Source organism: Corapipo altera, unplaced genomic scaffold (genome assembly GCF_003945725.1).
Source record: "Corapipo altera isolate COAL_440 unplaced genomic scaffold, ASM394572v1 100, whole genome shotgun sequence".
Lineage (NCBI taxonomy): Eukaryota > Metazoa > Chordata > Aves > Passeriformes > Pipridae > Corapipo > Corapipo altera.
Window position 1 is genome coordinate 967,334 of NW_020884952.1, and position 144,179 is coordinate 1,111,512.

Consider the following 144,179-nt stretch of genomic DNA (forward strand, 5'->3'; position numbering starts at 1 on the left):
GAAACATTGATTTGAACTGATTAATATTGACGAATTCATAGGTATTGGAATACCAAGACAACGAGCATAACAATATGGAAAACATTGCTTGGTGTCTAGCTAATCTCCAGTATTTAGTTTTGCATCATCACATTATTTAAAAATACAGAAGATTATGTATGTGTGTGAAAATATACCCACCATTCTTGAGCTCAAATGAGAACAAGTACTATGTTGATTTTTATCTATTGTTCTACCTCACAGTCCTTCCATTTCCTTAGTATTTGTTCCCAATGTGACTCTACTGGGTGTGGTTGGGAAACAATTTAATGAGGTGGTAAGATGGGGTGTAAGTATATATTATACATGTATTATATATTACAAATATATAATCTGTTATATACATGTATTTTTTTTTCAGTGACAAATATGTTTAAGTAGTCCCTGTTCTTGTCACCTCATTCCTATGCTATTGCCCCATTCTCTGTTATTTTAAGAAATAAACCCCAAAGGATCAGTTTTCTGGCCTGAGTAATCACACATCTGAGAGTTATGAAGGTGAAGGTGTGAAGAACATTTTAGAACAACTATGTGAGTACACGGAGCAGAAGGGGAGATGAGACCTTGCACCAGAGCTGTGACCAAAGAAACACAGTATATAAGTAGCCGTGCTTTAAGTGAGTAGTATTTGCAGAGGAGCTGCTTTTTAGTCAGAAGAGAGTGGGAAAAGGAAAAGGTTTTAAGATCCATAGGATCATAATAGAATCATAAAATGTTTTGGGTTAAGAGGGACCTTTAAAGATCATCTCATTCCAACGCCCCTGCCAGGGTCAGGGACACCTTCCACCACACCAGGTTGCTCAGAGCTCCATCCAACCTGGCCTTGAACAGTTCAGGGATGGGCACACACAGTTCTCTGGGCAACTCATGCCTGTGCCTCACCACCCTCGCAGCAAAGAATTTCTTCCCAATATCTAACCTAAACCTACTCTCTTTCAGTTTAAAACCATTACCCCCCGTAAAGCCCCTCCTCAGCTCTTTTGTAGTCCCTCTAAGTACTGGAAGGAGCTATAAGGTCTCCCTGGAGCATTCTCTTCTCCAGGTTGAACAAGGCCAGCACTCCCAGCCTGTTCCCACAGCAGAGGTGCTCCAGCCCTCGCAGTATCGTCATGGCCCTTTTCTGGGCTCGCTCCAGCAGGTCCGTGTCCTTCCTTTGGGGGTCCCAGAGCTGGACGCAGCGCTCCGGGTGGGATCTCACAAGGGCAGGGCAGAGGGACAGAACCCCCTCCCTCACCCTGCTGGCCGCGCTGCTTTAGGACCTTCTTTGGAGCGCGCTGAGATGGCACAAGGGGGGTCGGTGCTGGTGCTGGAGAGCGAGGGAGGCGCCGCCGCTGGAAGGGCGAAATCCGCAACTGGAACACTCTTTGTCAGGGCGTTACCAGCCGGGTCCTGCGGAACGAACCCCGCGGGCCCTTCCCCAGGGATGCCGCGGGCAGGGCGCGTTCGGGGGGCAGTCGGGGCTGGTTAAATGATGCTCGGCGGTGTTCCCGTGGGATGATCCCGTGGGATGATCCTGTGGGATCCCGGCGGTCCTGCCGCGCCCCCTGCCGGTGCCGTCCGGCAGCTCTCCCGTCCCGCTCCCTGCCCGCAGCATTCCCGGGAACTGGAGGATCGTTTGTCCCGGCTGCGCTTACCGCGGAGCAACACCGGTTTATCCCGGGCGTTTTCCTTTTTAGTTTACTTATTATTATCATTATTATTATTATTGTTGCTTTCAGTGCTTAACGAGCTTCAAACCGCCAGGCCTCGCCCTTCCCGCTCGGCTTCCTGGGGAGAAAAGGGCAGGAAATTAAAACTCCACTTTCATTGAGCTGTGAGGAAAAAAAAAAAAAACACGTTTGAAAATTGGGTTTCTTATGGTAGAGACTACAGGTAGGAGCTAAGTGTGTCTGCGGCTGTCAGCAGCATCCTCGTTGTCAAACTAATGCGAGGGGAAGTTTGATAACCCCCAGGTAAAAGCCCTTTGATTTTGATTTTAAATTCCAATAAAATTTTAGAGGTCTTGTTTGAGGCAGGATTTGTTTGCGGGATGTGACATCTCTGTCTCTACTTTCTGTCTTAATGCCTTGTCATAGTTCTTGATGTCTGCCTGTCAGCACAGCGAGAGGGATTTTTTCATGTCTGAATAGTCACCTTAATGATAGCAGATGGAAACGCCACGGGGGGCCCGAGCCCATCACACTGTCATTGTCACAGGCTGCCCTGACCTGCTTCCACTCCTCTATTTTTTTGTCCCTTTTTAAAGGAGAAATGGATGGTAATTGAAAAGGATCTTAAGCAAGACTTAGGAAGCTGCAGACAACACGATTCCCCACTATCTCCCTCTGTTTTCACAAATAAAGTCTTAACCTCTTAAGCATCAATAAGAGTAGAAAGCAAGCTAAATTGGTAAAGCTTTATAAAGATTGGCCTACCAAAGCTTTTTCTTTTGCCTCCTCGGGATACATCCAAGCAGTGCTACGACCTCATTGTGGTTGGCATGTGATTATTTCCTTCAATATATCCTTTATTTGCATAGAATTATCAATTTCCTAAGGAAAAAATGTATGTGGACTTCATTGCTGTGCTATGTGTCTTGATCACACATGAAGTTATGCATATTGACAGGAAACTTCTAAACTCGTGTCTAAAACTAGTTGGGAAGACTCAAAGATTCACTGTTGTTTGCTGCAGCATTTTAGGATTATTTTTATTAGGTTTCTCTAGTCTGATTTGCAAAAACTGTGTTAACTTACAATCAGTTAGAAATTTGGTTTTGGTTTAGTAATAATATATTTCTACAAAAACCTTAAAATCAGTAGAATTTTAAGAAAATAGTATGTCAATGGAATAATGAAATGAAATTTTAGTTATATATGGACTTCTCTTTAATATCCGGTAGTAGTAAAATATCTTTCATATCCCTAGAGAAAAATCAAAAGCTATCAGTTTTACTGGATCACAAGTGAACTTCAGAAAGCTGGGACTGTGATGTTTTGCAGTGAAGGTATGAGTTCTGAGGTGTAAGGAAAGCTTTGTGCATGGATTTGAATGTCACTTCAGCCACACAGAAAAACAATTCTTTTTTCAATTTTAAACATTAGAATAGGTTTAAGCTATTTTTTTTTTCAGCCTAAATACCTTTCACTATTCTAGTTTCTTAAATGTGTGTTTTATCTGCCTCAAAACTATTAAATCACATTCTGCCTGAAACATAGAAAGTGCTTTCTTAAGTTGAAATGGAATCATGTGCCGATTATCTTCATTGTTACTCAGAAGCCAAATAAAAATGAGGAATAGCATCAAAGCTCAATTAATTCCTTAAAATCTTGGATGAAAGCAAGTTCAGGATGCAGGAGAAACAACAAAGTAAATGAAATGATTTTGTAGGGAATTCCATTTAAATGAAAATGGCACACTATGAGAGGTGAGAGGCACTTGCTGGTTGATTTTTTTTATGTTGGGTTTCTTTTTGTACTTTATTTTTAGAATGCTTACATCTGATGAAATTAAATGTGTTAAGTGATGATGCACTTTTGAAAAAAAACTATGGGATACCTGACTAAATCCTTAGGCAATGAGTTACCTTTCAAAGCCTGGCTGTGATCTGGATATTTGACTGCACCAGTGATCAACCTAATTGATTTTTTTTTTTTTTAAATGCCTGTACTAAATCTAGATTCAGTAATACTCTAGGTAAATTCAGAATCAATCAGAATTGGAAAGCAAGCTAAAAATTACTCAGTGGCAAATCTTCCAGTCGTTGTACAGAAAGGATTCTAACTGAAACATATTACACCTTTTATTTTACTTTCTTACTTTGTATAAGCCAATTTGACTATTATATATATCAGCATATATATATATATATGCTTTGGCTATTCTTATATCCATATTCAAATGACCAGCTTTAAACCAATAAAATATATCAGTTCACAATTCAGTGGAAAACAAAGTGGACTATTACATGATTAATAATGAGTAGTTATAGTACTCTGATTTCAAAAGCAGTTTTACTCTTCCTCTCCTCCCTCTCCCCCTATCAGTCTGTGATGGATTTACTTAGAAGGAAAGTAATGTATTGAGCAAATAACATGTTTTATTTTATACAACTTATAAATTTACATTTTACGTGTTTTGCTGTGTTCCTTTGCTGTGTTATGAAATTATATTTCAGCCCATTAAATCTTACTGTAAAATCAAACTGACAACTAATACTGGCTTGTTTCACCACAGTTAATTAAAAGTGGTTTTGTTTGGTTTTTAAGTTAGGCTGCTTTCTCAATATCCCTGCAGTAAAAATCAAGCATACCAAATAATCACAGGGGAAAAAAAGAGGATTTAAAAACAAACAAAAACCCTTCTCCCCCCAAAAAACCCCAAGAAGCTCCCAAAACATTTACTTTCGGATTATCTGCCTGAAATACCCAAATCCACAACAGGAAAATAAATGCCAGTGAGGTGGAAATCATTTAAGCACAAAACACTATGAGATGTACACAGTGGAAAATATTGAAGGGAAAGACATACAAAATCATTTTTTCAAATTTGTCTGAATAATACTTATCCTAGCTATGACTTGTATCTGAAAATAATCAGTGAATCTTTAAGGCAAGTGTCTTACAGTATCCTTTAATAAATTGTTCCTACTTCTCTTTTCTAACAGATTAAATATTTTCAGATATAAAACTATTATAGGTCACTGATCAGTAGCAGTTGTCAATGGATATTTCCTAATTGTACTCAGGTAAATAATCTTAAAATATGCATAATTTCCTAATGTTTTATCCAAAGACATTTATAGTGCTTCTAAATCATGAATAGTCAATAACCATCACCTTTATCATCCGTGGAAAGACCATCATACAGCTCAAATATCTCCCTTTTGAAACAGTTCTTATTTTCACCAGTATCAATCTAGAACTAAGATATCAATCACATTGAATAACCTATAACCTCTAGGTTAAAAAAGGCAAAAAAGCTGGTTGCTGGGAGGGTGTCTGAGTTGGAAGTACCTGAAGCTACAGCAACCAGGGGGCTGTTGGGTTGTTATTTGTGTGTCCAGCATTTAAAAATGCAATACAGGTGTTTGTATTTCCTTCCTTGATTCACTCTGCAGAGCACTCAATGCCATGTGCACTGGCTCTGTGTATATAATCTCATTACTGGCTTTGCAGCTGTTTGATTTTACTCAAAGGTCAGCTTTGATGTTATTTCTGTATCCAGGTCTCCCTTAAATTATGTTCTGAGGTTGACCTTTGACAGAGCAACTGCAGCTGGGAACACTGATGTTACAGTTTATTTTTATAACTTTTCTGAATCCTAATTTTTATTCGCTGATCGGATGTGACAAGTGCATTAATTGCCACTCTGTCAAAGTTCTCTGGTATAATAGAATAATTGGGCTTAGAGGGAGAGGGGGGGAAAGAGACTTTAAAAAAAAAATAAAACATTTCTCTATTGAAGCTAATTGCTGATTGATAACTAGCACAACATAACTAATTTTTATACCTGCTGAAACAATGAAAAACTGGTGATGAAGTAAACTCGTTACAGCCTTCTTATAACAGGATGTGTCCTTCAATAAACAGGAATAACATCTCCATTCCTGTTTGCAGAACTTTAAAGGTTATTTCAACTGTGCTAATTGAGAGGAAAAAAAAATAATTCTTGTTTTGACAATTGCTAAAATGTATCTTAAGTAAAAATTTCCAGTGGGCTAAAACAGAATCTATCTGGGTTTCTTAATGCCTTATGATGTCTTATGTGCAATTTTGTTCCTGGGATTATCTTGATCCTGTAAGTGCCTGCACATCCAAGTTCTGAGTAGTCAACAATCAGGGTCTGATCAGCTTATGTGGTCAGGAGAATGCTTGTGTGGTCAGAACAAGCAGCCATAAATCTATGTGTGTTTGCAGCATTAGGATCTATATTAAATATTATTAAATGTACATATTGATTCTTAAATACTAGCCAAGAAAAACAATTATGTACAACAATAATAACCTAAATTTATCTTTCTCAGGTCTTTTTTGAAAGGCAGTTGAGGTTTCCATAAGTAAACTCTGGTTTTAGACAATAGTTTAACCTCATACTTATGTGCATCTGTAACAAGTAGTCACAATGTTTGCTTAGATACAAATTAAACTTTTTGCTTTTGTCAAATAAAGAGGCAATTTATCTGTAGGAGGCAGGTACTGAACTAGAATTGATAACCAAAATGGGATATTTATTGTGAGTTATCTAGACTACCTCTGTCTTTAACTGAGGGGAGTACACATCTGTAAAGAGCTATCAATTTTATCCTAAAGTGAATTCCTAGAGAGGTTTCCTGCATTGCCCTCCATTGGTACTTATTTCTCATCACTGACTTCAGAGCTGGGCTGGCTCAGTGTGGATAGCTGAGATTAACACAGATGACTCTCACCTCTGGGGCTGTTCCTGACAACAGTGCAGAAACCAGCTGAGTTGTCTTAGAAGAATGTACATAATTTTGGTTAGAGAGTCTATACACAGCACTTTGCCAGTATTGATCCCTGCAACACAGTCAGTTTTGGATAAATTCCTGGTCACTGGAACTGCTGGTTCCCTTTCTTGGTGGGATGCAAGGAGGGTGCATGCAGAAGATGCTGGAAGTGATTTGTATTTCTCTAACTTGAAGACTTAAGTGTTACCCAGCTTCTTTCTGGCAACAGAATAGTAATTTGCTCAACAATTTTTTTTTTCAAAATAGTCAACTTCAACATTGTTTATTTGCTGTGCAATGGTTTTATATTTTGTCAGCTCACAGTGATAAGATGTCTCTCAGAGACATCATTTTACAATCTAGAACATTTGAATATTCCTAGTGTAAATAGATTATAAAATGAAAGGAACAGATAATACAGATGTAAACCCAGAAACTGTGCTTATATGTTCTGGCTCTGATATTGGAAAACAGGATGAAAGAATCCAAGAGTTATGCATCTGGAATGCACACTATACTGTAAATTGTAATGTGGTATCTTCAAGAGGGACTCTTTAAAGATAAATTCAGGACAAAGGTGCTAGATACAGTATAATTTTATTCTCAGAGGCTTAAAGTTCAGTGAGGTACAGAAAATTCTAAGAGGATTACATTAAGAGGGGAAAAGGCTCAGATGCACGTTCTGGATGTATATACTTTAAAAAGGTCTTCAGATTTAGGTATTAGAGCTGAGCCCCTGGCTGTTACTTTTAATCTTTTATTGTCAAATAAAACCTTTCCAGCAGAGGAGACTTCAGGATGTATAATCCTCGTGCATAAGCCTGGGATTGTAGCTAACCTTGCCAATTAGAGCCTGTTGTTCTTTTATCACTGAGAAAGATCATCTATAAGCCAGCCAGTTGGGATAGACAGTCATCAACTGATATAATCTCTCAGAATTTTGTCAGCTGTTCTGGGTTTTTGTCAGAGGGCTTGTGGGGAGAGTCGCTGTTGTTGGGTTTGGGGGTTTTGTTTTGACAAATGTTGCCCTTGCCATAGTTCAACAGGCTGTTTCTGCTGGGATTTTAGAGGCATTATTGTGTGCCTTTCTGTGTTCTTCCTCTTTTGGCAGAATGTGAAATGATTTGAGTGTCCCTGTAAAGACCACTAATTTCTTTCATTCATAGATGGGAAATTTTCAGCGTTTTGGATAATTCAAGTCTGATTTTCCACCATGCTGTTGCATTTTATGTATAACCATTCAATAGTCAAGGTACTCTGAATACAAGAAAACATAATAGATAAAAATAATTGAGACCCACTTATGAGTTAAACACATTAAGTAGAGTTTAACCCTTTACTGTGAATACTTTGTCAAACTATTGTTATTAGAATGAATTTTTGTTAATATTGAAAAAAACTTAGATTACCTACAGTTCTATTTGACTGCACTGGCATTCTTTTTGAAGTCTTTCCCTCTGAATGTTTTTAATAATACAGGGTTTCACTTAGCTAATCAGTGAACAAACCCTTTTTATTCTTGATTTTACCTTTTTTTTTTTTTTTTTGGTAGGCTTTTATTAGATGCATTATATTCTTTTCCAAGTTTTACAAACTGATTTAAGAGAATTTGGTGTTTATCTTATGCTTAAGAGAACTCCAAAGTGCCATAAAGGCACCATGTCTGTAATTTGTGATACAACAGTTTTGCATGGCACAATAAAATAATCTGTATAATTTTTCCTGCTGTTTGCAAACTTCACAAACTTTTCCAGCTTTGTTTGCAACTTTGACTGCTCTATCTCAGCTAAACTCCTCTGCAACTCTCTCGTGGGATGCTAGGCTTGAACAAGCTGTAAAATTAATTGAAAAAGTTTAAGTCCCCAAAAAGAAGGTCAACAGCCAGTCATTTCTGTGGATCCTGTTTCATCTGATTCTGTGTTTTAAAACAGTTATGGGGCAAGAGTAGCATGATGTTGACTCTTTCTGTACTGTGAAAACCATGACGTTTCTTTTTACTGCCAGGAGTTCTATTCTTGTGACCAACCACTAAAAGAAATACTGGAAGGTTAACATTTTTAACCTCAAATTAATTAATGTCACTGTAAACGTTGTGTGGCAATTGCCTCTTTCTGTGGGTGTTACTTCTTACAAAGGGTTTTTATTTATGAAAAGGAGTCTGATCTTCACAGTGAAGCCACGGGAGCTCTACCAGCTCTGCTCCCAGCAAGGGTGGAGGAGTTTTGGATAAATTCTTGATTGCTGGAACTGGAATGCAAGGAAGGGAAGTCCTTCTGATGTTACTGTCAGGTGTGGGCTGTAGAAGGCTTGAAATGCCCATGGAAGGGCAACCTGGGAATCTGACTCTACTTTCCCTGCGTTTGCACTCTCACTGCATTTTGAATATTTCTCTCATGACAAAAACCGTGGATTTTTGTCCTTCTTCAAAGTTGAAAAGGCTGGATTGATTTGAATTTCAAAGAGAATTGAACTTTAAATTTGGGAATTTGTACCATGCAGGAACAATAATTTCTCGGGCTAAACCAGAAACAATATATTCTAAAGTGATACCCCTTAGTTTAAATGCTGTGAGATAAACTCTAGTTTCTCTAATTTTACTAGTGTCATGATTGTAAAAGTTACCATGAGGAAAACAGAATCTTAAAATGCTTCTAGTAGAAATAAGCCCCTCTCTCTCTCTTTTTTTATTTTTTTATTTTTTTTTTTTAGTAAAATATTACTGAGAAATCTGAACCAGTATTCACATGGAAGGGGACAGGGGAAGTTGGCTTTTGTTTTGGGTTTTATCCCCTGTACTCTGATCAGGTGGCAGAGAAAGCTTGAAAGGAATTACAGTGTCTAAGCCTTGTAGTCACAAAAGCACAAGTCAGTGACAGAAAAGAGTCATAAGAAAAATAAAGATAGCATTGAAAACTTCTAACTAATCTTTCCTTGAAAAAGACATGATTGAAAATAACACTAGAATTTAATGAAATCCTTATGTAATGTCCTCATAATTCCATAAGGAACAGAAAAATAACTGAATATCAGATAATTCCTAAAAAACCAAAAGTTAGAAACCTGTTTGAAATTGCTACCACTCCTATTTTATTTTGAACTTTATTCAAGTAAAATGGATCTTTACAACTATTCAGATGTTCTGGCAAATTATCTAGGTCAGTAAGTCTTCCTGGAGAGGGCTAAAATTAGCACAGAGTTCACTTGATTCTAGGGTTCTATTCCAAATATCTTTTTGTTCAAAATCAGGTCTCGAACGTTAGATTTAATTTCTAAGGCTTTTTTTTTTCCTTCTGTAATTCAGCCCAATGTTCCTCTCATATTTCACTGAAAAAAAAAAAAAATCACATAATTTAGTTTCTCTTATTTGCACTCTGGACTAGCAAAGTGATAATTTGAAACATCAATAACTTGTTTCCCCACTGAGAACAAATTATTTTTATCTGTATAGTTTTAATCATTGCTTTTTTTAATAGTATGAAGATCAGAAGCTTCTTACTACAAATTTCCTGAACTTCTATGAAGGTCATAAAAGTTTTAGGAAACCTCTTTGGAGGTTCTGAAGACCTGAAAATACTAACCAATGAACAACTAGGCTCAAATTCAGGGCTGTCCCAGCTCTGAACAGGATTTTGGGGTAGATGAACTCCTAAGGTCTTTTGCAACATTCTGTGATTCAATCTTTTTGTTTATTTGTTTGTTTTTTCACCAGCGCCTTACAAAAGCATTTTTTTGATGAAACATTTTTCTAGAAGCAACGGAGCTGATGTGACCCTGACTTTCAGTGTGGGTTTTCTACTCTGCTGGAATGGAAATGGAGTAAAACAGGTCCTTGTGGCATACCTTGAACTGGGCTGCCTGCCTGTTAAAAACGGGGGTAATTGTTGGCTGTTCTCTCAACTGACAGCAGAGGGAGCGAATTCTAATGAGAGTTCTTATTCAAATTCTAGGGAGAAGGGTCGTGGCAGGGTCTTTGATACCAAGTTATTGGCTAACATGGAGTCATAATTTTATTTCTTGGCAGAGACCCTACTGGAGATGATAGAAAATGGGGGAGAAGCTGCTACTGCTGTCCTTCTCTTGAATTCCCCTCTCTGAACAATATAGCATAATCTGATGCCAGAAACTGCAAGTGCAAAGAGCTCCAAATGAATTCCTGAAGAAAAGGAGAAACCTGACTTATGCCACTTCATCATGCACTCGAATTGAAAACAAATATATTTAACCTTTTAGAAAGCTTGTAGAAGTCTTGGAATATGTATTTATGAATATTAGTACAGCTTGGCTTAAACAAAAAACTAAACTACGTTTAAAAATATTTCTACATGATAAAAAAAGGTGATATTGCCGGAAAAAAGGCAGGATAGTTTTGTGATTTACTTTTTTAGAAGTGTATTACATGCCAGATATTATGAAAGCCTTGCTTAGCCCACAGTCAAATGCTGAAGACCTATTATTGATGTTCTGAATGCTAATTGCTTCCACCACATTATCTTTGTTGTGAAGCTTCACCTCTTGATGAGTGTAACCAGCCTCTGAATGCCAAATCAGCCCCATCAAGTTCAAGTCAAAGGTCTGGCAACAACAGAACCTTTCCACACTCATCAGATGCATTATCATATTGCCAACTTTCCTGCTGAATGTGAACTCCTTGTACTGCCTGGATTTATCTGGAGGGAGGTGGTGATACTGTAAGTAGCTCATCATTCAGTCAGCACAAGGAGTATTTACCCAATTAGCTGGTTTAGCCTGGGATAGTGTTACACTTGCTATTATTTAGAGTTTTGATATCTGTCAAGAATTACAGGACAGATAGCTTACTCTGTGTGTGTGTACACATTAAGTCATGTGTCTATGTGATTTACAGAATTCAGCTAAACTCCAATTTGTTTACTTCTGGTATTAATTGATCTTTTTTTATTGATACATCTAAAAGGGAACACTGTCCTTGTTCACCTCACATAACAGGCCATCTAAAGTCCATTCCTGAAATCTCAGTGTATGTGCTTTCTAAATCTATTATATTCAATTAAAATTTTTCCTGAAGCTTAAGAGGGAGATTCACATTACTCTTGAAACATGTAATGGCAAACTGGATTAGTTTTTAATAATTCTGTCAAATCTGGATGTTGATAGATAGATTTTTCAAATTACATAAGCACAAAATTTTTTCCTTTTTTTTTTTTTTAATTGTTTTTGGATTTTGTTTGGTTTTTTTTTTCTTAAAGCATTTACTGAACTGTCTAGTTCTGCCGGCAAAATGACTTAAACACATTTTGGTAGACCATTTACCTCATCATAAATTTGTCTTGGAAAGAGTTTGTTTTGTGCTACAGGTCTTGTTATAGTTTCAAGACACATGATAAACAGCATAATGCCTCAATTCCTTCTCCAGCTATGTTATCCATATCATATTTGAGCAAGGATCAATGGTCTTTTTGTAATCAAAACACTAATATTTGTGTTTAAAGTCTTTTTTTTCTCCCTGTTATGTCAAGACACACAAGTATCCCTTTGCATCTTAATGAGGTTCACCTCATTCATCTTTTTTGCACAAAAACACTTATTTATTGAGTTATGAAAAGCAACCCATGTAATCAAAAGCTAAAGATGAACATAGGACCCTCAGAAGTTCAGTTCAGTCAGCACAGGGCTGCCTGAAAGCTTCTTTGAATCCACCTAAAATGCTTTTGTATGGAAAGCTCATGAAACCAGCACTTTTATGATTTCTGGGGGTTTATGTATTTTCTTTGCAGTCAAGCCAGCAATTCAGGACAAACTTAGGATGCTTCCATTTCTGGCCTCAGGTAGCAGAAGGCAATGCAATACCTGTGAAGTTCAGATACAAAACTTTATCAGAACTTGTAAAATCATGTAGTCCAGCTCTTGGATGTGCTGCTGAAACATTGATTTTCATGCTTAATTAAGCAAAATAATGTTTTGCTGGCATTGTATAGTACAGAGGTAAACTTCAATTATCATTTTTTTATCCCTTGTTCTTCTGTTAGATAACGTTATCTGAAATATTTCAGGTATTGAGCTGGATTTGTGCAGCAAATTTTTCTTAGAAACTGCAAACTGTTTTGCAGGCTGATATTTTTCTAATGTTACCACTTAATCAGAATATATAAGTTAAGAATGATTATTTATCATTGTGCAGAAAAAAATGTACAAGCAGAAAATGTTCTTAGAAATACATATAGAAAACCCACCAATATTCCACCAATAACTAACTGCTAGTGGCATTTTCTACTATAAGTTTTTAAGAAGGACTGAAATGTACAATGTTGACAGTTGTCACTGAAAATGTCCTTTATAAAATAATTCCCTCTACTTCTAATCTTTTCTTACTCTTACAGTCAGAGTAGTAAAATGTTGAAAAAAAATACTTTAATAATATTATTACTGCAGCCATTCCTATTTTAAAATGGGGCTTAATTAAAAAAATATTTTTGAGCCATTGATTTGTGGCAAAGGTTTAAACAATCTGCTTCTGTGGTTCGTTTTTGGAAGCAAAACCAGTTCAAACTGGACTTTTGGCACATTTAACCAGCATTGTTTCAGACTTGGAGTAAAACTTTTTATTGGCTCGAAGACTATAGATTTGTTGCAATCTTTGCAGTTCACTGAACTTTTTTTCTTTTTTTTTTTTTTTTTTTTCCTGTGCATACATATTTCAAGTAAACTCTGTGGTTATAACAAGTGACACGTTATGGACCCTAAATCGTTGCACTGTGAAATATGCACAGAAAAAGGACAAATGAAGATATCAAGGGTCTGTTCCATTTTTCACTGAACTGTAAAATGCCACCCTTGTTGTACAGCAGATCACTGGTTCTGAGCAGGGCTCATTGACTGCTAAGTTGTGGATAGTGTTTCACTTTCTGCAACTGTTAATATCCTGGCTTATCCAGGCATAATGACCTCTCTATTTGTGACACATTGTTGAATTTTCTGGTTCTTTTAACTTATTCAAACCTTTTTTTTTTTTTTTTTTTCCTTTTCTCCATTCATTGGAAGGCTGGAAGGATTCTGAATTGAGCTGTGGTACAGACAATTGGCTGTTGGTCAGCCAATTACAGTTGAAATCGGTGGTGGTGGCACATCTGTAGGTAAATATAAATTTAAAAGTGTAAAGGAGAGGTATTCTACATCTGCACTAGCTCTTCTTTTATAGAGGGTAATGCATGTGTTTTGGATAATGTTGGTATATCTGCAATATTGTTCATTAGTTCTGATACAGTAAGTAATCCATACTGCAATAATCTGTATTATGTTATAGCTGACATTTGATGTTTAAATGGATTGAAATTAGATTCCAACTTTATGACTAGTCACTAAATTACTATTACATCATAATACCTAAGGTATTGAATATTTTAAATGTTGATAAAGATTTACATTTTTAAGGACTTTGACACTTCAAAATATGAAAAGAGAAAGGAGTTTTATGTAGTGTACAATGTTTGGTGTTCAGACCTGAATGCTTCCTCTGATCTTACAAGGATCTGAAGTTACTGGAAGTGTACCATCTTAGTTCAGATTAGGACCCATGCCTATATTTTTATTCTTCTATTTGTTCCCCACCAAAAGAACAGCATTTATTAGTTTTTATTTGTATAGTATGTTCTGAATAGCTCCAAGTTTTCTCTGGCCCTGCCATGAGCAAATTGAATTTCGTAGGGTTGTTTAAGCTGCCTCCAATAATAAATAGAGTATATTTGTGTATTCCTGGAATATGTCAGGTGTATAAATATTTTACTTCAACGTTGCTGACTGTCTCTTATGCTGTGTTTTCTATGCCTCCTTCCTTCCTAAAATCTGTAAATCTTGCCATACTTCACTGACATAACAGAAAAAAGGCCTTGCTACTTTCAGAGAACTTTGAAATCCATATATTGAATAATATGGTGGGTCTAATATTCAATACCTAAGACTTTTCTCCTGGTATCAGTTTGTATTTTTGTGTCTATCATTGAAATGTTCTCAAACTCTCTGTTGGTAAGTTGAGACCTCTATGATGTGGTGAGGTTATTAAAAAAAAAAAAAAAGGCATATATTGATTTAGATGTTGATGCCAGTCTTCCATAGCCTTCAAGAACCTGAAAAGAATCCACTTACTGTCTTTTTATGTGGTTCCCTGTAAAAGCACCTGCAAATATTTACACCATTGACCATCACTAGGCCTAGGCTGCAACAGAAGAGTCAAAGGGGAAGATCTCTTAATAAATTATACCTATTACCTAGTTCAGCATGACATCATTTGCTAAGATGGATGTGTTCCCAGTGGCATAACTCCAAGGGGTCACTGTGCCTTTTATGCCTGGGCTTTTCAGAGAAGAAATGACTGCACGGGATAGGATGAATGTTTTACTAGACCATTGGGCACATTGATTTTTATTTTCATGGATATGTAGATCAAATTGAAATAACCTAAAGGGGCTGATGTGATACCCTGGGACTGTTAGACATGTCAAGATTTGTAGGAAGTCTGTGTGTTTCTACTTCTTGGTACTCCCTGTAGAAAAATAGCGTGGGGTGTCATTGAGATCTGTCACTCGCTGACACTTAGGGGGAAAAAAATAACCCCTACCTCTGCTAGACATTCCCTAGACATGTCCCAGATGAATAAGACTGTGTACTGAACCCAGTTTTGATTTATTTACATTTAAAGCAAGTGTTATTCAAGTCAGACACGCACAATCCTGGCTGGCTGATATATCCTTAAGCAACTGTCTGTATATTGGCATGTGAAGAATTCCTTCTTGCCTGATGTAGGACACTGCTTCAGAAATGTGTTTTTGTAAACACCCTGAAACTACAGAGCAAGAACAGCTTCTATTTGAAAACTTGATAATACTGCATTTATTTAAGGAACCTTTGTTCAACTGTCATGTCAAAAGAAACTATTTATACAACTATAAAATGTCAAAATTCATAGAGAATGAAGATATTTGGAGAACAGAAATTAAGAAAAAAACCAAACAGCACAAACTTAATCTGATTTGAAATTTAGACTTTTGAATTTGCCAGGGACTTTTAAAGATTTATTTTTTTTTTTTTTACATGAATTTGTATCACCCAAGGCTCAAGAAAAAAATGATGTTATATGGGTTATTTAGATCTCAGACCGTATTTTAAACATCAGGATCATAATTTTCCCTGTGTGTGTGCAGTGCCTTTTGTTTTATTTGAAGCTGTTTTACAGTTTAAAAAAACCTGCATCATTCTTAGGTAAAGATGAAGTTATCTTTATATCATACAAATTTAGCAGATCTGCCTGTGGAATATAAATTTAAGTATTGTGACTCTGATTTTTGTTAAGCTGATATAGATAACTTAAAATTTATCTAATGTTTTAGAGCTTGTCAGATTGACAGGGAGGTTGCAGTTTTTGTCTTACTGTCAGGAATACCTACTTTTCCTCTTCTTCTTAGCATGTATTGTTCCCAGCTTTCATATCTGGCATAAAAGTGTTGCTCAGTGTCTCTCTTTTGATATATAAAGAAAGGTTGGTTTTAGTAAAGAAGTGACCACAAGAAACTAGTCAGGGACAACTTGTTAATTTTATATAGTTTGACTTATAAGATAATTTTCACCATCTCTTTAACCTGTAAATGACTAAAAATTTGGACTGGCTTCAAGAACCTTACTATGAAGGCTTTACATTCCAATATGTTCGACTTTCAAACTTATTTTTTTGTAAATCCTCAGAAACAGGTGCAATTCCGATATAGAAAATCAGGTTTAGACTATTGTTCTAGGGAAATATGATACTTTCTGATATATTTATTGAGTATTGCTTTAATGTAGACAGTGAAATAAAACACTACATATGGCTATGTACATATATATCTTTGGATTCACAAATAAAATAATATTTACCTATATGTTTTGAGAAAATGAATGAAGCTACATGTGTAGTGATGTTCCTCAGGGTTCAATTCCAGGGGCAGTTCTGTTCCATATCGTTATCAATGATTGGGATGCAGGAGTTGAATGTATCAGTAGCAAGTTTGCTGATGATACCAAACTTGGATGTGCTGTTGACTGTCTTGGGGGATGAGAGACCTTGCAGAGGGATCTAAACAGGCTGGAGCTTTGGGCTGTGGTTAATGGGATGGAATTTGACAAGTCCAAGTGCTGGATTCTGCACCTGGGATGGAGTAACACTGGGCACAGGTATAAACTGGGAGAGGAGAGGCTTGACAGCAGCCCTGCAGACAGGGATCTGAGGGGCTGGTCAGCAGCAACTCTATAGGAGCCAGAGTGTGCCCTGGCAGCCAGGAGGGCAAACCTCATCCTGGGGGGCATCAAACACAGCTCAATCAGCCAGGAAAAAGAGGTGATTATCCCCCTGAGTTCAGTGTTGGCATGGGCTCGAGTACTGTGTGCAGTTCTGGGCCCCACAATTTGGATGTGAAGGTCCTTGAATGCATCCAGAGAAGGGCAGCAAAGCTGGTGAAAGGTTTGGAAGGAATCACAGAATATGCTGAGTTGGAAGGGACTCCCAAGGACCACTGAGTCCAGCTCCTGGCCCTTCACAGGACCATCCCCAAGTGTCACACCCTGTGCCTGAGAGGATCATCCAAACGCTTCTTGAATTCTGTCAGGCCTGGTGCTGTGACCACTGCCCTGGGGAGCCTGTTCAGTGCCCAACCACCCTCTGGGGGAAGAACCTCTTTCTAATATCCAACCTAAACCTCCCCTGACACAACTTCAGGCCATTCTGACTTTGACCTTGTCTAGATTGGAGAAAAGGAGTCTGAGGGGTGACCTCATTGCCCTCCACAGTTTCCTGAGGAGGGTAAGAGGAGAGGGAGGTGCTGATCTCTTCTCCCTGGGATCCAGTGATACATGGGAATGGTTCAAAGCTGTGACAGAAAAACTTCAGACTTGACATTAGGAAGAATTTCTTTACCAAGAGGGTGGTCAAACGCTGGAATTGGCTTCCCAGATTGGTGGGTGATGCCCCAGACCTGGCAATGTTTAAGAGTCATTTGGACAATGCCCTTCATAAACATACTTTAACTTTTGGTCAGCCCTGAAGTGGTCAGGGAGTTACAAGAGATAATCATTGTAGGTCACTTCCAACAGAACCTGTCTATTTTAGATAGAAAAAAATATTTTCAGAAATCTGTTTTCTTTTTCATCATGAAGGGGTTTGGGTTCACATTCAATTCAAAAGATTAATGGAAAATGTAATAGTTATGAAACTGATTTAAAAATTCCAGTGTTGCTGATATCATATGGAGCTGGAAAATTGTTCTGCTTGAGGTAGGTTTTTCTGATTTATTTTGCACTAGTATAAAAATGAATTAATTTTCACTCCAAAAAGTCTTAAGGCATGATTCATTTTCCATTCCTTTAGAATAAGCTGTAGAGGACTTAATTCTTTTCCACATCTTTATTTACTGCTTTACATGCTTATTCATGGTGTTAGCTTCAGAAATCAAGTGTTACTTCCTGGCAAAGTCATGCTATTTGAAGTGTAAACACTGTTTTATCTGCTAATTTATATTTGTGTTTTAGGAAAATGAGATGTAGCTCTTTGAGTTACTCATTTTGTATCAGGAACAAAAGCAGCACCTATCAGCAGTGGGTTTAGGAATCACTGGCTCTACTTACTGTAAAGTATTGCATTATATCTGTATTTGGCAAATATTAGATTTTTGGTTTGGGGTTTTTTTTTGTTTGTGTGTTCCCTTTTTCTATATGAAACCTTCAATGAATGGTGTTTGCTGTTTTGATGCAGTGATACCACTACGTTATTTGTTGTTCATGTTATTTTTATAAATATCTTCTATTTAATGAATGAATAGAAACTTACTATGTTCTATAAAAAATACTTTAAATTTAACACAACTTGTTCATAATTTTACTTGTGAATTTTGATTTTTATTTTGGTTTTAATGTTTTGTTTCTTGAATTGCAGTTTCAATTATGTAGTAAAAATGGGCCTTATTCCTTAATCTGCATAGTAACCTGTGATAACTAAGAGTCAGTGTTTAGAAATGAGCCAACACTAAAAAAAAATTCTAAAGAACAACTGACATCTAAAATGTCAGTTTAGATTCTCTGCTCTTATATGTATTTGTTAATAGAAGCTTAAAACACATTCTGGGGTAGAAATTAAGACCATTAAGCTCAAGCTTGGTACATTACTAACACATTTCTATTAGCAGTTAACAAGCACAGAATAGAAAGAATTCATTTATTGAACAAACATGGCAAAACTAGTAAATAGGGAAATGTTCTTTGATTAAAGAAGTTACAGGCATCCTGTTTTTATTGCAAATCATACAACACCTTTGTGTAAAATTAAGGTGCTGTGGGGAGAATTTTGAGATACAATCCTTAATGTTGTTATGGATGAATCTCAGAGTTTTGAAAAAGTCCTCTGTCAAAGAAGATGTCCTAAACCCAGCACTGAAAATTAATTTTTTTTTTTTAATATTCAGGTCTAAGCAGAAATGTTAAATTTAGAAACACCTGTCTCCCATGTAAACTAGAAAATTAATTGCAGTAGAGGGGTTTTTTTGAAATAGTGTTGAATTACTGTTTGCTTGTCCTTACTCTTGCACAGTTAAAAAAAATAATACTTTTCAAGTAGATTGTTGATATAAAATGCAACATATTTTCCTGGAAAAATAAATTTGAGATGTTCCTTTCCAATAGACTTGGTCAGATCAAGAGCTTAAATGGCAATGAAAATGTGGGTGGTGTGAGGGCAATGATGTTCAGTGCATGGTGCTGAGAGAGGAACTGCTCCTCGTTTGTGTTTGCTGTGGCCAGGCATCTCTGCCAGCAGATGGTTGGAAGTCTGATGTTTTGTAGGTCAGCTGGTTCATACAAGTTACTGCCAGGAATCCATGGACAGCAGTGGAAGGCTGGTGGAGTGGGTTTTTAATCCCCAGAGCTTTGTTATCTTCAAATAAATAACTAACAAGTGGTTTTGCATTAGCAGACCGGTGGGTTATATCCAGTGATTCGTGCATCTGAAGGTTCTTTAAATTGCGCCTTTTTCTGAGCACTTGAACCTTTTGAAGACATTCACAGACATACTGGGAGCACCTGCAGCATTTCATATTCTTGACCTTGAGCTAACTGCAGAGAACCACTGTCCAGTAGCAAGGCAATAACATTCCACTCTAGCACCAACCTTCATCCTTTCACCTGGACATTGGATTAGACTCTGTTACCCACACACTTCCAACACTCTCATGAAATGGTGACCATGTTCCTATTGTTTTGTCTGTTATCTGGAATTATGATGCAGATCATCAGTAAATTAAAACTAAGTTGTCAGCAGTACAATTCTTTATTTCTCTATGCACACTGATTGTTATTTATACAAAAAAATGTTGTAGTTTGCATTTCTAAAGTTTCTGAGAGTTAATAATTGTAACACTATTTGGTTCTAACCTGTATTTCTTTTTATCAGGAAAAAATACTAGTAGTTAGTAGCAGGTCTCTTTGGAAGATGGTGTATTTCTCCATATATTTCACATTCACTTTATCTGTAGTGTCATGTTATTTTAAGTTGCAGCATATGTAGGCCAACAAAAACTGACATAAGGGAAAGCAGCATAATACAGTGTAATGATATGTGACACATCCAGAATGAGGAGGAAACTTGCTTTCTTGGAATTAGTACCTATTGCTTACTGTGTTTGCCATTAACATACTCTCCTCCATGCAACACTTTCCCCTATGCAATCAAGGTACTCTTTACCTATGTCAGAAAATACCAGCTTGTCTTGAAAAAAACCCCAGCAAAATCATCAGTTATTTTTTTGAGATGTTGATTCGTAATTCAACCCTGATATCCTGATATAATCAGGATATTGCTTTCCTGATTCACAAACTATTCCTGTGCAGAAACAGGAAATTAATCTTTATATTTTTCCCTTACATTTTAGTTCATAGATTAATATTTAACATTATTCATATTCTTGAAATATGTACTAAGCTATGTACTCTTATTCATGTGAACCTTATGGACAACTTAAAAGAGAAGTATAAGTCAATAAAAAGTAAACTTAAAAACGTGAGTAAATAAAATAACCCAAGTATCGCTTCTAGGAAGGAAGCAAGATAAGCTAATCAAACTCTTTAACATACTCTGAGTTTTGAACATGTATCTCACAATAGATTGCATTTCACTGCCCCACAGTGAACTGGATTTGAGTACAAATACGGGTAATAACTATCCTTTTATTGTGTTAATTTTAACTTAGTTCAGTCCTCTGCTTGCACTCATTGCATGGCTGCCAAATGCTTCCTTCTGTCACAGAAGCAGCGATGGCACAAAAGGTGAAAACAGAGAGAGAAATGACCCAGAATCACTTTTCTTGGCAGCAAGAGTGGCAAAGTGAGTGTGAAGTTCTCATAGAGGAAGAATTTGTTATTTAAAGAAATAGAAACTTCCCTCATTATTCATGTAGTCACGTCTGAAAAATGTATGAAAAGTCTGAATGTATTTTGTCAGAGTTAAAATGCAGATGGAACTATGAAGCAGGACATAGAAGTTTCATAATACATTGTCTATACAGGTTGATAAACAGCAGGAGTTACTCTTATTGATTGGTGAAGAATTTTTTTTCCTTAAGAAATAAAAGCACCCCACTGTTTATTGTATTCTTGCTATTGAAGGGATTTATTTTTAAGTAAAATATAAGTGGTCCTAAATTGAAAATAACAGCACTCATGGGAAAACTCTGAGAGAAGGCTCAAAAAAGAAATCATGCGACTGAAGCTAAAACCAGAACTTTTCTGTTAGTGTCCAGTACAAATCAAGATCAAAGAACCTAAATATTTTACTATTATTAAGTATTCTTAAGGCACAAGCAAAAAAGTCTTCTCAGAACTCAAAGGTAGGTTTCAGTTTTGGTATTTTGGTTTCCACTTGAGCTTAGAAGTTTCACTGAATCTGTGGGATGCCCATTCAGAATTGACTTTGGAAAATATACCCCAAGTGCTTGAATGCTGTAGTAGTACCTGCCTTATAAATGAAATTCTTTATGTTTATTCACTAATGAGTTATGGAACAGAAAAACATGGCTTTTCTTTTACTTTTGGGAAACTTCATTTTGTGACCGTAGGGTTTTAATAGATTATTGATTTCCATTTGTTAAAGTGTTACCTGTCAAAGTATTTTAATAACTTCTGGTTTTAGTCTAACTTAGTCTAGTTAATATTATGTGCTTCCTGCTGAAAAATAGGAAGCACTGAAAATAGGAAGGTAGTCATAGAACCTTAAACTAAAATTTTCATTATAAATAAAAACTATTTTCTATAAATAAAGATTATGCCCAATTTTATCATGAAGACAGCAGACTGACCACTGCTTAAATTGGAGTAGCACCTGGGAAACTGCCCTGCATTCATTTCCCAGACTGAGCTAAAGGAAATAAAATTGATCATATTGCCATGGTACGAGATCTGGATTTTGTAAGATTAGGTAGATGAGATGTCAATGTCTCAAATTCAAGATTGTGGTGTTTAAGTTGTGGGTGGTGGTTTTTTCATTTGTGGCATTTTGCCATGTAAGCAAGAATTGAAAGAGTATGAAGAAGGCAAATTGACTTCATTAATGAATTAAACCAGTAAAATTTTCTCAGGTTTCAAAACCATCAGGAAGGCCTTTTCTGTATGTGACGTGTCTTGATTTCAGAATATGCTGCTTTTAACTTCTTTTAATATAATACATGGGAATGTGTGCCAAGATGTCACCTATACTTAATTAAATATTACCTCAAGACAGGGATACGGAATTTTGTCTCTTCATATTTACAAGAATTTTCATTTTGAGAGCTGTTCGTCTTTATTCTTAAACTGATACATGTAATATTCAAATATTTTTGGGTTTTTTTCCACTTTAATGCATATAAAAGAGTCCTTATCTACCACTGACTTTGAAAACTTTGTGAAATACAAAGTTATCTACGTGCAGGGAACTCTTGTGCCATCGGGTACATTGACGACCGCTTTTCCCACTGTTGCCTGGTGTTTAGACTGTTGTGATTCTGCTGATGTAGCTGATGCTTTTTTCTTCATTATTCCTCTGCCTTTGTCCTTTCCTACAGGCTTACCCTGAGTTTGTCCTGACCTACCTAGAGGAACTAAATGAAAGAGAGGAGGTGACCCAGACAGAAAACCATATTCACCATGGGGCCTGGTCTGCAGCTCATCAGGAGATAGACAGCAGCTCAGCAGAAGAGGTCACAGTATTAAGCCAGAGGCAGGTCAGAGACAGTCCTTTCAAAAACACATTTTGAAAAGAGAAATATCAGTGTGGAAGTCAGCTTATTTCCTTAAAAAAAAAAAAATAACCCATTTGATTTCTTAATTTAATAAGATGTTTATATATTAGGCAAGTAATAGTTATGTACAGGATTATAAATGGATAAAAAGCTGTGTTTATTTCTGCCTTAGAACAGTTTATGCTCACAGTGCATGTAGGACAAATTTTTGAAATTTCCTATGAGGAAAAAACTCAAGGAAGGAAGAGAAACAACAAAAAAACCACCCAACTCACAAGATCTCTAGATTTGTGCCTCTTGATGCATCTTGTCATAGCTATTTGTATTTCTGACATTTTCTGCTAATCAACAGCCTCGCTTGAAAAAGTAGACACACATTATTTTAATTAGCAATATATAAATTACCCGGTTGTACTTTCATCTCTTAGGTTCTGCAAAAAAAAAACCCAACATGTCAGCAACCCCAATCAGAAACAACTTTCAGGACCTTTGGACGCCCATTTAATGCCTGCAGATCCCCTAGGGGAGACTCCACAGCTGACAGTGGCACTGGTGAGGAAACCAGAAGCGAAACATCCTAAGGCCCCAGCTCAAAGGTAAGCCACTGACAGAACTGATATTTATTGTTCAATGACATTAGATGTTTTCCTTCAGTTTCATGTAAGATTGATTTCCTGGATATTATTGAAATATCTCAGAAACCCTCTGGCTGAGAAGCAAACAGGGATTTTGACCAAAATTAATGAAAAGGGGTGACATTTATGAGCTGCTTTTTTTTTTTATTATTATTTTTTTATTATTATTTTGAAGATTGATGTGGACGATGTTTGGTAGTAATTGTAAGTTTACTTTTGAATTTTTTTCTCTACGAACCTCACATCATGCAAGTTACATAAAGAAACAGGACTTGTATCTACATTGTGACATGTTTCGTGCCACAAGATTTAAATTTAAACGGTAAAGGTTTTGTTAGAAAGCTGAAAGTCATGCTGAGCCAAAATATTAAGTGAAAGTCACTTCCAATGTAGGACTGTATTTTAATTTCAGTAAAAGATAAAGGGTAGTGTTGTTATTGCTTCTACTTACAACAGGCAGAAGACTTTGCCTTTCTTTAGATAAGTGAAACTATCTTATAGAAATGGCATTTGGTTACTTACTTTTGAGGTTTTGGGTATTTTTAGATCCAAACATATTAAAAATGGACCTCCCACTCAGATGAAAGACCACAAGACATCACTTGCTATTAGGATTAAAGTTGAACTCATTAGTGTTGTTACTACTGGCAATAAGTTAATGACAGTGATTTGTTAGACTAGAATTTCAGGTGTTTCCTTTATAATATTATTTTACAAATATTTAGTCTTTCAGTATCTGAAATATTCTCAAATGTGCCTGAAGACTCTGACATGACTGAGGTACCTGAAGGTATTGGCTATCAGCAGCTTTTGGGGAACTGTGTAGTTAGAGGTAGGTTACCTGTAATTTGGATAGTTTTATTTTTTATTTGAAGAAATAAAATGTAAACTTGGGTTCTAACATTAATATTGACTATATTGGCTCTTTCAAAAGATGCCATCTGCAACGTAATGTGAGGATTTGTCCAGCATCACTTGCTCCACAGTGCTTTGAATATGAATTATTGTGCTGTAAATGGGTAATGTGATGTCAGGGTCACTACAAAGTATTTAAATTCATTGAAGTACGACAGAATAAGTGAAATTTCAACTAAATGTCTGTACTTCTAGCCTCAGATAACAGGATGTAAATATTAAGCTAGAAGTCTCTTCTTGCAGAACAAACACATTTGATTTAGAAAGCTGTCTGCAGTCAAGATCTTCCCACTGACAGTGGAGTTATGCAGTCTAAAGCATTTTCCTGAACTTGAATTAAATATAGAAAAATACATTTTAATACCCAAACAACATTATTTCACTGTCAGAAATATTTGGCATTAAGTAGCAATTATAACAAATTTAAAACTGCAGTTACATCTGTTATGGGAGGTACTAAGTGATTTAAATTCTCTTTTGCTGCAATTTTTCACTAGACTGTGATAAGTACTAATGTAGTCTGCTAAACAGCTGCCACATCCCACTCTGTAGTTTGTAGAATCCTTTCAGTGACTGAAAGGTGATGTGAGATTAGGGAGACAGGGTTTTATCTTCTGTGATTTGAAAAGCTGTTCCATTTCCAAGTAGCAATAAAACTTGCCTTCCTTTACAAAACAACATGAAAAACTGTCATAAGCACAAATGAGGTATGTATTCTGTGTCCTAGAATTCTTTCAGTTGGTCCAGATATAGGAGATGATAAAGTGAAGATTATGATCACTGTCCCTCCAAAGTTCAACTGGATTTTATGAAACTCTTTTGGTTAATGCCCCCACTCGGCACATTTGTAGAATTTTGTGAAACTTTTTGGCTCACTGAGAGGGAGGGAAGGAGATTCAGCTGCCCAGACACGGGTGTTTGGGGTAATTTTTAGCTGTTAAGGGGTATGTCACCAGGCTTCCAGCTGTTTTGGAGTGCTGCAAGTCTCCAGCCAGGTCCTGTGGCCTGTTTGTGAAAACTGTGCAGATCCTTTGGGTGCATTGGCAGCGTCAAATATAGCCAGTACCTCTTTTTAAGCTTTGAGTCATGATGGAATCACAGAGTATTGGAGTTGGAAGGGACCCACAAGGACCATCAAGTCCAACTCACAGGCACATAGAGGGATCAAAGCCACCCTAAACGTTTTGTTTTCCAGCTTAGTTTTGTAGGAATATGCATTTCAGAGACATCATTCTTAGTGTTTTTCTGGTTTGGTTTCTGAGAAACATTCACACTTTGGCCAGAACAGCATGAAGACAGCCCAAGAAAACCCTTTTCATAAGGCTCTTCCTATCACATCCTATAGAATAAGTTTCAAAGCATATGGTTAATTAGATGGCAAGCTTGTCTGTTCGTATAATTGTCGTACTTTCAGACTTCCTTTCCTTACATATTTTTTCTGGTTGAAGGCTGCAGTCAACCCCTTTCTTACCTGCACATTGTTTAGCCAGTTGCACATTATCCTATGGTATGTGTTAGTAAAGACAACAATGAAGTGAGCTTCTTTGGTTTTGGGGTTTTTTTTGTGTGTCTTATCTTATTGGTCTTGGCAGGTCCTCAGTATCTTTGAGGACATCTTATTGAGTGTTCTTTCCAATGTTGCTTTCTAATGCATCTCATGCTTTTAACAATTTGCATGATACATTATGCCTGTAAGACAGAAAAACTTGAACCTCATCTCTGATTTACCTGACTGAATCCCCGAGTTTTTACGTGAAAGCTGAAAAATTTACCGGTTCTAGAAAATACCATTGAGAAAAAAATGACAAGTATTGCCCCAAACAGACCAAAATCCAATCCAAGGTAGTTGTTGGATTGGAGCTGGAGGATTCAAGCTGCTGAGAAGGTGTGGTGGCTTCTAGGATAAGGATGAGTAGAGAAGTGAGCTGTGTGACTGTGACATGTGTACTTCCCTCAGTGCACAAGAACTAATTACTTAACTAAGTGACTAATGACCACTGATTTCCTTCCCACCCTTGTTCTCATTCTCCCTGTTCATGTATGGGAAACAGCTAATCCACTGCCTCCTTTCACTCAAAAATAGTTTTGAATGGACACTTTTATAAAGAAATGACATATTATTATCTCTGCCTGGGTCAAGATAATGACCTAATGTTTCTGGTGTTACCCTGTGGAACTGTAAGCCCTGTAAATTCTGGTAGTGTTTTTAAATTACTTCTCTCATTGTTATGATACTACAGGTTGGGCCCAGCTAGGAAAGTGCTCTTGTATCAACTGTAGCAGATTTGTGGTGTCCTGGCAATACATTCCATTTGTGAATTGTCCCTTTAAAGGTGCTGGCCACATACCTAAAATTAATCACCTGTTTTAATGCAGTTTTGGTTTCAGACCTTATTGGATCACTTTGTTGCCATGAGTAAGCTTGATTTCACAGGTTTCTGAATATTTGGTCTCCAATCCAGATATGCATTTGAGTAAGCTCCAAGTAAAGTACATGCTAGGTACAAGCATTCTTGGATCTGAGTCAGAATGCTTATGACCTTGCCATATTTAATAGTAAGACAGATGCAGCTGAGACACTTAGTTTCATTTTAATTTTTCTGAATCACTTGGACAAATTCAGTTATCACATTTTTGTAAGACTTAATGGTGTAGGGAAAAATGACTAAGGAATACCCCTATGGAGATGAAAATGTTTGCCCACTTCTATTGTTGGTTACAGCTAAGCAAATGCTTGACCTTGATTCTTTATACACTGTTCATTCATTTTAAATTCCATGTGGGCAAAACATAAGTGAAAGTCATAATCTACATCTGTATTGTAATTGATTGCTCCATGAAGACAGATGAGAGTATATTAGAAACACTAATTCATTACTGGATTATTGTAAAGATCTATTCATAGATTGCACATTCCACAAAAAAAAAAAAAAAGGGTGTTTTAGACTGTATTTTCTGCGTTTTAAAAGTTCTTGTATTCATCTGAAGTACCCCCTCAGATTTCTATTTGTGGAAAGTCCTTTCTGGTAAAAACATCTTTTCAATGAGTTGCAATGATTTTTCATGATATATCTGCCATGCAAGTGTTATAAAGGTTAAAGCTTTGAATTGTGACAAATTAGCTTTCATTATCTGCTTTAGTCACATCTTGACAAAATTATTCCAATAGCCGTGTCTGCTACAGATACAAATCCAGTTCTCTGCTCATCACAGGGAGGAAATGTTACACATCCATCTGAAAAGAAAAGGAAGGTACAATAAACATCACATTCCCCTTTTCAGAAAGCATTTGAAGAGATTTGTTTGCATTATTAGTATATACCAATTCGAGCAGGTTACCTTTATTTCACTGGAATAAGAACTGGGGGGCCGAGGGGGTGTGGGGGAGTTTGTAGCAGCCGACAAAGCATGGTGACCCAGCTTGTCACCCAGTGACCTGTGAGAAGGAAATAATGAACTGTGAGTAGCTGTCATCTTAACTGTTTCTGACAGTTTGGCTATGGGCACATCTGTGTTAGTTGCATGGAAAGGCCTTTGTTGTTTTCCCACTAGTGACTTTGCAGACCGCTGTGGGCTTTGCTGGCTGCCCTGCTCCTACACTTCCCCTCCTTTTTTTTTTTCTTAGTGGTAAGAGCAGCTGCCACTGATAGAGCTGACATTTCTTTTAATGATTTACTTGGCATTTATACCCGTTAAAACCCAAGAAATTAAATTGAAATACAACGCGTGGTTCTTGTAAATGAAAATATTCTCCATGTCCGTGTAAGATCTGGTGCAAGTATGCATATAATCATTGTCTGCATCACTTGCAGCAGTTTTCAGCCCTTCCATCCTAATATCTTGCCATTCTTAACTATTTTGAGTGAAATATTGAGTCTTATGGTAATAACATTTTAAATAATCCAGTGTACAATGAGACTAGCAGGTTTTCATGGCTAAATGATATATTACAAAATAAACAAACAACTTCCCCCACTTATTTACTATTAAAGGAAACAATTCCTTCTTTTTTTCCGATTGACCGAAGGCTGCATGTCTTTTCTGGTACAGCAGTGCTAAATCTTGTGTAACTTTGCTCACATTATTAGCATTTTCAGCTAGGAGGCTATTACATATAGGCATACCTGCTCTCATAATAGGGTTCTTAGTTGATTTGTGAAAGATGATTGTTACCAACAACTTGAAATCATGACTTATGTAAAATGAATGACTAAAAAATTACTTAAAAACTATAAAGCTATCTATTTCAAAAAAGTGTAAGTTTTTTACATGGTTGATATACCTAATTGCTTTTAAATTCTAATATGATTGGAGTAGATTGGTACAAATTGCTTTGCAGGAGTTGAATATTCAAGGCTACGCTCACTAGACTTAAAGTACCTTATGGTGAAACTGAAATCTCTTTAAGTTCTGGTTGTTTTACTGCTTTAGGTTTTGGGGAACTTACATTGCCTTCTAGTATTTATGCTTCTTTTTCTCATTCTCTTTAGCTTTTTCATGTTCTAACTTCAAGCTGTACTTGATAGTGTTCCCATGCAAGTGAAAAGAAACTTATATTTTAACTCTGAGGGCACAGATTTCTGAATTGGTTCCTTTGAGGGCTGTAGAACTGCCTGCATCCTGATCTAGATGGCAGGTCACAGTCCCTTGCCTAATTGTGAAGTGATGGAACCATTAGATGCACATAAAAATGGATCCTGTTGCTCCATGTTTGCTATATCACCAGTGCAATCCTCTATCCTTTTTTATTTAAAAGTAGTGCAAAGACTTGTGGTGAACAAGAGATGTGCAAATACAGAACAATTTTCCTTTGTGTCACATATAGTTCAGAGAAGCATTGCAGGTGCTTTCCAAATCCATGTTTACACCTCTATGTAACGTGAAATCAGTAAAAAAACCCCAAAAAATCAAAACCCAGAACCAAACCAAACATTTTCTTGAGTACCAGTTCTAATCACAGTGAGATCCTAAGGGTATAACAAAGGTTGTTTGCTCCCTGAGTGGATATGCAACCTCTTTATTTATATACTGAGAGCACACAAGGGCTGATAGAGAGGATGCTGAGAGGAGGTGACCAGCCCAGCTGTGGAAGTAAATGAGAGCTGTGGCACTAAAATTTCTTTTTTCCAAACTCACTGAAATCTGTTATTTCTCTTAACAAGGTTTAATGCCAGAGAGAAACTTAATATTGGAGTTGCAGAGACCCATCCATCAGGTTTTAAAACTTGCTCATTCTGTGCAGAGATATTGCCCTGCTATCATATTTATTTATGCGTATCTGTATGCATTTAAGACAGCTTTGCCAGTTAAAGGCATTATTTTTCTTTCTAAACTACTGTTTAAAAAATAACAATGGTATATTAATACAACTGAAAAGTTGCAGAGATGGAGGGTCTCAACTTTTGCACATTTTGACAGTTTCATTTGGAGACTATATCCCTTCTTTTTCAGAGCTTTTGAATATTTATTTAAGTTGAGAGTCCAATTAGAGTTATGGAAACAAAAATTCTACTTTAACAGTGTCTTAACATGGGTAATAAATCATTATATAGATAATGCATTTGAAGGGAAAATGAATGCAACTTTTATTTGCTGGCTAGGTGGGCCACACTCAGTCATAGAAACTTTGTCTTTTGCAATTGTTGTCTTATCAGAGCAATCATAACTAACCACCAGTTATAAAATATCAGCTGTTTGAAAAGTGATAAATCAGTCTTAAATTCCCAAGGTGGTGCAACAACTACCTCTTTGAGTCAACTTTGAAGGATTGAAAGAAAATGAAAAATTTCAATGAAAAATTTATAAGACACTTTTTCACAACAGTTGGGCACATTTCTGCATTATGTACAGAGATTTCTTTGTCAAACAAAATGCCAACTTTAAATTTTTCCTGTATTAAAAAGTATTAGGAAGGTAGGAGCTGAGATGCTATAAAAATCTCAAGAATTTCAAGAGGTTAAATGTCTTTCATAGGCAGTCTTTTGTATTTTTTACAGGATAAAATTCACCCATAGATAAGCATGTAAGTTTACATAAACCAAAATACGACTTGATTAAGTAGCAGTAGAATTTTAACCTCCAAATATTTTTCCACCTTCAAACCGTTTTTCATCATAGTTCCTTAAGAAGTTCAGTCATGTTCACAATTACTAGTTCAGAGATAATTTCCTTCTATCACATGAAACTTTTCTTTTGAATTAGCTTAAAGCAGGCAAATTCTTTTGAAAAAATCAGATTTCATAGGTAAATTATACTTGAAAGCACACACTATCTCCATCCAGGTTCATGTATTAATCAAGTGCTTATTATCAACTGATAACAACAACAAACTGCACGAGTTAATGAACTTGAACAAGCAGGAACTGAGTCACTGACAGCAGAACTGTGGTTAGCAAAGGTTGCTGCTTTTTTAATGCTTAACGTGTTGGAATAGGAGACAGAAAGGGGGGAAAAAAAAAAAAGGGTTTCCCAGACAGGCAACGTGTGTCAGGTACAAATGGAGCCACTGCTGCAAATCCTCCCGGATTTGTCGGAATCGAAAGGGACGTGCTAGTTTTGCCTTGGTGATTATGGAACAGCATCATGCTCACAAGCAACACAACCTTGCTCTTGCCTTGTGTGAGTTAAATCCCCTCAGCCCATGCCAGGCAGGTTTCTTTCCTCACCCCATTCTCGGACTTGTGACGCTTCATTAACCAATAACAGCAATATCAAGTTATTTAGTTGCATTTTAAAGGAATCCCGCTCTTCGATAAAAAATAAAAATAACCACCAAACCCCAACCTTACCTCACCCAAAGATATAGAGAGGGCACAGAAAATGCTGGAGGGACTTAATTATGAAGAAGGGTGGAATGTACAGAGTACAAAATAGCTAAACAAGTAGTATATAAACTTTAGAGCAGTGCACAAACACTCTCCTGATGCCTTTTTTTTTTTTTTGAGTAGCAGTTTTTGAAAATTATTCTTTGCTTTGTGGGTTGTTTTTTGGGTTTGGGTGGTTTGGGGGGGTTGTTTTTCTTCAAACTAATATTTGATTTCTGGCTAAAATGAAACAAGAGTGAGAGAAAGAGCAGCGTGTTTTCTTAGCTTATATTTTGAAGTAATCACATGTCATAATTCAAATATAATTTGATGAAGTGCAGGGAAAAGTAGTTGATATTAGCTTGAATAATAGTTATATAATCCTTGTGTATCTGGAAGTGACAGTGAACCTGTATCTGAGGAGCTTGGCTGGATTTCTTCTGAGATAAAACTTTTAAATGCAACAGATGGGGTGATGTGGGTTTTGCTTTTTTAGTGAGTGTTTTCTTTCTTTTTTTTTTTTTTCGGTAGTATGTGAAAATTCTGAGAGTTACAGTTAAGAAAGGTTAGAAAACATGCCAGGAACTCTGAAGTGGAGAGAATCTGATAGATTTGTAATGCAGTATGTGATAAAAGAATTTTATAAGGAGGCTTCATGCCTGTTATCCTCATGTCAGTGAGAAGTCTTAGGATGTTAAAATTGAGAAATGTTGTTTTACTCACTTATTTCTTTATACTGAGCATACAACCCCCCAAAAAAGACAAAACTGACAAATGCACAACCAATCTTCCCACTCCCAAAGACAAGAAAATTAGCTCTGTGCTGTTGGAGCACAACTCCAGGCTTCGACAACAATAATAGAGATAAATTTGTAATTGTGTGTTGCCCCCTGCTCCTCCAGCCATCTGTAGATGATGGAAGTGGTTGTGAATGGCAAGAAACAGGGAGGAAACCCAATGGCAGACTGAGATTTCCCTGCTTGATATGTGTGGTCTGTGCTCCTCCAGTCATATTCTTAAAATGACAGAAATTAGAGATGAGGAAGATGCAATAAGTCATATTAAAAACCTTTCAAAAAGCAGAGGATTTTTTTCCTACAGTATCTTCTTCTGCATTACCTAATTCCTTTTTAAAGGACTGAAGGAATGAGACTTCTCTCACTTCCCTTGGGGGTGTCTTTTCTGCAGTATAATAGTCATCCTCTCTGTTAGGAATATTTTTTCTGACATTCGGCCAAAAAATATTGTCTGCTCAATTTACTCCCATCACTCCCTTTGTACTACATAGGTTTGCACCTCTCCTGTATTTTTGATGGGAATTTATCCCACTCAGTTCAATGGTGAGCTTAGTTTAGTCCTACACGGTTACTTCACCAACCTATTTAATGAGAAAAGCCTCTTTCTAAATTCCATGTATTACCTTGACTCACCTCGGTTCCAGGGGAATCTTACACTTCACTGAAGGGTGCTTACCAGGAAAAAGTTTGATTTCTGAAACACTTTAACCACTTCTTTTTCTTCACTGCAGAAGAAAAAGCCTTTCTTTAGGCTGTTTTACACTATAAGTTCGTTTGAGAGGCAATTCTGGCATTTAAGAGCCTTAAGATCAAGTGGGGGTTTTTTGTTAGGCTTATGGTCAGGCTTCCAAACATACTTGGAACATGTAGGATCTAAAATTAAGTACCCTGAAGAACCTTCAATACTCTTATGGACAACTTTAATGAGTTTATTATAGGACGATACAGGCTCTTAAATATTTGTATAATATTCAAAACGAATGGTAAAGGGTCAAGAGTGGCAAATAATTGTACCACCTCTTATTAAAAGCACTGCAGGTGTTTTTAAAAGGACTGGGCCAATATTTTATTGTTCTAATGCCATTTATTGACATCTTTAGACTAACTGGATTATTTTTTTTCTGTTACCATAAACTTTGTTCTAAGCACATGTTGGTTTTCTATCACTATTATTTCATGTGACAGTATTGTACCTACTAGGACAGAATTCCTAGTGCAAACACATTTATCACAATCACATATTGGGTCCTCATAACATTTTTCACCCAAAACCACACCAAAATTATAAAGTCAGTGGGTAGATTTTTTGATAGTTTTATTTTCAGGTCTTCAAAACTTTGCCATGACTATATAGACTAAAGTTAAAAAGAAAATTGTGAGTTTCTTTCCCTTCTGTAAAATTATACCAAGTTTTCACCAACTTTACAAATTTCAACCTTTCTTCTTGTTGTTGTTGTTTTTGTTGACCTACACCATTACAGCTGTTTATAAATATATTAGAGGTTAAACTGTGCTTTCAGATGCACTCTTATTTGACTGATAGAATATGGAATTGCATTCGAAAGTCAGCGTGGTATTTTTAGAAACAAAATAGTCCAAAAGCCTAATATTAAAGAATTCACCCATTTAGAGAGTTAGCTAGGAAAATAAGTAGGTGTGTAAATGTGTTGACTTTTCTGGGTGTATGGGTGAGTGTGCATATATGAAGTGCCAAACCTGTAAACATTTGTCACCACAGTTGGCTTGATCAGGCAAACAAACTAACTCCATGACCAAAAGCCTCCGTGGAAACGCTCAGAATCCTGCAGGATCTGGTCCTTCAGCTGCTGATTCCCTCTGTATGTTGTCACTTCAGAGGCAACAGCACAGGGACCAGACTTTGCAAGTCTATTCGAAGGGAAAGTGCACCTGTAGACCCACACAGGCTTATTAGCAAGCAAAGATTTATGAATTTAAATTATAATCTCCTAATCCAGATTTTTTTCAATCTGGTCGCTCACTTCCAAGTGTTTCCAGCGTATATGGAGAAGTGCACCTTTCACAGGCTGTAACTTCTATTCTTTGAAACACTTTCCACTTGGAAAAAAATCCCTGAAATGTCTTATTGAAGACAACAGTGGGGCATTTCCAAAATATCATTATGGCATCTGAAAAGGACTGTAAACTTTTCAGGAAACAAAGAAAATTCAGCTTCAAATTACAGAAGAGTTGTCCCTGATAAGTGGCATGTGTCTCACTGTTTCTGTTGATCAGATGAATTTTTGTTCTGACTTTTTTCCATTTAACATTTTATCTTCTACATCCAACTGTTGAAGGCCCCCCTGAACTGTCATGTTCTGCTCCTTCTGTCTACTGCATGTCTTTCCTAAAATACACAGCAAGAATGATTACTGGTACATAACCTACTTAATTTATTTCACTCATCTTTTTTCTTCTTTCAGCTCAATATAATGAACTTCAAAATAATACTAGTTGTTTGCTTGCAGATAGAGCTTTGTTCTTAGTTTACTGGTCACTGAATGATCTAAATTTTTTGATATCTTTCATCACACTTTAAAAATAATTAATTCATTTTCTTACCACTGGAAACCCTTGGCACTAATAACTCGCTGCCAGCATGAAAATGATAAGTTAAACATTATAAAATATGACAAATAAGAGTCCATTCTAATCTGTTTCAAAAAAAACCAACCCAAAGTTACTTTTTATTGATTAATAAAAATCCATCTTGATTTTTATTAATCAATACCACATCAATTTAAACAAGATGCAGGTTTTATATTCTAATTATCCTAAGATGAATTGATAACAAAACCGAAAACAAAAATATTTTTCTTTGGCCAGACCTCCATGAATCTTCAAGACGGACTTGAAAATAATTGTTGGCTGAATAAGAAACCATCAGAACTTTGGCTTTCTTTTTGAACTCTACGGCAGTCATTTTTTAAAATACATTTTTCACAGTGGAGCTTTTATTCCTTTTTTTCATTTGACTTTGCCAGTAGGGACCTCTGTTCAGTGTTTCATCCAAAGAAGACACCTTTGACAGTGTGGTTGCTCTTCCCCTACGAGCACTGTGCCTCTGTGTCACCACTGAATTAGAGCCTAAGTTTTTTATGTTGTCCTTCAACCCCTGACCTTCTGGCCTGAAGGCAAGAATATTACCAGCACAGCTATGCTGTGACAGAAAGAGGAGAGCATGCAAAGATGAAACAGTGTGGAACCACTAAAATCCAACCATTTCTCTATATTTTCCTCTTCTTAAAAAAAAAAAAGGGGGGAAAAAAAATTTAAAAAAAAGGCAAAACTCTCTTTCTTTTCTCTCAAAGCTCGAGTCTGACTTTAGGCAGCTTTGGCTTGTTCGCTGACCCAGGAACAAGTACCATCATCCTATTAGTACCCTGAGTGTGAGATAACTGTACCATGACAGTGTCTTGAACTACAGGGTATACATATGTTTTGAAGGAGATGAAGATAATGTGTTTGGATTTTTGAAGGGGAGGTGCTGGTGGTGGTGTCTCTTTGTGGTGACAATTATGATTATTCCAGTCCATTAAAAAACCTTTTTTTTAAAAAAAAAAACCAAACCCACAACATTTTCTTTGATACGTAATGAATCCATGGTAGAAATATTTCAAAAGAATATTGCAGTAGTATGTGTCAGAACATACATATTTCAATTTGCTTCATGTTGTTGAAATCAAACATTACAAGGATTTATCAGCATAATGAAGGTAGCATGGACTTTTAAAAGCCCGCTGTGACTTTGTTCAAAAATTATAATCCTTTAGTAGCTCCAGCATTATATGGGAAGTTATTCCACAGGTTAATTAGGCACTTCTTAACAGGTGTTCCTTTCTTTGTTCTGAAACTTGTAACAACTTTCCCCATCTGATGACCTGCTACTTCTTAAATTGAAATAGAGAGTGCACAGTCAGGCTATCATCCCATAGTCCTTCTCCATGCTCATCTGCTGGATTGCCATCATACTCCATACTGTCTATCATACTCCCTGCTCTCTCTTTCCAACCTGAGAATCATACTCTACTCTGTTCCTTCCTTAATAAACCACTACACACCACTTGTTGTGTCTCTTCATACTTTTTTTTTCTAGTTTTTCTCTACGTTGTTCTTCACGTGGCAAGAACCAGAACTGCTTCTCTTTATGGGTTTAACAGTGGCATAGAGATATTTTCAGTTTTGCTCAGTGCTCTTTTTCTAAAATATCTAAAATATGGTCTTCTGTCCTGACACTGATCTGCTGTGCAGATGAGATTTCTATGGGGCCTTTTTTTATTGAAATACCTTGTTCCTCTGCAGGCAACTGCAGTTAACTAATTACAGAAGCTGTAGAAGACACAGTAAGGTGAAGAAGCATGAGCCTCAACAGAGAACTTATTTTGTTGGGGTTTTTTTTCCCCTTTATGTATGAAGACTTGGCCTAATAAGGATAAAGTTTGGTAAACACTGCAGAATTACCTCTGTATCATCTAGTTAAACTAAAACTGGTGGCTGTGATATGCAGAGGTGTGCTAATGGAAGCTGGGAGAGGGATAGTTCGAGACACTGCAGTAAGTATTCCTTTCTATTTGCTACCTCTCAAAGACACTGCTCCAATGTTATGTTTTGGAAATACTTCAGTCAGATTGAGCAAAAGCAGATTTACAGGATTTATCAAGGCAGTTTACTGGAATTTGAATTCTCTGGCACATTTAAAGTGCCAGAAAAATCACAAGATATGTCAGTTAAGGAAGAAACATTTAAGTTATCAAAGTATCTAGATTAAACTTATCATTGGTGTCTTTTAAATTATTGAGAAGGATTTATCTTAGGTTAAAATCAGTTATATAAAACAAAGGAGCTGAAGGTTGGAATTCAGGTTCAGCCTTAGTTTCCTAACTTTAATTGTGTGGTTTTATTTTCCAAAATACTAATTTTTAACAGATTGCAGGTGACAATTTACATCAACATACGAACATTGCAGGAATTCAGTGTTATAAAATTAAGCCCCCCAAAAAACCTCAGTCTTTGTGCCCTAACCTGGTCTGGTAGTGTAGAAGAGTTGTGAAGCTGCTGAATTTGGTTCTGGGGGGATCCTAATGTTACTGGAACACTGGAACAAGCATCAAGACTGCTTTTGCATTTTACCACTGCTCTGTGGCATAGCTTGACTGAGTTCAAGGGACTGGGCACAGTTCTTGATGGACGTGGAAATGTGGCAGTGAGGTGGAGAAGGAGGAGCCCCTTTTCATTTTCAGTTCTCTTTGTCTCACATTCAGCATGAAGTGACAGTAAAGCAACCTGATAACACCACATGTTTAAACACCCTCTATAGCTTTAAGTTAGGGTAAATGTAATAAGGCATATTTTCTTCTTCCAAATCCTTTGGAAAGATTCAATCCCTGGGGCATTTGCTGCCTTATTTGGATATCAATTGTACTTATTTTGGACTTTGCAAATATATTTGTGATGGAACAAGTGTTTTCTTAGAATGCTTGCTTCATAATCTGCAAGAATTTTTACTCATTCTCCCTCTAAACCCATCACTTTAGGGAATGGGAGGTTGGGATGAAAGAGAAGCAGGGAATCCTAATGTATCAGTGTCACGAGATCCTGATTTCCAATACAGAGGAAATTTTCACATGAAAAAAATTGATTCCCTGCTAGATTATGTAATTTCAAAGCTGACATCCATCAGTCAGTTAACTAAGACAGTTACCAAATCCTTTATAAGTGTTGCTTATAATTAGATGCACAAGAACACTTTAACCAGTAACCAAGAAATGTTTCTCTTCACCTATTTATAGAATAAAGATCAGAATAATTTAATTATCTAGTGGGGAAAAGCAATTTATTTAGTGCTCTTGGTAGTTTCGTACCCAGATACATAAATTTGAATTAAATAGTGAATTTTATTGCAATTCCAAATTCTTAGTAATTTCTTACATTTACTTCTGAGAAGGTATTCTTTTCCCATTTTCTTTCTGAAGGGCTCTATACATGTGTTTTTAAAATAGTTCAAATATGTTCAAAAAACCCCAGTTTAGGGTTACTCTTTTTTGTGTCCTTAAAGTGAAACAGGTTCTTAGGATTACTTCTAGTCAAGACCAGGAAAAAAAACCATCTAATGCTTAAGTGTTGGGTTTGTTTTTTGTTTGTTTTATATTTAAAGAGCTTCCCTGTTTTCCACTGTACTGTTTTCCTCATTCAGACAGGTAATTTCCTGCAATGCCACAATACCTGGCATGGATTCTGTCCAGTTAGTTTGAATGAAAATTCTGTGTATCGTATAATCTTATTTAAAATGTTGATGGAAATTATTTGCTCAGCTGTTATGACCTTTATCCTTATGAAATGTATAGTGTCTAAATGATTAATCTGAAGCCACATCCAGTCTGCATATTTTCCACTGTACATTGCAGCAATAGAAATGCCCAAAGAGACATGAGCATTCCTCTGCCAATCGTAATTTTTAATGTAAATAGATAACATGCACACTGTAATATTACTTTTTGAAATGCATTTAGTCTTTTTTTCTAGGAAAACAAATAGAAAAGGTTAGTTCCTTGCTGCATTTTCCTTATGAACTCACTAGCACTTTATTAGTTTTAAGCTTAGTTGCAAATAATGTGTAGCAAACATACACAGATATTATTTTTGTGCCTAACAGAAGAATTAAATAGATTAGAAGGGAAATTACCTAGGAAATACTCCATGTTCATTTTGTTCCACTGTGGTTGAATATTTAGATTACAATGACAGTTCAGGATTTAATGACAACTTCATCAAAATAATTGTATAAATAGGTTGGATTCTATGAAAACCCTTCTTTTTTTTTTTTTTTTTTTTACTGTGAGCAAGGTAATCTTGCATGTGAAAAATCTGCTAACCCCACTATTGATCTATGGGCTTTACCTTGTGAGAGTCTCAGTATATTTTTTTTTTTTCAAATATAATATAACCTTTGTGCATCTGGTTAACAGAACTGCAGTGTAGAAGGAGACTCAAAATACAGGGAACTTCTAATTGCAGAGAACTGCCTAGGTGTGATTCCTCTCTCCTTCCTTTACCTTTGCCCGTGCACCTTTATCTGCCTAATTTATAAGGCAGAGCAGCCCCAGGTTACTACTTTTGTTGTATTTATTGTGGCTTTCCACTATGAAACATCAGGAGTCTTGGATCACCCTTTTGCATATTAAATATTTGTGTCTTTGGTAATTAAGCAAGTTTTCACACATTTATTGGGTGTTTGGTGGATTTAACTCTTCACTCATAGCACTGTCAGCAGAGTGCCTGCTGTAGGATTATCACAATTTTGGGTTTGCAGGAGCAAGCTTAAAACCTAGTACTGATAGAACTAAATAGCTTTTGAGATGAGAAGCACAGCAAAAACTTCCTATGAGAAGTTTTTGATACGATAGAGAAGCAAACTAGAGCTTTTCTGTTAACCAACACAGGGCAAATATGATCAGTAATGCTTCTGTAAGAGAAACAGCATCCCCGTATTTTCCTTGTTTGCAATGGGCTCATTGATATGTCAAGTGAGTAGGGAAGTAGGAAGGAGGGCACTGCATTTTACACTTTTAATACATAATGCACCATCACACTGTGTTATAATTTTGTTTTGCTTAAGCTCATAAGAACCCAGGTAAAAATAACCGCGTTCAGAAGTAGCTTCCTCTGCTTAACAGACTCCGAGGGGGGAATCTCTAAATTAATTCCTTCCCCCCCCTCTCCCCAAACAAACCACACAGCCCTTCACGTTAGTCCCATTAGCGCCGGGTAATAAGTTAGTCCTCCACCATCTCCATAAGATGCTGCGGTCCTGATGGAAGTTAAATGTCCCTAAATCCTCTGAATTGATCCGCGGGAGCTGTTTTTCCACATGAGCGGTGCCCGCAGCCAGGCGTACATCCGCGGAGCGGCGGAGGTCAGGGGGAGGAAGGGAGGAGCGGGCTCGGCGGCGGCACAACACGCACTCTGGTCCTGACAGTGGCTTTGCTTCAGCGGAGGCAAGTGAAGCGCGCACGCCATGCTCAGTGGCATTTCCAAATGCAGCTCAGCTGGGGGCCTCTGCTTATTGCATCAGCGGCACACACTGAGGGGGGGATGAAAAAAAAAAAGGGAAAAAAAAAAAAAAGAAAAAAAAAATTTTTTCCAAAAAATAAAAACCAAACCCCCCCCCCCCCCCCCCCCACACACACCCTCCGCCTTCAAAATCATCACCGGCACACACTAATAGCTCTAATAGATACAGATTTTATGCATATTTCAGTCACAGCAGTATTTCTAATGCATATGTGAAAGGGTCCTTAATTTATGTCTACCAACTGTGTGGTGCCCTTCTTTTGGGTAATGTCATCATCCTAATGGTGTTTCTATTATACTCAAAGGTAGCAAATGAGGCTTATTGCAGGAAGGTAATTGATTTTCACTGAGTGAAAATGTAAATAGCCATAAGAAATCCTATGAAAGACAAGCAGTTCAGAATTGCCAGCAAATTCATATACATTACTTATTGGTGTTAGTACCTGTAAAATGTGTCTTATTATAAGGAACCCGCGATGACTGTATTTCACATTATTTTATTTCAAATTGAAGTAAGAATTGGAGAATTTAGGTGATTTTGTCTTTACCAGTTTGACTGTGCATTTTATGAAAATTACCATCCCTGTTCAGTAAGGTTGCTTCATTTTGTCAGGTTTCTCTCAAGTGGAAGTGAATAAAATTCCTGATATAGACGTGTAAAGAGAAATGGTTCTTTGGGATTTCGGTAGTAAAGAGGCAGTCATTTCATGCACCCTCTATGTGGATTGTCAGTGTGAGCTTTCCTTTCCATCTTGAAGGGTTATTTGGGATGGTGCAGTTTACTCAGACCTCAGGATTCCAGAAGAATGCATAAGTTGAAATGAAAACATGCCCTTCATGTTCTGGCTGCATCACAGCCACCGTTTTAGGGAATTGTTTTAGGTCAGCAAAAATAGCCACCTGTGGTTACCGTCTCTCTGTGTATTTTGCAAAGTGTGTAGGCTTTTTTTTTCCACTCAGAATATTGTCTTCCCATTATTTTTGCTATCCACAGTGTGCTCCTGATTGCCAAAGTGATACCTGCTATGAAGGGCAAAGCTGATTAGATGCACATTTATTTCCTTTCAATATTGCACTGAGGGTTTAAAGTTCTGTGTGTTTTATGATCAAGGACTGGTGGCAATAGGTTATTTTTCTCCCATGAATAAACTGATTTTTCAAATCTTCCAGTGAGTAAATGACCAGGAAATGCTGCACATTTTAATCCCTGCTGGCTCTATCCATTATCTCCTAAGTCCTAGTTTTGTCCCAGCATAATTGTTTGGATGTTTTTGCCGGGTAATTATTATTTTCATAACAAAAACTTACTCTACAAATAATTAATTTTATTTAGAATTCAAACACTTTTGACTGTCTAACCAATGCGTGTTTATCCATCTGCAGTTTGCTTGGAGGAAAATAGAAAGCCCAAGAGAGGTTTCACTTAAACCATGGAGTTGAGAATGCTCTGAGTTTTAATGTAATAACAATTGTAATGTAATAACAATACTGGTGTTACAGATGAATGTAGAGGGTCTTATTTTCAGATGGTCTTAGAAAGTTAAAGATTAAAACGTTGTTAGTTCCTTTAGCTTTAATTGGCCTCTGTGTTTAGCATGTTTTCTGTACATCTGTCTTATGTACTCTGGCTGGTACGTATAAACACAGGTCAGGCTTTGGAATGTGGGTAAGTGCAAAGCAAATCAGAAAGCTCTCTAATTTTACAAGAGCAGAAAGCAAAAATTGTTTGGAGGGTTTTTTTGGTGATGTCCAGTACCTGCCTTCAGTTTTATGCTTGACTCTTACTAGTACCTACAGGTTTTTTAAAAATAACCCCCTTATTCTTACAAAAAACTGCTCACCTTTTAATTAAAAAAAAATAAAAACATCACATCTTGACTTTGGGAAGCCCTGTAGAATTAACAAGACTGCAGTCTTAACTTTATACAGATACAAACTGTGGTTTTGCATCTTAGGTGTAGAGAGCACATCCATTATTGCCTGTTTTAATTTGTTATTAGTCCACAAAGTTTGAAAACAAAATAAAGATGTAACCCAGGAATGTTGCTTAAATCTTCATATGTGGTGTTACCAAAACAGTAGGTCTGGTGTTTTTGAGAAGTATTTTTGCAGGAAATACATTTTTTTTTTTGTCTCCAAGATAAATCTGCAGATTGCCTGATATACTTGTTTATGGTGCAATTTTTAGGTCTTCTGATTAAAAAGTAGAAGAAAAGATTTTTACGAAAATAAGCAAATGGACACAGGGAAACAAATCTGAATTACAATATCCTGTCTCCATAATTTAGTAGCATGGGCTGTTCCAACAGGTCTCTGCTAATAAATCTATGGAGGGATCAAATGCAGAATAAACCTCTGTGCAGAAACATTCCACTGTTCAACAGAGAAAAAAATCTCAGGTAAGCAAACATTTAGCAAAATGCTAGATCTGTCCAGTGATCACATAAATATATGGCTGTATTATACAACCATATGTTTCATTGCTCTAATTATTGCAATCTAACAGTAACATTCACCATCCTATCTATTTTTCCTTAAAACCGAAAGAATAGTTGGTGGTGTGTAATTCTATAGGACAGATTTGAATATGGAAACTTGGATACTGGTTAATTGAGAGCATTTGAAACTTGAATCTAAATGCTTTTAAAAAAAAGTCATGCCATTTTTTTGTTTGACACTAATTTTCTACCCAGCATGTATTAGCAATGACTGAAATTAGCTCCCAGTGAATTGTAGTTAAGCTATTTTATGCCATCTGCAAGGAGTTTCTGATGGAAGCTCTATCTGTTGTGTTGTGTTTTTTCTTTTTTTTTTATTTTTAAATTTAATTCTCCGAGAGTTTAGAGCTCACAGAAGGTGGAGTTGACTGCCTTGTAGACTTCCAGCTTCAAAATACAAATACAGCATCACTAGTGGAGTTTCCACCGTGACAGGTCTTTGCCCTGACCTAGAGATACAGATTTAAGCTCTAACCTGGTATTAATTCCTACAGTCTCACTGCATTCAACTAATCCAAGGAACTGGAGGTTTACACCAGGGGAGGGTTTGGCCACCACTCCAAAGTGGAAGTGTGTTTTATGGGTTCATCTGTGAAAGCCTAATCAGACCAAGATCTGTGTGGGTTGGCTCACCATGGTGCTTTTGTAGGACCAGGATCTCACTCCTCACAACCCAGACCAGGCTCCCCAGGGCAGTGGTCATGGCCCCAAGCCTGCCAGAGCTCAGGAAGCCTTTGGACAATGCTCTCAGGCACACACATGGTGTGACTTTTGGAGTTGTCTTGTGCAGGGCCAGGCATGGGACTTGATGATCCTTGTGGGTCCCTTCCAACTCAGGATATTCTGTTATTCCATGGTTCTAACCTTCCCACTGAACTGATATCAGTAACCAGGATTGCCATAGTGTCGGGTCTGATGCCTGGATTCACGTTACAGGCCTTCACCAGAATCTCTTTGTCTTGCCAAATCTGTGCTTTGTACTTTATTGGATTTTCTCAGATCGTATCCAAGTATTTCTTAAGTATTAAAGAGTATATGAAAAAAATAATCAGAACTACATTGCTGCTAGGTTGGTAGTTGTGTACTTACCTTCTGTAATATTTTTTTTTTAACCTTGGACTTCAGAAGTTTAAAATTTCTATGAAATCTGCGTGTGCTAAATTATCATGTGTTAGATGATACTTACTGTGCACACATTTTGAACCATATTGCGTACTGGGATCTAATAATTCTCTAAAAACTATGGAAAATATCCTGGAAAAGAGGGGTGATACTTTGAGCTTTGGGCATGCTAGGGTTTCTCTCAGAAATCTGAATCAGAAAGATTAAAGTGTAAAATTACAAGAGCTCTGTGTTTTCAGATCAGGACCTTTACCAAGCAAGCAGATTTGCAGTGGTAACATAAAGGCAGCATTCGACCTTCTCCACCATTCTCCACCCCTTATAAAGGAAATACATTATGGTGGCTAGTTAGTATTCATAAGAAGTCACTAAAGAGATGATTTGCCTTGGAATAAATATGATTGAATTAGAAATGCATAGTACTGATACCCTGACCTCAAGTAAATGGGTTCCTTATTTATAAAAATGTACTTAGATATACTTCTCTGTTAGGCTGTTAATTGTGTTTGGATATTAAGTAAATATGTAACTCAATTCCAAGAGTAATTGAAAGGTTTTATATAGGAAGATGAAAGGGGAATGGCACTTCATTCAGACTTTTGAATAAACTAATCAGACTACTCTGAAAACTGATATATATTCGCATTTTAAAAGATGAAATACAAAATGTGTCTGCTTTCTTATAAAGTAGATATTGTACGGTAGAACTCTCATTGAGTAGATCTGTTATTTTTAGGGATTTAATTAAAGATGATTGTAGATTGTCTTCTGTAAGGAATTAATATTCAGCTTTGGCAACGCTGTTTCTTTAACACTGTTCTGCAGTTAACGTTTCTAAGCTCTGAAACAACTGCTAAAGTAGTTGAAGTAAGTAAATAAGTAATAAAAAGCACATCAAAGTAGTTATGATGAGACAGCCAGATGGCAGAGAATTGCAGTTCTTGCTGTAATTTTATCAAAATTACTATTGTCATGGCATGTTAGTTTTCATAAGAATTTGTACAGTCACTGATCTTATACAGACAAATTAATTTCAGGTTCTCTCATGTGTAGTCGCATATCAGCTATACTTGAGCACGCACAAAGGAAAATTAAATAATCATAGTCACATAAACTTGAAAAGCGGCACAATTTAAGTTTACTATTCCATAACGTCTTGGGATCAGTGATCATTTTTCTTATGGTAGACTCAATTTGATCTACAGCAGTTCTGCCATTATATGGTTTCTGCTGCATTTAATCTTCATTATGAAAAGATATAGTATCACCTAATAGGGTGGAATTAGTAGTAATGCACAAGCGTTGTAATAATTCCTCCGAGTTATATCATTTGGTGGAGTTTCATACTTTTACCTCTCACATAAAGCTACTGGGACGAAAATAATTGAACCATTTAAGTTTCATAAATATGTTATCATTACATGTTCTCTTCTTTGGTAAAGGATACCCTTTATGTGTCTTATAAACGCTTGCAGGGGAGAAAAGATTGAGCGTTGCATACAGTGAGCGTGTAATCTGAATTTGATTTGAATCCCAGGCAGGATAATGGCAGTTTGTTTCCCCAGAGGAGGAAGCCCCGTGGCAGATCACGAGGGGATTCCTCTACTGAAGCTGGGCTTTTCAGGCAAACAGTTTTTCCTACTGTTTCTATCACTGCATGATTACATGTGAAGCCCTCCCCATTAAGAAATGGTGGGTAGAACAGGTGTGTAAGCATATAGAATTTAAAGTACTTTTAAAATTCATATGGTCTGGCTGCAGGAGATATCTGTTGTGTCCTTAGTCAATTTAAGGCAGCGTAACTAAAGACTACTTTTTTTTTTTTTTGTTACTGGTCCCGTGACTTTAGGTCTAACTTTTCAAAGATTCTTATTTCTCTGTGTTGGCACATGAGCTCCTCAATAAAAAGAGCTGAAAAAGCTTATGGAGAAATAATCAGACTGATGGTGACAGATCTTGATGTTGCTGGAAGCTCATCAGTTTTCTTTGTAATACCAAGGAAAACAACAGAAGTAGAGGAAACTTAAATCTCAGCTACTTTGGCGAAATTTTATTTACTGCAATACAAAATCGGAGTAAGGAGGCAAACTTAATGATTCTGTTTGATCAGATTTCTTTTTCCACCCTTGTGGAGCTCCCCAATCTATCTATACAGTCAAATTAGATTCAGAGGTTTGTGCCTGTTGTTCTCATTGATGTCAAAATACTCTAAGAGGATGTTTGAATCACTGAAATACGTTAAATTCTAGTGGTTGTGTGGCGAATGTGTCATCACAAGAATGTGCCAAAATACAATGGAGGCATAACAGCAAATGAGATTATTTCTACATAAACAGTTTGTCATTGATATATCTGAGAGAGTTCATTTGGCAGGGGAGGTAGTTATTCCCATGATTCCAAGAGCAATTGCATTTTGGTGGGCAGGTTGTTTCATTTTAGCCCACGTCTGACTTCACTTGTGGATCTGTCCAAGTAACAGAAGTTCTGCTGGACCGCTAGAGTTTGTTACTGAATGGATTTTCCTGCTGCTACAGGGTGAAATATGTTTTATCCACAGAAGCTTTGTCATGTACTGTGTGCAGTTTTTATTCTGCTCCTTCACTTGCATGTGGTTTCCAGCCTGCAGATCATCTGCAACTTACATGTGCAGAGTGGAAAAAAAATTCCAAGAATATGTTGATTTTTGGTGAACTGATAGTATGTTTTCTTGAGGTGGTAATCAATACATAGAAAGCTGATATTATACTGTAAAATGAAGCTGTGTTCAACCCCGCTTTAATCTCATGTATATTTATGCAAAAAAAACGAACCAAAAATCACTCTAAGGAATGACAATGATTTGATGAGATTATTTTAATTTAAAACAGTGACGATAAATACACAAAACCTAGTGACACGATTGAAACAAATCCCTGCCAGAGAAAACTACCAGAAATAGAATAGTTGAAAACCAGCATTGAAACACCTGAAGGGGGAGGGAAGATCGAAAGAGAAAAAGGAAAAATTAAGCAAGTAATAACATGAGCAGCTGGAGAGAAAAAGAGAAACAAAATAGCAGTTGACGAGAGAAAGAAAAGAAAAAAAACCCCACATTTTGTTCAAAACCTGTTATTACCAAGAAACAATTTTCAGTGTGGCTAAAAATCATGTTTAACAACACATCCAAGGCTTAATTCATTGAACACCCGAAAGCCATGAACTTCTCTTCTTGGAGGTTAGTGAAAAGAGTTTTAATCCTGTAGTTTTTTCCTGTTAAGCTGTGTAAAATTTAAATAGTATTTATTTCAAACAAATGCTTATGTTTAGCTGTTGTTTGGTGGATAAATTATTGGTAGCAATGGAAAATAAACAACAGGGAACAAATAATCTTAGTACAGGGGACAAAGTGTCACCAGCATGTTCCTGGATACTGATTCAGTGAACATATATTTTAATATGTTTAGGGTTTTTTTAAAAGAATTAATAATTGATCTTGGGAAATATTATCTAAAAAAAATTGTACATGGGATCCATACCATGAATGACTTTTAATTTGTCCCAAAGAATCCTGAAGAAGTCAAGGTGGATCCATGTTTGAACCTACAGGATTGAGGTTTATCTGTGTCTTCGTGCTGGTGTGTATATCTAGTAGTTTGACTACTACTACTACTTCTAAAACCTGCTAGAATTACTCTTATATTCCACTTATCTCTTCTGTTCTCTGCATCACCTGCTGTTGTTCTGAGGCTGAGAAGAGGTATGGATTTGCCTTCTTTAAAGACAAGACTGTAAAGTAGTGCCATCCCATTTGAAATCAGTTGAAACAAATTTAGCAACAGGGTGGAGCACATCCGATCTACTGTAGGAGATCTGAAGCAGATGTTTCCAGCTCTTGAGTGACTCTTCTTGGAGAATCCATGTCCAGTTTAGAAGACTTCTCAGGGAAGTCTCCTGGTGATTCTTCTTATTTGATCTAAAGAACCCCAAACAAACCCACAACAAAATGAAACCAAACTTTCCTGTCCTTTTCTTTCTTTATGAATAATTGTGAGGTCTGAGGCTTAGGGGTACTGGAATGTGTCTTGTATAATTGAAGCACCTTTATGCAGTTCTATTAATTAGCTTAGTTATGTTGGATTTTTCTTTCAGAGTGTTTCCTGAAGAAACAGGGGGAACTGGGTCATTGCAAATACTTGACTAGGTGCTGTTTGATTAGCTGGAAAATTTCTCCTAGAAAGCATTTAGTTTAAATAGGGAGAACTCTTCCAAAATGCTTATTAAGGGGGAAAAAAAAAAAGAAAGAAGAAAAAATTACAATACAAACAAGCAAAACCAAAATTCCCAACCAAAACCAACCACAAGATAAATCTAATTTCTAGCAAAACCAACTGATGTGCAAAATTGATGATAAACAAGCACATTTTGGCTTCCTCACACAAAAGCTGTGTTAGTCCTGTAAATGTTGCGCTGCTCGTGTGTTTCTGGAGAAGGCAGGATTTGCAGCCGTCGTTTATGGAAATGGCTTTGCCCCTCAGCTCTTCCTCCTGGCATTTTTTGAGAGCAGCAGGGCAACTGTCAATGATGATCAAACTTTCTTCAGGAGAGGCCACACAGAGGATCTTGGGCTCACAAAAGGAACAGCCGCCTTCTGCCAATGGATGGTGCCCTGGAGGAGAACACGGGAAGCAGCAGCAAATAACGTCAGTGGTAAGGAAGCAAAGGAAGCTGTGGAAGGTGTGTTTTAAAAATACTGCTTTTTTTCAGCGTGTTCAGTGTCAGAAAAGTATATAAGTACTTACCTTTATACACAACACACACTTCTATATATTTTTTTTTTTTTTACCTTTTGTACACAAATATGTAGTTTTTTAGGTTGAGGGCTAAAAAGCAATTTTTGGTTTGTTTTGTTTTAGCAGAGGACCTCATTTAGGAAAAAAGCCAAGTCCAATAGCTATTTTCTTTCAAAATGATTACTGCTTTGTCAAGATGTGTATTGTCAGAGTACCTAACACTGATTATTAATTACTGGAATAACCAGTTCCTGATGTGGTAGAGCTTTAAGCAGGAGCCAGAGATCACAGCAATGGACAGTGAGATGCAGGGAGACAGCCCTCAATGTCTCTGTGCATTACACTTTATTGGCCTTGTGGCCGGTTGCAGAGTTGCCTGCTTGCTGTTCCTGAGGGAAAAATATTTTTAGACATGTTAAATGAAGCATACTCGTGTTGTTTATTTTTTTTTTTAAGGTCCAGAAGTACACATAGCACTTTACAAATGTGTACCAAATCAGAGTTCCTGCCCTTGTAAGCACCTGATGGACAAAAAAAAAAAATCCTTTAACTGTATGGACTATCTAGCAACAGCTACTTGGAAACAGCAGAGAGGGACAAAAAAACCATCCTCCTTACTTTCTTTCACCAGCTACACTAACACAACACATAATTTCATTGTGTTGTATTTATCATACCAGTTATTTGCAGCAGGACAAAAAGACACTCTTAGTCATTGTGGTGGTTTGGTTGTTTTTTCCACAAATTATTCTAATTTTTAAAAGTTACATATGTAGGCTACCCATTAAATTGGCCATTATATTCCTTGCAACAAGGCTTTATCATCCAACTAAGAGACAACTTGTGTACATTTTCATCTGCAGAGACAACACCCTGAGTGAATCATTTATGAGAGGGTACATGCCATCCTTAAATAAGTTCTCAATGCACAGATATGCACTTGGGGCACATATACACACTTTTAAATTTTATTTTAGACTCTCACGAGTACCTGTGCTGCTTGTGTTGCTTTATAGCTTGTGTGACAACATGACTTCTGGGCCCTTAGGCAATGCAGAGAGAGAATTCAGACAACTGCTGATCCTTCCTTCACTGTCAAGAGGGTTTTTTTCCTAAGAATTCCCCAGTCAGTTGTTTAGGGACTCAGATCCTCAAGTTTAGTATTTCTGACTTCAAGAGTACAGTGTGGGGGTTTTTTTTCAAAGCACCAGGGGCACGTTAACTTCTGAGTAAAACACTCAGGGATGTGCAATGCCCTGTTCATCAGGAGGGATGAGGTAGCTCCAGCAAAGCACTCCTACCTGATGGTGTGCAGCAATGACAATTTTGGAGTCCTTCTGAAACATTTAGTTCATACTCCAAAATCTATATCGTATCCTTTTCTGCATTCTTGCAAATGGTTTTGAAATGACTTCCTTTATGGTTTTATTGAAGTAGTCATAATTTGTTAACAGAGGGTATCTACTGTCCTGTCCAACGCTTTCTTATTGATTTTGCAGTGAACACAAATTGTTTAATTGGATATTTTAATTAAGAAAAGAATGTATTGGACTACTTTTAGAAAATCTACATAATTTAGTATGAACAGATTCCAAAGAGTTTCTCTTAGGCTTTATAGCCCTTTTGAGTGAATGAAATAGAAAAAAAAATCAAGAACATGAAGGAACGTTACTGACAGAATATCCTTGAAGTAGCTAGAATTTCATGGAGGCACAGAACAGAAATTGTGGTGAGGAGGCTACAATTTCTGAAGTATTTGAGAAACAATTAAGCATCAGGTCTACATGCATGTTCATACTGTAAATGGGAAATTTCTTCCAAGCCTAACCTACTTGTTATATTACTTAATATAAGAAAGTAATATAAGTAATGGCTTTTATAAAGCCATTACATTATTTTTTTTTTTAACTTTTCTGTTTTGCAAGAAAGCAACTAGGTGCTTACTAAAGTATACAACTCACTCTTTGTGGTTTTTATTAAAATTCCCAATAGAATTAATGTATATCTATCCTTTGTAGTATATTTGCGTATTGAAAGTAAACATATTTTTTAAAAAAATTAGAGATATATACTTTAAAATGAAAATTCTTTTCAAGCTTCTTAACAACCTTTGTCTGTTGCACATGAGAACAGAGAAGGTTCTTCTTGGGGAAGTGTAAGCCCTGATCTGTACCTCTCCTTTTGCAGCCAAAGCAAAGACAATCAGATGGAAACAATTTTCTTCCTGTTTTTATCACAAGAGCATACCTATTGTTATAAACTAGTTAAGCTTTTGCCATGTTTGAGAAAAGACACATGCCTACTTCTCTTCCCAAGTGTGTATCATCTCTGCTCAGTTCCCAGGCTTGTAGAGACTCTCTCAAACACCTCAGGACTTGCCTGGATGCAGCTCCCCAACGCTTCTTAAAACAACTGTGTCTGAGGAGGTGTGAACTGACAGGAAGGAGCAGGATGAAAAAGTGGAAAAAGAGATGGTGCTTGAAGCAAATTTCTTCCATCCTACTGTAAGTCTGGAGCAACCTCTGAGCTACTGAGTCACTGAGTTTTATATAAACATTCTCTTCTGTAATCTCTTTGTAATTTTCACTTCTTGTGATTTTTATCCTTCTGTGAACATTGCCTTCCTGGCTGGTCACATTAATCAAGAGGAACTCATGATGTTCAGGCACTCGTGATATAATGGTTTCACAGAGACCAGGCAGCTCATTTGATTATAAAAAGATCTTATTATTATTATTATTGTTGTTATTTAAGTCATCCAACCATTCATTTAATCTGAAAGGTCCAAAGCATAAGTGTTTTCAAATTCAGGGTCTGCCTGGATGAATTAAACTGTATACCAAGTTGGAGGTACCAGAATTCTGGAATCCTCAGAGTTTTGGTTAATTATTTTAGGTCTGATTTTTCTTGGTCATGTTCTACTATTAGAAAGGCTGTGAAATTTTTATTCTGCCCAGCCCCCTGCCTTTCAGGGTGCTTTTTGATTTCCCTAGCAGACATCTAAAGAATTTGTCAGAAGAAATGGGGGAATAACTTGATAGAACATACTGCTGTTGCAAATTATGCTTTTTCTCTTTTTTTGGTACTTCAGACTTCTTTTAAAGAAAGAGAAGTGGACTGTAGGTCTTTCATAACCTCAGGCAGGACACTCAAATCCACACATGATGTGCATGACTGGCCCCAAAGTCTAACTGCTTTTAAATTGTTCATAAACTGTATGACACTACTGTTACTGTACCATGAGCAGACACTTTAGCTTTGAAGGAGCTGACTAAAGCAGCTGCAGTGTGACAAAGCTCCATAGAATAAGCACAGCCTTGCTAACTAGACTTTTAAGGACATATTATTACTGCTAGCAAAGAATTTGATTTTCTGTAAAATAATTTATCTTAAGAAGAAAGACCTTCTGACAATGAAAATTCTCTGATGGGGTATGAAGACTTAATAACCCAAATTTAATGCAGTACTATCTAATTGGGAACTACTGCTGGTACTATGGTTCCATTAGCTCTAATCCCTAGAAATATCTGTCAGGCACTACTTAATTTTAAGTAATTTAGAAAATTATGTAAGTTATACATTGTCCCATTCTGGAAGGCGCTGCATCCCAAGCCATGTAAATTTAATTATGACTAAAACCAATATGTTACACAGAAATCAGTGTGCTGCACAGTAGGCAATGTTATAAAATGAACTGACTCCAACGAGAAGACACTCAAATATATTTTCTATATTCCATGCCTCTAGTTTTCTAGTATAATCTCAAGTGAAATTTGCTGCACTAGCCTTTTCAGAAATGGTAAAGTGCTGCAACTCCCTAGTATTAAACAGTCCTTAATGTCTTTCCTAAAAATGTTAGAGGAAGGAAAGAAAATGTAAAAGAAATCTGGAGTCCAAAAATAACTTTAACATGCTCTGTCTGTAATGTTTGGTACTTCTTTACTTGCTTCTGCTTAGAGTCCTCTGTCTCTCACCTGGGATAATTAGCAGTGTGCATATCCCATTCTGCTGAAATAAATGCCTCATTCACCTTTTGTGTCTTAATGATACCACAGGGTGAGCAAGTGCACTTCACGTTCTCTGTTTAATTTTTAAGGTTGGAAAACGCTCTTCTTCAGCAAAAGAAAGTGGTATTTGTAATGTTAGTTGGTAAAGCCTAAAAACTTCCTTAGGGGTTTTCACGGGCCATTGGGAGCAAATGCCCAGCTTGCAGGTCAAAATCCACAGCACTGCTAGAACCTATGTACGTAAAATCTGTTGTGCTCCATTGAACACTGTATTTTCTCCTGTCTTGTTTTGACATTACTCACAGCAAAACAGCCAAATCAATCTAGATGAATTCAATCCTTCCTGGGTGGAAAGCGGGAAAACTGTTAAAAATCCGTTACTTTGGAGAGATTTGTAACGCTCAAAAACGTATGGTGATCGTGTTTATTGTGGAGGGAGGGCAAAAATTCTGTTTGAAAGCTAAGAACCAGCTCTCTGCTAAGGATTCAGTGCTTTCAGGGAAAGCAGTATTGGCAACAATAGGCAGGTTTTATCTTTTTGCTAACTTCCCTTTTTAGGGTGGTGTGGCTTCTTTAAAGTTTCCAGATAGTCACGTGAAGTTCTTTCATGCCACAATTTTATGTTGTAAAACCAGTACTTGGCATCTGTGAGCGAGCTTGGAAGCGTTCAGGAAATCAAGAACAAGTCGGGAAAAGTGAGACACTCTTGTGCTCCCCCACAGATACGCAGTAGAGGCTTCCTAATACTTCCAAAGAGGAAACAAGCACAGAAGCACTTGCTAAGCACTGTGCATTGAGCTGTCACCTTCGATGTACCTTTGAAATACTGGCTGTTTCTTAAAGGGGAAGATGGAAACCAGAAAGTGTAGAGTTTCATTCGCGTAGACTTTGTCAGAAAGTGCGGCTGTGATATGATTTCTGTCAGAAACAATCTGCTTGAAATTTTTCTGTCTTTACTTTTGAACACGGAGTTGCTTGTCTGTATTCTAACCCTAGGTGATGGGATCTGCTGCCTTGTCAGATAACATTTGAGTTCACTCACTACCTGCTTGTTGACTAGTGCACAGACTCACTGTGGTGGCAGGGAAAGCCTTAAGGCTACTCAGCATCTGTCTCTTCTTGTAATTAGTTGCAGCCTTGTGTACAGAGCAAAACAGAGATTTTTTTTTTTTATATATATATATATTTTTTTTTTTTTCTGTGGAAGAGTAATGTGCACAGACAGGAGCTTTTAAACCGCAAAAGAGTTTGCTGGTGTTTGTCATTCTTCTTTTTCAAGAGGAAATAGCTTTTTACCTACTGAGAATAAAGTGTTGACATCCTTTTTTTTTCAAATTACACCAAGGACATAGATTTTTGGGAAAGCTAACCTTGACTGTAAATCTGAATAGACAATATTTCTGCTCTTACATTTGACACACCTCATATTTATGGGAGATAACTGGTGATCATGCTTCCTTAGACTCCTGCTCAGGTGATTTGTTGCCCCATGTAAGAGTGTGCTCTGCCACCTATCTGATGATTTCCATACTTTAAGCATCCACCACGTGCTCTCATCACTGAAGGCTACTCAGAGAGGCCTCCTTGAAACAAACTTCAAGAAAAAGACTTGTTAGAAGAAAGGATGGTTTTGAATACCTGAATGCCTGTTTCACACAACAACCATTGCATGAAGTTAAAAAGTGTGTGTGTGTGTGTGTATTCCTGGGATTTAGTTTTGTTTTTCATACAATGTCACAATTAATTTCTCACGGAGCTGTTGCTTGTGGTAGTTTGGTGTGAGAGCAGGAGACATACTCTGGGATTGTTAGAAGGATTTGATCTGGTGCTGTAGATTTGAATCTCTTGCTGCACTGTATTTTTTTTAAGTGTAAAAATTTGTCAAGAAAAAGAGCTGTGCGTTGTGATAATTCTTAAAATTTATAAAAAATGTGGGCAGTAGGTTGGTGTAATACACATGAATCATCATCCAAGATGTAAACCACCCCTAACTAATAAAGGTGGAAGCAAACTTTCTGCAGAGGAAAATCGTTCTCTAATTGCTTGTAGCCAAATTTCTTCTGCAGCAGCTGCCATCAGCAGTGGGACTTGATGGAGGTAAGTGTTGCTATGGTAGTCTCTAAATATTAGAATTTCAAAGACCTTATCCTCATCATTAACAGCAATGAGGTTTATGACATGAGAAAGAAAAACACATTTCTTCCATTTCTTACCCTTTTTAAGAGTAATCCTGCATGAGATATGATTTGGGTACTGTTTCTCTTAGAATGAACAAAATGCCATTGGGTTTGCATAAGTAATGTCAAAGTAAATGCATTATTTTAAAAAACAGTTCCCCGTATTAAAATATGTCATAAAGAGATCTCTAAATTTGTTTAGAGATTATTATTTAATATTAATTTTATATGAGAGCTGAACTAGACTTTTTCACTTAAAATTTTCAAGTAAGTTAAGCTACGTTTTTGATGTGCCTCAGCAAAGACAAACAGATTTCTAGATGGCCCTATATAGGTATCAGACTAAATTAATTACATAAGAATAATAAAATGAAAAAGTTTGATGTCCTTTTAAGATATTCAGTGAGTTTTGCTAAGTTCCTTAGAACTTAATGAATGTTTTCAAAGGTGGATTATGCACATGGGAGCCAAGATTCAAATCTTAAGTCAGTGGGAAACTTGGGAGAGTTTTAATCTGTACTGATTTCTTACTGTGTGGCACTTCTTACCATGCTCTGTGGCACTGGCAGCAGACTGGTTAAACAAATGTGCTTTTGTGATTAGAGAAATAAGATTCCAAGTAACCAGGTGTGAGCTCTTGCCTCTCCTGTACTGCTAAATGGACAGGAGACTCACATTAGGTGTTCTGGAGAAGTGGTTCCCAGTGTGTGGAACCCTGAGGGTTACTAAAGTAGTGATATGCTTTTCTTTCTTTTGATTGTGTTACTAGATAAAAGCAATTTTTTTAAAAACCCAGTAGTTTAATCCCACTTATTTTGGTAATGATTGAATGTTTATTCTATTAATTCATCTCAGTTAATTCTATGAAATTGGCTTGATGTTCTTGATGGCTTGCACTGGACAGGTAGAGGAGACAGAGCTCTCAGCAGTGTACCAAGAATAGTGCTGACTGACACATCTGATCACTGATTTCAGAGAAGGAATGGTGTTGTTTGTTCATCCCCCTGTCCAACACCTGTATTCTCATTTAGTTTCTGTGGCCTTATTCTGTGAAGCTCACATGCTTTACTTGGGAGTTTCCTACACAGACTTATTAGATTTCATTACCAGGCCTTTTTTTTTTTCCCTTTTAAATATCTGTATTGAATTTTTAAATTCTTTGTTTCAAGTTGCTGTTGTTCATCCTATCTCACACAGCACTCTGATAATCCTTTCTGTTGGTTATATCTTGGTCTGATAGATTTCTGGCCCCTTCTGTCATCTCTGCTAAGGAGGATGAAAATGATTGAATATGCAGAGAAAATTAATTTTGGTCTACTGTCTGCTGACCTAAAGAGACACACAGTCAAATCTTCTGTTATACAGAACTGCCCACCCTGTGCCATTTTATGCAGCTGCAGTCAAGAGGCTGTAATGTTTGTGTCTTTGGACTTTGCTTTTAGTGTAACTCTCCCTGGTAGTTGTTTCTAAGAAGCTCAGCCATGATGAGTTCAGAAGTTTCTGAAGTCTATCCTGAACTTAAAATCAGTTAGCAAGAAATGAGTAGAGGAAGGATAGAGAGAGCAGAATTAAAAAATCAGAGCAAAAAGTGTATCCAAGACCAAACAAAGCAAAAAATGAATACAAACAATCATCATTAAATAAAAACAATTTATATATCATTCCTGCAACACCCTGTCCCATTCACCATGGCAGTCCAGCTCTTTAGTGGTGCTGTGTCAGTGCAGGGACATCCCTCTGGCTCACTACATGGAAAAGGAAGAAATATTAAAACCCCCTTTGGTGTGGTTTACTCTTGACTAATTAAATGATTCTCTTTTTTTTTTTTTTTTTTTTTTTTATGTGACTTTCTTTTGTGATCTATTACATCAATATTTTATGATATGTGATTTCTGGGCAAAATTATTATATGTGATATGTAGTTAGAAGTAAATATGTAGAGGAATATCAGTGTCTGCTTTCTCTGACATTGTTTTTCAATATCACTCCACTTTTAAATATAGCCACAGAGCTCTCTGCTACCTATTAGCATCTGTCTCCTGCATTGCAAAGAAAATATTTCTGTCATATTATGAATATTAATTTTATCTTCCTGATATTTTGACAGTAATACTTAGCTTTCAATAGAACTTTTTTTCCCTACAATTAAAAAGGACTTTCCAAATCAAGTTAGCACTTTGTTTTTGCAGAGGGAAAACCTGAAGCAAAGATGCATTAAATGATTTGTCAAAGGATAGCAAGAAATAAACCCCATATTTCTTAATTTGGAGCCTAATAATCTATACAGATGTCTGCCTAGAGGTCTGCATTTAAATTAGGCTGAATTTCTCTCCAATATATCCAATTGTCTGTATTTTGCATTTACTTTCTCAAGACTATTTTGATTATAACATGGAGTCCAAGAGCCTACACTTCATCACTGCAGATGCTAAGATGGTTTTGGGACTGGAGCTGCCCTTCTATGAGGAGAGACTGAGAGGGCTGGGGCTGTGCAGCCTGGAAAAAAAGGCTGAGGAGGAGATCTCATGGGTGTGTCCAACTATTTGAAGGGAGGGTGTAAAGGAGATGGAGCCAGTCTCTCTTCAGTGGTATCCAGTGGTGGGGCAAGAGGCAACAGGCACAAACTGAAACTCAGGTTTAAGGAAACTCTCTTTTACTGTGAGGATGACTGAGCACTGACACAGGTTGCCCAGGGAGGTTGTAGAGGTTGTATCCATTCTTGGATATATTCTGAAGCCACCTGGACACAGTCCTGAGCAGCTGGTTCTAGGTGGCCCTGCTGGAGCAGGGGAGTTGAACAAGATGATCTCCAGAGGTCCCTTCCAACCTCAGACATTTTGTCATTCTGTGATGTCTTTAAAGAAAACTGTAAAGAAATGAAGAATGAGAGATTTCTTCTCAGTTATCAATGTTTTCATTGGAAAACACTTTTTTTTTAATGTTATCTTCCCCTTCTCTTTTTTTATTCTTGAATCTATTCCGTTTTGGTGTAGTATCTTTCATAGAATCATAAGGTTGGAAGAAATCTTTTAGATCATCCAGTCCAGCCCTCCATGCAGTACTGCCACTGTAACCCCTGAACCACTAAACCCCATCAGCCAGTACCAGACCCAGATGCCCCTTAAACACCTCTAGGGGTGGAGACTCCACATCCCTGGGCAACCCATTCCAATGCCTGACCACCCCAACAGTGGAAAATTCTTTTCTAATATCTAATCTGACTCTCCCTTGTCTCAGCCAGACCTTTCACAAGCCTTGTTTCCCTTCTCTGGATACACCTTTGGTGGTATAAGACTACTTTATTGTCCTTTGAAATACTCCTATCCTAGTAGGACGTTAAATAACTTCAATTTGAGCTTGAACTGGCAGTATGCATTTGGTGAATCCAGAGAACTTGACAAAACACCATCATGAAGGGGGTGGTGGAAACACTCTTATCAGGAGTACAAAGGTCAGTTCAGATCAAGTCATTAACTGAAGAATCTGAATTGTATTTGGGTTCTAGATACATGTAAAAAATCATTTTTTAGCTAATTGTAGGTTGTGTGCTAGTCTTTGCAACATACTTGTTGCATCCATTTGGGTATCCTTCAATAAGAGATCTTTATTAAAGTTCAGGGAGTTCAGGATATGTTACCATCATAACCATGATAATAGAGACATGTAAATTATCTTGTTATACAAACAGTGGCTACCGGTGTAAATTTTACTTTCAATATTCATATTCTCTTTGCTTTGCTCCCCAGTAGTGTTGATGCTACTGTCCTTACACAGAAGGTGCAGAGTGTAAGCTGAGTAAGGATTCATGTTGGAATAGATTTGTCATGTCTCTTTGTCTCAGCTTGGCGCTGCAGGAATCATAACAATGCCCACAGGTAGGAATCCAGTGTTCCAGACAGGCTTAAGGTATCCTGTGGACTTCTGGCTACAGAGCCAGAGTGGCACTGGGTCTCTCACAGATCAGCTCACTCAGATGTCTTGGAACAGCATACTCCTGCTTATGCTCCTTTCTCTGTGCTATTCCTGAGCACAGTAAAACTGGAATAGCAGTGTGTCAGTTTGTATCTCCTGCTGCAAGAATCTCTGTGCACGTAATTACTGAAAGAGCTAAGCCTTCTAAAGCAATCTTTGAGCTCTTCTGTATTTTCCATAGACTGCAACCTAATAGAGAAGGATAAGCTCAAGTTACTAGATGTGAAAAGTAATCCTAGTAGTTATTCTTTAAATAACCCATGAAATATAGTTTCTTATATGATCTGTGACAAAGCAGATGAGTCCTGGTTAATTGTCTAAATTGATCTGTATGCAAAACCTAATCTGTAATTACTTGCAGGTTCTGGTATTCTAGAAAATATATTCCTGTCTAAATCAGTATTCACAGGATATTTGAGGAGACCCTTTCTCATAGAACCACGTAAAGCTGCCAAGCAGAGTCTGAATCCTTGCCCAGCACTCCGGCCTTTAATGTTTCTCATTTGTGACATCCAAACCAGCTGAGACCTCAGTCTTCAAGCTTTGCTTGACTAATGGATATTTGGAGTAGCCTTTGACTGACTCCTATTCAGTGAGTGGATGACTTTGGGTCCTTGGGGCTGTAGCTGCTGGGTCAGATGTTGCAGTATCAGAGTGTATCTGGTATCAGTTCTGTGTTGCAAGTTCTGGCCCCATTCTGGAGTGCACGTTGGTCTCGACAGGGTGCTGCAGCATGGGAACATTTTGATGGGTATGTAGATCAAATGTGAGTTGATTAGGAATATATTTGGAATATAGGGGGTTTTTTTACAACTTAGAAAAAGAATTAAAATTATATTGTTATTAGAATTTACCTGATTCTCTTTTTCAAGGGTCAAAAATGGGGAGGTGGAAGGGGTAGGAATTAAGCAATCTGAAAATATAACTAAGCATTTACTTTATGGACATAGAGTTTCAAAGTCAAGTTTTCTCCAGTTAATTGGAAAATTGTGAATGAAAGCATGATGATTTTCTTCATAATTTTACAATGTGAGTACCAAACAAAAAAAATTGGTTGCACAGTACGAAAGAACTTCAATACATTTGTTTTTCTAGCAACAGCAGCCAACCCTCATTATTTTCATGTCATTTTCTTGGTTGAGCTCATGCTAATATCTGTGTATACAATATCTGACAAATATTAGTAACTCCATGAAAATAAACATTTAAAATTCCAGGTAACAGGACTGGGGTTCAGGAAAATATATGAAAGGAGATATCATGTTGCCAAATATTTATCTCAGTAAGAATTACATGCAAATATATTTTTTTTTGGTCCTGATTCATAACATTCCATTTCCAAATTGTTTCTGTTTTTCTCCAACAAATATTGTACCTCAGTTTCAAAATCTTTCTGTGGTATCCTTTTTTTTTTTATCTTTTCCTGTACATAAAACCTCAGAAAAATACTTTTCTGAGCATCCACCACAGTAAAAGATATTTTAAGGACATTTAAGTTCAGTTCTCTGCTTCTGGGTCACTACTCTCATACCCAGAAAGCAAAGTCTGTTGTTGCCTTCCATGCAGTGTTTCCCTCTGAGCATTGTGGTTTCTGCACATGGGCCTAATGCCAAAGGTTGGTACCTCAGCAGCAAAAGCGGAGCAACTTGCCACCTGACTTTTGGGAGGAGGGATGTGTCACAGCATCAGTATGGCTTTGATAATTTCCTTTTATTTTGCTCTTTTTAGTTACTTTTGATAATATCTCTGTGTTAATCAAAGCTTGGTCACTGTGCTTGGAGTCCAGTGATCCCCTCGTGCCCGTTGTGCAGCTGAGAGCATTGCTCTGAGCAGAGGATGCCAGAGATGGGCTCTGTGAGGGACACGGGACCTGAGAGTGGAAATTTGCTTTAAACTGTAGCTGAACACTCTGAAATCACCTCAGCTGACAGCCCTGGGGGTGCCAAGAGTGTGCCTTTTAGCAGTTCCTCCTCCACTTCCTAGATTGCCATAAAAGGCACCTTGTAATCCACATGTATAGGTAATCTGTGTGTATGTATCTATATATATATATACACACACACACATATATGTAATATCCCTTTTCCATATGTTTCTTGCTTTTAGGTTAAATTGAAGGACACATATGGGCTTCTCTTTTAGGCTGAAATTACTGGGTTGACAAGATTTTTGCTTCTTTCTGTTCTCCACATTTTGTTGTAACTGGGAATACAGGAATTTATGTTATATAAATGCTGTTTGTTTGTTTTGTTTTAACATGGATTACATTCACGTGGCAAGGGAAGTACCAGCTGACAGTCCTTGAGGAGGGGAGGTACACATACATTGTATTTTCTAATCCTTTCACTCCTTGCCCTAAAATGTGTGTTGCATGATCACGTGCTATTAAACAACTGGTATTTTCCATCCTCAAATGTGTACCCATGGCTAGTAAAATAATCTCTTTATGCTTCTCATATTCCATAATATTATTGTGGTAAGTATTTGGAATTAAACACCAGGATATCACTTTCAACATTTTCAGTTGATTCAGAATCCTCTTTGTAAGCTGTTATATTGTAGTTTTTTATATATTACCTATTATAATAGCGGAACTATTCCAGTAGGACATCAAGCCTACAGCTTATAAGAAATTATATGGATACCTGTGACAGAGTAGGATACCTGTGACAGAGTAGTATATAGAAACCTGTCATATAGAGAGGGAGGATTTGATAGATCTCTTACTGTATTTCTGTGTTAATGAAATCATACAGGATATTTTCTACAGAAGATGCTAAAGTTTGTTGAAAGACAGTGAATGGTAACTATTTGAACCTTGGTTCCACTTACGAGGGTTCTAAATATGACAATTATCTTGTGATATTTTAAACAGATTTTGCTGTCATTATAAGTTGATATTCTTCAGCATTTTTTTTTAATAATTAACTTCACTCCTCATGCCTTAGGTTTCATGATTTTTTTTTTTCCTGAATAGCTGAATTGTATCATTTCTGTAGTCAAGCTGTTAGATATGATCAAACCTGTCACAGTGCAGTCTTTCTCAAAACTCATAACTGGGGGAGATGGGGAATGGATATATAAACATCAAACCCAATGAGTCACATTTTGTCTGAGGTATTTAGGAACAGCAGCTCTTGGCTGGAGACTGGACAGGGGTGTGGATTTATTGAGTGCAGTAAGGGGATTCTTATTGGCTTTGCTACAGTTGTGGTCTCACCTCTTATGTCAGTGGTTTAATAAGTGATATGAGACTCACAGGATTTAAGGAGAAGGTCTGAGCGTAAAATCGATCATGTGTGCAAACATATATTCTGTTTGGATATGCACTGATATACATTCAGCTGTACAGCTTAATGAAAAGTAACTCATTAAATTGTGGGTTAATCAAAGCTGTAAAATTACAGCTTTCATATGTCTCATACATAAGGGGACATCTTTGCTCTAATGCCATAAGATCATCTGGTACATGTGCCTCTCTTTTTCAAACCCTGACTGATAAAGACTGTCTTTTCTCTGTTACACATCACATTTACTCCTCTGAGATTAGCTTTAGGGATATGGATTTGTGGAAAGACTTGTAAAATGAGTCTCTGAAATGACACTATGTATTACAATTTTCAGAACACAGTTCTGAAGAGAAAACTGCCTTTTCAAAATTCAGCTTCTTTATAATAGAATGCTTTTCGTGAGGGCACGTTCTTACACCTGGATACAAATTTCAAGTGCAAATTAGAGGGGCAAGTGTTCATATTCCTGAGTGCTATTTATCTTACAGCTGTAGAAATTACAGTTGTGGCTGATAATATTGCCTTATTCCTTAATACCATAAAGAAAGTTTTGTTGCTTTCCTAAAGGAAGAGAAATACATATTTTTTTAAGTAAATAAGATTAGTTCTTCACACGTATGCTCTTCAGTATTAGTATCAATAATTATAAGATGTCCAAAAGTGCAACCTGCTCATCCTAAATTTCTTTTCAAAGCTTATTGTTTCACAAAGTCTAAACGTCCAATTTTGTGCTAGGCAGACCTATGAATATGGATACATATAAATAGATATATACAAGAAGGTAGAATGTATTCATTTGTAAACAGAAGTTACCTATTTGTCTGTCTTAACATTAAAACATTAAAAGATTGTTTATGTAAGGTCTTTATCACTGCAGCATACCAATGAATGATTTCTTGAGTTCTATCTTAAAATGTAAATAAACTCTGTACTTTAACTATGCTGACCAATACAATTTTTTTTTTCATCCCTAAGCAATGTATTTTTCCAAGTCCATTTGTTTGTATTCTGAAATTGGAAAAATCCCCTTATGCAGCATTCCCATAGTCAAATGTTTACAAGGGCATAAGGAATATAAAACAAAGACAATTTTTAGGATTTTGTTAAGATTCATGTTTGTCACAGTGTGGACAAAAAATGCAAAAAGAAGCATTTTCTTATCTATTCCTGTTACATTAGAAAAGTTCATGCCCTGCTCTTAGCATTTTCCAACACAGCTGTAGAGTAGTTTAAAGCCTATTTTTTAAATAAGTGATGCTCAATTTGTCTTTGATGATCCGCATGATTCAGGTGAGATGGGAGCACGGTCGGGCCCTGATTTGCATAAAAATTAATCACAGAAAAATGTAAATTGATAAAATTTTGCCTGGCTTTTCCCCCCTATTCGGGAACCCATGGATGGCTCCCAGAAGCAATCATCTCAGTATGGTGCCGCGTTGGATGCTACACAAACGATCACATTTGTGTTGAATACTCACTCATTTAAATGTCAGCACTGATGGGGCGGTACATCACCAGGAAAAAAAAAAAAAAGAAAAGAAAAATAAATACACAGCAGCTGAAGACCATCAAATCTGTGGGCACTCTTTAGAGATATATGATCTAATGTGAAAAAATTGTGGATTAATTATCCTTTTTTTTTCAAAACGGTAATTGTTTTACTGTCGCAGCGGCAAAAAAAATCTGCAATTTATTTGGAATCAAACAAAAACCCAGTAATGTTAAATACGTCATTACATCATTGTGTATATTAGAAGGCTACAATTAATTCCTGAGGCTCCTTTGGTCTCTAGAACTGCATAAAATGAAACAAAAGAACATTGCTATTAATTTTCGAACGCACTCTGAACCTGCAAATAATCTACCCAGCAAAAATAAAACAACAAATCAAAATAAAAACTTTGTAGCTTTATCTGCAAAGTATTTTTTTTTATTTTTCTAAACTGCATATTTGCATGACATTGCTGTCATATAATTTTATCTCACAATCCTTAATGAATTTGTCATCCTTTTAAAGGCAGGAAATAATTTTCCTAATTCGTATATATGTAACTGGAACAGAAGTACTGTAGAAAAATTGCCAAAGAATTCACAGCACAGAATCCATCCCCTCTTGGTAGCTTTTATATCAGAGAACTAAACTTGCTTCTGCAAGTTTTCTCCAAATTTTTATTTCTAAATGAGCTAAATCCAGCATAGAGAGAAGAAATAGTTTACACTTTTTTCACCTTTTTTCTTTTTTTTTTTTTTTTTGCACCTTCTGGCTTTAAGAAGCAATGTCTAGAAAATTATAGCAACACAAGGACTTCTCTAATTTATAATCATCTCTAATAGGTCGGCCACAGTGCATTAGATCAGTGCATTAGATCTTCAGGGGCTTGAATGCAGGGTTTCAGCACTGCAGTCTGAACCTGAACTGAGAGGATATATTTTAAAAGCCGTTTGTTATGCCTGAATTGGAGAGCTTTGAATATTAGTATAATAAATGGTGTAGGTTAAATTTCTTTTTTCTCTTGAAATTTGTTTTATTTAGAGGGGTCTGGCAGTAGTTGTACATGAGATTTATCAGGGACGTGGCCTGACTTTAATTCACATGCCTTACCTTTCATACCACCCACTGTGCCAGTATATTAAAAAAAATTATATAATGCACGTTAAAAGAACCACCTTATCATCATTTCACAGAACCACATCTGACTTTGTGCAACTGTATTAAATGCAGAGCAAGGGTTCTACTCATAGATAGAATAATATATTTTATATTTTTCAACTTTTGTTGTGGAAGCCCATGGTTCAAATCCTGGCTGCACTGAAATCAAGGAGGGTTTTGTCAGTGGTTTCAGCTCAGCAAGAATTTCGGTAAGGGTACATATTATTTCTTTTCTGAAAATGTAAGGTAATTGTAGTTTTGTGTGTGGCTGATTGTATTTATATACTGTAAAGGATACTGTGTGGGAAGAGAATATATGGTTGATGAAGGAAGCTTGTAGAGTGTCTGAGAGCACAGGTGAGAATGTGGACTTAGTGCCTTCTGCTGTTGTTTGAGGGGGTTGTAGGGATGGGAATTTAACCCCTTACTGGAGGACTGGGTTATTTTTGAGATTACAATCCCTTACTTTGTTCGTGTTTATAGCTGCCAGTGTTGGCACTGTTGCTGTATTCTTATTTCTCATACATTTCACTTGAGCCTTCAGACTGTTTTTCTCCCTGCTGGTCTATCGGACACGCAGATCCTTCTGTTTGATCTCATTCCTGCACAATGCCCAATCATGTTTCTGGCCCATATTATATTGCCTGCTCTTATTTAACTCTTAAATATTGATTGATATCAACAAGTGGTTACATATATCAACTGGAAATGATCTGCAAGGAGAAACAGTTGACACTGTACGCAGCATGAAGGAATAAGTGTGTGTGGAGGAAGCTGTGACTGGGGCAGGAAGGTGGCTGTGTGAGAAGCATGGGATTAGCACATCAAGTGATGCATGGATAGCACAGGTGCTACACAGAGATCTGTACCCCAAATACCTACTTGGGATTCTGTGTGCTGGGACTGTTTTCCAAACTCTGTCAGCTCTCACTGATACCTCTTTTCAGCCTTGCAGAAGCAGGTTCATCATCAGCACTTTGAGTCGCCTCCCCACCCCAGCCTTACAAAAGGAAAACAGAAGCCATGCACGAGGCTTTTCTGCCTTCCACAGGAAACTAGGAATGCCCTGGATCCCCAGGAGATGCTTCAAGAACTTCAGTACCATTCAGGGCACTGTTCTGGATACCACATGTCACCTAGTGCAATGTCTCTCCCTCAACTCTCTTGACTTCTCTGGTGTTGGTTGACTGCTAGCTATGGAAGAAGTAAAAGGAAAATCTCAAATGACCTTCCCTAAAGATTTTCTTTTTGGGTAAGAGGTAAAGGATTCTTTTTACTTTCCTTCTCCCTCAATCCCTGGATGTAGAGTCCAGAATACTTCACTTGCAGAGATATTTATAAACAGCATAATACCAGATATATGGGAAATACTACACCCTGCTAGTGGAAGGGAAGTGTTATTTTTCATCAGGTTTCATGAAATGACTATTTTTATAAATATTAAACATAACATATGTAATTTTGACAAATGGGTTTAATTTAGCTTGGATTTCTTAAAATAAAGTCTGTCTTTTCAAGCCTAATACTAAAAGAGACCAGATTTTCCAGAGTATCTGCAGTTCCTACTGACTTCTAGGCTCCTCACTAAAGAGTCTTTGAAAATCTGATTATTCCTCTCTTACAGAATTCAGCATGCAACCTTAGATATCAAAGTCTGAAAACTTTAGTCTGTATTAAACAAAAGAAACTAAAGACAAAAAAAGAAAAAAAAATGGATATTGCCATGTGCAAGCTGAAAAACTGCAGAAAAGCATTTGTCCTTGGCAATAACAAAGTCCTAATCTGCTAAATCTTTCATACATGTTTATTAAAGACATGTTCTTTGGGCTACTTTGGGTTCACCAAAGCAATTATTATATACAGTGTCATATTCATATTATACACTGCACTGCAGCTTGATTCATTGCAGTGCTAGAAAGAATATAATTGTTTCTCTATAAAAAATGGAAGGGTTCCTTTTTGTACCTTAAAAGCTTCTATTTTTTAAACCTTTATTTCATGTCTGACTTTCCACACATGAAGTAATTCATGTTACTGCCCCTATGTAAGTGGAGCCTTCTTAGAAAATATGGAAGAGAAGCTGGTTTTTTTTTTTAAAGTAGTTATTTCATAGCTGGCTTTAAGAGTTCATCCTTCCAAAGAGTCATATCTATGTCTTATTCAGAGTGCTTAAGCTCAAATTACCAAGGGGAAAAATGATCCTCTACAATTCATTCTGCTGTCAGCAAAATCAGGTCCAAAGCACGTGGTTGCCCTGATAATCTTTATATCTCATCATGGACCCTTTGATGGTCTTTTATCCCTCTTTTCCTCTGATTGTTGTGGATATACATACCTGGAGTAATTCTGGGAAGTTTATTATTCCCAGGAAGACAGATTGCATGTAATTATCTCCTCTTGGAAAAGGAAGTAAAGGAAGGTACTGTGAGTGCATCAGGCACAGCCATAATTCAGAAACAAGCTGAAAAAAAGACAAATACAAGCTCCAAGGTCCAACAGGGACTCTGGTAATGCAAAATCACTGAGAATTATAAATACACTGTAGTTGCTTGAATATAAGAAACTACTCAGTGTAGGTGGGTAGCTGAATAGAGGTTTCCATCTGTTTCTCCCAAACTCCTCAGTCTGTAACACTGTATTCAAGTTTTTTTTAGTGATAAGTCTAATTACATGAAATATGAAATACATGAATGAGCCAATGAAAAAAAAATGGAAGTTAGAAAAAAGCTAGATTTTATTTCGTTGTTGTTCTTGTTCATTTACCAGAAGCTGAAGACTGAAACAAACTGGTGGTAAAATATTCTGGGAGGACATTTTGCATTTTTTCCAGTATGCATCACGAATTATCAACACAAATTCTCCATACCCTGACTGCAACCTTCAGAAGTCCTCTTTGGTCCATTTCATGTAATCAGGTATGCTTGGGTATCTGTTTTTCAGGATAAATGTCAGTAGTGATAATATGTCTTAAAGACAACAACAGCACCAAAAATACATTCAAACTTGTAGGAGCCTGCTCATTTCCAAAATAGCCAGAAAAACTCATAATCCTCATTAAACCAGGAGTACTTAGATGGATTCAGATGGAAGACCATATAAATTGCAGAAGTTCCTTACTTCCAGCTGTAAATTATATTAATTTTGGTGAATAATGATGAGGGAGGTCAAGGTGTATACTCTAACCTCAACCACTGACTTTCTGAGCCTCAGGCAGCCTGCCCAACTCTTTTATCCCTCACACTAGGCAAGAAAGCTGTAGGACAGCTGCACACCACAGCCTCATGTTCTCTGAGAACTGCTGTCTTGGTTGTTTGAAAAACAACCCTGTGTTTTCTTAGTTTGGATGTGCTCTGTGTCATATAAATCAGCAAATATCAGTACATTTGCTTCTTAGAGATAACTGAGCACTTGGCCTCAGACAGGTGAAGGCAATTCAGCTTTGTCCTGTTAAACAAAAGTCAGGAACAGCTTCTCCCAGCTCTGTAGAAGCGCAGTATTCTGCAGTACTAATACTTCTCTTCTCTTTGCCTTTGAAAGAGGCAATAGTGCAAACAAACCCAAATAGATCACCCCAGGCTGTATTAATTCCAGCCATTTTGTGATCCACATCAGCAGCCTGCTGGTGAAATTTGCCAAGTGCCTACCAGGGCTCTGCTAACTGGAGCAGATGTTTGCAGGAGGATCATTTTGGATGTATCCTTCCAACGTGGCTGCATAGACTGCAGTCAGCTACAGCTAGGTTCAGCCAAAATCAGAATTTGAAGTTTGATTGCCATTGGGAAATCAGCTCACACTCTAGTTCAGTGTGTTTAAATGATTTTTAAGTCAAAACAATGTCTCTGCCAGGAGGTCCCATCTTTCAGACAGTTGGGAGACAGTGCACCAGCACAAGGACTCCAGCTGCTTTTGTCTTAAACAGTAAGCCCTAAATAAAAGGGCTTACTGCATGCCTGATTGTTAACTTTTTTATAATTCAAACATGTCAGATTTGCAGACTGTACTGTGTAGTTACTTTCTGCTAATTATGTTGTCTCACACTGATGCCATATACCTTCTTAAATCACCAGCCACTTCTTAAAATTTAATCTGAAATATCTGCCAGGTACTCTCTTGGCAGTAGTTTAGTTGCATGAAATAATCTCTCCCTGTTGGCTTTTCTCTTTTAGCATCCCTTAACTGTCCAAAACTAGTTCATGGGAAGTCAAAAAAAGGGATGGGATGTGTGATATCTATCACTGTTCCTGACTGGTGTGGGAGAAGTCTCTCTAGCTGCTAATTGGGAAACAGTTCTGTGGTAAGGACAATTAAATACACCATGGTAGGATCAATATATTGACTTCATGTGGAGAAAGTAAACTAACACATATGGATTTATTTTTTTTTTTTATTTCCAGGAATTTCAAAAGAACTCTCAATTTCAAAGCATAGGTAAGGATTTTTCTAGTGTCTCAAATAAAAATATGATCAGAGCTACTATCGCTAAATGAATTTCACATATAATAAGCCTGGAAATAAAATTCTGATACTTTATAGTTGGCCTTGAGTTTTGTGATTTACCTACACATACATGTGTGTGAAAGAGATGCAGGGAGACTTGCCAGCTACTCAAAGCATTAGTAATTTTATTTCACTTTCTTTGAGATGGATACTAAAAAAAACCCACAAAAAACCAAACAAACAAACCAAGACACAAACAATTGTAACCCTTCAATCTGTAATAAACTGAATACACCAAATGAAATTTTGTTTGCTGACAGTAACTGGTTCAGCAGAGAGAAATGTGTCTGTCAGGAAGCTTTGTGTGAATCACTGTCTCCATCTAGTGCTGCCTGCAAGGAATTGGACTGCTAAACCCTCGGTGGTAGGGGACGCTGCAAATGTAAGGGATTCTGCAGTACAAAATTCTGTGATACCAAATTGTTTTGCATATATTCAGTCACTATGTCAGTCATTAATTCGTTATAGTTTAAAATATGTCAGCATTTCATTTGTAAGACACGAGGCTCATGGATTGGCTCTGAAAGTTCATCAGGTGTGGAAATTTGCCACCCTCACGGGGTTTTCTGCAAAGATTTTTTGGTATACATTCATTAATATCTTCATTAGTATTAGTTAATATGTTCGCTAATAACACCACAGAAAACTTGGCAGGAACTTCCCTGAACCACGAAGTACAGTCATTGCTAGTGAATGTTTGGTTTGAGGGTCTCTTTTTAGTGCTGTTAGGAACAGAAGAGATGTAAAGACAAGGACTAATTTCCAACTGACAAAGTTTAATGTAAATCAGTGAGTGGCTGATACATTACAGGCAGTGCTCTGAGTCAGAGCAAGGGGGGCAATGCATAAGTTGGTTCAGGGAATTAAAACTCACAGGATCACACTACAACAACTTCCTAACAGAAATAAAGATCGTCTCTTTATTCACAACATCTTTTACTCCAACACCAGGTTAACAAACAATGGCAAATTCAGTGTTTTTTACATTAACTCCTCAGACACAACAGAAAATGACTGTGAAATAGTGTTGAGTCCTGTGAATAAAGCATTTACAAAGCATAACTTCTTCTTAGCTCGGGAGATATTATTTTGCAGTGATTCCAGATCCAACAGAAATATGAAGACAAGCAGTGGCTCCAAACTGCAACGTTTTACGCTTCTAAATGCTTGCTACGGATTCTTACTACGAATTTCAGTCTTGGTTCCATGTACTGAACCCAGCACAGGTAATTAGTTTGTCCCTTTTTAAGGAATTAGAGATGAATATAAGTGTGACTGATGGACTTGTGTGAATTTCTGTGCCTTGATACACACCCCAACAGACTCTATTTTTTAGCATAAGAGAGGAGTGGGAGCTGTTATGTGATGTTATAGTGCTTTAAAAGGCTCAAAATCAGATGAAGCTTTTCATGATTTTTTGGTGAGTATATTGTAATTTTCATTTTTTTTTCAATTGTGCAAGTTATAACAATCATCATAACTAATTTTAATCTAACTTGCTGTTATCTCTTTGGATAATTTTAAACCCATATTGTTTTCTGATTATTAACTGTAGCTGATTTACCTAATCTTGCTCAAATAAGATAGTTACATCTCATCAGTTTTGTAGCACACCATATAAACTCATGTATCAAAAACTTAAATCAAGATTAAGATTATAAATTTTTTCTATGAGTTATAATAGATTAAGTCAAGATAAGAATAGTAATTAACTGTTTTTTTCTCATTTAATTCAGATTTGAGCATTGTTTGGATCTAATGTTACTGGTTATGATATAAAATATATGTGTGAAGGGTTGTATTAGGTACTTTCCTACATCTTCCACCCAAAGATAAATATATAAAAATAATTAGCTATCAAGATGGGCATAAACTAAAAATTGACGTAATAGCTTCAGATAATTCAAGTAACTTGCAAGGTTCATTTAAATCTCTGAGTTTCACTGTACTGTCCTGTGGACCCTTGGATTTCTCCAAGACTGTCAGGATCACGGATCAGTCTTCATTTTGTCTGAGCTGAGGATGCAGCTGTTCAACCCTATTGCAACTCTTGCTGGTCTCCTGAAATGAAACAACTGGGTCAGAGACTCTCATATTCCCCTTTCAGGAATGTGATGATAAATGCCACTTTTTTTCCACAGTGTGTTTGGGACAACAACCACAAGACTGTCCTCTAACCATGTTTGTGACCACTGCTTCCTACAGTAAATGTCTACACCATCAAGGTTTGGGCAGTCTCCAGTACCCCTACTCTTTAAAGCCCCACTCTGCATTTCTGTACATTGGAAACTAAGGCATATATATTAAAATCTCCTCACAGAAGTTGAGGACTTCTGTTCCTTCCTGTGCACTTTGTCATTAAAATTCTCCAGTGTTCCTAAACCAAAAGTTGTAGCCTCCAGGTACTGTAATAAAGGGAATAGGAATGAGTTAGGTGTAGTTAAGTGTCACCAGTTTGGCATACCAGGGACTCCTTAACTCATGACAACAGAATAGGCAAGAAATGTTTCTAAGAAAACTCCAAGGAGTGTTTCAAAGGGCTTTCCAAATCACATCTTCATGAGTAGACTCCTCTCTAGAGAGACAAAAAATAATTTAATACTGCAGTTTTATATACCTGGGTCCTCGTCTTGGCCACCTGCACCAAAACGATGATGCTCAACCTAATGCTGCAATGGACTGTTTTAGTTTTTAAATATGTTTCTATGTCAATTCTCATTGATTTCAGTGGGTTGTTCTTTAAAAGTCAAGCTATGAATCAATCAACTGAAGCACTTAATCCACATGATAAAGGTCAGTGTGCAGCATTCATAACCTCACGTGGATCACTTTCTTGTCCATCAGACCAGAGCCTGCAGTATGATAAAGTGCACTCTATATATTGATATCAAGAACCACCACAAATCTAATATGCTTGAGTGTAATAAGCTTGAATATACCCACTGTATACAAAAAAAATTGAAGGGTTGTAGTTCAGTTGTCCTTCCACAGACAGATACTTTTTTGTTTCTGTAAAAATTTTATTTTTACATAGAGTTAATTTATGCTTGTTTGGCTTTAATGTTAGCAATGTTCAAACTGCTGAGGAGAACTGGACTACAGTCACTTTCAAATTCATTTACTTCAAGTGTTTTTTTTCTGAGGATTAGGTTTTATGTTCATTTCAAATGTTGACTTTCATTTCTTGCCAAAGTAGCAAATCTTTTCTGAATTTTGAAAGATATTTGATCAAATGCAATTAAAAATGAATAGGATAACTACATTCACACTTTCTCAATTATTTCTTTCTGCTTCCAGAAAAGATTTCTTTTACTCCTCCAGTTCTAGTTATTCTGACCTATAGCGAAGTGGGAAGTTAAAAACAAACAGAAAATGGAACAGAATGAAATCTTCTGTTTTGCTAAGGAAAAACTAAAGAAATAAAAATATGTCCACAGAAGTTCACTTCTTTTTTTATACCTAAGTTGCACAAAAGCTCTGGCTGCTTCTTAGTAGAGTGCAGCATCTGTCAGCTGTTGTGTTTGATCTGCACTTCTGCAATGTTCTTTTAGGGGGTTCTGGGAACATCCCTTGACTCCTTTATCCCATGTAAATGCCATGGCAAGTGTATGGGATCTTCTTGAGTTTTAATTTCATATTCACTAGCAGAAATTATTTTCATTGATGTTTTCTCAAGATCCCTTAGCTCAGTTTGTCTTTTGTTTTAAACATGAGATGTTAAACTAACACGATAATTTGACTGTCAGTCTGTTTATTCCTCTACCTCTTTCTAAGACTTCATTTAAAAAGTTTGAATGCCTGGTGTTACAGATATATTATATTCTGATTTGAAGATCTTATAATTTCTAAGGATTTAACTGAAACTCTTCTATATCTAAATTATATTTCAGTGAAGAAAAACTGGACTCTTCAAACCTGTAGAATTTCAGGAAAACTTATGGAAGACAAGGAACCTTCTCTATTAATAAGAAATACATATCTCAAAGAAAAATATCCCTCAACTTCAGCTTTGATTCCAGGGTTTTCAAAGTGATCCAGGATGAGTAACTGAGGTACATCTAATATTCAATGAACTTTCATCAACCTGAGATCTATGTAGCAAAGAACCTGAAGCAAAAGTTTAATCTACTGAATCTGCCTGTAGATGGTCAGTATAGCTGACATGATAAGACAACACTGGCAGAACAATCTGTTAAATCATATAAGTAATAAATCAAATATAAATTTAGGCACATATGTGGAATTGGGTATACTTTCATGAAGGTATCATTTCTATATTTGTGTATCTAAGAAGGGGGGGGCTTTTTTAAATAGGTACTGTAGCTCAAGTACATTGTGGTATTTTTAAGTGGTGGTACTTCTAGCTGATAACACGTACCAGTTATCATTTTATCTACCATACATTTTAATATTTACTATTTAACACTTACTTTCACATTTCCTCTGCAACACAAGAACATTTATTTTAATGTGTTGTGTATTTGCCCATTTCAGTGGGCTGTAAAGTCAAGTAGCTACTTAAGTGAAGCTCAAAGATCAAAGCTTGAAGGGTAGACCTAGATCAAAATGTGACACATGTTTTTGCAAGTAAGTTCATGTTCAGGTGATCAGCTGCAGAATCAGGGTGTTATTACACCTGATTGTTGTTCAGGTTATGTTCTTATCTACTTGATAATCATCTTCCATTGTAATTTTCTAACACTTAACTATATTTTCAGATGGGTGTGAGGGAAAAAGCATGAAGGGACAATGAAACCTGGCCAGTGGACACATTCCAAAACAGAGAATCCCTTGTGGAACAAGATAATATGCATGTTGTGTCCATACTTCCAAATGAAGAATTTAATGAGGTAAATGTATCACAAGAAATAGAATTTATGGTAATTTGTTTCATTTATGCTTAATCTAACAAAGCAGAGTAGGTAATTTGCTGTGCAGACATTTTGTGTGGAGGTTACCATTTGAAAAAGAATAAATCAAAGTATTCTTTGATAATGAAAAATCACAGGAAATAAAATGAAGCTTTAGAATTTGCTCTGTTGACCTCTAATGCTGAAACACCAAGCCTTCAGAGACTTATTTCCATGACATCATGATACTGAGTATTTAGATTTTTAGAGAATCTTTTTTCCATTGTTTATTTCATCAATGTTCACCTGTAAATCAGATAAAGTCAACAAAAAGAGGCATTTTTTGGCAGAGTATGAACTTAGCCCACTGTTATCCTTTCATACCCCAACTTTATATGAATTTTTTTGCAATACACCCAGTAATCTTAAATTAAAGCAGCAGTGGTTTTATTGCCTGAAGAATATAGCTCCATTCTTAGTCCCATTGACATTCTTGTTGCAATTGGCAATCAGTAATTACAACTTGAAGTGGTTTAGGGTGACAAAACTAGACTTTAAATGGCAAAATTTTACAACTGTATTAGATCCAAATGTGATAGATTAACCTTGCTCAACAAAATAATTAATCAGGAATTGAATCAAAAATTGTCTGCTCCAGTAAGTGACTGTTAACGTCAGGCTGTGTAGTTTTAGTAGCCTTCACATCTATTGAAATAGAGATTAAAAAAATCACATGAGGGAAAGGAAAGGGGACAGTAATAATTTATGTATGCTCAACAGTCATTGAAGGAGGGGGGAAATGCCAGTCACATCAAAAACTGCTTAAAATAACCGGATGCATTTCTAATAGTGCTTTCCAGCAGGGATGTTGTACAGTCACCTCCACTCATAAAATCAGAAGGCAAAGCGTTCTGCAAGCCAGTAAAATCCTAATCCTGAAAAGACTTAGTTATGCTTGATTTCTGCAAGCCCAGGGAACCATCACAATGGTAGTGATGTTTCAAAGGCGTTTGCTGTGCTTGCAGAACGAAGGTCATACATAAGATGCAACAGATCCTGTGGAGTACTTATTTTGAAGCTTCAGATGGTCTTGCATGTTCATTGCTTCCAAGGTCAAGAAGCTTGAAATGTTTTCCTTTGTCAGCCTGTGTGTTTTTGTGTACGGGATGTCACTGCTCTCTATAAACATTTACAATATACTTGTGTGAGGTTAATTTTAAATATATGCGTCTCTGCAAGATGCTAATAAGCCAAAGCAGAAATTGAGAAGGTCTGTTGAAGCAAATCTATCAAATTAAAGTAATGTTTTGCTCTCTCACTGAAAGCATTTTTACAAGCCACTTGAAGTACTGCTCATTCTTAACAGCCCATTCCCTACAGAAGTCCCCAGTCAAGAAGTCTTATTGCCTTATGCCTGTGGAAATGCAAGTTTGATGTAATGGAGGGAGAGACAAAAGCAGAGCTATCAGCTGTTACTGGAAGAGATATCCCAAATGTGGTAAAAAGACAATAAGGAGTCTGTAATTCATTTTAGTAGTGGTATAAAATTAATTTCTTTGAACACAATTAACTTTGAGTACATCTTAAACTAGAAAAAAATCAGTTATCCATACTTTAATCAGTGGCTTACTCCAAAAGCCACAGTGCAGAAGTCACCACTTTTTTTAGTATTTGATGAATTCATTTCTTGATTCAAACAGACATTGAAAATTGCCCTTTGAGCATATCTTACCTTGTCATTGGCTTGCATTCACATAATCTCTTCCTTCAAATCCCTTCTGCTCATTTCAGAAGTAACTTCTGGATTTCTGAACTAGAGCTGATGCCTTCCTTGACGTAGAAAGTGCAAGTGTTTTTTTTTTTTTTAGTGTGTCTTACTCCATTATTGTTTATATGATCCATGAGTTTGAGGGAGTGAGTATGGAAAATAAATATTTCCAGTCCAGGTTTGTTACAGAAGTGTAATAGCTCTGGTTCCTTTGGGCAGCAACCTTTTCCTCTTTGGGCAGCTGGCCCAGTGTGCCTTCCACACTAACCTAACCCACTGAGGGTAAGTCTGCAGTGTTAGTGGCCCTGAAAAGATTAAAAATTATAAGTTAGGGGCTCATGGGATGGTTTTATTAAGGATTTTATTATTGAATCTTAATGAAGAGGTGTTTGCAATACTTGCAGAAACATGGGAGTTATTGAAATAACTGTCCTTATTGGCAATTACCTTATTCTGTAGTAAATACCACAGTGACAAGTGATTAAATGATGAGCATGAGAACTTTCTGTCAAAGGTTTTTATACAAACCCTTTGAAAATACACATCAACTCTAAAATATTTAAGCATCTTGTACTAAACATTGAAAACTTATTTGATCCGCTCTACATATGGAATTTTTAATGAAGGGGATAAACCCCCACATTTTACACTTCATTTTATGTGCAAAAAGGATAATGTATATGCCATGAAAAACTTGTATGCATTGAATAAGTTAAATATATTGTTTCTCATATTGTTAGCAGAGATGTTACCTTTTGACCTTCCTTTTGAGATTTTTTGGAACATTTGATGCTTCTGATAATAGTTTAATATTACTTCCTTCACATTGATTAAATACACTTCATACATCACTGAACAATGAGTAACATTCAAATAAGGCTGTCCATTGAACTGCCTGCAAAAATGATAAAGTAAAAAATTAATCTCCAAAGTAAAGTCAAGCCTGAAATTGAAATCTTTGATGCATACATTTCATAATTAGTTCATTCTGCTATATCTAAAATGCAAATACAGTGCTCTTAAAATAATTCAGATCTTCCTGCATGGAGCATTAATGAATTGTTCTAGCTTCTGCACCTCTGGCTTTGAAGGATTCTGGAGTCATTTGACTTTGTTGTCATTTTCTTTGTTAAGCTGATGAATTTTCTTTTTTAGAAGGTTACTTAAAGTAGCCCTCCATATCTCTTGTGTTACCTTAACATTTGCTTCAGGCACGGGATCCACCTACATGTCAAGGGAAAAAAAATTTTCACAGAGTATGAGCAGGATCAAGGCATAAGGATATAGTTGGGCTCACTCCCCTATTGCTCTGGCATCACCCACTTCCAATTATTTTTTAGTGGTCCAACCATTCTAGATCTATTATCTAAACTAGAATAGTGAAATTTTCCTACCATGGGAGGTTGGTTTTTTTTTAAAATTTTTATTTTAATTTTATTTTCATTTTTGGTTGCCTGTGTGCAAGGGGTTTTGTATTTACATGTTTTAGCTTGGGACATTTTCCTCAAACAATTTATTTGGTGTCCACAGCAGCACGTGGATGAGTTCCCACTTGATGTGACATTATTGACTAGTTACCAAGCTAAAACCTTGCAGGAACTGAAAGGTTAAGTCATAAATAGTATCCATATTAAATTAATAAGCAGAAAGTAATATTCTTTGTGCCTTTCTTTTGAGACAATAAATCATTACATTCAAGGGTGACAGAACTGCAAATAAATGATGCAATTTTACTGATGAGCTGAAGAAAAATGTATCTTACATTTTAGCCCAAATAACATGGCCTTCTTCACTGTAGAAAAGTAAGTTTTCTGAATAAGGAAAGTCTGCATTTTTTAACATCTAAGCAAGAAAAATAACTACTAAAAGGAATTTTTAGTGCTTTTAACACTCTCATATTTTCTGAGAAAACCCATTCATATACTGATAAAAGCAGAAAACCAAAAGACTGACTTCTACTCAGCTACGGTACACATCATAGAATCACAGAATCATAGAATGGCCTGGGTTGGAAGGGACCTGAAAGATCATCTAGTTCCAAACTCTACCATGGACAGCGATGCCTTTCACTAGGTCAGGTTGTTCAGGGCTTCATCCAACCTGGCCCTGAACACTTCCAGGAATGGGGCATCCATAACTTTGCTGGGCAACCTGTGCTGGTGCCTCACTACCCCCACAGTCAAGAATTTCTTCATAATACCTGATCTTAATGTGGCCTCTTTTAGTTTGAATCCATTCCCCCTTGTCCTGTCACTTCATGCCCTTGTAAAAAGTCCCTCTCCATCTTTCTTGTAGGGTCCCTTCAGCTACTTGAAGGCCACAATTAGGTCACTCCACAGCCTTCTCTTCTTCAGGCTGAATAATCCCTATTCTCTCAGAGTTTCCTCATAGATCCTCCATCCCTCTAATCATCTTAGTGGCCTCCTCTGGACTCTCTCCAATGGATCAGTGTCCTTCCTGTGCTGGGGACCCCAGAGCTGGATGCAGCACTGCTGGTGGGGTCTCACCAGAGCAGAGCAGAGGGCCAGAATCCCCTCCCTCACCTGCTGCCCTCCCTGCTTTGGATGCAGCCCAGGACAGGGTTGGCTTTCTGGGCTATGAGCACACATGGCTGGCTCATGTCCAGCCTCTCATCCACCAGCACACCCAAGTCCCTCTCCCTAGAGCTGCTCTTCATCTGTTCATCCCCCAACCTGGATGAATGCTGGGGGTTGCCCTGACCCAGATGCAGCACCTTGCACTTGGTCTTATTAAACCTCATGAGATTCCCATGGACCAATTCTCAAGCTTGTCCAGGTCCCTCTGGATGGAATCCTGTCCTTCAGGAGTGTCAACAGCACCACTTAGCTTGGTGTCACCTCCTAATTTTCTGAGCGTGCACTGTCTGTGTCATTAATGCAGATATTAAATAATTGTCCCAAAGCAGAACCCTGAGGGGCAGCACTTGTCACTGATATCCATCAGGACTCTGATGTGCTATCTTATGTTACATGTCTGTTTCTTCTTTACACTGCTGGTAAAATGAGCATTTGTTTCAGAAATGTTCCTCTGCAATTTGAAAAACAGTGTTCAGACCATGGTGGAAAGCTATGCATAGCATAAAAGTCACCTTCTTTGAAATATATGTGTAACTCCCATAACGTAAATAAGAGAGAAGGTAGAGATGTCAACAGAGTAGAGGCACAGCAAAAACTCAGGATGAAAATACTTCAGAGGGGTGGATGAAACAGATACAGATTTCACAATGTACACCTAGAATAATCCTGGAGTATCTGTGTCAGAGTCAGTCTTCAGGTCTGAGGTTTGAGGCAGAGTGAAAAAGGTACAGTCATAACCACACCTAAAAGTTCAGAAAGCATTCTGGAGAATATAAAGTTGAGATAAATGCTCAAAAGTGTCTGAGTGCCTTTAACAAGTAAGACTCATATTGATTTTAACACTATAATACAAGTTCATTTTTGCCAGATACTATTTGTAAATAATCTGGAACTCCATACTAGCAGCTGTGACCCACGAATTTTAGCATAAGAAGAAAAGATATATAAAATACTTTAAGGTTAGATAAATATTGGTTACATGTTATCATGGTGTTCTACAGTGGCTATACTATACACAAAAACTGGCTTTATCCTACTGAGGCCAGTCTCCCTATTGTTACTGCAGTGATTCAGAGCCCAGTGGACAAAGCACAACAGGAAGCCCATTTTTGCTGTTTGTAAATGAGCATCTAGAAATTCAGCCTCTGGGAGTCAAAGCCTTGTGGACACAGTGATGAGACTGTGCTGCCCATATTTGTAAACAAGGAATTTTGCTCATGCCTTTTGGAAATGGCACATTATGGACAAAAAGTGACGAGACCAAGCTGGCATCACTGATGGACTATTTGTAATTTCCAGAAGGTTTTTCAAGTAGTTATAGATCAAAACTAGAGAGAATGAAATAAGGTGTGATTTGGAATTGGGAATTATTAGAAGATTGAGAAAGGTGTGATTTGGAATTGGGAATTATTAGAAGATTGAGAAAGAACAGGAAGGGTAAGGATAAGGATGGGGAAGTTAAAGCAGGAGATGTTTATTCAGAAAGTCAGAACCAAAAGAAAAGTAAGAAGTGCGTTCGAGAGAACAGGTTAAATTTCCACTGATCACAGATTTTTGCTTTCTGCTTCTTGTGAATACTAGTTCGCTCTGTCTCATTCCCATCAAATGCATGCCTGTAAGAATTCAAAAACAAGGTTTCAAATGCAGATGGTTAAGTTTGAAAGACCCATAGTCTTCCTAAATGCAACCAAATTTCTTTAGCCTTCTGTACCGCACACTACTTGTGTGTGACTTTTTTTGGTAAAACAAGAACACAACCTGACCTGAGAAATTAGAAGTATGCAAGCTAATAGGAATAAACTGGGAATAAATCAGGTGTAGGCACCATCCACCTTATTTGGGGTTAAAGGATTTTTGTTTTGCACGGAATTTTTCATTTTGTTAATGTTTTTTTGGCCACTAGAAGATTAAATTGTGACCCTAAGTATCTGTGTGGGGAAAAAAAAAAGCATAAAAATATAATAGCCTTTCTTAGATAGTATGTATTAGAAATTTAAAAGGAACACATGTTGGAATAAGACTGTAATCCTTTCCGTGTTCTTCTGTATTGCAAATTCTAAACTATTTCCACAGCAGTCACCTCAGGCCATTGCATCAAGGTAAGTCAAGGATTTTTTGTTTCTCAGCAGCCACCCCAACTTAATCTCTAACAATTTCAGAAATCCTCCTTTGTTCAATGATATAATTCCACAAATCATTAACAAACCCTATTATTGCAAAATAAAAGCATTACTCTTGTTTCAATGTTTTACCACGCAAGTTCATTGAAATTAAGCTTCTCTAGTGTGAGTCCAGCTTTTTCTGAAAAACACTGGAGTTCTTGTAACAGCAGAGGTGTGCAGAGGGTGATGGAAATCAGCTGAACAGGGACTGTAGGAAGCAGCTGCACTTAACTGCATGGAGCAAGAGATGGCGATATTTTCTTATGTGTTAGGAGAGTTAGATACTGTATCTCTCTCTAAAAGAATTTTAAATCATATATTGACAGTTATTGAAACCTAGCATAGAAATAGTTTTTCAGAAACTCAGTGCTTGTATCACTTATGGATAAATGTTAGTTTTAGGAGCAGATTACACCGTAAAAAATCCCTCTTTTACACATCCAGAATTTAAATATAAAAACATCCTAAAGCCTGTCCCTGCTAAGGTCACAATCTGATTTAATTACTGCGTGGCCTTTGAGCCCAGAAGATGATATGATGTGAAAGAGTACGAGGGAAAAGATGCTCCCCAAGGAACATTGTTAACATAAAGGATTTTACCTGCTTAAAAAGATGCAGCACACAGGTCTGTGGAAGGTGAAGAGGCTAATTTAGCTACTTGCTGAAAAAGAGGCTTGGGCTCTTGTTCCTAGGAAAGAATGTTCATGTGTTAATGTACTACTACTAGAGGGGAAAAAAATGTATACACACACACATATACCTATAAATATATATATTTAAATTAATCCTTAGATTAAGAACTGACTGCAGAACATATATTTCACCACTTTGCAAAAGATATAGTTATACCTTTTCTGTTTTATCTTTTAAGCAATTCACATGCCAAGTCAAAACATAAAGCAAATTCTTGCTTTTTAATACAGAAATACTCCTGGCCAGAAAATGTTGATGAAATTGTTGATAGCATGGATTCCCAAAGGGCAAGAATGAAGAATCATTTGAGATTATGAACTGCTAAAAATCTCAAGGCAACAATATCTTTATTCTTCCTTTGGAATATTTTTCTATCTAGTTCCCCTTCCTTTGTTTTTTTCTGTTTTTCTTTTTAAATGCAACTTTCCTATTCCACCTCCTTGTCCACAAGTATACATTATACCTACTTTTCTAATTTAGTTCACATAGGAAGTTTGGGTAAAAAGTAGAAACCCTGAAGACTAAGGTTTGTTTGCAGCAATCAATATTTTAAGTCCACAGAACATTTTATCAACCTGAAATTTAGCTGCTCGTTCAGATCTCAAAGCTCCCTGCAAGATTTAAAAAAAGTGCAACCCGGTGGTTTGAGTTCAGAGAGAGCAGCACAACCCAGGCTCTGTTTTTGGGAGTGTGGGATTCTGACCTGGATGTTACGTTAGTGGAAAAGTCACCAGGCTGTAGCAACCACACCAGCTGTGCAAGGGGAATGACAATCTAAAGTGCTACTTTGGCTTGTGTTTTAAAGCCCCAGTGTTATGAACACAAACTCTTTCTAGTATTACTTAGAAAATTAATGTGACATTATAGATGGCTGTCCTTTATTGTGTTTGGGAAAGGATTGGTTTTAATGCTTTAATAGGTCCTCAATATTCTTCTGTCATTTCCTTACTTTATTAGCCACTATTTCCTGCAAGGAATCTCACAAATGAATTTGAAGAAAGCTAATGTGCTGCTCTGATGACAGATTGCTTTCAAGACTGATCTCAAGGAACTTTCTTCCCTTCTTGCAAATGAATCATAGTCATTTGATAGTGGACTGTTGGACAGATATGGGAAGTGCTCTTTGCTTTAAAGCTTTCCCAACATGAGGAATGCTCTTAGGGTCACAGTATCATCAAATAAAAGTAGCATGCTGCCACAGAGGCTCAGATTAGCATTATTATAATGAACCCAGACATTATGTCCTCAAAAACAGAGGGAAAACACCAGCTTGTGTGCACCATTTGCCTTTAATCAGATACACACTGAACACGCTCGAAATGCCAATAGTTTTATAGATTGCTGTTCAGTTTAATACTTTTTTTCTCTACTTTTTTCCCTTAAGAGATGAAATCCACAGCAACAGCGTGACAGAAGATGCATTCAATTAGTCAGTGAACCCACGAAGAGAAAAACTCCATCTTTCTGCAGTAACAAGAGAAATTCAAAGTAGTTTTTGTGAATGCAGAAAGGTGTCCAGCTCTAACAGCAGCATTCCCTTTGCATCTCCTGTAAATCAAAACTAATCCACAATGTTGAAGATTTATATACCCAGGACTGTATTTTCAAGTTCTTTTATATATTTCTGATACACCAACTTTTCGTTATATCTCAACTTGCTTAACCACTTTGCAAAAACTAAAATTGAAAGAAAACTCGAGTTCACATTTTTAATACTCATTAATTAATTAACTAAAATAATTAAAACATTTTTACTTTCTTAAAACCCTTTTGATTCTTATTCTCTCAAAAACAGAGCCACATGCTCTTTCTTTTTTCTTCTGTAGGATTCAACACCCTTTTTTCTTCATATCAAATCTTTTGTTTTTCAGAGACAATGCTCTATGGCTGTCATTACCAAAACACTTAATTTTGAGCTGGTCACAACTCTGTGTGTTGCATGAACTGTATCACTGCAGAATTGCTGCTGCAATTACACTGTAGAGACAGTTTGTGTTTAGCAAGGCAAGCTTCCATCATGTTATGGGATCATGGGATCATTTAGGCTGGAAAAGATCATCAAGTCCAACCCCTACACTCACAGTTTTTCTGGTGGCCTCTTTTTGAGAAACAGGTTACTCTTACAGGTAATGTGAGTAAAAATATGTGTTAAAAGAAATGCTGGAACGTATGAACAACATTAATAAAAATGTAAAAATGCTTTCTTGTTCCCAACAGGCAGAAGAGGATTGGTATATTAAAAGGGTTTAAGGAATAAGAACTAAGGTGGTAAAAGTAGTCTTTCTCATGAAAGTGTCTCAGGCTGTGAAAGAACAATTGTTCAGGGGACAAGTGTGAAGGAGGAGCTAAAACCTGCGATGCTGCTGAAGGAGTGACTATAGTGGACACTGCAGGTAAAAAAGACAATCTCACAGTTTCAGTTAACTCTTCTTTTTTGTGTGTTTATTTATGTATTTTAATAGGCTCTTTTTGGACCAGAATGAGTTGCACTATGTAAAAATATTGTTTTGAAATGTTTGTGAAAAGTTGAAGGGAATACACTTTTACAAGGCCAGAATTCTACATCATCCAGAGCAATGACGTGCCTAATTTGAAAGCATAATTAATGTAATTGTATGTACAAATTATACTAGTACTGCCTAACTGACCATTACTTTTACAAATTTTTAATCTATGTACACAACTGCCATCATTGCACAGGTTAATTAAATGCCATTGAAAATCAGATTTGGTGTAAAGGTTATATTAAATAAATATCAGACTACTTAAAAATTATTAATTGATCAGTATTGAATGCCAGATGATATATGTTTCAGAATAGCCTTCTGAAGAATTTTTATGATATTACTGTTAATCATTCTTATTGCTTACTTGATACATCTGTGAGTATGTAAAGACTGATTGCTCCTAATGCCTTTAAAATAATTGGAATAAAAAGAAGACTATTGGAATCATGAATCCATTTTATATGCTAGTCAATCGAAAGAGTGAGAAAAAAGAAATAAATCTTTGAGATCAGTTAAAAGATACAACAAATATAAAAATCTAATGGAATTTCACGTTATATTCACAGTTGTATTTTTAGATCATTAATTATTAGATGGATGTCAGTCCTGCAACTCAGGACCAGAAATGAAGTTTTTCCATCATTGCTAAATACACAACTGCTATGCACAAAAGAACAGTTCCTTCTGGGGGCTCATCTCTTTCTCCTCATTAGTTTTAAATGTATAATGACCTGTTTTCATAGAGACTGATGATATTTCTGCCCAACTGTGCTGTAGTTTGTATTATAACAGGCTCCCAAGAGTGGGACAACGGTAGTCAGGCCCCTGTGACTTCTTCAGTGAATTTGAATGGTTATATGTGAAAACAGGGGATGAAAACCACCTACCTCGTTTTTGGAACAAAAGGAGCGTGGCTGATTTCTCCTGTGATCCCGTTTCTCTGCTGCCTGTTCATGAAAAGCCTGCTCAGATGCACACAGGTAGGACCTGGAGGTTGGACTGAGGAAAGCTGAAGGGCAAGTTACTTCTATGCACGTGTTGAAACCTAATTATATGGACTTAGGAAATAAAACATCACCTTAAAAGATACAAACTGTATTATATCAAGGACTTGAAGAGTGAATCAGTGAGAAGGATGTCACTTTCTTGTTTTATTGGTGACCTTGTTTTTCAGTGCCTTCCGTCTTCAATCCTCTTTTTATGCCCCAAAACAAATATCTTGCTGTTGTCTGTGATTTTTGTTGAAGCTCAGTGACTACTGCACACCTGAATTCCTCCTGAACTTCTGAAAAATCTCCACCAAAAGTTATATTTTAACCCTATTTCTGCTTCTCAGTGATTAGATCCACACCTATCTCGTTGGCACTTTCTTTCCTTTCCCTCGTTTCTTCTTCCAGTTCATCATCAATGTTCATTCCTGCTCTGTCCACCCCTAGGTGGCTGTTACCTTGTTGCAGCTGAATTCTCACCCTCCAAAAATCAACACCATTTACCTCACTCATAAAAATGATGAAGTTCAATAGAAAGTGATAATAAAGGGGTGATTGCCTGGTAGTTATCACTCTGTGGGTATAACCAGTAACAGCAGGGATTCCTGACATATCATCCTTCCTTCAAAAACTGCCAGTGTCACTTCTTTTTTTATGCTTTTACTAGGAAAACTGAATCGATGGGCTAAGAATGTATACACTTCAGCTGACTTTAATGAGTGGCACAAATGCTAGCATGCTGCCTGGAGAATTAATAGATGGGGGAAAAGAAGTTAGGCAGATGTATCTCGTGCAAAGCTATGATGTTGGAAAGAGTAGTGATCCACTGTATCAAAAATAAATTCAAAAAAGAGAGAAAACTAGAAAAGGAAAGCAAAAAAAAAAAAAAAAAGAGGAATAGAAACACTTGAAAAACTGGTGGGGAAATATATCTCTTTTTAATTTGAGAACATTGAATGGTTTGTCTGGCACTGATGTGCTATAGAAGATGAATGTAAACCCTATTTGGGATTACTTCAAACAAAACCAGCACTGCAATTTTCAAACTCTGAATTTAACACCCTGTGTGCTCTGAGTGTTATTTTCTGTATTAATGACAGACTGATAGTACAGATAATAGAAGCACATGTGCAGTGTATTATTCCACCCCTTTGGTAGCAGAGAAGATGTTTTTGCTTGTGTTTCAAATGCAAATTTTCTCACTCCCCCAAAGAAGTTTTGAGACTCCTTAATATTGTGCAGTATGAAATTATGAATTAAAAATAATTCTAAAATTAATTGCTCAATTAGACACAAATTCCTGTATTGATGTTGTTTACAGTTTCAGATTATATTCTCTGTATTAGCACTAATAGTGTGAGACTTGGTTGCTTGAAGGACTGTTTTGTGTATCTTGTTATAGAAGAAGGACTATAAGTTCAAGATAAGGAATTGTGGACTTATCCAGGATTTTCTCTTAAAACATCCTACCTGAGCTAACTAGGTTTAAGAATACAAATTCCAGAATTAACCAGATCCTGGGATTTGTGTGCTAAAGAAAAGATCCAAAATTTTTCTTTTGACTGTATGTAGTGCAAATTTGGATGATAATGATGGTTACATCTTAGAATCTACCAATTTGTGTAGCTAAATATTTTATATTTTTTTTGTGAAAAGCATAATGATAAAAAAGCAGACTTAGGGAAAATTAATTCCGAATCTCTCCAATGTATTTTAAATCTTCTGTTTTATTGTCTTTATAACATTATCACTACATGAATTTTTAAAGTAAAAGTATTGTGATTCAGTACAAAATATCAAAAAAGTAGTTTGGGTCAAATGACAAAGAAACTACAGAAAGGTCTTGCTGCCCATGCAGTGCTCAGGCTGGCCCACCAACTGCACCTGAAAGCCAAAGGTTCCAGGTTTTTTTCCCTGGGATAAGGGCTGTGGTTTGCTTTTTTCAGCCCTGCACTGACACTGCCAGTCCCACTCCCAAAATTCCAGACGGACGAAGATTCTTCCCAGACCAAAGATACCAGGACAGAAAGCTATAGCTGCCCATGGAATACCCAGTCTTCCCCAACAACTACCCCTCAACCAAAAGATTCCAGGCTTTGTTTCCCTGGGATAAGGGCTGTTGTTTGCTTTTTTTCAGCCCTTCCCTGACACTACCAGTCTGACTCCCAAAATTCCATACAGACAAATATTCCTTCCAGACCAAAGGTGCCAGGAGATAAAGCTCTGGCTGCCTGTGGAGTGTCCAGGCTGGCCCACCAACTGCCCCTCAAACCAAAAGATTCCAGGCTTTGTTTCCCTGGGATAAGGGTTGTTGTTTGCTTTTTTCAACCCTGTGCTGACACTGCCAGTCCCATTCCCAAAATTCCAGACGGACGAAGATTCCTCCCAGACCAAAGGTGCCAGGACAGAAAGCTCTTGCTGCCCATGGAGTGCCCAGGCTGGCCCAGCAACTGCCCCTGAAAGCCAAAGGTTCCAGGCTTTGTTTCCCTGGCATAAGGGCTGTTCTTTGCTTTTTGGAACCCTTTGCTTTTTCTCTGATTTTTTTAAATTGTTATTGACAAAATAATTATGAGATATTATGAATTTTTATTTTCATTTGGACATGCCATTTTGTTTCACATGGTTTTAGCCTTAACTCTTTTACAGTACTAAAAAACTTTGTACATTTATAAGCTGCCATCTTACTACTGCAAATAACTTACTGCTGTCACTGAAAGGTGTAGGTTGGTAAATGTGGGTCTTTTAACCTCCCCTCTCATAAAACCAGCTTTTGAAGCAACGTTTACTTTGGATTATAATATCAAATATTCTGTTAAGAAAAATCAGTTGTTAATTACTGCACAGTATGTTTCCATCTTATGTGTGTTTAACAGAATGGTAAGATAGCAGTTTTGGTAGTTTGTTGTTGCTGTTAACACCCCAAATCCCTGCATTGTGTTTGAATTAAGGTTGCTGTGTACATCACAAGTGAAATCTGATCCACTGAAATGCAAGGTACCTTCAAAACCTAAAGAACACAGATATTAAAGGATTGGTTGCAGTATAGTTTTCCTATGCAGTAAGACAGGCACAAATAGCCAATATGGAACTCAAACAGGTGGCAGAATATACACTACATTCTCCAGTTTTCATTTTCTGGCTCTTCTTGCCTTTGTGCTGTATATGGTATAACCAGAATAACCAAAATGGACAGACAAGAAAGTGGTTTGGGGGAGGTAAATACTTAGGTTCTCTTTGTAACAACAGTTTGGGTTCATGTATATCAGAAAAAGATCTGATCACCTTTAAGCCTGCTGAACAGTTTCATGGAGAGTACAAAAGGTAACATTTTCTCCTTTGTTAAAGATCCTCACTGTTGTCCACTCTTCAGCAGCTTCCTAGGCAGGTTTAATAATTTCCAGGGTTTCCTGGCCTTACACAAAGTAATTTCTAATTCGTCAAAGATCATCTTCATCTAAAAAACTAAGATTCATGACCTAAACAAAATCCATTTTTGAGGCCCCTCAGTTGTTTCAGAAAACATTACTGAAGGCATATATCAAAAGGCAGTCTTATGTTCTAGTCTTGATCTTAAAAAAAAATAAATATTTTTTTCTAACTATAAAGTCTTTTTCTACACAGAGAATTACAGTAATTTTTTTTCTTTCTGTAATTAGCCAAACAACTATGAAACCCTAGTGAGGAATTGAGATTTTCACTATACTAGATAGAAACATTCACTTTTCTGGAATTTGAGTTGAATAGTTGAATTTATGTGGATTTCAGTAAAAATCTCACAAGGGTTATTTACCCAAATTTTCTTCTATAATTGTGTAAGGTATCAATGGTGCACCTCCTTTATCTTACAACAGTAATGGTTCAGACTTGACAATATCTGCATCCCCAGCTCAGTTTTAGTACAAAGGTTTTTTTTAAACATCCAGAGAGGAAGTAATTTTGCCCATCTTACTGTTTTTTCATCACAGACTATTCAGCAATGTGACCTCCTACTACTTTGGTGTTACTGGTGATTATGATTATTACTTTATTATAATTAATTTTTATAACTAATAAATATTATTATTATTTTCTTCATTGTCATCTTATTCTGTGATATAACTGTAATAACTCAACCTTTTATTTACATTTAGGCAGTGGTGTGCATGTTAATAAGGTGGTGTAATGTCATCTTCACTGCCTGATGGAAGTGTGTCATACTAGAAAAGTAAATGTTATACAAGTATTTAAAAAAGATATTTTTTTTTCACTTTAAAATATTTCTTAATCGATATTATTTCTGGAACTTCTGAGGACACTTGATTATTTTTTCACTCTTTGTCTTTTTAAAAGGTATTTTCCATAATGGCTCCAGTTATACTAACTGATTTGTACAGATCCATATGAATCTTTAATGCAATCATTATATGAAATGGGAGCTATAGATGTACTGTATGAGTTTTATGACACATATGGGGAAAAAAGGTGAAGATATTAATTTAGAAAATAATGCTTTTTTGACTGACCTAAATGCCACAAAACTCAGAAGGAGGAAGATACAAGGTTGATGTCATTAAGCATTCTGCAATGCACTCTTCTGAGGGTAGTTAGGAATTTCTGTTGCAAGGTTTTATGAGGTGTAAATATTTTTGCAATTCCAAATTTGTTCACACAATTTAGCACTCGGGCACGTATATTTTTTTACCTAGAAAAGCCTTTGTGCCATTTGAAGCTCTACCTGCACAGATTTTTGGCAAAAAGGGATCTCTTTTGAGGCATTGGAAGAATAGCATTGCTTACTTTGAAGAAACAAACAATCAGAAGGCAAGTTAAATTACATATTTTCACAAATGGGGCATGATGTTTGAGTTTTGTAAAAACAAAGGTAGAATTCATTGCAGTCCTTATAAACACATAAACATAACTCAAGGCAACGGGAAGGCACTTCAGTAATGAAGTGTAGTAGATAAACCTCAGTGTGGAAAAACCCAGGAGTTCAAAAAATAGAGTTAAAGAAAACTATGTCTATTACTGCATACCAGAACAGTCATCATGAAATAGGTGCTCTCCTAGGATACTATTAGAAAACACAGGCAACATAAAGAAAATAAATTGGGGTTATTTTCAAGCAATCCCTTATCCAAAAATGTGTCTTTGAATAGTGGGGAAAGGCTTGTTAAACAGAAGTTAAACAGAATATGGAAAGACAATGACATAGGCTGTGTTTGCTTGAACATCTGACAATTTTTTTGTACATATGAACCCTTGGACTGATTCAGATACAAGTTAGATTAATAGATTATTTGTTCCTTTTACTTGTTCTGAAGAGAATGGTATCTCAGCATTTGCTAGAGCTTTATATTCCTGAATACTTCTCTTTAGTTTTGCCTCACAAATCACTTTTTTAGTATTTCAGGCTCAATAACCTGAAATACATTATTTCCATCCCAGGGAGGTGAATAAAAGCCTTTAAACGAGTCACACTGGCTCACACAAGAAGCCCTGTCCAGTGGTAGTGAAACCCATGGCAGATGGACTGAGAAACTCAGGAAAAAATCAAACTCATTGCAAATATACAGAAGTATTTCAATACACGTTTTACATCGTAGAAGATTCACCCAGTGTTTTTCATGTTATTCAAGAGCTTTTCAAAGACTGATTTTTAAAGACCCCAATGAGGTACTGATCAGGTGAATTCAGCAGCTGCTGGATTCCATTGTGAAGGCCTTAACAAGAGACTTGAATCGGTGATTTAGGTGTAAATATATTTGGACTGATCAGAAGTCAAGAACTATGATCTTTACAGAGATTAAAAAACAGTCACGTGGACACGTGAATGAATATTCATTCATACAGGACAGTAAAACAGGCCTGGTGCTTTCACTGCTGATAAATCCTTAGGGTGACTGTCAAAACATGAAAAGAGCAAGGAGTGAGGCACTGTTTGCTTTAGAGGCATTCAGAATTGAAAAACTGATCTTCATCCATATGGATAAGCAGTCAATATTTCAGCACCTGGTCATGCAGAGGGTATGTGATCAGATCTTAACGTAGGATACTTGCAGTAGAAGTGGAGAGGATCTTTTCATTCTGCCTTTGGAAACATTTTCCTCAAAACTGTATTGAAATTACACGGATTATAAAAAACAAACCAACAACTGGTGCTAATAACCTTAATACCATGTAGCCTGTTGACGTGTTATGCAGTTTGTTGATGGTGTTGACATCATGAAATAAGGCCCAACAGGAGATAACAAGTAATGCTTCAAGATCAGACTGGAGAGATTATCTAAGCATATGTTGTACAACATAAACTGTGGACAATGCATATTTTTATTCTGAACATGGAATGTAGAGGAAAACCAGCAATTTTTAAATTGAGCATTAAGGCAGGAATAGCTGTTTTCTCCAGTATAATATGTGTAAAGATCTAACCATGAAATATAAATGAAAAGTAAAATATCTTCATTTTAAGTAAGCAATATTTGGACCATCTGTTGGCCATAATCAACTCCTTTATCAACTGAATCAAGTATCACTCAGGAAGTCAGCCAAAGCCTATGTACCTTGGTTTTTATAAAGACACTACTGAAGCATTTAAAATGGGTTGCTTTTTTTTATTTACCAAACCTAAAATCATGAGAGAAATTTGCGATAGTTTCATGCTTTGAATTTTTTGCCACATTGACATATTGCTCAGCCTTGCAATTCCAAAGGAATTTTTCATTATTACTTAAACTGCCATCACCCAAACAGAGATGTCTGTATGATCAACCAGGGGCAAAGGAATTGTGCTTATCTGAATGCTTACAAAGCCAACCAAGGAACCTATGCCTCAGGAAAAATAATTGCAGAGGTAGGGGTGCTAAAAAAGCCATCTGACTGCCAAAAGATGTGCACTGTATGACAGAGCACCTTATGCATCTCAAAGCCCACTGCAAAAAAACCACAGAGAGGCAAGGATTGATTTCTGTATTAGATTATTTCCACAGATTCCTGTAGTGCTGTCAGGCTGTTGAGGATTTAACTGGAGTTTCTAACTGTGTTGTTTAGAAAGACCTACTCTCTAAATTGCTTATATATTATATTTATCGTATCTATTTAATTTTATATGTGTTTATCATATCATTAATGAAGAAATGGTCAAAACTGATTTTCTCATTGTTGTCTGCTTATCTTGGGTTCATCTGGTATGTCTTTAATGTGTACAACCTATCAGTGACCCAAAATGAAAAATCATGTCATTTCCAAAACAATAAATAAATAAATAAATAAATAAATAAATAAATAAATAAATAAATATCTTCAGTACTATCATGGTATGTTGGTTGCCTCTGGTAGAGTTACTTTTTCCACAGTAGCTGGTATAGGGGCTGTGTTTTGGATTTGTGCTGGAAACCGTGTTGGTAAGTCGGAGGTGTTTTCATTACTGCTGAGCAGTGCTTACAGTAACAGTGCCTATAGTTCTACACTGAAAAAGAATCAAGAAATGATGCACTATATATATTAAACAACACATATGTAGAGTTATTTTGTAATAAATGTAATAAAAATGTATTTGTTTGTTAAGAGAAATCATGCAGTCCTGTTCCCTGGAATCCAGGGTGAAGTGAACCATAAGGACTATAAGGTACAGACTATGAGGTCGAGTTTGTTTAGATAGTATTGCAAAACTCTCTTGCCAATATAGTTGTTCAGGGTCATTCTGTCTGTATTTCTGTGTCTAACACTACCTTGTTTCTTTCTTGGTCAGTTTTACAGCAGCCTTCAAGCTTTCTGTTCTCCCTCATCCTTTTATTAAGGTGTCTTCTGTAAGATTTCTCCTTATAGCTGAAATTGTTCCTCTTTGCAAAGATATGCTTGTCAAGTGAGGGTTTTCTATCACTTACGACATCTAATTCTACAAAGCAGCTTAATGGCTTTTTAAATTTAACTTATATGTATGCCAGGGCTTGCACCTTTCCATCCTGCTTCAGGAAGTTTTAGGTCAAGCTATATCGGTGTATTCATATTCATTTTCATTCTTATATTTAACCAAATATATAAAATAAGATGTTTTATATTATACTAGAAATTAAGGAGGCCCTTAAGTAGCAAAATCTTATTTTAAATAGTTAGAAAATTTTAAACTGTTGGGATTATTTTATATTAAGGGCAAGATTGATCCACATGATCCATAAAATAAGGCTTTGAAAGACTGAAGTTGCCTGCTACCAGTAAATTAAAAAAACCACCAAACTAGTAGCAAGGCTTTTTCCACCTGGTAGATGACATCTAGTTACAGTTCTGAAGTGTTGGTGAGTTGTACCAGAAAGTAAGTCTGACCTGGCTGGCCAAGCCTGTGAGATAAATCTGTCCTGGGCCAGCAGAACGTGCTGTGACCGATGAAGTGGAACAAGAACAAGCATTTGTAGCTCTGGGCCTCCTTTGTAAATTGAGGCAATTAAAAAATTCGTCATCTTTTCTGGTATTTTGACCACCTCTGTCTTTTACATTGCTGCGTTGGTGAACTTCTCACGTTTATTTCTTCTGAGGATTTTTGAGGGAGAATCCTCGCCCCTCTCTTCACAGTGTGAGTGTTTCAAAATACAACAAAACTGCAGCAGCAAAGGTCAATTGCTCGTGTATGCATCAGAATGAAGTATCAGCTTTGATGCTGGCTGAGTTATTACTGCATTTAATGCCTAGATCCAAGGCCAGGGCCATCAGGGTCACCCACGTTGTCAAGAGTCACATATAGCTGCTCTGGAAATCACTGCTGTGCTCCATTCTGTCATTATACACCAGGACTACTTTTTTTTTAGTTTATAATACTTAAGAGATTTTAAGTTAAGAATTTAAGTTGCTACAGCAGGACATGCAATGATTAACTCCATGTGTTCTTTATTTTTTCTGCTAGATAACTACACCTTCCAGCTCAGAGTGCAACAACCTGCTAAAGCTGTTTGTGCACCGGACAGTGCACAAGCCCTGGGATGAGACAGAGGTTCTGTTTGTTTGTTCAGGAAAACTGTTTATGAGCAGAGAAGGTAATTAATCAGATGTATCCCAGAAAAATTGAACAAGTTGCCAATTCTTGCCAGATGGCCAATGCCTGTTACTGAGAAAGAGTGGATCTAACTGTACACCACAGGTAAAACCCAAACCCTGTTGAAGCCAGGACTTCAGCTAAATTTAAAATATCAGTAAGACAAATACATTTCTGTATAATACCCTTTTCTTTTAACAAACTCAGTTTTAAATGACAATTTGACTTAAGTCAATGAACTCCCTGGTTTTAATTTTAGTTTTCTGTTCTCCTTTAATGCTTATTTCTGAGTTTATTGACATTTGCATGATAAAATGTCCTTACTGCAAGCAATTTATCAGTTTGGCTGCTGGATTATAAACTCCTAAATTTATGTTGTCCTCAACTGGATTGAACATCTGATTAGACTAAGATTATAGATGAGAAAAGCTGTTCACTCTATGATTCTTTAGCTTTTAAAAGGCAACACCATCATTCATCAATTTGGATATTCTTCAAGTGATCTGACTCAGTGGAGAACTAACGAGAAACTGAGTGGGAGGAAAGGATGTGTGCTTACCTTGGAAATGTAAAATAAACAGTAGAGGAATTAAATACTGAGGGACACAGGAATTACAAGAGATTTCATTGATGACTTTTTCCCCAATCAAATGAACTCTATTCCCTTCAGCCAACATGCCTGTGGTAATTGGCATCACCGCTCATATTTCAAAGGGGTGCTATGAATGAGATTTACCAGGAAAGAATAGTGAATTAAATGACTGCATGTGAGGAGTACAGACAGACTTTCCCCCTCATTTATTCAAGATTGAACGTAATAACCAAGGAAAACTGATATAACTAACCACTTCTGACTTCTGTAAATTGATATGGGATGGAGCTGTCATCTCCTAATCAGATTAAGTCCTTTCTTTAGGCCATTTTTAATCTGAGTTCTACCATGTGGTTTTACTTTAGGGGAAAATAAACTGCTTGGTGTTCAGCTACTAAACATTATTGATTTAATAAGATGACCAAAAGATAATATTCCACTGGTAACCAAATATTTTAGTTGTAATGTGTATACTGTGAATGCCTTTTCATTTGCCCTTTACAGTATTTTGGATACTAATAAGTAAAATGGGAGCAAATCAACTAGATTGCCTTAAACCTATAATTAATATTTTTTGTTCTTTTGAATTGCTGTGATACAGGAAAACTTTTAACATAGTCACTTATGTAAAAAGACACACACATAGACAGAGAGGTAATTTTTATTAGGAGCCTTGCAAGGCAGCCTCTGATTGTCTGTGCCACTGAAAGAATACTGGGAAAGGCAGGGAGTGCAGCAGCAACACTTACAAACAATTAAGAAAATAGACCAACCTTTTCTGTGGTCAGAAACTTCACAGGATTCCACACTGTGCTTCAGGCCCAATTTTAAAATTTTCATGCATCCTAAATTATCAGTGAGAGTTCTCAATTATCATTTATGCTACAATGAGTTCATTTACATTCCTGATGTGTTACAGATGTCTGCATTTTTCTGGGTTTACTGCTTCATCCTTCAGCTGGAGGCTTACAGTTTTACATCTCCTTGGGTTTTCAACCCCTATAGCTTATGGTATTACAATCCCCCTTATGCTAACTTAAATCTACCTAATATCCCAATAATGCTTGAATTCTAAAACCTGATTATCCCTTCCACTTCTGCAAGGGATGAAATGATGATCCTCTTTTGAGAGGTGATGAAGGAGCAATAATCCTAGCTTTTTTAGGATTCCACTGGAGCTCTGTGCAGTCAGAGGTCCCCAAGATTTGGGGAAAAAAAAAAAAAATTGAAACAAAACATGTGGAAGTGAGTTCATGCAGTCTAAACTGTTTGAACAGCAAGTGATTTGCTGTGTGGATCTTATGGTCCTTCTGTTGTAGCTGTTCTGCAGGAAGGATTAGTCTCTGGGTGGGAATGGTGTGAGTGATGGCTTAGGAAAGAGATGCTCCACTGAGTGCCTTCCCTCCTGATCTGGAACTACTGTCCAATGATATTTGGGACCAAGAGCCATGTCTCCTTTCCCTTCTTTTTCAAGCACCTTGCATGTGAGAATAAAACAACCTAGAAATTCCAAAAGCCAATCTTATCTGGTTTTGTAATCTTCTTTTCTACTATGATTTATTTCCCCTTATGTATCAGCTTTTTTCCTTTTGCGTGAAGCTGTCAAAAAATGCAGAACTGTTTAATAGCAAAATGACCAATAGACACACTACCAGTCGGAAATTCTGATTTATTTCTGTAATTTCTATAGCGGCTTTTAGTCTGCAATCTGTAGGCTGAAGCCAGATAGTTTATATTAATATATATACTTGATGTTTTCTTTCATCTTGTTATATTTTTGTTTATATAGTTCTGCAGGTTTTTGGACAGAATGTAAAATAAGTGCATATAATAAATGTAACTGTTTATACCTTTCTATTTATGTACTAATTTTAATTGTTATTCCAGCACCCAAAAGCAGCAAGATCCAGCTGCCACAGATACTGTTCTTTCTCCTCCAGAGAAATGTAACAGCCAGGTGTTTTACACACAATCTAGAAAAGGTATGTGATACCCTTTTCTTTTTGTTTTAATTAGAAACTATTTATTCCATCACTGGGGGTCATCTGTAGTAGCTTTCTACAGTTCATTTTTATACCTTCTCACTTCAGATTTATACAGAATTTATCCCTACAAGGATTCAGAAACAGTAATTTAGCATATTTCAAGCTTACACTGGAATAAACACAATAGCACTGATAATCAAAGATTTTTATTTCACTTTATTAAAAAATATGTTTTCCATTCTATAAAAGCAACAAATGCTTTAAAACCAGTACATGCATGATAACACCCATTCATTTTTTCAACAGATTCAAGTGAATCTAAAAGTAATTCCAGTGACACTCTTTTGGAATTAAATTAATTGTGCCCATGTCCTTTGTCATCTAATCTGTGACTGTAACTTCAAGGGGCTGGTGTCACCTGTAATATTTTTATTTTTATGTGGTGTAGGTTACTTTCCCTTCAGTACAAAGTAAGCAATAAAAGTGTCAAAACAAATAGAATACAAGAACCAAAGAAGTTCTCCAAATAAGTGAGTAAAGAAATCAGATATCTAGTTTTTCAGAAGCTTAAAATGCATAGGAAACTTGCTTTTAATGCTCTAGTCCATTTAAAAACATGCAAATAAGAAGTCATATTGAGTTAGGATTAATAATCAAAACCTGACTGATACTAGTTCTTTACTCTTCCCTCATTTTCCCCTCTCATCTGCATATAAATTACAGGCCTGTTGAAGGGGCCTCGTTTTGCCAGAATGCTCACTTACAAATCTCATCTGCTTTCTTTCTCTAGACAAATTTTTCCATAATGCTGTTTTCCAGTGTGGGTGAACCAGACTAACATTTGGAGTGTAAATAAAATCCCCAGGTTCTCTCTCGCTGCCCATGACATGAGCGGTGGTAATTCCTCCAGAATGACTTCCCTCATTTCTAAAGCTCTAGTTTCTGAAGTTATAAAAATCATCCCAGCTGTATGAAATAATTCTTCCCTTTCTCATAGTATGGTATGGAAGAAATCACAGTTTTCAAGGAAAATTCCCTTGGTTCTGCTCATTGAGTTCCTCCAGTTTCATTAAATTTCTTATTAATACTCCGAAACGAGCAATAGAAAGTGTAGGAATGTTTGTTGTTCTACAGTAACCCCCTGGTTAAGAGAAAGGTAACTGCCTACAATTCTGGTATATCAACTACACAGAAAAACAAGTGTTATCATAGTTCAAGAATTAACCAAAAAGGTGCCTTAAATTAGGTCTGAATAATGAGATTTCCATAATGAAATAAACAAATTTCATTGCAGGTTTATTTTCGTATTATATATATGATATATAATATGAACCATATTATATTCATTTATAGGTTTGTCTTCACTCTCAAATGAAAAGTTGTCAAGTAAGTTACATATTTTTTCCCTCAAAAATGCTTCAATTTCGAGGTGTGGAAATATTCCCTGTGGTTAAAGCTTGTAAGGACTCTTTGGTTAAACCTTGAGTTGTAGAGCTGGCTGTCAAAAACCACAACTTTTTAACAAACCCAGTAATTTCTGAGAGGCTTTTGAAAAATTGAATGGGCCTTTGGAAAGCCACAAATCAGATCCCAGTGTTTTTAGATGAGTGAGAAACCGTGTTGTTATTAAACTTGAAAGGTACCAACATCTCTGAGCTTGACAGCATCCCACGGAAGGTATATTTCCTGCTGCTACAGGAACATTAAGGTGATCCAAAGGTAAATCAGCAGTGACAGGTCAGTGACCATAGTGCACACTCAGCATCCTCAGGAGAGCTGGGTTTGTCTGCATATCTCATGCTTTCCTTGTCTGGAGAGTTTTCTTATCCATAATTAACGTGAGGATTTGAGAACCATAAAGCATTTATTTGCAAGGTGTTTTCAAGCAAAATAAAGAACAGCTCATGCTGTGACTACCTCCTTTTCTGTGACTGGACAACAGGTTTGTGCAGAGTGGTACATAAATCGAAGCCTCTGACATTTTAATGTTGCTGTAGCAGCTTCAAATCAATTATAGAAGAAGCTGAGATACACACTGCAAGATTGCAAAATATGCAAATCCAGCTCAGGAGATTGTTGTTTCTCTTATCTCTGTAGAATTTATATGCTTATACTTCCACTGACAGAATAACTTCATATTTATACATATAAATACATATCATACATTATGGATGGCCTTATGCCATGGCCTTCTTTCTTTGGATTATTTTATAAAGAATATGTGATTACTTACACAGGAACAGAGGCTGTTTGGTTTCCTTAATAGATCGTGAGTGTTTTGGGATGGTTTTCTAATAATAAAATGTTGATGTATGCTGAAAGAAGTAAAGAAAACAATGTTCCAAAGTGCTGATTTTTAATTTTAACAATGTCTAATTTAAGAATTTTTTTAAAATAATATTAGGACACAGCTATGATTTTTGTAATTTTCTATTAATACCCAAACTCCTGGTTTACTTGTAACTCCTACTAGCAGTGCCCACCTCTGCTTGAAGAAGGTAAGCAGGAGGTGTGGCTGCTGCTTTGTGACAGGTTGCTCAATACATCATTAGCCAAGCAATCAATAGCTTTCTGAGTCTGTGCATGAAGTCTTCAGGAATTTTACCAAGCTTAGTATGAGGTTGGAAACAATATTTCTGAGAAAAGTTTGGACAGGAGCAGAAATGGTGTGATTATCACATATTTAACATCTGCGACGCTGTCCACAGCATGTAAGTGATGGCAACACGAAAGATGTTCCTCAAAGAACTGGTTCTCATGAAATTGTTAAAAAAGGACTTTCTCTGTAACCATCAAGCAGGTTCAAACTTGAGGAGAATGGATTTGCTCAGTGCTGAGTGCCTTATCTGGCAAAGTTATATATCTGCTGTGCACCACAGCAAAGTCAAGCTCATATCCTTGGCTAAACTGAAGTCTAAGCCTATTACCAGCACCTGAGGAAGAAAAAAAAAAGCATGGCAGAAAGAATGGCATCTATAATGGACATTTTTACACCCAGGAAAAAAAGAAGATACTAAAATCAGTACTGTTAAGTAGCTGTAGAAAAAAAAAAAGAGGTTCATATATAGTTTACAGAACAGATCTTTGGAGAAATACTTTGCTGTCCTCAGAACTGCTTATGATTCTACAAGATTTCCTCAGAAAATATCTTGCATTGAGGGACATGTAAGTCTTTAACCATCTTTTTTTCCCTGTCGATGAGCAGGTACCTGTACATTATCACAGGATGAAAACGTTGTCATGGCACAAGAAAAACTGGTAAGCAATGTGAATGCCACACAAATGCAGAATCCCTTGCAATTTCTGAGGAAATATTCTGTCTTTTCTAGCTAAAACCAATCATTGTGCTCATGGTGAAAGTGTGATGCAACAGAGCCATTATGAACGTCTTTAGCCAGCTTGAAATGCCAGTTGTCTTCATTGGGATTCTTTTCTTAAGGACTTAAGGAAATCTTTAAGTCTTGAAGAATAAAAAACTAATCTTATCTGCTTTATGTGATTTTTCAGTACTATGATGGTTTAGCAGTTCAGAGTTGTTAATGTTGTTAGCAGTTGCCCCAAGACAGATTGCTGACTACATGTGGCTTGATAATTCAGCTAGAAACTCACCTTATCACAATGAGATTCTACCTGTCAGTGGTAAACTATTATATTAAAAACTCAGTGCCCACTGGGACATTTCCAGACTCTTGGAAGGGTACATTTTTATGGAGAAGTATCCTGCTCATTATTGTATTGTCTTGTGAAAGTAGCTTCCCATTAGCTACTACCTTTCCTACCAGAATACAAGAGATACAAACTGGTGTGAAGGACCCCCAGTACACTGTGCTTTTGGGGGAGAGAGTACATTGTAGGAATCTTTCCAAAACACTGAGTTTCACCTGATGTCAGGAGCATGTGTGTGGTCATTCCATGCAGCTGTTCCTGACACAGCAGTCTAAGGAAATGGTTATCTCTGGGCACAGATGATTAGAGAGGATGGTAGGTGTGCTAGAAGGTTGCTGAGGCAGAGCCTTGCAGGCACTGGGGCCTGTGAATGTAGGGCACAAGTAAAGCCAGACAGAGCTCAACCCACATTTTCACCAGCTGCAAGAATATTGCAGAAGAATCCAGGGCAGATGTTACCTCTGATCAAGCAGTTCTACAGTGACAGGAGGTCTTCAGGTCATGTTCTCTCCCTCCTCCTCTTAATTCTTGGAGTCTCCAAATCGCTGTGTAACAGACCTGAGATGACATGAGGTGTATTCTAAGAAGGGTGAGGTTTGAATATGTCCAGGTGACACACTGTGAATGAGGGAAAAAGCTAAAGCATATATGCACCAACTGTGGCAATGAACATGTGAACTAATTATCCTTAAGAATTATTGTTATTTGTAACATCCCTTTCCAAGGGACACGGCTGTAGAAAATCAGCAAAAATGCTGTGTATTTTCATCCAAACAGGTGTATTAGTATTGGAGCACAATTACTTTGAGAGTCACATTTGATTAGAATTCCAAACCCTACCAGTGTAGTCTTTTGTAAAGGAAATATTGATTCCAAGGAACATTCTATTTTCAATAGTCAGCAAGAAAAAAAGAAAACTTGACATTATTCCCCTTAATTTTGCTTTTATTCATTATTATTAGATCTTGAAAAAAAGAGTAGAGATACTACATTAGGTGACTTTAAAGGACCTAAAATACATCAGTAGCTTCTTCTTCAAAGTTGAGATTGAAAAAGTTACCCTGATCATACCCATAAGAAAAAATGGTTATAACACTAAAAAGTTACCAGTTAAAATTTTTACTTGTCTTTCTTCCTTTGATGTAAAAAAAAAAAAAATCTTTTGAGAGATGAATATAGACTTAAAAACAGCAAAATTACTTCAAAAATATAGTGGAAGACTTAACCTTTTGACTCCTGCCGAATGTCTCAAAACCTACTCAAAATGTTCAAGGTGATTCAGTGAAATGAGTTCAAAGCAGTGGCTTCTTATCTGCAACTGAGGGCTGAGACAGCCCTTTTATTTGAAAAGCTTTCTCTGTGCATTTCCATATTCCTCCTCTTCCATTCTGTGATGTTCCATTCTTTCTCTTAAACTCGGTTATTTCTCCCATCTTTCCCACCTTTCAGTGTTGCGATTCCTGATGGATCCCTTGTTTCGTTCTGAGCTGAGTCAATCCTTTCTCAGCTAGGGGAGAGAAATTCTGCTTGTGGAAATGCTGTGTCAGCAGAGCCTACTTTTAGAGGCTTGGAAATTATGCAGGAAAATATGAAAAAAGATGAAAGCAAATCACTGTCAACACCACACACAAAAAACGGGCTGGGTTTGTACCAGTTGTGGCCACCGATATGCACATTAAATATCGAAACTGAAAACGCGATATCGAGAAATTCTTTGAAGATTTTTGGAAGCGGTTGTTGATTAGGAGTTTAACATTTGAAAAAAAATGCAAGCAGCTCTACTGAATATTAGACTTTACATTTGCATAAAGGCAGTAAACATATTTAGGCTATCACAATTACAAGTGGTAATATAAAAATCTGCTCAAAACCTCAAATAATATTATAGAGGGAAATAAAACTGTCATATGTTTTCATTCTAGTTATTAAGGTCTCACAGTTAATGAGCTGAGAGTAGTGTTTTGTGATGATGTTTCAGCTAAAAGTGGAACTCTGGTGTTAGTTACTGCGTGTTTGGGGGTTTTTTTGCTTTTAGGAAAATAAACTCCTGCTTTCTGAAGTTTACGGTCATACAGGGTACAAGGGCTTTGTATACTGAAACAGTAGCTGGAATATGCTGAGAAAACAGAGCTCAAAAAAGCAATTCTATACTCTGGTCTACATAACTACTGAATTTATGAACATTTAGTGAGGAAACCACAGATTAACAAAGAGGTTATTTAACAATAATGAAATACTAACAATGGTGCTGACGATATTTCTTATAGACTCAGATACAACTGCATTGAATCAGTTATCAAAAGCTCTAAAATATACAAGTAGATTTAAATACAATTGCTTAAGTTACCATTAATACAGCTTTCATTTGAAGGTGCTTCAATCTGGTCGCCTCCACGTAAAACCTTTCCAGTATATAATCAGTCCCCTCTGGCCTTTGCTGGCACGTACGGAATAGACCTCAACTGTCAGTGAAATAATGAAATAAAAACACCTGAAGGAAAAAATATTTTGGGGCATACAGAAAAATGAAAATCAAGGCTTCTCATGAGAGAAGAATAAACCAGCTTCGTGGTTCAGGGGGATCCAGACCTGTTCTTTATCCCCCCTCATCTATGAACATGTCACATAATCCCCTTCCAGACGTGGTACGTCGGTAACATCCGCAGAAAACTTGGGCATTCCTGGAAAAACAGCCAGGAATTGGCTGTTTTTCTTTGCTGTGCACTGACTGCAGAGAGTTTCCAATTAGAATTACAGCTCATCAAGGCAGTGCCAGCAGGCTTCTGAGTGGTTAAGCCTCCAATTTTAATTGAACTGCCTTTAGCTGGTGATAAAATCTGTCTTTTTAAACAGGCGAACTGCATAGTTCCCCTAGCAAGTTAAATTCAAGTTGAGTTTGCATTCAGGATAATTACATGGAGTTGGATCTAATTGATTTAGTTGAAATGTGTATTTTGTTCACCAAAGTGCTACAAAATGTAATTCTGTTTTTCCATTTCCTTTTTCTCTCCTCCTCTATTTTTTTTTTTTTGCCATTGTGTTGTTCTTTTTAGAATAATTAATAAGTAAGGAATAAGACATGAGAAGAGCTTTCTGGTTGAAAATCGAGGTTCTTTAGATTTTTCAGTACATATGGAGAATTAGTTTAAAGACTAAACTTAATTCACATTATCCATTTCGTACTGCCAAAACCATTCAACACTGTGTGAAATTTAGAGAAATATATTGCAGTCATTTATAAGACAGTAATACCAGTGATCACTGGAGTTTTTCCAGCTTCCTATGCAATGAAAGGAGGAACAGGACCAAGTATATTTTTCCAAGCCATTCACTAACTAAAATATGTTTTTAAAACAAGTCCTCTCCAAGAACATTATGACAAGCTTTAAGGGTATGAAATAATTTCACTCTAATACACAGTCATGTATAAATAGAAGTATAAAATAATCTGGGGGGGGGAGTGAAAATGGAATGTAGGCATTCTTCAAATCTCACCACATTAATGAAATTATAAGTATTAATGCAATAACATTCTTAATTAAAGAGGCAGAATAAGGATACCTTTTAACTGTTACAGGCTATTTTTAACATTTACATGGTGTGATTGGGACAATATGGAAATGGCCACACCTGTATGTTGGGTAGTTAAGCATGAAGATACCAGCCTACCCCCAACCAGCAAATCAGGGAAACACAACTATTGCTCTGAGTGCTCCAGTAATATCCTCATTTATGTTATTTATCTGCCTAAAGACCAACAATGCTTTGCTTTCCATCTGCATTGCTGTGCAGACATCTCTGACAGCAAAATCACCTGCCTGTTCCATGCTGGCTCACTTGTCCAAGGGGTGCCATTTAGCTGGAAGGCCTAATTTGCTGCTGATCAAACACGTGGGCATATCATTATTTTTCAGTGATGGTGAGAAAGCAATTATTGATCTTCAGCTGCTATAGCAATATTCAGAGTGAAACAAGGATTTTTGAGACCTTCAGCAACAAAGGTTAACAAATGAAGCAAAAATTATCCTCTAACATGTACATTATTAAAAACATTTTAAAAATCAGATTTGTCTACCCACAATAATCAGCAGTTGAAAGTATGACTAATTATCCGTCTTCCAGCAGGGTATTGTAATCTTTCCAGGACAGAGGTGTTCAGGGGAGGTACCCAGGTATCACTGTGGGTGCTCATGGCCGAAATACTGCACGTGTCTATTTTCTTAGAACCACAGTATCCTTTCCAAGTTTGTATTAAAGGTTATATCAGATCTTCCACTGGGGATTATCCCTCCATAAGGATGGTCCATCTGCTTTTGCAACCCCTTTTGTGCTGCTGGAGGAAGCCCTGAGTTGTGTTGTCCGTTGTAAAGAGTAAGAAATGAGCACAGCAAAACACATTGCAAAGTTGGAAAGCAATACAATCAATTATTAAAAAGCTTTTTCTTGACTATTTCCCTCACTTTGTTTTATGTTTGCCTTTTCTTTTGCTAGCAGTCGAGTCAGATGTTAATGGAAAACCCATTAAGAAAAGCTACTGGTCTATGAATTAAAAAATGAATGCAGTCCAGTGGAAAAGGAAAACTTAGCAATGAATTTCCAGGGAAAACTTCTTACCTGACACTTAGCAAGAAAGGAATGCAATTTTATTACTTGGCCAGATAGTTCAGATTTCTGTTCACTCTTAGTAAAAACCTTTTTTATAACATTTATAAAACTTTATTACAGAGTTATGAGAATAATATTAGATTTCATAACTCACATGAGGTCTGCAGGGACCAGCATCTGTAAGCTTTAAAATAATTATTAAACTTAATGCATCTATTCTGATAGAATGTGGTTTTCTTCTAATTTCTCTGAGTACTCTAACCATATTATTTCTTTCCTTGGACAGGTGGGATTGTCTTTGGCAATAATTTAAGAAGTTATTTTATTTTTTAAAAAATCCTATAATTATGCTTCGTTGATGTTAAAAGTTAGTTGGAATTTACAGGCATATTCTTAAAAATTAAAGTAAATTATTACCTTAAAAATTAAGGTAAATTACTGTATAGTTGATGCCACCTAAACTTCCCTATGCAATGAGCATGTTTTAGGAAGCTAATTATTGTTCTAGTAAACATGTACAGAGTAACTGCAAACAAGTATTTGCACAGTCTGTCTCAATAAATCGTTGTGAATTGTATGTTTTCTAAATTACATGTACTTAATTAATACTATTTAATTTTGACATCTCTAGAATTAAGTGACAGGAACATTAGGAAGGAGGTATTCCCAGTACTGCAGGAGATGTATCTGCCTGAGGTACAATTAACAGAGGTTCCTCCAGAGGAATATTCAGAGTTTGGAGCCTGATCCAGGCTCTCCAAACCAGCCCCTGGAGGATCCTGCTGCTATTTCTTGTACCTACAACTGGAAGGGATCAGCTGCACAAGTTAGATTTTTCAGGGATGTACCTAAACCTAAGTGGTACAAATATCTCCTCACAAGGAATTTTTGGAGAGTCTTCTTGCAAATCCCGTCTCCCTTGTTTTGAAGGGAGTATAAAGATTTTAATTGCATTTTCCAAAAGGTGTATTCTTCTGAAAAGGGCAAGTCTTAGTGTAGTTCCAGATTTGAAAAGTGCAGGTAAATTAGCATGAATGATGTCATTCACTTGATATTAAAAAAACTTTACTTGTTAACACAGACTCCTTTGGAAAGTTAAAAAATATTATACCATCATCTGCATAATATCCAAAATTGTTTTTAAATTAGATACTTGGCAAGATCCTCACCAGAGGTAAATTAGAAATATTCCAGTTAAGTCAACCAAACTATGACTTTAAACCTTGTAATTGAAAACAAATCTGTTTCTTTTTGGGGCTGTTTTTCTGAACTTCTGTATTATACGGATGCCAGGATCCATTAACAACATTATTCCGAAAATTCCTCTCTCTGCAGTTCATCTCTGAGTTCTGTTAAGTAAGGCTGCACAAAACTGGTTATCCAGAGGGGAATATACAGATATTTATCTCCAGAATCCATAGCTGAAATAACTTGTTCTCCTATTTTACCCAGAAATTTAATATTCAGAGTCATGGCCATGCCAGGCTCATCCATCACAAGTTTCTGGAGGTAGTATGCAGAAACAGCAAAAAATCTTGGGTAGGGATTATCCAGATTAAAAAAAAAACAACAAAAAAAACCCCCCAAAACCAACCAACCAACCAAAACAAAAAAAAAAAAAAAAAAAAGAGAAAGAAAAAGGAAGTGCAATTTTAAAAAGGAGAAATAAGGGATAAGGGAGAAAATTCTCTAACCCTTTTCCCTACAATGTGAAAGTAAACACTGAAGGAGAACATATCCAAAGGTAAGGCTAAGCACTAGAATTTGGAAAACCAAGACTCACATTCCTCCTAGTTGTGGATGTCTGGGTACAGCTGCCTATAACTGGTTTCAGATCACAACCTATTTTCAAGATGAAGTTCAGCTGTCTTTATTTATTAATTGATTTTAGCAGAATTAGCTACTCTTGTATTCCCTTCTTCGATTATGAGTTTTCTCAAAATCGTGTATTTTCATGGGAAAACAGTTTTTGATGTGTGACATGATATAACCTTACACTGAAGACTGAAGTGCTAGGACATACTTAGATTCCAAAATTCACTACTGTGGGGAACATACATAGAGATCCAAACCACACCTGAAATGGCATAATTGGTTATACACATCAGGGATACAATTTTAATGCAGTTTAATGCAGTTTTTAACATAGCCTTGATAAAGTTTTTCAGAATGCACAAAAGACTTGGCTGGAAGCTATTGTTCTTCAGCTTGTATTATTTAGTATGGTTTAAGAAGACATAACTCAATAGTCTAGACATGTATTTTCATTTAAATAATTTTGATCTCATTATTCTAGGTTTTGGTTAAAGTTTTTATGATATATTAGGAAAAAAATTTAATCACAAAGGAACAAATAGGAAATTCTTAAAAGTCACTTTGATTCTATGTTAGATCTCATTATTAAAAGTATTAAAGAGAAATCATTTTCTACAGGAAAAAAAAGCTAGATTTGATGCCCACAGTGTTCTATTACATAGATAGCAGCAAGTGGACAATGATAAGTCTCTGATCTTCATATTATTATAAGATAATTGAAGTTGATGGGGTTATTCTAATGTAACTGAGAGGAGAGTGAGGCCTAGCCTTTTGAAATGTCTATTAAAAAAATCATTACAGTAGTTTTAATAAGAGAAGTTTCTGTAATGACACATAATTTTGATTATTCCAGAAGGCTGGACCCCCTGACAGATAGGAGATTTACTGAAATTTCCCAGGCATAAAACTGGAAACATTATATAGACGTGACAGGGGGAAATGTGGCTTCTCCTTTTGGAAAACTGGTAGTCTTAAAATTATTTTAAAACGTGATTTCAAGGCAGTTACGATGTGGAGATTTGTACTCACTACACAACTTTTTTGGACATAAACATTTATTCCAAGCTGATATAAAAGCACACCACAGATTTCTCTACAGAAAATAGAAGTAACCAGTAGATATCAAACAGTCTCCAAGTAAAAGTATACGCAACTTTTTACATCCAGTCACTGTCTACCCTGAGGTGTGGGCAGTGGAGACCCTGGTACACTCCTAGGGGCACTCAAGGGTATTCTCCATGTATTTTATTTACATCAGTCAACTAAAAGTTAATGAGAATGACTCCCCCAGAAAGAAAATGTAAGTGTATGACTTGTTGTCAGTGGAGTTGAACCACAAAGCTGCTTAAAAGCTTTCTTGAATCATAATCTCATAACTTTAATTTTCATGTGGTGTATTAATTGAAGAATATAATTTAGTCTTTTTTCCCAAATAACCATAAATAATAGTGCTTTTAGTGACAAAAGACAATGAAATATCTCCTTTGAAAATTTTTTTCACATAGTTTACTTTTCTTTATAGAAGTACCTGTATTTAAATGAGGAGAAGCAGATGCTTTCTCCTATGAGCTTTCAAGAATAAAACAATTATCAATAACAACATGACTTTTATATTGGGAAATAATTTTAATATCTTGATATCCATCACTTATGTGCATTTGCCATATGCCACCTAGAGTTACTGCAGCATCTATACACAGTAATTTTTAGCTTTTTGAAAGTGTTAAACAAGAAAGACAAAATGTGGTTGGTTTCTTTGGCAAAAAAATCAATTCTCTGTATGTTATGTCTTGATTACATGGTTATTAACCCCAGTGATAACTAAATTTAGCATGGATGTAGCATGTATTTCTGTACTATTGTTGCTGTGTATTTATTCTTTACTGTTTAAACTTTCTTTTCCTTTGGAGACGGAGCTTTATAAAGCTTAGCTTATAAGGCTTATAAAAAGTTAGAAGTTATTTGTATACAAATCTTATAATATTTGCAAAGTAAAACTAGAAAGATGTGATAGAGTGATAGAAAGTGATGGTGTCATGGGTTCAGCAGCCCAGTCACAGCCACACTGGTGACATCAGCCTGAGCCTTGCCCGGGTTTGTTCCAGCTTCAAGGTGTTAGGAGGATCTCCAGGGAATTTTTATTTGTAGCACTTGACTCCTTTGGATACACTAAATTCGTGCAAAATCTCAAATGCAAAGAAACAACACGTGCTGTAAGATACCACAGCTTTTTCTCTTACTGAAATCATAAAAAGAGTTGATTTATCAAGTTTAAGCAGAAATCAAACCTTTCTTCGGAGTTCCAGCTGCTCTGATTTAGTGCCTGATCCCCCACCTCTTTAAAGAAATACAAAACCTAAATATATTGTCATGTTTAGTACATCTCTATGTAACAGAGATTCTTACTGTTATTTGGTTCATACTGTAGCTTTTATTATATTAAAGCTATTTTATTGGTTTCATTAAATTAGAGCTATTGCTTTAAAGCTGATATTAAGACTTTTTTCTGATAATAAATGTAGCTTTCTCTGCAGGAAGAAGAGTGTGCTCTTAGTCCTGGTCCTGCCAGAAGTAGGTGAATTGTACCAATTCCTTCTGATATTTTTGTTACTTCTTTTGTGGTAATGATCCCTGAATAAACAGAGATTATTTCCTTTTCTTTTCCATTGCAATCTTCAGAGGTTCTGTCATCCAGCAACTTGCAGGAGTGGGCTCAGGAAGAAGACCCCAAAATATGAAAGGTTAAGAAATTCTTTTTCCTTTAAAAAAAAAAAAAAGAACTAGTAGGATTCAAGCTGGTTTTATATTGATTTTATTACCTGTAAGATTCTCTATAGTGTATTAGAAGCTACAACTGTTATTAGGAAGACAGCAAATGCACCATTGCATTTCTGAGACACATACATCAAGGGGAAGTACGACACAATACAAGCATATTATATGTACATATTTTAAAATATAAGTGTCAGGAAATAGTATTTGCTACTCTAATATTTCATTTCTGTAACAGCACACACAAAACACCAAGAATGCTTAGAGCCCCCAAGCCCAACAATGCAGCAGCAGTTTTTTGTCTGGAGACCTTAAAATACAGAATAATGATCATTTATAGATTTTTGCCTTATCCTGACATCTAAAACTCAAATGGAAAATACACCAGAGTGGCCTATAATGATAGTAGAGAGAAAGCAGACTTCTAAAACTAAAAAGAAGATACTATTAGGAGCCAACACATATCTTTTGGTTTGGTTTGTTTGGTTTTTTTTAATTGCCATGTGGTGAATAGGGAGGCTGTGCCACGTATGACTCCATCCTGGCACAGGGTTGATGCAGCACTGAAAAAGCCCTTCAGACTTAATTAGTCATTTTTTTGTTATTATAACAGGGGTGTGCTCCAGCTGATACCACAGCCCAGGAGCGCTGAGTGCTGGAAACACGTGAAACATCCAGCTCTGCAGAGCAGCTCCTTGGAGTCCAGGAGTTAGGTACGTGCTGTAACTCTGCTGAAGTAGTTGATCAGATTATTGTGGCTCTCACGCTTAGTTGTGTGTCCTGGTCTGTGCTCACTGCGCTCCCTTTGCTCTTTCCTCCTCATCCCTCAGACGTCCCCCTCGTTTCACAGCTGGATCCTCTGACTCTCCGCACCTTCATGTATCTATTACTTTTGGTGTCGGTCTGCAAACAGCCAGGGATGTGGGCCATGGAGCAGGGGCACTGTTAGCGAAATGACACCCTCTCATTCCCCCAAATCCTCTGCTGTCGCCCAGCGCTGTGTTGGACTGTTCAGCTGACGGGGAGACCCGGCAATTCAGGGGATGACGCGACAATTTCAGAGGATGACTCAGTAATTTCAGAGAGGCGGTCCCTCCCGGCCTTTCCCCTTCCCTCCGGAGAGGTGAGGGAGCGCGTTCCATTCGCGGGGAACATTTCCCTGTGCCCTCACCGTGTGTTTATTTTACACCACGGGGCAGCGCTTCCCCCTCATGAGGGACGCGCCGCCCGGGCCGGGCCCGCCCCGCCGCCGCCGCCAGGTGGCGCCTGAGAGCCGGGCCCTGAGGGGCTCTTGTTGGCTCGTTCGCTCTGGCTTCGAAGCCTCCGCCAGGATTTATCCCGGTTGTTCCCAAACGCATAAATACAGCTCCTCTGTTATTTGTTTGTTTGTTTGTTTGTTTGTTCGTTCTCTGGTCGAGCGAGCTGTTTCGCTCCCTTGGGAGCCCCACGGGCTGTGAAAGTGCAGGGAGCGCCAGGGGCGCTGGGCAGGCTGGTTAATAAAGGGTTTATGGTTTAACGTCTCCCGTGCTGAAATCTTCTTGGACAGAGGAAAATATACTTGTGTCTTAATATATATACGGTTGCGCTGAAGCTTCACTGACTCACGTTTATTTCAAATGTGAGCCCATGAGCCCCTTTGCACATAGTGAAATACACGGGAATTGCGTTTATTTCCCAGGTGTTGCTTTGGGAGTAGCAAGGCTGGAGGGCACGGGTGGGCATTGGGGTGGGTTGGCATATTGTCCTGGTTCCAGCCCAGATCAGCCAGAGGGAGCATGGCCAACACCCTGATGTTGTTCAATACCATCTTACATCATTGCCAGGGGAAAAGGGATTCTTGGAAAAGAAAGGATGTTCCTCTCTGGTCGTGGGCGCAGGGTCTGTCCACCATTGTTTTTAATCCTCCAAGGCTTGGTGAGCGTTTTGCGTATAAATCACCCTCTCTTTGTACACTTTAGTTATTGATATTGTTGCTGTTACAGTTTGTTTTCTTATGTTATTGCTGTGTCCAGTAAACTGTTCTTTTCCCAACCAGTGATCTTTGCCTTTTGTGCTTCCATCTGGAGGGGTGGGGGAAGCGAGTGTTGGCGTGGTTTCGATGGGAGCACTAAATTGGGAATACCATTCCTCAACCATGACACATCAAATATCACTGAAATACTACAGAACAAGTGACCTCCTTCCAAGTGACCATGCCTTTTGGTGTGATGCTTTTTTTTTTTTTTAGAAAAGAACCCCACCTGCTTTTGATGTGAACCTTCCCTTAAAATAATGCATTTTGGGGTAGGACATGGCTCTACCACTGTCAGTAAACACAGAACAAATCTGTGCATTTGGGGCTGAAGGACTGATTACAAGGCAGGGAGCTGGGGCAGACATTCTCTATTTACATGATATTCTGGCATTCCATTTTCTTAATGTATTTTCTCTACCTGCTATAGGCAATTTGTGTTCTGTGAGTGCTCTCCATTGAGTCAAGCATGATCTGGGCTTCTACTTACAATTTCTAGGGAGGTGAACATACGTGAATATATATGTGGCTAAATCATTTTGCATTGCTAAAGCTGACAGTAGGTATCATTCTCAAATTGCTCTTTATTCTGTGTGATGAGACCTTTCTTCTCTCTCTCTGCCCCTTGGGCACACCAAAGTTATTAACCATGGGGAAATCATATCACCACCACGTGATTTCTTTAAAAATCATCCAGCCAAGGAAGTCACTCTTCTTATGGTAATAAGAAACAAGTCTATCACCTGATGTTCTTTTCATAACCCTAATTTAACTGCTTGAGGGGAGACAGTCTGATTTAAGAACAACTATTTTAATTAGCTTGTGCCATTAAATTGTTTGAATTTAAGCATTTTTTCTTTTTAGGGGGAAGCCTCAGTGGTAATGAGATAAATTTGAGATTGACTGTATGAATATATCTTGCATTTGTTTAAGCTTTATGTTTCTCATATGTGTAGTCAGTTTTCATGTACATAAACTGTGGAACAGATCAGCTACTGAAATGGAGCATAACTGTGCTGACAGCAAAATAGCTGCACTTACTTGTACCAGCTGAACATGTGTCCCCTCTATGGTCAAAATTTAGATGTGATTTATCTTTAAGTAGAGGACAGCATGGCTTCCTGGTCAGATACAGGAAAATTGTCAGGAAATGAAAGTTTTCATTTCTGCCCTGGTCCCGACTTCTTGTGTAACCTGGAGCAAACACATAGTTTCCTTGCACTTTGTCTATTAATTGAGGATAATTCTTTCCTCTCTCACACAGGTATTAGTAAGTTTAATTCAGTGATGCATAAAATAGGATAAATACTTAGATTAGTTGGTGTGCACTGTCAGTCAGAGTATGAAAACAGATGCATTTTAAAGCTGTGGGCCAGCTCCTCAGCCAGGTTAAGTTGAAATGGTTTCCTTAAAAGCCTGAAGGTATGTAGGTTCATAGGAGCTGAAGGTCTGATCCATATGTATTTCTTGAGAGGCCTTTTGTAGTTCAGCCTTTACAAGAATATCAGGGTTTGCATATTGGAGATACTGTAAAGCCTGGAAGGAATCTGTAAATGTTACTTATAAATGGTCTCTTTTAATAGAAGGAAAAAAGCTTGTTTTAAATTTTTCAAATTGGCAATGCATTTAAAGCTGAAGTAAATATGATTCTACTGGCTGCACAGAAGTGAAATATGTCACCATCACTACTGTGGTGGGCTTTTTTCCTCCTTTGCTTTGACAACACTTTGCAAAGCTTGAGGAGAAAAATTACACACAGCTGCAGTATACTTACTTTAATTGAAAAAAACCCCAACTGTGTCTGTGTAATCTAAAGGAAATAATAAAGCTGAGGGAAAACCGAAGTATCTGCAGGCTACTTGGCTTTGGTAAAATGACTTTGTGTTTAAAGTATATACTCTACTTGCCCAATAGAATGTAAAATATTTATTTTTATAAATATTGCTGGGTGACCCACTTATTTCTGTCCCATATTAAATGGTGAGGGGCACGAACACTATCTCCAGGTGAATATTTCACTGTTCTCCAAGGCTTTTTGTCCTTGTCAAATATCCCACAGCTTCTGCATATGGCTGAGCTATTTTCATGTCGCTAGATGCGGTTAGGTGAGAAAATTAGTTTTGGCCCATGCCATGTAGACTTCTAAAAGAAAAGGCCTGAGGGGGAGATCTTATTTCATAACCCTTTACACCCCTACTTAGCAATCAAGTGCTTCAGTGCAGCCAGAAATGGCTTTGTGCAGCTGTGAAAGTGTTGGTTGGTGTGCAAAGGGCAGTTCAGCTCAGGAGCTGGCCAGCAGCAGCACATCCCTCTAGTCCTGGACTGGCAGAACTGGGTGGAGAGTCTATACAACACTTCTGTTCTGGAACCATACCTGTGTCTTTACAGTCCTTTGGGGTTTTACCTGTCACACTTTTATCCAACTCAGGGCAACAAGCTGCTGTTTCATAATCCATATAAAAATGGATGTTTGTAGAGCAGGGATGACACTCAGCAGAGCATTTCAAGTTCAGCTTCGAGTTCTATACATACACAGGGCACCTGTCTTCTACTTCTCAGTTTACTTACACCCTCTGCTAATTCTTTATATTTGATCAATCCATTTCTTTTCAGTCCCTGTGACCAATAAAGGGTGTCTGGGTGACAGAGTAACAGAGACCATTTGTTCCACAGAAATGTGTTGTCTATTGTTAGTACAGGCTAGTGATACTGCAAACATCAGGATATTAAGAGTGAATAATGAAAGAGGTTGAATGCACTCCATTTACATACAGACTGGTGGATTGTGCTGGCATTAGCTTTAGGATATCAGCATTGGAATATATGTAGGAAGATGTTGTCTCCAGACACCTTGTCTATAGGCAGATACCCACCCACATCAAATGAGGAAAGAGCAGGAGGGAGAATAAGGTGGAAACTGCAAGTCTACGCCACACAATAATAGAAAAAACTTTGCTGATTGATACTTGAAGAGAATCAAATTTATTTTTTCCCCTCTCATACTGAAGGTAATGACAAACTGTGAGCCTGGTTCTGTTCCCCTGCCCCAAGGGTTTATATAAATATATCCACACAGCTTGACTCTGAGGGCAAGCTTACTTTCCCTACTTTGTTCTTTACGTTTAGGCTATTTGCAACTCTTTCTGACATTTCACTAGGACTTCTGCAGCTTCTCTTTCATCAGTATATACTTTTAATTACAGTATTCTCCTTTTCCTCCCCTACATCCTCCAGAAAGACACATATTTGCATTTTGCTAAGCCTTTTGCTATATGTTGGTTTCCTTCTGTCATAGAAGGATGTTGGGTGAGAACTACTGCTTTGTCTTTGTGCCTTCTCCTATATTGGGTCATTTTGTTCTGCTAGACAAACTATCTTTGATTTAGTGGGGTTGAAGTATGAGTGCATAATGGATTATCTGTCACTGGACCAAATCAATCATGGTTAACAGTGTATTGACAGAGCATACAGCAACTACCCTTGACCTGAGGTTGAAAGCACCTGTTGTCAACATCATGTGGTTCTTGCTTTTGCTTGGCATGAACTTTGAGGCTGAATACTCTTTATCAGCTCTTTTATTCTAATATATGTACTAGTTTTCTCTCTGAGCTTTATTTTTTTAACTAATATAGGCCTCCCTTTTCATTTGTTGAGCGCAGAAGAACCCGGCCAGGCACATCTCAGAGTTTTAAAGGTAAAAGGGAGAGAAACTCTTGTGCTTTAAATAAAAACCAGCTGTTGAACACTGAAATTACAGTGAGATTTTCACTATAGTTAGGTTGCCATTTAATTACCCAGGCTGGGGTGTTTTACATATTTACTTGTGATATCTGATACTGTATGTTATTGGAGGGAAAGTATGGAATTGGTTTTGTCCATTATGAAAATTCCTTTGCTCCTTTATTTATTTCAAGGATTTATGATTGAGCATTTCTTTCACACAGCCCCAGGTACTTCTAATAGCATTTTTTTAATGTTACAGCAAAATGTTTCTGCTGTTTGCTGTATAACATCAGTACTGTAGTAGTTTCTCTTGGAGAAGTGTCTTTTCTCTCCCCAATGAGGGTATTCTGGTATTTGTCCTGTGCTTCTGGTGACGGGGTCAGACCAAACCTTTCCTCTTGGTTGTGATGGACAGGTGAGGCACATGTTCTCAGTGATGCTGCTGCTTGTGTAGGAGCTTATTTTGGGTCTGCATGCATCTTTACAAAGGTGAAATAGTGATGTGGAGTAAGTAAGTAATTACTACCAAGTGAGAAATAAAAGACTTGGAGGAATATTATTGATGTACTTCGCTACTTCAGGAAAAATGTCTTTGGTCAGGTTCCAGGCAAGAAGTGTCTTTGCTCTCATTTAGCTTGTGGTTTATGGAGAAATGAAAATATATTCTGCCTATGAACAATGTGACTAAATCTTCTTTTTCTTGTTTATTAGAACATACATATATTCATGCAAGAATAAACCCAACCTCTACCAGAATGGCTTTTTCCTCACTGTTACCTATTTTGTCTTGTGAAAACGGGAGGTGTTTAGCCTGAAGAAGAGGAGGCTGAGGGGAGACCTCGTCATTCTCTACAACTACCTGGAAGGAGGTTGTAGTGAGGTGGAGGTTGGTCTCTCCTCACAGCTAAAAAGTGACAGGATGAAAGGAAATGGCCTCGAGTTGCACTAGAGGAGGTTTATTTTGGATATTAGGAAAACTGTCTCCACAGAAGGGGATGTAGAACTCTGGAACAGACTTCCCAGGGAAGTGGTGGAGTCACCATCCCCAAAGATGTCCAAAAATCATGTGGATATGCCACTTGAGTACATGAGTTAGTGGTAAACATGGTGGTGGTGCTGGGTTGATGGTTAGACTTGATGATCTCAAAGGTCTTTTCCAACTTCAGTGATTCTATGATTCTATCCAAGTGCTTTCTTGCATCATCTCCTACTCCAGGCACGTGAATGCATAATCAATGATATATTTAACATCTTTGCTTCTGATCTCCCAAACAAGGAGTTTTTTGAAGGAGAAGGTGAAATGTTTTCCTCCGTGGACCAGCTTGTAAATACATGTTGTTGGCAAGGACAAGGTTATATCTTGCTTTCTATTCGGGTCAGAAATGAAGAGGTTTATGGTGACTCTTAGCTCCTGCTCTTCTGTATTTATTTCTTTTTCTTGTTTGATCTGTGCAAGAAGCTCTTGATTCAAAGTGGGATCGTGGTGCTGTTGGCCCATTGGATGCTGACTTGGAGAAAACTCTGTCCCCAGATTGCTGATCCATTTAATCCTCTCCACAAAGGAGCAGCCAGGCACTGGAAGGTTGATCTCCACCCATTTATCCTGCTCCTATTGACAGGTCATGTTCCTGCTCCATTCACTCCCAGAACTGCCACCATGCCCAGTTATCTGTGTGCCAAGGGGGAAGTTGAGCTGGGGGGTGGTGGAATGCCTGTCTGTTGAGTAAGGAGATGATGTTTTGCATCTGGAGCCCCACACAACGACTCAGATGACCAGGGCCCAGCCTCCTACTGCTGTGAAAACAGGTGGGAACCTTGAGCTTTTCTCACTGCTTGAAAATGTGGAGATGTGAAACATGTTTTGTACCCACATATATTGCTAATCTACTGATTATTTTGTGAGAATTCCTGCATGCAAGAGGGTAATTATGGGAACCATATTCCTAGAAAAGTTTCAGGCATAATTCTTAGGTGAAACAATATCAGGCACTAGCAGTTGATTTGTATGTGGACATCTGAACAATAGATCATGCTTTAAGAGCATCATGTATTGCAAAACTACAGGGTTCCAGCAGATTTATTCCTTAGGACAAAGCTGTGGAATTAGGTAGTTCTGTGTCCTCCTGTGTTTTTCATTATATAAGTGCTGAGCTTCAGCAAGTAGATAAAACTTTAAGGAACTTTGAGCATTATCACACAAAGACTTCAGACTTTCCTTTTTCCAAAAACTCCTAGTGAATGAATGAATTCAAAACAGAATATCATTTATCATGATAACCTGTAGTCAAGCACAGAGTAATTGAACTGAAAACACAGGCAGAGAAACTGCATTTTACATACTTTATATTCTTCTCATGGTGAGGATTTGAAGATACCCATCTGTTTGATTTTTTTTTTTTTCCCTTAGCTAGATTTGTGGTATCCATATATTCCTCATGTCCAGACAGGCAGAACTGAAATATAGACCTGGCTCTGTGTGAGAGCTGTGATGGATTTTATAACTCTGTTGCAAAGTTTCACATTTCTAGATGCCAGACCAGGGAACTACATCTCCATTTCAGAAAAAAATGAGCTCACAGCATGCCTACTGTGTGATTTGTGTGCCAGTCACACCTTTCGTCACTGTGCTCAGCACACATGCAATTCACTCCTGTATTTTGCTTGGCTCAAGTCTGAGGGAAGCCAGGCTATAAGAAAGCGTTTAAAGTTTTTTATTAATGCATTTATTATAGTGTAGCATTGGATTATCACCTGCAGGAGCCCAAATGTGAAAATAGTTTTGTGCCATCCAAGTAGTACAGCACTGGTTTCACAATAAGAGAGGAATGAGCTGAAGTGGAGAACCCTGATCTTGTTTATAGGGAATATGAAATAAATAAGCAGCTATTAGAGGACAAACGGGTGGTATTGTAAAGAATGATACTGATCTGTGTTTTGTTTTGGACAAAATAAAGAAGTCTCTATTTCTTTACCTCTGTATAAAGCAAAGACAGAATTGGTATAAAATATATTCCAATTCTGACCTCACTGCTTACTCACAGCGATATAACCTGATACTTTTTATCATCTCTTTAGCTGAAATGGCCACGGTATTGATACAAGTAAGGTAGATGCAGGATGTTTTAAATTTTCCACAGAAAAAGATTTTTTAATGTAGCAGCCAAACAGCTGCTTCTTCTCCCTGCTGTAAAGATAAATCAAAGCTTGCTGGAAGTTTCAGGAGAGAGAGAAAGAAGTGGATGTTTTGTATCAGTAATGCCATTATCTGGGATTGGGACCAAGTTGATATATGTGCCTGCAGAGCTACAGAAGGGCATAAGCTGAAGACAAAAAGCAAGTGTTTCTGGAAATCATAGCTTTCTGTTATGGGATTTTTTTATATCCTGTCTGGAGTTTTGACACCAGTTGCTGTTGTAAAGAGGATGGTCTGTTAGGTCACAGTTTTAACCCAGAATTTATCTATTTATTTTAATATTGGAGATATACAAGAACTGAGATGTGGGTGGGATTTTTCAGCTGTTACTTGCTTTTCAACATATCCTCTTCATGTGTCACTGATGACCTATTCTGCTGTTGATTCCCTTGTTGTCCATTCACTAATCATCTCACAAATGATATTATGAAGAACTCAACCATTTTTCTTAGTGAATTCCATGATTGCTGAAACTTTGTCTATGCATGAGGGACTAGTGCATCTCCTTCCCTTCACTCCAACTCCTCTGGCATCTGCTCGTTCCTTTAATATCATTAATTGTCATACCACCCCTTACAGCCACCACTATTTCTCCTTTCAAGAGTTCAGAGTACTGTCACCAGTTCATTCCTCAGGACTCGGTCACTTTGTGTTACTCCAAATGTTTGATAATGGTATGATTACCATTTCTGAAAGAAAATGTTTAGCAGGATCAAAGCTTGGTCTCACCGATTGAAATACTTGTTGAGCACAAAATACTCGTAACAATAACATTCCAAAGAAGTGAGATTGCCAAAGACATGAATAAATGCTGATCCTCCTCAGACTTAACGAAAGTTAAGTTAGTACTGAAGTGTTGCTCCTTTGTCATCCTTGGGGGTTTGGGAGGAGAGGTTTGGATTGTTGGAGATTTTGAGGTTTGGCTGGGGTTTGGGGGTACAGTGACAGTCTACTGGTCCTGAAGAAGCAATCAACTACTACTCCCAGATTTTCTTTTTGGTTTCTGACCCAGAAAGATGGGTACTTTATTGAGTAGATGTGCATGGGACAGGGAGAACTGCAACAAATATGGTGAGCAAAAGGAAGCAAAGCATAGAAACTGAAGAGACAGAGGAACCAAGTTGAGAGGACCTCACTGTACTTCTGTGAATGGATGGCCACTTTGCCTGTTAAAACACTGCCTCAAAGTCCAGGGGAGCTCATGTGAGATCAGCATTGCCCTCTACACAGCCAGCTGCTTAACTTGTCCCATTGTTTCAAGCATTTGTAGTGAGCTTGGAGGTTTTATTTTGTGTTGTACAGTGCTGCTGTTCTGTTATGTCTGAGTGTTCTTCATGATTAACATCTGCTGAAGTTTTCCAAGTGTGGTGGTGGAAAACCAGCTGCTTACATGGAAGCAATCTGGGCTGCTGCACTTCCTGGCATAAGGTCTACTGGAGAGAGGAGAGAAGATGAGAGAAGGCTTTGGGGTCTTTTCTTTTTCTGTGATGGTTAAATACCAAGGCATTCAACAACTTCAGTTCTAGCTGGGTCATTGGGATTCTGAACTATATACTTCAGCATAGCTTATGGATTTTAAACCTGTCATATTGTACTTTCGTTATAGATATGGTCTTGCACTTGCAAGCTGTTTTCTTGATCTTTTGCCAGCAAGGCTTTTTTAGCAGTCTTTGGAAGATATAGTGTAGCAGTTCCCTTTTGTAATATCTATCATTAACACCTCTTTGGCATCTTGAAGAATTTTTTCTTTGCTGGAGATTGGAACAGTTGATTAAGCAGCCTTTTGCTGTCTGCAGGCAATTTCTCAGATTTCCACCTTGTTTCAAATCTACCTTTCTAGCAAAGGTCCTGGAAAAAGGTTGTGGCAGGGCAACTGCAGCCCTTACCTTCATGGTAATAATAAACTCTTTGAAAAATTTCAATCAGGCCAAAGCAGAGAGACAGCTTTAATGAGGATTTGTAGTGACCTTCTGTTTCATAGTAGGTGGATTCTGGCACATTGTCAATTTTAATTCTGACTGATCTTCCTGTGGCTTTTGATACCAGAGATCATAGGTTTCTCTTAAAATACCTGTAGAAGATCCTGAGCCCTGTGGGCTCTGTTCTGACATTGCTTCATTAGTATTTGCCTCAGTGGTGCCAGTTTGTCACTGTAAATATCTCATCTTCTGATATTGCCCCTGTGAACCGCCAAGTTCCCCAGGGCTATGAATTGGGCGGGTCCTGGGGATTCCTCTATGTATATGTGAGCCACAGCTTGCATTCTCCCAACTTATACACATTATAATGACATGCAGAAAGTGCTTGGACAAAGTCATTTCTTACAGGTATTTCTGTCTACATGACAGCAGTTACTTGCCTGCCAAAGTTCAGACTGTAACGTGTTACAAAAGTAAATGCAAGCAGAAGTAAATGCTGTCCACTGTCTCGTTTGGATTGAATCACATTGTTTTGGTCTTGATATGTTATCTTAAATTACAGAAGTTTTCTAGGTGTGGGGGAGAAATTCAGTGTGTTTCTGGTGAGTCATGTAATGCTAGAGAGATATTTCTGGATGCCAATAGACCCAACTGTTGTTACTGTTGGAGGTAGTAATAATAGTAGGACTTGCTGATGGAAAATCATCAACTTGCTACTAAATTGTCAACTTTTCCTGTCGTGCAGAACTTTACCTATAGACTGTTTGTTAAAGGCTTCTGCCTAATCCTTTAGAAAATTAAAACATCCGAGATGTGGTGCCTTTATTTAATTTATAAAAGGAATCTTTTTTCATAGTTAATCTGATGTTCTTATTCTTTTTTTTCTTGACTCCTAGTTATTCTTCTAGTGACTTGAGGTAGATTTAATCTTGTATTGAAGGCATCAATATTTAGTTAAATAGAGACCACCGTGGAGTTTTATCTGTGGAAAGACAGAATATGCCTGTGAAATTATTAATTTCATCCATAAGAAGGTTTCTACAGGTTTAAATCCTTGGCCTCAGCCGAGGAACTGAACCATCATAGTTTGGAGGGTGGGTGTATACAGAAGGTCATGGTCTGAAGAGACTTGGGCTCAGGAAACAAAAACACAACAAGGAAAAATGTCAAGGAACCCCCAACTAGTGTGTGCAACGCTGACATGTCACTGACTTTTTGGCAATGCTGCTTGTGGTGATCTTGCCCAGCCAGAGAGTGCTGGAGGCCTGGTTTAATGGAGTGGTTGGGCTCACTTCATTTAGGGAGATACTTCTGAGGGTGAGGGAAGAGGCATGGGGAGAATTAGTTCTCTGAGGGGCTGCTGTGTTGTAATGCAGAGGTCAGGACAAAGTGTCCAGAATACGAAAGGAGAATATGGGCTTCATTTTGCCTCTGCCCCTCAGGCAGTGGTTTCATAACAAGGTGTGTCTGAGCTTCTGGTTCACAGCATCCATTCCATTAAACTGTCTCTGTCCATCTTAGAAGAAGAGCTAGTTGATAATTTACCTTGTGACTCAGTGTATATATCCTCAAACTGTACTTGCCTATTTGGATCATATTTCACTTTGAAATGATTTCTAAGGTCTTGTATTCACAACCACTGTGGATTTAGCTGTGGCAGCTGAATCTGACAGGGATTATAAATTGGAGTCCTCCACCACCACAGTTCATAGTCCAGGGTATTAAAATGAACTGAAATCAATAGTGGTTTACATTATAATGTGCCTGGCTCTGAACTGGAAACTGAAGAATGGACACATTACCTGGATTTGCTGCTGCAGCTTTCAGCAGAGGGTAAGGTGGTAAACACCAAGAAAGTACTTGAACTTTGCTTAATAGGACTTTGAAGAGCTCTCAAGGAAATGCTCATCTTTGATAGTTAGTTTACTTTCTGTGTTGCCTGTTTGCTCCTTCTCTCTGTGATTTGGTTTATATTTGCCATGTATTAACTTTGAAGAAACTAGGTAAATTGGAAATACTTGCAAAGTTTGTAATCTCATGCATTTTTGCCATTTATCTCAAATTGCTATCCGGTGTAAATATCAAGAGTATGTTTTTTCACACTGTTTTCCTAATTACAAATGAAAATGCTGACTAAAAGCAAGATAACAACCCTCCTATTCCACATGAGACAATTTCTGTATGTAATAGCCTGCTTCAAGTCAGTTATTATACACCTCTTATCTGTGTAATTCACTGTTCTGTCTCCACCAGTGGTCATCAGTAGAAAGGACAAGACAGCAGCTTGCTTAAATACACATCTAGAAATTGTTGAATGATTTGAAGTTATTTTGGCTGTTTCTAGTTTTATCTAGCTGGCTTTTAATTCCTTATTGTCTAATTAAATGCAAAAGAAATGGTAGTATCAGATACTTCACTTAAAAAAGGAAAGTTACATTTGCTAGTAGAACATTATCTGATTAAAAGAACGGATTGGTAATTTTACTGTGTTTGAAACAGTCTCTGTAAAACAATGGTACTCAGTAGATGCTGTTCTGCCCCTTCTCTGAGTTCTTTTAAAGTTTGAAAATGCATAAATGTCGTTCCTACATAACAACACGTTCACAATAGGAATCATTAGGAGCACGCCTGCCTTTCTAGTTCTGCCAAACTATTCTGTGGGTTTTGTTTTGTTTTTTGTTATTATTTGGTTTCTCAGCCTCTCCCAGCTGGCCACGACTTTTCAAAAATCCTTGTCAGTGCTGTGGTAAGTGCAGTGAGTTCTCTCTCAGCTCTGTGATGTTGGCCTGACCCATCAGGAATGCCTATGCCTTGTTTTCCAGGGCTGCCTCACCGCTCTGTTCCGTAGTTGCTTTTGAGGAATCCGAGGCGCTGTGACCATCAGATAGCATTGTTGAGCTGTGGTGTTAAGGTCCTGTTTATTTCCACGAAGCAGAAAGACAGCATCAAACCTTATCACCCGAACTAAGTATTCACAGCACAGCTCCCCTCCTCCGGGGCAGCGCTGGCTTTGTGTTAAATAGCATATTGATTACAAGATTACAGCATTTTGTATATAAAAAGTGAACGGTCATGGGCTTTTACATTTCAATTGCCTATTTATCTCTGTGGAAAATTGTGTATCTTCACAAAGGAACTGCTTGGGGTGATTCAGCACCATGAGTTGGGAAATGAGTTGGGACAAAGAAGCAGATACTTCCTCTTCTGGGGACTCTGTTCTTCAGGAGTCCTCTTACCTTTGTGTATGAACATCAGCTGCAGCAGAAAAGGTGTCTAGGCTTTGTCTGTGTTATCACTGATGCACAACATTGTGTCTCTTCTGTCCCTCCCCTCCTGTCCCAACCACTAAGAATGATGTGTAAAACACGAAGGATTTCCTAATCCAAAATATAATATATGCAGTTGTGAAGGATTTCTACTGTCTTAGCTTGGGAGAGTGGCATTATCTTTCCAGTGGCTACCCCCACTTTTATATAAGGAATCAACTGGGGGGTTAGTTACCTCTAGAGTATCATGTTTTATGAATAACTGTGTAAAGCAATTTCCTTTGCAGCTTGGGAATGCCCAGGACACAGAGCAGCTTGTGTGCACTGTGTACAGGTGTGCATACACAGTGTGTTGGCATAATTTGCAATAGACCACGATCAGCTGCATTTTGTAGTTGCAATCCAGTCGGTTTGGCTGCTCAGTTTATGGGTGAATTAAGTATGGCTGCTTCCCATGTAGTGTAATATTTCACACCGAGGTGAATCAACCTAAAATACTGTTGCACACCACTTGGGCCTGTCTGTGGAAAGCATTGCCCTGTTTTGGTCACTCAAGCTATTGTAGCACTTTTTAAGAAGAAAACAACTCTATTCATCATTCCTGCTGTCAAACGAGAAAGGGCGTTCCCATGAGAACTTGCTGCTGCACTTGTTAGATGAAGGCAAGGCCAGACAAGTGACATAATCACTGGTACCAAGTGAGAGCTGCCCACAGGCTCCTCTGTTCCAGTTAGGGCTAAGTTTACCTAAAGTTTGCCCAGAGGATGTGTACAGGACATCACACCAGAGCCCTGAAGGCCAGGCTGTGCAGGCAGCACAGCACAGACCCCAGAGTGCACAGGTTAACTTGGTAGGTGGGTCACTAACTCTTCAATGTGTGGTGAGCCTCTGGTCAGGGTTGCTGCAGACACCACTTCCCTTTTTTTGCTTCCAATTCAAAACTGTGGCATCAAAATAGGAAAGACAAATTGCTGGTCAGATGGTATCCAGCACTGCTCACCTTTTGAAAGCCCCAGTGTTAGTCCCTTTGAACGAAATTTGGGATCCCAGCTATGTTTGTAACTAGTCTGCAAAATTGATTTTGATATCCCAATATCAACACCAGGGATTATTAAAAACCAATTACTGGTCTCAGATGCAGCTCTGGAGTTTTATATGCGTTATGGCAGCAATACCTCTTTAAAGAAAATCAAGAAAGTCACTAGCTATTGATATACTGGAAAGAAAAGCTTCTCTAATGTATTTGATGAGTGGGAGGAATTCAAAGAATGTCCCAATATGATCAATCTCACCATTACTGCGTTGCCACAGCTAGAAATGTGGAGAATGTCGAATTAATTGAGTCTGAACTAAGTCTTTGGGCAAAGCCACAAAGAGAATTGTGCACATTAAAATCCTGATGCTGACCTTACTCAGGAACTCCACCTGCTCAGTCCACACTGCCTGAGCTCCTTCATTATGCAAAATTTCCTTTAATTCATACACAGTGATTTGATAAAACAGTGAGAAGTGCATCTCTTAGTTATGCTCAAAATACAAAAATCTATTTAAATTATTTTGAAATATCTGAAATTTATAACACTGTGTCTCTCCAGACATCATCTCCTGACTTACAGAGCAGCTACGGAGCAGTATTAGTAGCATAATATTTTTAAATATTTCGGACTACCAATTCCAGTCAGACTAAATGTAAAATAGCTAATTTACATGATTATGCCAGGAGTCAGCTGTGAAGTTATGAAAGTAGGGGAACTTGAATTTCATTGACAAATACTGTACTAAAATTTTGATTGTATTTCATGCAACTAACGTAAAAAAAAAAAAAAAGACTGATTAAAAAGAAAAAACAGCTGAAGATAAATATTATTGCGGTTTTGCGTGGATAATTCATATCATCATTTGCGTGGATAATTCATATCATCAGGTAGCTTGTGCAAAAATCAGGGCAGAGGCAAAGGAGATGTTGGAAAATTTAAAGCCTGGGACCACTGGAGGAAGTCTCTTGATTAAAATTTCACATAACCCGCACTGATGCTTGTTATGAGCTACGGTGACGAAGCGTTTGGTTTTGCCATTTCGAATGACCTGCAGGTCGCACGTGTGAAAACGTAAGAATTGTTGACTGGATGTCCTTCAGCTCTAAAGGTTCTGCAGCCATTCGCCCGCGCGGATTTGCCCCTCGCAGCCCTCCGGGTCGGGCGGTCGGGCGGGGGTCGGAGCCGCGCCTGTCGCCGGGTTTTGCGGTGCCTCTCCCGCCGCTCGTCACGCTGCGCTGCCCGGTGTAACATCAAACGCGGGGTGCCCCGGAGCCCGTAAATGCCAGCGTGTAATTAGTGCTTTAAGGATCGAGTCGTCTGTGACGAGAACCGCGGCGCTCTGAGCTGCAGATTGGCAGGTAGAACAAATAGGCTGAACCGTAAGGGAAAGAGCTCCTTCTGATCGCACCGAATTACCTGGGTTTCAAAACTTACAGGTTTGGGTGCTTTTAAGCACCGTTCGTGAAAACAGACGGAATCCTTTTTCCCCGCTTCGAGGTGGTTAAGGATATTTTGGAAGGACTCCACAGAGTAATTATTACCCAGTTCTTTAACTGTTAGAGGATGTAGGAAACTCAGAGAAAATAATAATTAAAATTTTGAGTGTGTGGGTTTGGGGAGGGTTATTTTTTCTTGCCTCCAAGAAAATTCAGTTGTTTGAATGCCTGCTAATTAGAGTAGGGATAGTCTATATTAGATTACCTTCTCTCCTCCCCCTTTCTGGTGTATTTGGAGAGTATGTTTCAAATTATTTACAGTCTTGAATTGGTGAGATATTCCCAAATGTTCCACTGAATTTTTTTTCCTGCTGTTGCCTTAGATTTAATATAATTAGCTCTCATTTTCATTAGATCACTCAGGCTGATGTACATCCTGAATGAAATCTTCTTATTTCATATTTAACTATTAGTTAACCCAATAGGATCTGATATTTATTTTGCTGTTTTAAATCCCCATCTTACGCATTTCAAAAGCGCGGGGTTAAATTTGTAACGATATCCTAATTATTGGTTTTTATCTTTATCAAGTGCCTTGCTTGGTGGCATTATACAGCCTTTTTTTAATCCTTTTTAACTGTCATTGGGGCTTTTTTTGCCATCTGGATCATATTGTTTTTAACTTATCGTGAACATACACCCAAGCGTGGCATAGCACTGTTGAATCAGTTGTTTTCATGAGATGTATGAAGCCTTCATTCCTGATTTGTTTATTTGTTTGGAGTTTCTTGTGAGGATTCCCTTTCCTCCTCCCTTCTTTGCCAGTCTGGTCCCTTTCCCACCTTGTGGGGAGGAGGAAATAATCCTACCACTAAGATGCCATCATACAATCTATTTTTCTCCTGCCATGATCGCAGTGGTCTCCCTTCAGTAGCTAAATGTTTTGTCCTGTTGACTCTTTTGCAGATTGGGTTATTAAGAAGTAGAATATTGATTATTTAGGATGAGATTTCCAAAGCTTGCCTAGAGGGTTGGGGTGTCCAATTAGAAATTAATGACTCAGAGGCAGCTTTGAAAATCCCACCTGTAGAGCTGAAGCTTTTAAATGAGTCTGAAGTTAAGAGCCATAATGAGTGCACAAATGGTGTGATATTTTCCTGTGACTGGAAGAAGTGTTAAATAGCAGATCTCTATCTTCATGTCAAATAATTAAGGAAGTTAACAGAAGTAGACTTCAGATGAGTAAACCAATCCTATTTTCTTTGGAACAGGCTAACAAGCAGTTACTTAACAATACCAAGGCACCTGGTAATGGCAAGTTTTGTCTAGGAAATCATGTTGTATCTGTTTGCTAAGGTAGTTAATAGGAACTTTGAAATAGCCCTAGAGCAAGAATAAAAGCATGAAATGTAGATGTAGATTTTTTTTTTTCCAATGGAGAAAGTGAAAAAATAATCTTAAGTTATTTTTAAAACGTAAAAGTAATAGTACAGCAGCTGTAAGAATAAAACTAAGGCACAGCTCTGTGTGCCAGAGATTTTTTTCTTTTTTTTTTTTTTTTTTTAATGATTCCAAGGGTATGGCAGGTGAATCCATTTAGCAAGTCTAATGACTGGAAAGTGGAATGTTTTTCAAATAGCATGGATGAAACGATCTGTAGCCCATCAGCGTACAGCTGGAATGATGTCATACACGGTTATGCTTTAATTCTTCCTGCATTGCTAAAGGGGGAATGGGGTCTGTAATATCCTCTGACTTCCTTGTTGAATGCAAATCCTCGAGCTGGAAATGGAGAGCCTTCTCTTTCTCCACATGACTAATGTTAATTTCTTTAGCAGAAAAAAAATTTAATAAGTCTCCCTAATGGTAAATTACCATTTATTGTAAATGTGCCACATAAAGGAAGTAATAAGTCATTATTATTGACCTATTACTGTTCTTTCTGTTTTACCTCTAATTAAATAAAAATGTGCACTTTGAGTTAATATGCTTTTTGTCTGAATATTCTTTTATTAGTCCAGAACTGGTGCTGATACTCCAACACATTGTAGTAATCACAACTTCTTAGACTTTGCCTAACCTGGGGATGAAGTTTTCTCCTTAGTTGCTCTCCCTTAACTGGATTCCCCCACCCCATTTCTCTCTTTTGGAGACTTTCAGTCCCAGTACTGTAATGTTAGGTGACTCTTCTAGTTACTTGTTTGCCTCTCAAGCACAAATGTGGGAGTTTTTCTGTGGGCAGATAGTGCCCTACTGAGCTTCAAACTTGAAACCGATAACTTCAAATACATTAGTGCTTAAAAGAGTGGATCAGAATATACAAAAATAAGAGTAGTTATAAAGGAAAGCCAGAAATTTGCAGGGCATGAGTGATGTTACAGTGCAGCTGGTGGAACAGCTGAATGACTGAAGTTGTGGTGTAGGGTGTGTGCCATACACTTCTAGGAAAGGGCCTCAGTTCTCTCTTCTTGGGACATCTATGCATGTACAGGTGACAGCTGGTAAGGTAGAAGCTATCCCAAAATAGGCTCAGGAGCTGAGATCATCATCTGAGAACCTAGAGGCAAAGTACCCTGCCTTTAAAACCAACTGTGCTCATTCTTTCTCATGTTTGGGTTAGTTTTTTCCCCCCTCAGGTTAGTATTTCTTTCTGCATAATAGCACAAGGCTAACAGGAAAGAATCACAGGAACTGCTTTGTTGTTTAATGCATACCCTGGAGGAAAAGGTTTCCTTGGAGCTGGAAAACATGGACTCGAACCTTGTTAGGTAAGGATGGCATTGAACATGACCTCTTTACACCCTAAGCAAAGGTATGTGTGCTGTGATAGTGTATTCACTACCAGATCAGTCATATTTAGGAAACCCTGATCAGATCACATAAAGAATAGAAGCACAAGCCTGCCCTCAGAAGAAGGTCCAGTATTCTGTGTGCTAGCGCTTGACTGCAACTCTGAATAAATGTTTTCACTCTGGCATTTAAGGTGCTCTGTGTGCTCAGATTTTTCTCTGGACCTTAAGTGCTCCAGTTGTTTTGAATCCCACACTGAAATGCCGAGTTCCTCCACGCATCGCAGACATCAGACCCTGAAATCTGAATTCCCTCCTTGGGAGCAGAAACCTAGAAGTTAAATGTCATTGCTTGTTCTTTATAGAGCCCTGTGTCTTTTATTGGACATCTCTAATCCCAGGCTGCAGTCAGAGTGCAAAGGCAATATGTTACCTCGTGTCTCTTTAGTGATCCTGCTGCAGTAATTGTCACTGGGGGTACTCCAGGGTCACCCTTGTTCAACTCAATGTTGGCAGCATTACTGCACCAATAGCAGGGCCAAAGCTTTGCTTTGTAGCTCTGTTAACTCTAATTTAAATATACTGATGTGAAAGTAACAGTGCACCAAAATTATCACAGTGTGATGGAAATGTAACCACTGAAAATTCATCTACAGCTAACAATAATGAACGTGTTATTAAAGGTTGGTACTTTCTCAGTGAAAGGTTAAAACAGAGGACATTTCTTCATTGTGCAAGACCAATCCCACTAAATTTGACTGAGTAGTAGCTCTTTAGCTCATTGGCACTTCTTGAGAATAGATATCACGTTTTGGAAGTCAAAAAATGCTGCTGTTTCTTCAAAGAGAGATGCTAAAGGGCATTGCTGACTGAGGCCCTCAGAGACTGATGAGACTGTCAGTGAGTATGGCAGGCTGGGGATGTTGCTGAGGGAGTAAGAAAACCTGTTGAACTACCTGTCATTAGGGATTTCTCCTGGCATGTAGATATTTTCTGAACTAAGAAGTCTTCTGAAGCACTGAATTTGTTTAAATTTTGTTTCCTGGTAGCCATAATTCCTTTTCTTACCTTTTGCCAAATGTTTCTGCCAAATCTTTTTGTTGCTTCCCCAGTCTTCCTATACATACTCTGCTCCTTCCTTTGCCTCTGAAACACACCTCTGACTTTGATCTCTTTTTCCAGAGTTCAACCTCTTCTTTCTACCAGTCTGCTGGTACCCTTCACTTTGTGATTCTGTTCTTCCCTCCCTTCATGATGCCTTCACTTACCTGAACTCCCTGTGAGGAGCACAGGTAACAGGCCAGGTGGTCATGCAAAAATACAATTTAGATAATTGCCTCTATCCAAGAAAATAAACCCCCTATCCTTTCTGGCAGAAGTGGCATTGCCCCATAGTAGGAACTCTTATAAAAGAAGAAACATTTCCTAGAATTCCTAAAGGCCTGATCTATTTAGCTCAAACTTTTCAATCCCTGGTGACTGTAACGCTAGTCTTCAACAATGGTCCTTAATAAGATGGATTAAAAATAGGAAGTCTAATTTCTCTTTTAATGCTCTTTGTATAAGAGTTCTGATGTAAAAAATCAATACAAAAAGGAAAGTTATTGAAACAAATAATATTACTGGTTGGCAGGCTCAGCAGGCTCTTTGCTTTGATTACATTCTTGCTGACGGCACTGCACTGGTGTTTAGAAAATCCAAAAAACAACTTTAAGTGCTTATGCTATGAAACAATTTAAGCAATTTAGTGTTTGGGATATAATTGAAATAAACCTCAAGGGCAGATGAAAACATGCTCTTATGTGTGCTAAAAAATTTTAGTATTAGTGAGCAAATAGATTCCGTGTGTCAACTCAATGACAGCTGCAGTGCCACAAACCCTTGATTTTGGTTGTTCATGTTTGGGGTTTCTTTTAAAGTTTGTACTTTATTGAATTCATAAGTTAAAAATATAATACCTGGGATTTTTTCAAGTTACCTTTTAGCCTATACTTAATCACAGACATTTTCCTTGTTATATCTGGAACACAGATTACTCAATGGTCTTTCTTTGTCTGTGCCAGCTCATATAATTCACATTTTTATTACCCTGATCAATTGAAACATTTTATTAAAGGTCAAAAGAAAAGAAAAATTGTAAAATTAGAAATGGAAATGGATTTGATTAATGATTGAAAGGAAATATGGAAGCAAATGATCCAATTTATTACCTTCTTCTGTTTGATAAGTATCTTTGATTCTAGTTCTCTGTTTTACTCCAGTTGCTTTGACTACACAACTGTCTGCTCCTTTTCTCTCCAGCTGTTTAAAATGTGGGAGAAATTTGCATTAACCTATGAAGGAGTAAAATGGCTGATAACAACAACAGTGTACTACATACTCAGTTAAATGTGCTAAGCATTCATTTTTTTTTAATTTGCAAATTCAATACAGTACTTAAACTCTGTGTGTGTGAGATTTTTTTTCCCTGAGACTTAAACTGTAATGCCTTCACTGTGACAGGGGCTGAGAGAGGTGTCTCTTCACAGATCTTCAAATGTCTAGAAGAAAAGTGGGTGAGTATTATTGTGCTCATTGTGTAAATAAGGCAGCAGTACATAAAAATATCATGTAAAGAAAATGCAGATAAACACTTCCTGGACTCTTAATTACAGAAAACAAATTGATAGGTATAGAGAAACTAATCTTAGCTGCAGACCAAAACAGTCTTGAGTCTTTTACCAATGATCCAAGTGACTACTGTATTCAAAAGAGAAGGAAACTGAGGGTACTTTGTTTTCTGGAGGAGTAACAGTGGATTTTTGTTGTTCTTTAAGAAACATGGTACATCATTTTAAACACTATAAACTGATGACCTTTACAGGTTGTACATATATATTTGTACATGGTACTTTATCTTCTAGTGCAAAGTGTTTATCTTGGTTCCTACAGCTTCTACCTCACCCTGAATTAGCAACTCTCTCATAAGCTTTTCAGTGATGATTGCAGCTACATTATCCAACAGAGTCCTGCTTCCAGCAGTGCTCTGGCTCCAGTGGTCCTCCTCTGCTGCAGTAATAGTGCTGTTTATGCTTCCCAGCCTCAGTGACCTCTGCTCTTTCCAGCTGGTCAAGTGTTGATGGGAGAGGCAAGGTGGGGAGCACAGGAGAATGTTCAGTGGGAGAGTAAAGCTGATGGAAGTTGGAGGTGAGGAGAACGGGTACACAGTGCTTACAAGGGCTGTTCCAGAAGAACTGGAAACCACCATTTTTGGATACTGAATGTAAGATGCCTGGGACATCCACTTTGGAAGACTTGGTGCCAGCAAGCACCTCATATGTTAAAGCTCATCTTGCATCGAGGTCACTTTCGAACATGGGCTATTTGCGGGACTGTATTCACACTTCTGTAAATCAAACCCAGTGCCTGAAGTCAAGACTGACAAAAAGAAAAAAGAGGAATTAGTGACCATCTGAGGGCAAAAAAGTGATTCAAGTGATTTATATAGTTTCACATAGCATCCATGGCAGGCAAAGAGGTCGTATACACTTTCCAGGTCAGCTTATCCACTGACATCTTTCATTTTGTATCATCCTGGTCTCTTTCAAAACATAATATTTTTTTTTTCTCCAACAGCCACAGAGAGTATTCCTCTAGTCACAGCTCAGTTCCTTCCCCCAACAAACTCTACCATATACAATGAACAAGGTAAGAGACTTGTTAGAGTATCATTACAGTTTATTTTGTACATGTTGCATCATTACACACCAGGGAGTGAATGGAATTGTATGAGCTGCCCTAGCTGGATATTTCTCAGGTTTAGAATTCTGGATTTTTGAAAACTCCATTGTAACAGATCATATTGTTGTAGCACAAGGCGGGGTTTTTGTTTGGAGTTTTTTTTTGTGTGCAATTATACAATACTCCAAATATGTTAATACGCAGTGGTAGAGAAGATTGATGGATTCTAAATATATCAGCAGGGAATTATTGAGGGTATCTCAAGGGGTTATTTTAGAGACAAACAAGACAGCTATTTTGAGCAACAGTCATATAATTCTTTTACATGGACAACTCTTCAAGAGATGTCTGATTCACTGATAATTAAAATTATAAATGAGTCTTGTTTGGCCTGAGTGATTATGTTCATGCTCCAGTGGCCATGGCCTCTAAGTACTAAGGAATATAATTAGACCCTTCTTTGACCTTTCAATATCATGTTGACCATATCTAGGCTCTAACAGATCCATAGCCTAGATAGTTGTTTAGGGCCAGATGGTGTTTTCATGCAAAATTAGCACAAGAGTTTGCTTCAAAGCTCCTTGTTCCATGCACAGCAGAAGAATAGATTATTGAAACGGGGGCTCTGGTATGATATGATAAACTGTAATTGAACTTACTGAGGGTGGGCAGTTTTTGTGTGTCATCTTTCCTCCTTGTCCAGCATTCTCCATGTCATTCTAGGTGCTTTAACCTGTAATTTTTTAAACCCTTTTCTTTCAACTGAGATGTAGTTTTTAATCTGACTGTATATATAACTCATATATTTTACCAGTAGCAAACTTTAGTGTATTTAGCTAAATAATTCTACTTTTAGAATAGCATGACAAGGTACATAATTTGCATGAAGCAGCTGTGTACTTCAGACATTCAAACTATTCATTGCCTTCCCGAGCTACAGGAAGAACAGGAGTTTTTCATTCAAATGCAATTCTATAATGTGGGAGACGTTCATATATAAAATCCAATTATTAGTTCCTTTTCCTGAAATTTTAGTTTGGCCTTTTCCACTTCAAATATTTTAAATTTTGACAATTTTTGTAGGATGAAGGGTCACACTTGGGAAAATGACAAAACACAGGACACTGAGGCGTCTGTCAAACACTGATGGGAATTTCCTCAAGTTAGAAGAAGACAGTCAAGAGAAACATTCCCTTGAAATATCCTGACAAGGCTGAACTTTCAGAAAGTAGTTAATGATCAGCATATGAACACAGCACTTCTTTCAGGTACCAATGAACACAAATAATCATTATGTGAGTTGCAATAATTTTAAGTAAGTTATATAATCATAATGGAAATCAAATGAATAAATAGAATCTAGGGAAAAGTACCTATCAGCTCCACATTTTGACTGCAGCTGTTACTTAACCTTACCTACCTAGGAATTCATCAAGAAATAATTAAACAATCTTTAATATTCCATACAATTTTTAAATCTGTGCATAGGAAGGCATGAGACAAGTTTTATGCATTCATTGATTTCATGCTAACAAGTTGACAAGATATTGGACTAAACTGTACCCTAGTGTAGCTTTAGTACTGCTTTACAGAGAATTGATATTGCCTGGGGTTTTCCAAAGTCAGCTATGAGAATTTCTCTGCAGTTTTCCTTTAATGCACTCAGGCAGGCTTTGGAAATGAGGTCCAGCAGTAACTTTTTCTGGCAGTGCCTCCATTTTCCACGTGTTCATTTAAATGATTTACATCATCTTCCACCCTGAGCTCAGGCAAAGTCTGCATTCTGCACCTACTGCTGCAGGTAATAGGCCCAAGATGTATTTAGAAGCCCAGATGGGGGAGGGTTATTGAATTTACATACTTTGTGTATGAGGCATGCAAAAGTCATATAAAATAATCTTGACTGATGTTGGCAATATAAAGGAGTATAATACTTTTCTGTTACCGATTTTAAACTAGTCTTTTGGAAAACATCTTTACTTCTGATGTTTCTGGATTTTAACTGTGAAAGAAATGGATGTGGATTTTAGTTTAGGGGGGGTTTTTTTGTTTGTTTGTTTTTGTTTGGTTGGGTTTTTTTGTCCTGATGTGTTTAAACTGGGCTGCTGGGTCACTGCCTTTACAGTGGCAGGTCAGGGTTTTCTCTGTCCTTTCGTTGGTTTCGCGTGTAAGTCAGGAGTAAGCCACTGACTTAAGAGATTTGTAACAGCTTTGTGTAGTTATAAAATAGGTGAAGATTTGGGCTGTGTGTTAAGTATCATTCAGTTTTGTTGAGTGTAATTTCCTTCATAAGCACGTATTATGAAATCTGACTTGCTCGAAGTGATGTGCCTGTTCATGGCATGGAATTGTTTCATGAGTCCCGTTCCTCATATACTGTGAAAATGATTGCTCTGCTAGAAAAGTACTTGAAGGCTAAGGTTGTGCTAAAAAGGGTTGAATAAACTGTAATTGTTCATTTATGGGACTTAAGGTACTGGAAAATATGATCTGATTGGGAATTTTGTTTTAATTACTAAGGAAGATTGTTCCCTGTTGTTGTTTAATGCCCTCTCATTCTAGACCACTGGCAGGTTGTGTCATCCACTGCTGAAAGGGATTTCATGCTTGTATTTAAACCATGTTAGCAGCAAGGAAAGGGAGTTGGTAATAGAGCAGTGGAGAGCTGACCTTCTGTATACCTGGATCTTCTTTTTTTGGAGATCATCTTTCTTAGGAAAGAGGTGATAGGAAAAGGATGGATGTGTAGACAGATGGGGAAGGGCTTCCTGTCACCCTTTTGGAAATCAGCATGTGTTATTTGTGTTACGTGTTATTTGGCCTTGGAGCCATGGCATTCTGGGAGCTTTTGGAGTTGCAAGTCCAGGGAGCAGGTTATGAGAGAGTCTGGGGCCAGAGTGGCTCTGGAAAACACTGAACCTCAGGCAGTGAGCACCTGGAAAGTCATTCAGGGTTTGGGGTCTGACCCTGTCCTGTAAAGGACGGATTTAATCCTCATACAGGTCTTGTTCCCTTTCTGTCCCCTCTCATGACTCCTGTCAGCTCCCCTGACTTTTACTTTGAAAGGGACAGATCCCATTCATTCTTCTGCCGCACAGGGAAGAGATGTGTTTTGACTCAGTAGCCCAGGAAATTTTGAAGCTCCTCTAAGAAAAATCTAATATAGGAATCCCTAAGAAACCTGAGTAAGGCGACTTAAGATATCATTTTCTGATATTTTTTCTACCATTTAAGAATGTGCTTTAATTACCATGTAGTTTCTTTTATTCTATTTCATCCAGTTGTACTGTCATACAATTTTTCTAATTATAAATATTCCCTTTTTATTAAAAAAAGATGTTTATAAAAAGATGCTGTGCAAGTAGAGAGTGCACACCTGCTGTGTTAAGGCCTTGCCCTCTTTGTGGTTACCTGGGAGAATACTGCCCTAAAATAAACTCTCTTCTAAGGCAAGCAAATCAAGAGCATGTCCTTTCAATTGCTTTGTATTTTAACTATTAACGATGAAATCCTGATTTAAATATGAATTGGTCACTCTTTTTTTTATTTTCCTGAAGTTAAATTTTTCTATTTCATTTTGGGTCTTCGCTTGCATGTTCTCATTTTGTAAGGCAGCTGCTTAGGCTTATGCAATACTAGATAATGCTGACTGAACCTCCTGTGTTTGTTTGCATTATGCTTTTGTTTCGCTCTGCAGCTCCAAACGAGAGGTTGCAGCAAGTATTCAATTTCCTGATGAGGCTTAAAAGAACTTTGGCTTTCCAATGCATCAGCTCACGACTCCTGTTCTACCATGATAAGAAAGTATTTGCCTTTAGGGAAAAGGAAAATGATTGAATGCGTGTGTTTTACATTATTTGAACCATGATCATTTTACTGAAACAGGCCAAGACATTAACAAGGGTTTGGCCATGAGGGAATTAAGAGTCAGTCGTGTATCTTATATCGCAGTCAGATGCGCTTTATTTTAGCAAAATGAATTCAGAGAAGAAAATACCATTTTAGCATTTACATTGTGGTCAGAAGTAACGAAGAATGAGATGTGGTTATACCAAGTTCAGTGCTGTTATTCATAGAGATTTGAATTTAAATTAAAGGCATGTAAAATTTTTATGTAAAACTCCGTTCTTCATTATACATTTATTGTATTATAATTAATGGGTAATAATTTTAGCCTCTGTTTAGACTTTGTGTCATTTTCAGACCTTAGATTCACTCTTCTTCAGGAATTGTTTGGCCACAACCTTCCTTATTTAAAAAACTTCAATTTTTATCTTTGAGGTCTCCCCTGAGCTGTGTCCATTGCTTATTTGTCTTTGGGAATCTGTGTGTAACTGCTTCCTGAAAGGCTGGGAAGCCACTTGGCTGGTAGTTCAGATGTTAATCTAGATGTTGTATCGTGATCCTCTAAGCTACATCAGTGAGATGTTCATCCATCCACTTTCAAACAGTAGCTGCATTGGTGTCCTCTTGTTCAGCGTGATATGGGGCTGAAGTATTTGCTGATATTTTGTAAGAGTTGATTCTGTGAAAAGGTGAGAATTGAGTGCAGCAGTACTTCATAACCAAGGTGCTTCCACGGACTAAACTGTACCAATGAATAGGGTATGGAAAAGAAAATGCTGAAATCTTCCTCCAGTGAAGAGAATGGCACAATTTACAACAACTTATCAGTTCAAACAACAACACGATAATAATGAATCTCCATTTGATGCAATCCAGTCTTTCTCCTGAGGCTGGTAGGGCACTAAACTAAAAACTAAGGTTTATCACAGTCATCTATGTTCCAGAAGACCCTTAAGATCATCAAGTCCAACCATTAACCCAGCACTGCCAAGTCCACTGTTAATTGGGAAAGGTCACTTCATTGTTTAGAGAATGACCCTGCAAACTCTTGGAGGTACTGGGTTGCTGGTCCCCTGGGAAGCACCATACAGAAGATGACCACTGAAGCTTGAGCCAGCTCTGTATTCCTTGGCTCAAGCACTTGGCCAAGCCCTGTTGCCTCCTGCATCCTGGCGAAACACATGGGGACAACGTGTTTTAAAAACTGAGACGGTTGCAGCCTGGATGTTTACATTCATTAACTGAGTGGACCAGAGCCTTTGGCTGTTTGTGTCAGTCTGTGCTGATACATGTGCCTATGTGTGCATCTCTTTATATCTTTCCTGTATATTTTGTGTAGTTCTAATGACAGACCTTATGAGATCACAGCTCTTGGGATGTTTCCGCGTATTTGTCCAGAGCTTCACTCTTATCTGAAAGAGAAACAGTTTAGAGTCCAGCCAGCCTTTCTGGTGGTAGATTTTTGGTAGTTTCAAAGGCCTGTCATTTCCCCTGTGCTGTCAGGGTTTCCTGAGGGGACACAGAACTTAAACCTCATGGAACATGCAGCATTAACCTGTGAAATCAAGATTTTCACTGCAACATAAGCTGTCACCCAGGAAAGCAGTGTACAATGCATTTGTGAAATGTATGAAAAGAAGTTCAGGAATTCAGTTAATTAACCACATCAGTTTCTTAACGTGATCAATTTTAATTAAACTGAATTTTAATAGAGATCTGTGTAGTCTGTAGAGAGCAATTGCTAATTCTACAAAGCATGTGCTGCTTTTCACTTCAGATTTGCTCCCATCTAATTAATATGGATAGGGCATTAAGCCTTTTTGGACTCTGGTGGTTTTCATTTCATGACTATTAATGATTTTAATGAACTAGACTAATTCAGTAGTTTTCATCCTAGTGTTTCAGAGCTTTGTTCATCACAAATTTCAGGTTTATAATTGGTTTCCAGGTCTTAACAGTGGTCATTGATCAGCTTCAGCAGTTTCTTTTACAACCCACTAGGAACATAAGAAAAGTTTTTAACCCCTTATTAGCACAAGGGCACATCAAAACTGCCTCAGTATCCAGAGAAAGAAGATGGGATCTGGGAGTTCACTGAACATGCCAAATTGTCTGAATGCAATGTTTCCACTTAAAATCTAAAACAAATCTGAATGTATCATTATGGCACAGTTTACAGTATGGACAACCCAGCTCTGCACTGTTCCTTGTGGTAGATTTTATGCCAATACAGAACTACCTTAGAGCATTGCTATTCTAAGTGTGTATTACCTATCTTTTATATATACATGTGTATGGTTGTGAAAAGTGTGGAGACTGCTTGTTCATTCAAAATTTAGTCAATAGACCTTTTAAACTTCTTCTGTGTCTTTAAGCTTTCTCTGTGTCTTATGTATTTAGTTTAGAAACCTTTCATAGGTTCATCTCTCTGACTAGCACAGTGTCCTTCTCTCAGCAAATGTCTCTAGTGTGCTGTATTTTATTACTAATAGCAAACACCTTCTTTCAGTAGGACTTAACTCCACTGTTGAAATAAGTAAAGCTGCATATATATTATTTTTTCATTTAAAAAATAGTATTTTTAATAGAGTTTGAGCAAGAAGTCTTGTACTAGTGAGAAAAGTTTTACTGATTCCTACACAGAACGTTAATGCTGGAAGACCTCTTTCAACAAACAAAGCCCCTGTTTTTATTCATTCTTGTGGATGCCTGCACTGCCTTTGTGGTCTTAGAGGATTTTAGGACAACGAGTTCCAAGGAAGCAAACGATATCAGGGTTCAGTTTTAAGCTAGTTGGTCAACTTAGACTTGGGAAAATTAAAAAATTAAAAATTCACAAGTTTATTTTAGCTGTAAATACTTAATTTCCATTGCAAGCTACATAGAATGCTTTGCAGTTGCTACAGACACTGTGCTGGGCCATGGAAATAAGAAGCAGCCACGTGTCCTGGTGTCATGGTGATGGCATTGACGTTTTGTTTGTTGAAAATCTTGATCATTGACCACGGCTGAGAGTAGAAGGTAAGAGGAGGTGGTTAGGTTGCCATAGGGTGTGCTCAGCAGTCACCTGGCCATCTGCAGGGCACAGCCCACTGTGGGACCACACTGGCAGCATGATTTGGGGAGCTGAGCCACCTGTGGGCATTGCCTTCCTCTCAAATGAGTCAGGAAGAAGCTGTGCTCCACAAGCCTCTTGTTCATTTGTGTGCCAACAGTTTTATTTCTCCTTCTCCACGCACATTTGGAGTCAGTGAAGGTGAAGCATTTCAGACCAGCAGTATCCTAATGTTTATATACATTTCTAGTCTTCAGTTACTTGATTTCTAAGTGTTAATGACACCTCAAAATGATACTGGCAGTGTGAAAAAAAAGGGCACATCTTTTCTAGAGGTGGATCAGAGACCCCAAAATGTGAATCTTCAGTAAAGCCTCCATCAGGAGGCCATGAATTAAGGCTGATAAATAATGTGGGGTGGGGGTTTTTTTGAATTTTGATTTGAATTCTACCGGAAGAAATAATAGCAGCTTTGATGCAACACTAGACATGTATTTTGTAGGTTTAGTGCTGAATGGAACTAGATTTGTGCTGCTTCATCAGCATCAGTTGGTACCATTTGCCCATCACCTACCACTGCACACTGGATAATTGTGTTCAAGGTCTGAATGGATAAGAGCAAGTTACAAGAGAGAAAGGCTTATTATATTCAGAAGATTAAACAATGATCATAACTATTCCTACTGGTCCTATAATCTCTGCAGGCATTAGCATAGGGTTCCCATCCCTTCAGAAAGGCACGTTGCTCTCTGACAGAGGGATCTCTCTCCCACTGCTGCCAGCTCTAATCTCTGTGCTTGTAGCTCAGATGAGAAGATTCTTATCCCGCTGCGCCCTGGTTTGGAAATGTGTGTTTCAGCACTGATGTGTGCCACTCTATCAGCTGCAGTAAAGATCCATTGTGCTTTCCAGCTGTTAACCCCGCTGCAGCCTTTGACAGGGTTTGGTTTTTAGCTGCCCTCAGACTGCGTCATCCTTAAAAATATGACAAGAATATAATGTATGGATGCGTAAGACCAAAATTGTTGGATTGTTAAGCAATAACAGTGAAAAAGATGACAATTATTTTTATTATTCTCTGAAACAATGCTTTTTTTTTTACTTGTTTTATTCATTTTCCCAGCACTTTTAGGACTTTTAACATTTCTAAAACAGTGCTGCCTGAGTTAGAGCTAAGAAACATGCAAGGAGTAGGATCTAGTGAGTAGGGTAATAAAAGATGGTGAATGGCATTTGACATTTAATGGCTCAGTATTTTCACTGAAAGGTAAATAGAAGCTCTTATTTTATTTACTCACTGTTTGTGGGGTTTGAGCTTGTCTATAGCCCAGCAAGGTTCTGTTACAAAGCGCTGTGATGAATTCTTGGAGTGAAGGCGAGGGGGAGTTTTGACCACAGGCTTATTAAATTTCAAGAAAGAGGAGTTATCCTTGGGTTTCTACTGAGTGGATTTTAAGACCACTGGAGAAACGCATAAGAAAATCCTTCTGGATAAAATTAACAAAGTAGAACACTTCCCACTCTTGGTCCTTTCCCTGTTTCGCTCCGTTTGCCCTCCAGGACAGACTCCTGGGAGGTGAGAAGTGTTTTGACTTTATGATGACCTGCAGCAAGGTTTGCACGACGCTATCTCTGTGTGTGTGTGTGTGTGTGTGCCTCAGGCAGGATTTATTCATTTCATGTGATTTTCAATATGCTGCAATGATTCTGTAAAGTCAGGAAACATTCCAAAGGGAAGGATTAAGAGCTAGGTTTACAGCTGTAAGGAATACAGAAACGTAACCGTGTTTTATAAGCTATTAATTCCCTTTCAGCGTTGAGTGTGTATGTTAATGTGCTGACATAAAATACATTGACAGTAAGACACCACTGTTAAAGATATTTTATAAGTAAATTCTTGATCTTATAGTGTGGTCCACAGGAACTGACAGAAGGGTATTTCAGGGACAGTGTGTACAAGAAAGGCTATAGTCTTAGTAGAAAGAGTTTGTAAACCAGATTTTAACCATTATGATTGGTTGGCTGTTGTCAAGTCGGTAGACCAAAACTGTGTTAAAAAACCAGATGCTAATTTTTTCAGTTAAGTCAAAAGTGGCTCTTTCAGTTTACAGGTTCTCTTTTTGATATAATGGAAGTGCTACTGAAGACAGTAGAACAAAAGGATAATAAATGATGGGGAAATAAAGAACCTATATTATTCAAATACAATGTGCTGCAATCTGCTTTATTTAAGGACTTGGCTTTGGGGTCAAAGGGGAGGAAAAATGTTAAAAATGGTGCCAGAAAGGGACAGAACTATGTTACATCTAATATATATCTGATATATAACTAATACAGTTCTGAACATAGTGTTGCTGCAACACAAAAAGCAGCTGTGATTTAGAAAATGGTCACGTTTGAAATGTCTAGATCCCAGTTTTCCTTTTTCTTTTATCATTGCAGTCAGCATAGTCACAAGAAATAGCTCTCATGATGTCATAAACTTTACTGAAGAAAGCAACGTCTTTCTTGAATTATTTATTTTACATAAAACATTTATAAAGTGCTACCAGACAACATGGAAGAGCCGTATAGTAAAATCAATAAGCATTAAAACCAGAATGAATTTGGGCACCTCATACCTTCTGTGGGATTATTGTTCAACTGTGCCCTATATGTGGTTACAAAACACCTTTGCTGCCATCCTTGGTCCTGTGGCCGCTCTGGGGAGCCTTTCATTATTTGAATGATGTCGCTGGCCTGTCCTCAGCCAGCTCCCAGCTGTTGCCAAGGGGCTGTTTCCCATCTGGGAGCTGCATGTCCTGATTTGTGCTGGCTTCCCCATGCTGTTGAGCACCAGTATTCCCACAGAAGCTGGAAGTGTAGCACAGAGTTGGCTGACTTGGCCCAGGGAGCACTGAGCCTGTGGTTGGGGATCCTCCCATAGCTGCTGCTATAGCAGAGCTTTAGGTCCCATAAACTCCCCTGGAACAGCAGAACAAGGACCAATGAAATGGTCTATTGCATTGAAGAGTGATTGTTGAATCTCCAGTTTGGAAAGATGATAAAATTCTCAATGTAGGAAATAAAGAGCAGCTAAGGAGTTCAACTAATATGGAAATGAGGTAAGATAGCTTTTGTTCTTACTGGATAAATCAAATAAATTTACATCCGAACTAACAACTTCACACAAATATGGAATTTCTATGAAATGACAGGATTACATGGTGCCTATAATGCACATAAATGACACCACTGTTTAAAAGCTGAGCCTGTACCTGTGTACAAGACACAGGCCCTGGATGTTGAATACACAGTTTGGCAAGTGAACTGAGATCATTGTGTTACACACACAAAAGCTCTGCAGTGTGTGCTCCGGTGTAATAATTCTGTCACAAAATTTGTTTTTTAAATTGCTGGGTGGCAGTTTTTCTGTGAGGTGATGCTGGTGCAGCCAAATACCTCTTGGAGTGTTGCTTTGTGCCTTCATATAATTCTTGGCTGCACCTCTTGAGCTCATCATCTGGTGAGACTCATGCCCTGGTGAGGTTATCATGCTACCAGCCTTTGCTATGTTCAGTATTTCTCATCTGCTCTATCTGTTTGTCTCAGAGTGATCTCTCTGGGTTTCCTGACCAAGTACAGCACAGCTCCCCTGAGGCAGGATTGGTACTGCCTGCTCATAAGCTGTCAATAGGTTTCCCAGTAATAACCCATCCCAAATAATAAGCTTTCCCAATAATAACCTGTCAGATGCTGTGTGCTCTGGTGTGATTTCCTGGCATGCAATTTGTTGGTGGGGTTTAATAGTTCCCATCTAGTTTCTAGACTATCAGCCAACAGATGGACCTCATACTCGTGCCTCTTCTTCTTGGTAATCCTGTTGGTTCCAGATTGCAATCACAATTAAGCATCTGAAAGTAATTGATTTTTTTTTATTAGAGTCTTCAGGTTGGCTAGTAAGGGGAAAAAAATTCTAGTAAAAATCTTACCTTGATTTGGAGCAAATCCTAACTAATTGTCTCCTCTAAATGGAAGGGGGAAAAACTGGACAAATATATGAGCACAAAAAGAAGACTGCTGCTTCACTACTTCTCTGACATGAATTTGAACTTGCACATCTCAGAAAATTGACTGAAACACTAAGCAACAGATTAATTTACTTTCAGATGGTGGGCGTTTGGTTTGGTTTGGTTCTGTCTTACTAAATATTTATACATTTTGTACTAATTGAAGGAGTATCAACAGCAGAAACTAAGAGCACATAGGCAGAGGCTGTGTGTGATTTTGGCTTGTGGAGTGAGAAATGAAGGTTCAGAGTTCCCTAAGCAGAGAAATACATTGAGTCTGGCCTTGCACTGCTGTTGCTGGACAATACTGCTGACAACTGTCAAGTAAGCAAACTGATATTCAAAAATGGGTTTTCCCTCTCCAGGCTGTTTTGATGGGTTTCTTACAAATTTCCGATTAGTTTTGGCCATGAAGATTTGGATGGCCCAAACTGATGTTTGGTAAATTACTTGGATAATAATTTCAATTTTGCATGTGTGTACTTGCTTGGGTTTTGTTGGTATGATTTTTTTTTTAAAAAGGGCATTGTCTGCACGACAGTCCTCTTCAGCAACAGGCAAAAATATGGGGTTAAAGTGATGTTTTGCCAAGTTTTGCCCTTTGTGAGTGTATAGAAGACTCAACAGCCAAAAATTTTTAATTGTACGGAAGGTATTTTGCTTTCAGGATTGCAACAGTCGCTGGTGCTGGTGAACATGCTCTGTGCATTATAATAAAAAGCCAAATCTGATAATTTTTCCATAATGTGTTTTGCTGGGATAATCACAGTGTACTGGTCTCGTGACTGAACTGTTAAACTACCTCAACAAATCTCTGACTTCACAGAAGAACCTCTCTGGTGTATGACTGTTGCGTGGTTTTGCACGTGGTCTCACCAAATCGTGTTTTTAGTGTTACAATCTAATTGTATGTTTGGCAAACCAACCAAAAGATCTGTTTGCTCTCACTAGGATTTGTAACATAGCAAAGTCCTTTGCATGCCTACTGATCTCAGGTAAGACCTAAAAACGTTGAAGTGGTACAGTTCTACTCAGAATCGGTTTTGCCCATGTAAGTACTTATCAGCAGTCAGCTAAGAGTCTAAACTGAGCCTGTTCTTCCTTTCTTTGCACAGAAAAGACTCCTTCTGGGAAGCAGGAAGAGTCCTGCATAAATGAGGGAGG

General features: G+C 37.4%; 1 protein-coding gene and 3 long non-coding RNA genes across 4 annotated transcripts in view; all 4 read left to right on the forward strand.

Moving 5' to 3' along the window:
- The window catches only part of LOC113956620, a 24,642-nt gene extending 12,334 nt beyond the window's left edge, over positions 1-12,308 (forward strand). The window contains exons 3-4 of the long non-coding RNA XR_003530904.1: positions 10,988-11,172; positions 12,238-12,308. This is a non-coding gene — a long non-coding RNA (uncharacterized LOC113956620). The remainder of the gene's footprint in view (positions 1-10,987; positions 11,173-12,237) is intronic.
- An 8,417-nt stretch (positions 12,309-20,725) lies between these two features.
- Positions 20,726-64,678, forward strand: LOC113956619. The gene is made up of 6 exons (XR_003530903.1): positions 20,726-20,855; positions 22,570-22,728; positions 23,175-23,342; positions 48,184-48,317; positions 50,710-50,877; positions 64,605-64,678. It is a non-coding gene; the product is annotated as an uncharacterized LOC113956619 (long non-coding RNA).
- A 2,570-nt stretch (positions 64,679-67,248) lies between these two features.
- LOC113956609 lies at positions 67,249-70,186 on the forward strand. Its single transcript, XR_003530897.1, has 4 exons — positions 67,249-67,384; positions 68,636-68,763; positions 68,864-68,897; positions 70,062-70,186. It is a non-coding gene; the product is annotated as an uncharacterized LOC113956609 (long non-coding RNA).
- A 12,727-nt stretch (positions 70,187-82,913) lies between these two features.
- LOC113956607 lies at positions 82,914-109,703 on the forward strand. The gene is made up of 11 exons (XM_027663365.1): positions 82,914-83,162; positions 83,254-83,429; positions 83,563-83,643; positions 84,321-84,523; positions 93,408-93,537; positions 96,016-96,110; positions 97,467-97,499; positions 99,319-99,371; positions 108,734-108,770; positions 108,879-108,940; positions 109,585-109,703. Exons 4-11 carry the CDS (start codon positions 84,416-84,418, stop codon positions 109,682-109,684), a joined length of 618 nt encoding a protein of 205 aa, XP_027519166.1. The 5' UTR covers positions 82,914-83,162; positions 83,254-83,429; positions 83,563-83,643; positions 84,321-84,415; the 3' UTR covers positions 109,685-109,703.
- Positions 109,704-144,179: the final 34,476 nt, after the last annotated feature.

Excerpts from the sequence above, each read along its gene's own strand:
- LOC113956607 (XM_027663365.1), top strand. The coding sequence starts at position 84,416 with ATGAAAACCACCTACCTCGTTTTTGGAACAAAAGGAGCGTGGCTGATT. Across the intron at positions 84,524-93,407 it reads GCCTGCTCAGATGCACACAG|ATAACTACACCTTCCAGCTC; the intron begins GTAGGACCTGGA and ends TTTTTCTGCTAG. Across the intron at positions 97,500-99,318 it reads CTCAAATGAAAAGTTGTCAA|GTACCTGTACATTATCACAG; the intron begins GTAAGTTACATA and ends GTCGATGAGCAG.